General features: G+C 48.8%; 2 protein-coding genes across 2 annotated transcripts; both read right to left on the bottom strand.

The window, feature by feature from the left end:
• Positions 1 to 314: 314 nt before the first annotated feature.
• NHERF2 (NHERF family PDZ scaffold protein 2) lies at positions 315 to 76,350 on the bottom strand. The gene is made up of 7 exons (XM_063314959.1): positions 75,935 to 76,350; positions 64,895 to 65,152; positions 13,847 to 14,029; positions 9,748 to 9,901; positions 6,920 to 6,963; positions 6,083 to 6,142; positions 315 to 2,551 (listed from the first exon to the last, which is right to left on the bottom strand). Exons 1-7 carry the CDS (start codon positions 76,154 to 76,156, stop codon positions 2,393 to 2,395), a joined length of 1,080 nt encoding a protein of 359 aa, XP_063171029.1. The 5' UTR covers positions 76,157 to 76,350; the 3' UTR covers positions 315 to 2,392.
• Positions 76,351 to 96,804: 20,454 nt separating this feature from the next.
• Positions 96,805 to 99,481, bottom strand: NPW (neuropeptide W). The gene is made up of 2 exons (XM_063315033.1): positions 98,966 to 99,481; positions 96,805 to 96,940 (listed from the first exon to the last, which is right to left on the bottom strand). Exons 1-2 carry the CDS (start codon positions 99,436 to 99,438, stop codon positions 96,919 to 96,921), a joined length of 495 nt encoding a protein of 164 aa, XP_063171103.1. The 5' UTR covers positions 99,439 to 99,481; the 3' UTR covers positions 96,805 to 96,918.
• Positions 99,482 to 101,271: the final 1,790 nt, after the last annotated feature.

Genomic DNA, 101,271 nt, shown 5'->3' with positions numbered 1-101,271 from the left:
ATAAAAAAGGAAGGGGCTTTGATTGCACAGTTGCAGCCACCATCTTGACTTTTTGGACCCTCCCCTGTGGACACCCCATAGATGAATATTTAATCTCTGCCACAATTAAAAGGGTGGCAATTCCTTGTTTATATACCCTTTAAAAAATTTTTTAAAAAACCTACATCCCATTTAGCTATCTTCTTAAAGCTTTCTTAAAAACTGATTATAAAAAAAGGAAAAAAAGATGTTCCTTTTACTAGGAAAGGCACGGAGACCAGTTCCTGCCCCCTTCCTTCCCAAACAGTGTTTTGACCTCATTAGCAAAGCTGCTGAGTTCTTCCCTTCCTACTTAGCAGGTTCATGTTAAAGGTTTGGAACCTGATTTTGTGGTGGTCATTTTTTTCCGTGTCAAAGACCACCTTCAGCTTTTAAGAGGCTGCCCTCCAAAATAAAGGAGTCTAGGGTTCATTAATTAACTCAGTGTGACTTACATTTAGATTTAATGAAGATTCGATATGGTTAAGATTATTTCTGACTGGTCACCTATTCATTAATGTTCCCCTTCTGCCATATTAATAATTACAATTTGGTAGCTCTTCTGGAGATCTCTGAGCCATCATTGAAATGTTGGGAGCTGTACATTCTGTCATGAATGACCTCCACTTCAGGTCCAGGAGCAAATGGTATTCAGTGGCATTTTTATGGGCAAGAGATTTCTGCAGAGATTACTTGGAAATATTTGCCTTGTTTTTATGCTGTCCAGAAACACTGTAAGTGAGAAACCACATTCCCCACCAAAGAGGATTAATTTCAGTCATTACAGTGGAAGGGAATCCCAGATTTGTATGCTCTCTCCTGACCTGGGTCCAAGGCACATTGGCACATGCAGCAGAAAATTCCCATGACCCCTGTCCTGTCAGAAATAAAGATGGGGTAAAAATGCCCATTGCCTAAAGGGCTTGCACATAAAGAGTTTCCCAGCAGACTTTGGCCTGTGGGTCCAACCTCCTTTACCCTCTTAGAATGGTCAGTGGCCACTGATGGCAACCAGATTTACCCACGAAGTCACAGGAACCCTTGGTCTCTGGCTTTTGAGCCTTGACCTAGTTAGGCACACACTGACAGCTCTGGAGCAGATGTACAAATATCTTCTTCGGAGAGCAGCAGACACCCTCTTTTCTAGCGTTCACACTTTCCCCAATAGCAACTAGGTAAGAATTAGAGAGCATTACACCAAATTCACAATCATGTTTACTACCTGTGCGAAGATTAGTCCCACATGAGATCAATCCCTGTCAACATCTTTCTTCCATGGGGCAGAAAAATGCAGCTATTATGTTGCAAGTTGAAAGAGAGGCTGGTTACCTCACAGCCACTGAAAGATCAGCAAAATTAAAGTTTTTAAAGTTTTTTTTAATGCCCTAGACTTAATTTAAAAAATGGAGATGAAATCCACTTCCTCAAAACTGGTGTGAACATCTCACCTTGAGTTGTTTCTTGCTTACCAGCATGAACTTTGTTCCTGAAGGAGCTGTTCTAGACCGTTGCCTGGACACAACCTTTTTCTCCTACTACTCTCAACTCAAGTCTCACTAAAAAGTGTATTCCCAGCTTTTTGTTATAACAAAAATGAATTCAGATTGCAATGCCTTATAAATGTCAGGATTCACACAGGGGTCCTTAAGATGCTGGCTTGACTGCTTATGATGTCTATCCTTGTAACCATGTGTGGTATTTTGTAACATAAAAAGCTTGTCCTTGCTACGTTCTGAGCCTTGAAAAAGACTGGAAAGAAAAGGATCTGCTATGCTAAAAACAAGGGTATTTCAAGTCCTAACTACAGTACTGAAAAAATAAAACCCAAACTTAGAGCTGAAGGAGTCACAATTAAGAACTGGTTGGCTAACCCATTTATGAAGATGTTAACACTGTACCCCACAGCGGTATAAACTATAGCTTTCATCTAAGTGGAAAGGAGATGTGCTGTTTTGGAATGTAAAAATATTTTAAAATATCTAAACACAAATGGGGAAGAGAAGAAACTCAAACAATTCCTTATATAAAAATGGTCCTATAAATACTATATTCTAAATATTGCCAGTTAAGTGATCCATAATTAATACAAACCGTAAGAGGTTTTCCCCCCCTTACTTGTTAGTCTCCGAGCTTCAGCCCTGCAATTCCATCAGTCTCTCTCCCTCCCACCTTCTTTGCCTTCACTTCTCTCTCTCGTTTGGTCTCTGACCACTTTGCACAATCAGAGAGGTTTGGAAAATCTGCCTTGCCTGTGGAAAAACATGGAGCATGGGGTGAGTTGCGGCTCTGCCCATCGGGGTGTGGCACGATTCGTGCACCTGGCAAATGTCTCCTGGCAGGAGGAGCCGGAAAGGAAGTGGGGCTCTTGATGGGCTCAGAAGTTGCTGAAAATCTCCCGTTTCTTGTTCCAGTCCATCTGAGGTGCCCTCTTGTTCACCCGCTTGGCACGCACTTTCTCTTTGGCTTCCGCTGCGGTGGGACTCAGGTTCAACCCACTTTCTTCAAACGGATCTTTCTTTTTCGACTCTTTTACCTAAGAGGAAACCAAGAAGCTTCAACAGGGAATGCCTTGGGGGCATTTCTTTGCTTCCACAAACTATTTTTACAGGTTCTGAAATCCCAGCACCAACCTTGCAAACTTGCAAACCCAAGACTGCAAAAATGAGCTAACTGGGGGTGGGGGTGGGGAATTAGTCACCCTGAACTTCTTGCTTTTGGAGTGGGACAAAGTACAGCTTCTAGTCTTAGAAGGAAAAAAAATGGAAGTCCTCAGGTTACATCCATTTGTTCAGCAACCATTCAAATTTGTGATGGTGCTGAATGAAGGGGACTTACAACCAGTCCTCAGAGTTCTGGCCATCACAGAACTAATTGCAGCAATATAAATATTTCTGTGGTGTTCCCCTAACTCATTAAAAAACCCTCTGGAAGAGTTCTGAAGTTTCCCAATGTTCTTCAAGGGCAGCCCCATGTACAGCATGTTGCAGTGATCTACTTGGGAGGTGACTAAGGCCTGAGTGACTTCAGACTTGCAAGATTTTGTCAATCTAGCATTGCAATAAAGTAGAATCAGCTCTTCTGGTTGTGATTCCCATCTGGTTTACCCCAGGAGGCAGACATCAATCTTGCAAGTCTCAAAGTACAAGTCTCCTTTACAGCCCAAGAAATTAGGGAGGGTCCCTTCTGAGCCTCTTGCCCTACCCACTATCCAGCAGCATGCTATGCCTTCTCTTATTTGCCCATTCCCTTGGCAGCGTCTCTTTGCCCAGTGTCCCAAGGTCTTTCCCACATTCCATTACAGAAATAGTGCAACTGGCACACAAGAGGAAGTTGTGCAAAAGGCCTCCTGGCCATAGCTGTTCCATTGAACAGGAGCTGCAAGTCCAGGAGGACCCCTGGGTTGCACATTGGTTCTGTTTGTGGCAGTGCAACCGCATCCAGAACAAGAGATGGCAAATCCTTGGATCCAGAGGCCCGAGAACCCAAAGCTACTCAGTCTTGCTACGGTTGAGCTGAAGCTTGTTCTTTCTCCTCCAGCCCCGCCCCCCAGCCTCCAGGTGCTGAGACAGGAGCTCCACTGAACCACTTGTTGGCCAGAAGCAAAGATGTAAAGCTCGGTATCATCAGCGTATTGATGATGACTGTCCTAACAGCCAGGAACCACGCTGAGGAATAGGTCTCTAGTGTTTTATTACTGCTACATAACAGAGAATCCTAACAAACTGAAGAAGCATGGGAAAAACCCAGACATATAAACCCCAAAGACTAAGGCGGGCCCGATCTGTGTCTCTTTGAATGGCTGCCCAATTCCTCAGTGCTACGCATGCGCTTTACAGCCTGGATGGGAGCCCCCTGCTCGCCACCCTCACTCACGGCAATGACCTCCTCCAAAAGCCTCATGTAGACATTAGAGTGGGGAGAGTGTTCAGCCCTGAGGCATCCCACAAAGCAGGACTGTGGGCTAAATCTCTCCCCTGCATCACCACCAACTGGAATGGGCCCAGAGGAAGGAGGAGAACCAGTGTAACGCTGCGCCTCCCCCTCCCAACTCTCCAGTATGGTCCTGAGAAGGGAAGGCTGTTCCATAATATCAGGGGCATTGTGGCACCTTCCTAGGGGGGCTCAGCCCCCCTGATTTCACACAGCAGTGAGGAACCACTATAGTTTTCCCTGAGATGTTACTGGAGGGGACAATTCCAGGTGAAGGAGGTGATCTTGAAGGGACTTTGGCGCAAGCCAGATTGGGCTGTGTAAGTTAAAACCAGCAAACTCCTCCTGGTAGCAAAGGCAGGGACCACAGCCGGTGTCGTGTGCACATAGTGCCGAGGGCCGCATCCCCCATGGGTTAGGCTCACGCTGCAGCTCTCTCGCCACCTCCCCTGACTCCCCTGAGAACCTCCTTCTCCGGGCACTCTCGTGCCAGCCTTCTGGAAAGAGGAAGGGCCCCCCTCCCTGCCCCATTCAGCTGTCTCTCATCCCTGTCAAAAGATGCACAGAAGGTATACAGGAGCCAGTAAGGGAAAATGCAAGGCAACTCAGGCCTGGGAAAGGGGAAGGGGGGAGAAACAAACCCCGGACAGCCCCACCTTGGTTCCCTTTGGTGTAGGAGGGGGCGGGGGGGAACTCTGGCAGGCGTTCATGCTTCTGTCATTATACCCTACAACAATAAAGTCGCCTTCCTGTAATCCTTGTGTTGTTTCCTCATCTGCCCTACCTCGAAGGACTGACGCACCCCACTCAAGAAGCAGCCCCCCTCCGGGGAGACAGGGCAATGACACTGCACCCCCAAATGTCCCCAGAGGCGGGGCACCCCCAGCACAGGCTTCCTGGCCCCTCCCTCCAATGCCCGGCCCTCTGGCCAGAGAGCACCCCTCGCGCACAATCCGAGAAGACGGCATTCCCTGCTGCAACCTTTCTACACATGAAGCAGAAGGAAGTCTTTGGGGAGCCAACGGCAAGCACGGCAGAGCGCATCAGAGGTGGCGCTGGGGAATAACGACCCTTCTCTATCAGTTCTGCGATGGAGAGTAACGGGAACAGTCGACCGCAGCAGCCGACGGGAGATGTGGGTGGAGAGCGCTGAACAGCATCTGGGAGCAAACGCTGCAGACAGAGCGGCTCACCCAGAAAACCAGTGGCCAACAAGGGAACGGGGACAATGGAGGCTCCCTTCATGCCGGTTAAAACTCGCATCCCTCTGGCAAGATCAGGATCCCACACAACAGACCAAACCAACTCTGTCAGTAAATCAGCTCATCGCCCTGGGCTGGCAAAAGCGAGTGAAGCCAGCAGAGCCTCCTCCCTCCCTCCCCCCGGCCCCCCAAGCGTGGAAAGAATGCAGAGTTGGACTCCTGCAAGCCAAGATCCAGCTGCTCCCTTGCAAGAGCACGAGCCGATCTGCCCTAATCAAAGCCACTCTGCGGTCTCTCTAAAGCGCCTTCTCATCGAGGCCCACACATGTTTCCTCTTAAAAAAAGAACAAGGGAGCAAATAGCAAGTCATGTTGCGTGGAAGTATTTTCTTTCACATTTGAATGCAATTAAAGGAGTTAATTAAAGGGCTTGGTGAGGGCGGCCTGTCTATTGCTCAACTATGTTCCGGCGTGGAAAAAGTCCGTATTTCTTTTGCATTTACCTACTCCTCCCCATTTGCCCCACCCCATCGATCGGAGCCTTCCCAGGGGAAACTGGAGGGAAGGCAGGTTGGCTGTGGCCACCCCAGGGGTGAACCCGGCAGGTGTAACAGCAGGGTACAGACTTGGAACAGGGAGAAGAGGGTGCGAAATGCTGGGTGCAGAAGGCGTAAGAGAAGAAGAAAAAGGTCACGAGCTGCTGGGAATAAAGAAGAGGAAGGGGGAGAGAAAAGCTAAAAGCTGGAGGGGAAAACTTGACACGCCAAGGACTGGAGGCTTCAAAAGCGATGCTGGCAGTAACAGCTTCTCAGGGCAGAAAACGTGTGGGGATTCCTAATAAAGAAGGAGACAGAATGACACAGGAAGAGGCGGCGGTGAGAGGAGCACAAAGAGGCTTCTGGGCCCAGACGAGGAAAAGGGCTGCTTCTTTACCTCGGCCTCCTCGGGACTTTGGCAGTCACTGTGGGATGAAGACAGGGATCCTCCATTCAGCTGTGAGGGATGGAAAGAAGGGCATGTTTATCGCAAGACGTGGTGCTGCAGCTCCCGGGAGGGGAAAGACACCCCCTTGGCTGGTTGGAAAAAGCCCCCGGAGGGTTTTGCAAGAGCAGAAGTGTGGCTCGGTTAAAAAAAGAAACAGGGAAAGGAGATGCACTTTGGACAGATGAAGAGAAAGGAAAAACAGGCCACTTGGCCTTCTTTTAGAGACCTGCTTTGGGCCTCATGCCGAGCCATGGCTTCCTGAACAAACCAGAACAGGCTGGGCCGACACATCGCACTACAGCATAAAGCAGCATTTAAAGGCTTATTTATCGTGCGAAGCCAAAGCCAGACAAGCAACATTATGACTCAGTGTCATGGGGTTGAGCTAGATGACCCCTGTGGTCCCTTACAAATCCCAAACACTACGATTCTGTGAACTTAGCCGAATGCCAAATATCAGCAATGGCCAGAGATTTCCTAATCAAATTTTCTCATTTCATCAGAAATGGAAAGCCGTGGAATGCTTTAAGGAAAGCAGTACTAGATCAGTTCTGCCTGATCACTTATGGCTCTCTGACCTCAGGATCCAGGCTGCACAGATCTCTCTGGAAAGCTTGGGCCAAAATCCCCAGGCCCTGGGGAGGAAGAAGAGGATGCCAGATGACCTTGCTGGCTGGGGAGGATGGCTAGATGAGGATGGTCTCCTAAATGCTCCCCCAAGAGGAATGCCCAGCGCTCAGTCAGGTGTCTGTTGAAACAGGCAAGAGGGGCTCAATGGCCACTTACCTGTGTTTGCGCTGACCCGTTCGTCATAGGTTGAGGAACTCCCCCTGCAGAAAACGCAGAGACAACTCCAATCAGGAACCTTTCTCATGGAAATCCTACCCCTGAGGGTTAGGAGGACTAGTCTCCTCTGTGTTAGATTACCATTACAGGTAGTCCTCACTTAACAACCATTCATTTAGTGATGGTTTGGACTTACGACGGTGCTGAAAAAAACGTAATTCTGCAGCTTCGAATGTGGGAAGGGGGAGAGATAGGACCCCGTCTGCCAGCGGCAGGTTCTGCAGAAGCAGAGGGGTTCTACACATAGCTTAGTAAGAGAGACTGAAAAACCAACCGTCTCAGAAAAAGGCAAGGGAAGACCATACAGTCATCTGGTGTTGAACTCAACTTGGGGGAGACTTTACTTTCACTACCATGCAATGGAGAAAAGTTCTCTCTCTCCCACCCCCAACTGCACAAACATAGCCCGAAATAGCTGCAGGCAAGAATTTGGGGAACAAATTCAAGTAGGTTTCTGCCATTTGCCCTGATGCCCAAGAAGGTTTCCCTCCAGGGAAACTGTGGTCAGGACTATAGTACATTGGAGGAGGAAAGCGCTTGCATTTGTGCATTGTCGAGCAGATGCACTTTGGTTTTTTACCAGCAGAGAGCAGTTTGGGGGCACAAACATTTAGGCTTCAAACTTCTGGGTCACCTGGCAAGGCCAGGCACAGCACTGCAGTTGCTGTTCAGGCCAAGGCTGGATAAGGACTGCCACTGACTGCGACTACGGATACACACCGTGGCCCCTAGTGTGGCTGCGTTCGATAGCTCTGCCGCTGTGTTGGCTTCCACTCCCGGTGACTCTGTGGACCTGTCTCTGCTGAGAACCTGTAGGTCTGCCAAGGGCGTCATCTTCCTAATCCAGCCCCCTGTCTTACCAGGGAAAGGTTCTATCTGTAATTTGTCCTTCCAGATATGTACAGCTGGACATCAGCACCCATCAACCCAGTCAGGGTGGGCAAGGGTCAGGGTCCTGGAGCCCAACAACTCACCCAAACTACAGGGAGCTCAGACCCATCATGTGGTGTCCTCCAAAACTCCCGTCTTCTCGCTTCTCAGTTCCCACGGGAGGGCCGGTGATCTGAACCAAGCCCAAACCCTGCCCTACCTGCTGCACCGTGCTGGTGGAAAAAGCGTATGCTGCCAGCAGTGAATGTACGCTGAGCGTCAGGGCAGCATCGGGCCATTTCAACCAGCAGCAACCTGCAGAGACTGCTGCAGAATCACAATTTAAAACCTTCTCAGTCTTGCACGATGCTTCCCCCTCTCTCTCCCCTTTGCTGACAACTCCACCGAAGGCCTGGCAAGCTGCTTCGCAATCACTTGCACTGAAGGAAGCAGGGACATATTTGAGCCCTGCCTGCAGCATTTGGAAAACACGTCCGTGCATTAATGCTCATTTCTGGAGCTCTGCCAGCTGCTCCTTGCAAAGAGAACAGGGAGTTCATTCTCCGTGGGGCCAAGAAGAAAGCATCTCTGGCTCCGTCTCTTGGTTGTTCCTGCACTCAGCATCTGACACCCGCCGTCCCCTCCTGCCCCCCACAAAAATCTCTGAATTGTTCCAAGTTGTTCTTTTGGAGTCTTTCTTTCCACCGGAGCCAGAAAAGAGGGAAGGCAGCTTCAATGGGAAACAGCTGTGCTAAAAACACAGGGCTCTCCATTCAGCCCGGCTAAGGGGCAGTGGGGGGGTGGGGGGGCTGGTGGCAAAATCATGCATGTTTGGTGGAAGGCATGATCTTCCCTGGGCCGGGCAACGGAGCAGGCAGCCTCCACAGCAGCAGCGATCCAGCCCTCGGTCCGCTTGAGCCCAGGGCCTTGCAAGTCCAGCCTTCCGAAGGACTGCAGGACACCCATTACAGCCCCAGGAGAGGTCATGTTCAACTGGGGGCAGCGAATCTGGGACAGTTTTAAGTGTGGGAACAGGAGGGGGGCCTCCAGGAGGCATACTGCTGCCATTCCCATCCTTTACATCCTTCCCCCAAAGTGAAAGATGGCCATTTTGTCACTACATTTCAGCAGCGAGGGCATCTGCCCAAAAGGGAGGTCAAAAAAATCCAGATGGCAGCTGCAACCATACAATCATCAAAGCTCCATTCCCCTTTTTTATGCCTGTTTGACACCTTGCCCCCCTCCCCATGCAGATGCAGCCATGCTTGGTGGGTTGTCTACCCTAGTCTAAGATAATTAACCACAGATGCTTCCAAAGCCTTTTTCCTTCACTTGTGACTGTCAAAGAAGCTTTGCTGAAAACTTGGTTTCAGTTCCACCCACTGAAGGTATCTGGCACTCTGCTTCTGCCCTTCCGCCAGCATCCAAAAGACCCATGACGTTCTGTGTTTTCTCCAGCCAGTCCACATCAACTTTTCTGCTCAAAAGTGGGAAGGGTGAGCATTTAATGGATCTTATTTACCTCCAAACAGTTTATAGCTCCCCCTTTGGTCACATTTATCAATTGCAGTTCTGGAAATGACTTGGTCCTTTAGGTTATACCAGTGTTTGGCAGCTTTAAGATGTGTGGACTTCAACTCCCATGCATGGCTGGCTGGACAATTCTGGGAGTTCAAGTCCACACATCTTAAAGCTGCCAAGGTTGAAAAACACTAGGTTACACCCTGCAATTTCATTTCTCACTTCTCCAGGGCTGAGTCCATGCCTTAAAAATAGATTAGGGGGTTGAGGTTAACTAGTCTTAATCTACAAGAGAGCAGAGATACCAAGACCACAGCATTTCTCGCCAGCAGGATCTCCTGCTTTCCTGAGGCTGGTTCTTGGGGGAAATACCTCACCTCGAATGTGTTCTTCAGCAGGGGTGATGCCAAGTTTCTTGAAATATTCATCTGTTCCAGGGTCCACTACCAACAACCTAGCTTCATTTTCCTTAGACTTGATATGCGCCACAACTTCTGAATGCTTCATGCCTTCTACATTGATCCCATTGACCTGCAGGGTAGCCAAACCAAGGAGGAAGAAGCTGGTGAGGAATGCTCATTAGGGCAATGGAGTGCTTTGCACTGGTGCACCCAATCAGTGCAAAACCAAAGCAGAGCAGCCAAACCAGAGAAGATAAAGCTTAGAGGAGAGAGAGCTTCCATCAGTCAAACTGGTGGGACTTCCTTCTCCCCAAAGCTACAATTCAATAGGTTCTCAAGGAGCTTCACATTAATAATATAGATATAAAACCATCAAAAATCTGTACTCATGATAAACCCTGGGGGTTTTCTGTACTGTCCCGCTCCACTCCATGCTTCAGAGATTTGAAGCCAAGGATTTTAATTCATTCTTGCCTAAACACAAAATTAGCTGGAGGGTTCTGACTTCTCCACCTTCCAAATTAAAATGAAGGTAGCTCATGATGGTGACCTCTAAATGTGCTGGACCAGGATGACCAACAGCCAACTGTCTGGCATCATGAAGGTGTAGTCCAACACATCTGAAGGGTTGCCAGTGACAGAATTCCTAACCCTGAGTTCTCTTAGGGGATTCTGGGAATTGGAGTTCTCAGAGGGTGCAGTTATAGGACACTAATGGACTATTCTCTGCATCCCATCAAACTACAATTCCAAAGATCCTGGGGGGAGAGTCCTAATACGCACGTGCACAGAGAATTCTAAAAAGGGCAAAAAGAGGCAGAAACATTTGACCTACCAGCTCGGGGGCCTGGGGGCCATTGAAGAAATATTGGTGAGCCACCTGTAAAGCACCCATTGCCCATCCCAGTGCTAAGTTTTGGGTTAGAAGCCACAATTGCCTTGTTCACACAACACACTAATCTAAAACCAGCCAGACCATACAATCTTGTCATGCAACATGAACGCTGTAGTGTGGAACTTTATTTACAGTTCTAATGGTGTGCTTGCCATACCTGCCCACACAGCTCTCAGCCATAGCGAGAGGCTGAATTTCAGAACCCAAAAAACAACCCGCTCCCAGCTTTAGCTTTCATAGCCAAAGAAAAAAAGTTTCTCTGTGTGTGTGCATCACACACACACACACACACACACACACATGTGCTCATTCTCTTATGCAAGACAAAAGATCAGAACCAGCTCTGCTATGCTCAGAGGACTATAAATGAGGATAAAGGCAAAATTTGCTCCAGGGGGCTGTCCGTTTGTCAGACAGGATAATGAAGTCCCTTTGTCCTTGGGCAGGGCCAGATAACACCTCAAAGTGGAAACCAATTAATCAGTTAATTAAGGGCGTGCTGCTCTTTCCTTTTCTTTATGTGGGGAGGTATTTGGAGAGAAAATATAAGTTTCCAGGAGGGCTAAACTACATGGGAAATTAGGGCACATGGATTCTGGAGTTCTGGAGGCTGTGAAGCTAGAAATCTGAAAGGTTCTCCTGCTCTGGATCTGAATCAGGGCCCAACATAACTGTCTGCCAGAAGTGCTGCTTATCTGGCTATTCTTTTCTCCCACCCTGAAGGTGTTGTTGGCTGCAAATAATGAGCCAATTTATTTATCATTTGTTGCAAATAATCCAGTTTTGGATTGTTCAGAGAGAGAAACCAGATGCATATCTATGCTGCAGAGAGCCAGGGAGGTGGCCTTGAAGCCAATAGGCAGGACAAGGAGGACGGAAGCCCTGCTGAAGCCCTGGGAAGGCAGACCGCAGTAGGGAGGGACTCAGGCTGACCCCCCCGGGGTGTCAGAGGGAGGGGAGGAAAGCACAATCAGACTTGCATGATCCTGACATGAGAGCCAATCTCAATAAAGCAGAGGTCTGGTCATCCTGTGGCGTGTGTTTCCTGACTTGGTCTGCCTCGAAGGGCTGATATCAGTATTAGCCCATGATGCACATTTTCAAAAACAGCATCATACAATTGCATAACCATGTATAATAAGTAAAAAATATGCTGTGAGGAGAGAGGAAGAGAGGAGGGAAGATCTGTCAATGAAGTACTACAGCTGCTGCTGTCTCAATGCCAGGGCAAGGCCACACCTGTTGAATGCCCACCACCTCCTTTTTTTGGAGGAGATGGGAACATGGGCACTGGAATTGCAAATACCCACAAGGTTCATTACTTGGTGTGGGCGGGGGGGGGGGCTCAAGCAAGACTTCATCCTTCTAGCCAACCCCCAAATCAAATTGGCCTCTATTTCCAGCCCACTGGGCATGGCTGCTCTGGTTCCCTCCCTCCTCTTTAAGTAGCTGTGGGGAGGGGAGGCTGGAGCCCCAGCAGGTGCCCACCAGAGCTCTCAAGACCCCACTAAGTGTTTCGGTGCCCGTAGCCCTGGAGACGCTGACGGCCTTTTTCGTCTCTGGCATCCCCGCCCACAGTGTTTAAACAGGTGGCCCGGCAGTGCTGTGCGAGGCCGAGTGGGAGCACAAAGAGGCAGAAAAGACAAGTATAATAAAGCCGCCCCCTCCCTCCCCAGCCAGGCACAGGCTGAGGAGCAGGGCCACCCGGCACACCAGCAAAACGCTCCCAGCCGGAGTAGCAGCCCATCAAACATTTATGGGAGCCCCAAAGAGCGAGGCGCCCGGATCAGGTGGCTGACTCCACAGGTCACCGAGTCTCCTTTCATGCACCTGGGAAATGTGCCAGGGGTGCTCAATTAATTATCAGAGGCCTATCGGTGATGCACTGAGAAGCAAGAAAGAAGGTCTCCCTTCCCCTTCCCTTTCTCTCTCAGAAGCACACGCATAAACTCAGCAAGCATGAAACATTCAGACAAAGCCATTTCTGGGGTGCCCCACAGTGTTGCCACAGAGCAGAGTGGGAACAGCCCACAGCCTCTTCTTATGCTTCGGCTCCTGTTCAGTCCTCTCTCTCTGGGATGGGGATGAAGGGCTGCAGTTCTCGATCTAGTTCTTCAATCCCCATATAAATGAGAGGCAGTGGGGCAGCTCATGAGGGGTTCAAGGGTGGCCCCCAGCAGGCAGCTCAAGGGCCAAGGGGGGCTCTTTGCCTGGAAAAAAGGGGCTCAGTCCTGCCTGCAGCTCAGCTGTAAGTCTGTACAGTCTGCTTTATTGGCTGAGTCTCCCCAACCAATTGTAGTTTATTTAATAAACTGTGACTAAATAAACCATGGATTACTGAAAAGAAGAAACGGTCTAATTTAGGAAGCAAGAAATTCTGGTTAGAAGCAAAAGGTCCAAATTGCACCTCTAAGCCAACCATGATGGAGAGAAAAGCAATTACTCAAGTCAATAGACTTTGGGTGCTCATCCAAGACAGCACTTCATTCCCTTCTGTTGTCGTCAGTGGGCCTCATCTGGGTTCCACACATGAGCAGCTGGGCTGGGTGCAGCTAAATTCTCTGTGTACACATACAGATGTCATGCATAGAAGATCCTAGATATGTTAGGAAGCACTTGCTGCAGCTTCCCTGCTAAGATTTGCCTGACCAGGTTCTTCAAATCGTTTGGATTAAAGCCTTGCAACCCCTCGCCCCTGCCCTTGCTGGCCGGAGGGATCTCTGCTGCTCGCTCCCCAAGTAGAATTACCTGTAATGATCAAAGAGGCAAGGAGGAAGCGTCCCAAGGACTCCAGGGCAGTTGAGCCTCTTCCTCTCAAGGTGGCCTCTGGAGGTGACACTGGGATCGCCCTACTGTATTTGGGCCAACGCAACCACAAGCAATGAAATGATTTCTAATGAGGATGGTGCATGACAAGTGGGGCAAAAGTCAATGTGGGCATAAAATGGGCTAAACCTGTAAAGCCAAAACTTTCACTTGATACCAACTGTGGTTTTCAAAAGCTTCAGCTTTCTTTGCCTGTCCACCTGGTGAGGATGATGTGCATAAACACTTCTAGAGTTAGCAAAAACCTCAGAAACATGTCTTGAAAACCTTGGAGTGAAATTGGTTGGTAATGATCTCAGGTGGATTCCCCATAAAAGCGGCAGGATAATTCTCCTGCTTCCCGGCCCTCATTACCTCAATAAGTTTGTCTTGGGGTCGGAGACCTGCCCTGGATGCTGGTGAGTCCGGATCCACTGACCGGATGAACTGTCCAGGCCTGGACTTCTCGCTGTGCAGGTTGAACCCATAGCCATTGGGGCCTTTCTTGAGGTGGCAAAGTCGGGGCCCCAAAGGCTCCTTGGCTTGTCCATTCACATCCTGGATTAAAAATAAAATAAAATAAAAGGCATTGTTTTTTTCCTTCTTTGGTAACAATTAGAAGAAGGACATCAAGGAAGCTGCTTGCTCCAAGTAAGACCTGCCAGCCCATCCCAAGGACCAGCGAGGACAGAGTATAAATAGACTCAATTGGAGGAAACATATTTGATAAAGTCAATTGTCCAATCTCATTCCAACAGAATACATTTAAGGTGCTTACTAAATGACAAAAGAATAGAATTAGATATGCCTGATCAGCTCTCCCTCTCTCATCCATTTTAAGGAAGCCAACAACAAACCATCCTGCCCCTTAAGTAGGACTCTCTGTGGAAGAAATACTCCAAGGAACAAAGGCAGAGGGCCTACAATAAGCCAAGTGGGGAAACAGAGAACCAAAAGCATTTCTGATCCATCAGAGCGATGGGAAAGGTCTCCATTGGCTAGGCTGATTGATTTACAGTCTCAGACCAAAATTTCATAGAACAGTGAAATGGGTAAAAAACCTTGAAACGTATAAAAAAAGGATTAAAAGGTAAGCGGTATATTTGCCTTATAACATGAAGTGACGTACCAAATTTTGCTTACACCCTAAGGCTCCTTACAGCCACCACGACTGGACAATGTTCTGCAACTTGTGTGATTCTGCAGATTTACCTGCTCACCAGACGGAGGTCTTCTCTTCCATTGAGCAGCCAGAGCGATTAGCAAGGAAAGGTGACATTGATTCAGAGCGTCAGGTATGGGACAACAGACAATTCATCAAAACATGCGATATGGATATTCAAGTACACGCTTCACCCAGGGGCAGACCTGATGCTAGAGCTCCCTTCCAGAACCACCACAGATACAGTAGAGCATTGAACCCAGCAAGTGTAAATGTCCTGTGAGGAGCAGAGAGGACGCTATACAAATAGTCAGGAACAGGAAAGGATCTTTGGAATAGAGATCTTAGCCCTCTCTGGGCCCCACCATTTTGGCCGCCCCTCCAGTTCTGTTCCTCCTGCACTGTGGTGGGCAAACAGTGATCTGAAAGTTTTATGTGTTGCCCTGAAGCCACCTTTGGTGAACTCCTGTTCAACACTCTGACAATGACTCAGTGTAGCTTTCTCCCATTTTCATCCAGGAAACACAAAGGAACTGTAGTTTAGGTCCTACAATGGGGTTAAAATGTAATCTTAAAAAATAAAATAAAATAGCTAAAGCTCCCCCTATAAGAAAAACAGGAAAAACAGAAAATCCACATCCAAAGGCTGATGTACCTCTTGGCCTGCCAGAATATAGGAGTCTAGTCCTCAGCCATCAGTCTTAATTATCTGAGTCTGAAAAATAACTAATGTAAAACTAAGATTTGTCCATCTGAGGGGCAGCACCTAACCCAACTTGGTAGATCTCAAAAAGCAAAGCTGGCTCAGCCTGGCTAGGATTTGGAGAGGAGACCAGCAGCAGATTCCAGGACTGGCAAACTGAAACAGCATCCCAGAAGAAGGCTGCCAAGAAAGCTACATGGATGTGTCCAGGAAGATGCCAGGAGTTGACGCAGGCTTTACCTTCCTAAATCTTCTGCCAGCCCTCCACTGTAAACCAGTCTTCCTTGGCTGGGAATCCTGGGAGTGGTTCCCATTCATCTGGAGGACAACAGGCTAAAAGAGATACAGCTGGGAAAGACAACCTTTTTGGGCCAGATGGAATGTGGAGAGAAGGCCATTCATAAAATTGTTGCATGGGGCAGGGGGAGGGTGATCATAAGACACCCGTGATCAGAAGCAAACTGGTCAGGGTGCTCCCTGCCATCCCCTCCAGCCTCCCAGGAAGCCCCCTTCCCTCCAGCTTATCTGGCACCTTTCAGGCCACGCTTTCAAGCCAAGTGCTGGGCTGGAGCCATCCCCTTTGAAAGCACCTTTACAAATCAAGGGGATGCTGCAAGCACTTGGCTTTGCAGAATGCAGGTTTACTGTCTGTGTCTCTGCGTGATTATGTCCTTGTCTAATCAAGCTTTGTAAGTGTGAAAAGAGGTGTGCATGGCACATTACAGTCCATATTCCCCCACTCAGACCAGGTCACATTTAGGATACGAATTTGTTCTCATTCCATATAATTCACAGGGTTTTTTCTGAATAGATTTATTTTAAAAATTCAAATTGGGACTGGACAAAGACAGGATAGTATGGAAGAATGGAGAGTTGGTAGCAAGAAGAGGCAGGAGCACATGAGATAATTTTGCTAACGTCTGATAATGGAAAAGGTCAGGGACTTCCAAAACCAAGTGTGTTCTTGCTTTATTGATTATACAAAGGCTCTTTGCATGGCCATGGGTGCCCAGGACTACCTCATCTGCCTACTGAAGAGTCTGTGTGATGATAGGAAGCAACTTGTAAAGTGGAATACGGAGCATCTAATGGTCCAAAGATGGGAAAGGCAAAGGCTAAGATTGTTTAGTAAAGGTAAAGGTTTCCCTTGACATTAAGTCCAGTCGTGTCCGACTCTAGGGGGCGGTGCTCATCTCCGTTTCAAGCCGAAGAGCCGGCGTTTGTCCGTAGACCCTTCCGTGGTCATGTGGCCGGCATGACTACACAGAACGCTGTTACCTGCCCGCCGAAGCGGTACCTATTAATCTACTCACATTTGCATGTTTTCGAACTACTAGGTTGGCAGGAGCTGGGACTAGCAATGGGAGCTCACCCTGTCACACGGATTTGAACCGCTGACCTTCCGATCGGCAAGCTCAGCAGCTCAGCGGTTTAACCCACAGCGCCACTGCGTCCCATTCAGTAAAAGATTGTTTACTGCCACTTTATTTACTTACATCATATGCAGAACATATGAGCAATTCTGGATCAGAATAATCAGAAATCGGAATTAAAATTGCTGGGAAAACATCAACAAGCTCAGAGATGCTGATGATACCACTTAAATGGCTGGAAGGAAGGAAGACTTGTCTTCTTAAAGATGAAGAAGAGTGCTAAAGCTAGTTTGTTGCTCAGCATTTAAAAAACCCTAAGATGTCAACAACCAATGCCAATTCAATGCAAATAGATAGAGAAGAAGTTGAACAAGTAACAGCCTTTATCTTCCCTGGGTCAAAGCTTCACAGGGATGGCGACTGAAATAAGAGAGGTCTGTTACTTGGGAGAAGGACTATGGCAACTCTGGGTGAAATATTCAAGTGCAGAAGCATCACAGTGGCAACAAAGGTAGGTGTTGTCAAAGCTAAGGTTTTCCCAGCTGTAACACATGGCTGTGAAAGCTGGAGCATCAGGAAAGCCGGACAAGGGAAAAAGGATGCTTTTGAGCTGTGGCACTGGAGAAAATGGCTGAGGACACCTTGCATGACCAGAAGGCCGAATCACCTGATGCTGGATGAAGTAAAAACAGACTCTTGCTGGAAGTGCGAAGAATGAAGCTGAAGCTGAAATGCTTTGGATGCGCAATGCAAAGACAGGAATCACTGGAGAAGACCTTGATGCTTGCAAAAATTGAAGGCAATTGAAAAAAGGGCTGACAGAAGACAAGGTGGCTAGATACGGTTACTGATGACACAAGCAGAAGCTAACAAGCACTCAAAGAAGCAGTTGTCAAAATGATTTCCACCAGGACATGTAGAGTCAAAAGCAACTGAGCAATAACAACCAACCCATTTGCTATTTGAGCTCAGTGGCCTTCGGGCTGTTCCCCCTTAGCTAATGCAAAGATCACAAAAAAAACCTCCAGGCTGTAAGCCACCCAGGTGACGTCTTTCTGGAGAAGTGGCTGGAAGCTGAATGTGCGTTGGTTGGTGGGTGGGTGGGTGGGTGGGGGTGGCTGGTGGGGGATGTACTTTGTCCACACAAAGTCCCTCCTAACCAAACATCTTCAGATTAACTCTAGGAAGCAGCTACATTTGGGGGGTGTCTCCCTTCAGAATTTACCTCTTTTAAAGTGCATTATTTCAGGACATTATTCTAAAATACTGCCCAAGGGAAAGCTCAGGCAAGTGACCTCTAAGCCAGTTGGCCAGGAATTCTGGGAGTTGAAGTCCAGATATCATAAAGTTGCCAAGGCTGAGAAACACGGCTCTAAGCCAGTGCCCAAAGGGGTCACCAGAGTGTCTTCATGGAGCAAAGGCTGCTTCTTAATTGAAGACAAACTTCCTCTACCAAGCAAGTGCTTGCACCCTACAAAACCCTCTGAACTGGGCCGTCCTTTGAAACCAAAACCTCTAACCAAGGTGCTCCTACAGAGCAAACAGGTTCTAGTAAACAGTCTGCAGCCTGGCTTAAATGAGCCCCCAGCTGACTTTGGAAACGAAAAAAGAACGTGGAAGCAGGAAGTGAGGACAGTAATCGCAGGGGTGCAAACTGAGAGAAGACTGCTCTAATGGAGATGAAAAAGCATCCAAGTTATTTTTCATTTTTGTTTGTCTTGCACTAAAATGTTGTTTAATTTAAGCCCTATTTCCCTGTCTTTCTTTCTTTTTTAAGGTAAGACTCTTCTCAACAAAAGAGAAGAAAACAAATGGGCAGCTCATGAAAGCTTCCGCTTTTAATAAAAATGTGTTCATCAGAAAAGGTGCTCCAGACTCCTCCCCATTTTTAACCTGCCAGAAAGGAAAGCAAGAACCAAACAGCTTCTTCCTGTTGCCCATTGTGGGATTGCAAACATCAACAACGCTTTTCTTGGAAAGACAGAAGAGAACACCCGTGTATATATTTGCAGAGGCTGCAGCAATCCTCAGATCTTTTTCACAAATACTTTGGCTAAACCATTTATCCTGTACTCCATACTTCCACATTTGATTTCTTCTTTTAAGTGAAGTCTGATGCATTTGTGTCTGCTGCATTTTTCTCTGTTATTTTCAATGTATTTTTCTACCATGTCAAGATAGATTTTTAAAATTTTTATTTGTTTTGTATTATCCCAACTTTGTGACATCTGCACATTTGATCTCTCCACCTCCAGGTCATTACAAAAAATGTGGAAGAGTGCACCTGACCCATATCCTCTCAGGCCTAACAAGGATCCAGGCTGAGCAAACTCCAGGTACAATTTCCAACCCACTTAATTGTTATGCCATCCAGCTCATACTCAACTAGCTTGTCAATCAGAATGTATGAGAGACTGAAATCAAGATATTTTATGCTTATATCATTCCCACAATCTACTTTGGAAGTTTACCTAATCAAAATATGAAAAAGGAAGATATGATCTTAGCAAATCCATGCTGACTTCTGGTAATTACAGTACCACATATTTATCCAGGTCCTTACAAGTCAATTTCTCTATGATCAGCTCTAGAATCTTTCCAGGTATTGGTCAGACTAATTGAAACCTCCTATGAAGATAAGAGGCAATATTTGTCCACCTCTAGTCATTTAACCCATTCTTCAAGATTTCTCAAAGGGTTAACCAGACATCAGCAAGTTCCTTCTGCATCCTAGGATACAAATAATCTTTTCCTGGAGATTTAACTCATTCAAAGGAATTACTCCCTGGCCATGTTTCCATCAGTTTCAAACTTCAGACTTGCCACTTCATTCCATACTTCATAACTGCCTGCTGCAACACATCTCTTTGAAATCTGGCATCTACTTTCTCTTGCTCCTTCTCCTACCCAACCCCCAAAAAAGGCAGGTGGTCCCTGCATGAGTCCCTGAAATGCAGGTGGTCCTTTGAAAGATTGCTGGTGGAAAAGCCATCATTCTGAGTGTCCAACTGTGTTCCACCTGGAAGCATCTTCAGTCTGGAAGCACCACGCTCTTTGGGGGACCAACCTGTTATTTCTTACATGGCCTCAAAGACTGAAGAAGAGTCCTTGTCCAACAAACAAGCCAAATTCTCCAAGTCAGAGCAAGGCTTTGGACAAGTCTGTGTAATTTTCTCTTCATTGAACAGAATTTGTCCTACCAATTTAATTCAGTCTGGCATGTACCTTTCTGACTGTCTAAAAGGCTGAGAATGTTACTGGCACCAAATAAATATTTTAAGGACATATGATCTTTGTCCCACCTTGGCAGAGTGTTTTGGGAGGCAAAATGCTGTAATTGGAAGGGCTGGCTTTGCACTGTTGGTGTTGGACATAGTTCAAAACAGCCAGAAGTGAAGATTTAGGGAGGAGGGGAAAAAAAAAGAAGAAGTAAAGGACTTGTGGAGTCTAGAAAACTGGAGCCAGTTCCTTTTGTTTACTGCCTGCACTGGGATAAACTTATTTTGCCCCAAGAAGTTTAAGGGACATCTTGATAGGATCTCCTTTACTTTTTTAGACAGTGGGATCCTACACCTGGGCTCAAAGGCATTTTGTTTCTAGCTCTGTTTTTTAGTGCCAGGCAGAGAAATTTTCCTGCTTTTTTTCCTACTATTTTTCATTGATTTTGAATGTGAGAGAGGGAAGAGAAGAGGATTTTGGTAACATCTGGGATTCCTGCACTGACTTAGCAATGAAGTAGACCAGGGGGTGGGTTTGCATGTCTGAAGGTTTTCCTATCATCCTCCCTCCAGCTGTTCACAGCTTCCAAAAATCCCAAGGGAAAATCTCATGGGGAAACACCCACAGGGGGCTTTTTCTACAAAATGCTACTGTTACCACTAAAAGAGAGGAGAGGATGGTGAATTTCTCCTGGACACTGGATAAATTAATTCCTTGGATAAATTCAAAGGCAGAGAAATTCAGAGGCATTGTTCCCCAAATTTCTTTCCCCACAATTTTGGTGGAGAGTTTTGATTAAATTAAACGATCAATTCAGTTTTTAAAATCTTTAAATTAGAGAAATGCCCTCCAAAAGAAAACTAAAATCCAGATCCAAGTAACTCATTTTCTTTCCCTATTTCTCCCCTTGTCAACATTTAGATTGGAAGCTTGCTCACTTGTCTATGCAGCCATTTGATAGTTGACGCCAGCCGACCAGAGGTTCTGGGCTCCAGATTCCCAAATCTGTGCTAGTTGTGTATGTTATGTGAGCTGCCACTCAACATGTCCCATGGACACCAGCTAGGAATGCTTTCTAGATCGAGTTATCAATTGCAATGTCTGCTCTCCTCAACGAGCCTGAAATGCTGTACGGACAAAGCAGCTGGGTTGGAACCACTTGCTTTCCTCAAGCTAGCTCAGAAGCTGGGCAAGCAGAACCGCAGGAAGCTTGATCCATCTCCTCTCCTCTGAGGGAAAGAGCTTCAGCCCCAGGTTTTGTAGGATGGGCCCATCAGGAAGCATTTTAGCTAGGTCCTACAGGAGCTTGCTTCTTTTGAAGCCACTTCCCCAGGATGCCTGCCTGCGGCCATCAAAATCTGCAGCACATGCAAAATTACAACATGAGATCACAGAGGATGGTTTCAGACAACTCGCTTGTCCCCTGAAGGAAAAGCTGCTGTCACATAATGAAGCATCATGAGCACGGGGACTTTTCTCCCTTGCTTTTGCCCTGTCAGGCTTGCAGACGCGCTAACAGCCTGACAAATATTAGCAAATACTAGCCCACCAGCCTGACATATCTTAATCACATTTGAGATTGTGTGTAAATCTCCAGATGTACACTGGCAGAATGTCTGGGTCTGAAATCCAGCCAACCTTCTTGGCAGTTCCTGTTCCTACCACCATCAGCTCCTGACTGAAAGCTGAGTGATGACGGCCAGGAGATAATTCCGGGGCGAAATAACAGTCAGCACACACCCCACCCTGGGCTTGCACCAGATGGGTCACCCATTGACAGCAAGGACTTCATGAGAGGAAGGGCAAAAGGGGCAAGTCGTGGCTCCGGGAATCCGAAAAACCTTTGTGCCCACCCCCACGAGACCTGCTGCAGCACGGAGCTAATCTTTAAAGGCCTCTCTCAGCAGTAGCTCCTGCTCTGAGTTTGTCGGATTTCAGGGAGAAGCAGGAAAAGCACCTTCTTGGCTTCTCTGCAAGCCCACCCCCTCCGCGGTTATGGAGGGCCTACCTGTCCAGGTGTGCGGCCCAAGGCCGGACGCCTGCTCGAGCCCAGGAAAGATCCCTTCCATTTGCCCAGGCTTGGGATTAAGTCCTGCAGCTTTAAAATATGGTTTTGTATTTGTTCATCTCATGAGACACCCAGAAAACCCTGGAATTATAAAGTGGGGGGCATTTCTGTATAATAAAATGGTAAATTAAACCCTTGGATAGTGCTGAAATGGACAGGTTATGCTCTTCTATAAGAATCAACGCCTACAATCAGCAGAATCAAGGGACAGAACGGTCTGTAATCCACCTATATGGCCTAACAAAAATGCTGTGAAATACAGGATTGTCATGGCATCTAGACAGCGTACACAGACACTGAGTAGCATGAAAGCCACCCAGGATCCAGCCTCTGGGTCTTTTCAGAAAGGATGGAAGACTAGGCAGCCACCATCAGCCGGACCGCCAGTTTCAGGGCCAGGTTCCTATTTCTAAATGCTCCCCTACCACGTGTAGCCCCCGAGTTTCTCCTCTCAGCATAACCACTGAAAACCTGCAATACTGTTTCCTCTTATGTTGTGGTAGGAAGATACAGAAAGACTGTAATATAAGCCCCCAAAAAAGAATATTCCCCCCCCCCATCCACTTCTATGACAGAGCCTGCTCCACTCCCCCTGAAAATATAAGGGCAGTCCTTTACCCCAAATGATTCCCAGTCCTGCCCCACATGCAGAAACCACGGGCAGTGGGGGGGGAGGGGTGCTGGGGGGCGCTTTCACCCGGCCTTCCCCTGCCAGCTCCCTTTCCGCCTGCAGGGCGGGCCAGGGCCCCTCCCCGGGAGAGCATCCGAAGAGCGAGGCCCTCCGCGAGGGGCCCGGGCCAGAGAAAGCCTCACCATCGGATCCTGCGGAGCACGTAAAGGCAAGGCGGGCTGGTCCCGGAGCTGCGAGCGGGACCGCGGAGCCGGCTCTGGCCACGCGTCCTCCCCGGCACCTTTGGCAGCGAAAATAAAATAATTGCCACCTGGTGACATCGCTCCCCCCTCCCGGAAGAGAAGGCAGCAGGTAAACAACCCAATTATGCGGCTTGTTTCTGAATGACTCCCTGCCCAGGAGGCGGGGAGGGCCCCGGGCAGCGGACGGGACGCCGCGACTTCTGTCACCCTCCCTTGCCGCGGAAGCCCGGCTCCGCGGGAGGCGGATTCGCCGAATCGTCCCGAGGCGCAGCTCAGCCGCCGGGGGCTCCGGCGGCTTCCCGGGTCCTTCCACAGCCCCCTTCCTCTTCAAATTGCTGCGCGGAAGGCAGAATTTTGACCAGGGCCGCTTCTTCCCACTTTGGTTCTGCAGGGAGGGGGGGAGAGCCCCCCCGCCGCCCCAGTGAGAAGAGTCTTGCTTGAGGTCCTTCTCCAGCCGTAAAGCGAGGAGCTCAGCGGAGCCTCTGGGCTGGAGGTGCCTCCAGGGGATAAAACGAGAACCTGGCGGAGACCGGCGTAAGCCTTAATAACGCTATCGGGTGACCAACCGACCCAGCTCAGTCGCATTGACCCTGGGACAAAAGGTACCTGGTTCAGGTGGAAAGGGCATATGCCTCACCTTGCAGTGTCAGGATCTCCTTGTAAGGTAGCCTGATGTCAGTGGAGGGCCCAGGGACCACCCGTGGCCCCCAGATCTCTAGGGGGAGAAGCCCCACATCTGCAGATCCTTTTTTTCATCTCTGGTGGGTTGAGGGGTGCAAAAGATAAAATTGGCCCCTGAAGTCGGACAAAGGCTTAAAGCTCCCTTGATATCTCCCCCTCCCACAACAGCATGAGTGTTTGCAAAGGTGCATACATGCACTCCTGGGCCAAATATTTTGCCCTCACGCTGGTAATGTACTTATTTTTAAACTATCCTCCTTTCTATTTATTTCAGCATTTGCAGCTGCAGTAGCAGCTCACAACAGTAAAACAATATGCAAAATATAAAACGCATCAGTAAAATCAGTACAATTAAAAATGAAAGTAAAATCATTATCTTTAAACTCAGTGGACCACACTGCTCCCTGGCAGGGCACAAACAGAAAGGGTGGTCCTGGGCTAAAAACAGTTGCCCATCCTGGACTTACAGTGAACCTCTTCACATGCAGAAAAGGCATCTCTGGTTTCTCTTCTGGCATTTGGTCCTTGGCCATGTGGCAACCTGGGCCCAGGTGGGCATCCTTTTCCTCTCAGAGATAACCAGCTGGAGAGAACTGCATGCTGGGCAGAAGGGGGAGACAGATGGTGGGAGGGGCCAGAAGCCAAGCGGGGGAGACCTTTTCTCTTCCAGACATGCGCTTCTCTTTGTCCAAAGCAACCAGATCCAAACCAAACTCAACAAGTGAAGGGGGTGTGTGTCAAACACGCAGAGGATGCAAAGGGCCCCCTCCTGCCTTAGTGCATTCCAATGCTCCCCTTCTCCAGAAGAGGTTGCCAGCACAGTGCTTCTCTGTTGCATTATTTTGCATGCCAGAAGGAACAAGGTGTTCAGAAGATCAAGGAGCAGGAAGATGCGGATGGTGTTAAAAGTAGCAGAAGCTGCTCACTTGCAAACAGCCTTCCTATCACACGGTGTTGTGTCTAGAGGCAACCCAGGTTTTACTGTGTAGCTATCAATATTTATATGTCTTCTTTTGTCCAGTGTTATTGGGGGAAAGCAGAATAAAATGAATAAACCAATGTAATCTAATCTACAGTGGATTCCAGCATTGTAACCTATGCGGTGTTTCTCTTGCACAATAAACCTGGATGTCCTAGGAGACTGGTTCTCATTCCAATTTTGCTCACTGACATTTGCTCGCCATGAAAGAAAAATATGCAAGGCATGAAGTTAGACGAGTCCAAATTAAAAGGGAAGGGCCAAGAATCTTTTGATGAAGGAAAATATTAGAAGTTTTTGCAAATGGCAAAATAGTGTGGAAAGGTCCTGACATTCAGAAAATCATTTAATATGTAGGAAGCTGCCTTATCCATCAGTCAGTCTTGCAATGGTTTGTGGAAATCTTGAACAGAGGGGAAAAAGGTGGGGGGGTGTTACTTAAATAAGGATCTTCAGGAGGGAGAGAGGAAGTGTTCTGATGCCATTGGCCTGCACTGATTTTCACCCCAAAATCACACCATCTCCAATTCGCTGCTTGCAGCAAACGGGGCTTTCAGGACTAAGTGGCAGCAAGTGGGGAGGGGTGTGTGTGACGGGGGCATGGCAAGGCTCCGGGCGTGAGCCGTAGCCTAGTTCCCCAGCATCCTCTCGAATGTGCGCTAATGCCACCTCGTGCGGCTGATTAGTCTGGCTTTCAAAATCTCACAGTGCCTCTGCTCAGCAGAAGATTTGGGGCTTAGTGAGGAAACAGAAATATATATTTTTAACTTAGTTAACTTAGGAAATTATTTTACAGAGGATCTCAGGAAGGTTGTTAGCCTAGATGCCCTTAAAAAGAGAAATGAGAAGTTTCAGACTGTAACTCATGTTTCTGCCTCTGAGGCTAAATTTAAAAAAGCAGGGAGAGAATACGGGGACATTTGCAGGTAGGCAGGCAGGTCTAAAAGCTCAAGATGGTGCTTTTGGTCGTGCAGCTGCACCTGCCATCTTGACTTTTTTGACCCCTGGGTGGATGCTCCGAGAGGATGGGCTTGTCTTTGACTTGGACACTGCTGATACTTGAAAGAAGATGATAGGTGAAAAGTAGCGTAACTTTTTTATATTTTATGGTGATTTTTATACAAAAAGTTTGCATAAAGCAGCCTTTTCTAACCTGCTGCCTGCCAGATATGCTGGACAACAACTTCCATCAACCCAAGATTGGGGTTCATGGAAGTTGTATTCCAACACATCTGGCAAGCAACAGCTGGGAAAGGCTGCTTGATAAGAAACAGTAAATACGGTACAGTTTAAATCTTCAGGGTGGAATAAGCAAAACATCTAGTTTAATATGCTTCTACAGGGGAGCGTCTGCAGGGTATGGTCAAAAGAGGTAAGACGGCAGCCATGATGGTACATCGCATGTAGAAAACAGGCGAAGCTTCCGTCACACCGTCACGGCTGCCCTCTTGCCTTTTTTGACTGTCCCTGCGGACACCCCTGGGTAACCCAGGAGACCCTCCAGCTGCAGCAGCAGCGCAAGGATCCTGGGCCCTGGTCAGCGAAAACAAGAGCAGCAATGGCGAGCTTTCTGCTTCTCCAGCAAAGTTCAAAGGCCTGGAGGCCTCCTTCCTTCCACCCGCACATCCACTGCCACCAAAAGCTTCACCTGCTTCATTCTCCGTTTCAAGTGCGACAAGAAAAGGGGAGAACAATCCAAAAATAGACCTATATTTATACAACATCTGGAGCCATGCAATTCTAAGCCATGGGTTGTGGAAGAACCCATGACTTGTCTGGTCCATGTAATGAGATAAGCCAAAACCAAACAAATCCTATTACAGATAGGCACGAGACACAGATCCAGATGGACAGTCTTTCCCCACAGTTTTTCCAGAAACGCTGCTTCTGCATATGGCCAGGTATTATAGCACATTTAATTGGGTCAATGAGAGAGTTCTTTGGTTGTGGGAACTCCTGAAAGGGATCAGCTGACCAACATCCCCCTCCCAGACAGACACTTTCTGCATTGATTTAAGCTCATTTCACCTCATTGTGCTGTAATATCAGATTTCCATGAGATGGCAGGAGATGGAGTTTTCTATCTCTCTTTGCTGCCATCAGGTGCTCCTCTGAATCAATGCAGCCCAAATATGGCATGCCTACCATTGCAGAGTCGACTGACCCATTCTGAGAGTGCATCAACCTTACCAGGTACGTAGACAGCTGGGAAACACAGCCAAATGAGCTAATTCTACTTTATTGTAAAGCTACATTAACAGAATCTTGCAAGTCTGAAAGTACATTTCTCCCTCCGTCTCCTTTACGGCCCAAGAAACTAGGGAGGGTCCTTTCTAAGCCTCTTGCGCCACCCATATCCAGCTGCAGGCTATGCCACCTCTAGCGTCTCTTCACCCCATCTCCCAAGGTCTTTCCCACATACCATTACAGAGTGGGAGAAAAAGAGTGATGAAGAGGTGAGCCTGTCCATCACAAAACTCCCTGGAGGGGCCAGGTAGCACAGAGCACCGATGGGCTGCAGAGGAGAGGCTACGCCTGCTGCTGGCTGAAGAGCGAGCAGTACCATGGAGGCTTGCACACTCTCTCCTAGGATGAAGGCCAGAGGAATGTAAGGCACTCCCTGGAGAAAGTGGGCAGAGACAACGTTCACATCTCCTGCAAGGAGACTTGACTGATAGCTGAGGAGCAGAGGCTATGGCTATTTTTAAGATCCCAGATCAAGCCGTTCTCACTGGCAACTTCCTTGGATAACCTACTGTTTCTTTTCCCCTGCAGAAAAAAAGTGATGCTTTGAGCAAGAGAAGGCAGCTTTGTAATCTCTAGATTAGATAATCTGTGCAAGGCTGTTCTCTCTCCCTCTAGAGCAGCCAAGTCAGCAGGCTGGAGATGTGACTTAATTGTCTTCTGTAACTCCTATCGCACAATGTGACATTGCACACCATCACAAGCACACACAGCTGGCTCCTCTTCCCCTGGCAAGTGTAACAACCCAGGATATTTCCCAGGGCCTTCAAGCCAGCAAGTTCGTGAGTCTCACAAATATTTCCAGCCTGCCTTAGAGAATTCTTCAAAACCTGCAGAAAACAGGAAATTATTCAACTGGCAGAAGAATAATAGAGCTCTGAGCTTTCCCAACTCTAAGTAGACATTTCTGCAGCGTGCTTAGAACTAGGCGCAGGCAGAAAAGCCTATTAAAACTTGCACTCGTAAAATTAATGACTGAATGGATACCTTTCAGATTGTCATTAAGGCTCTTGCTTGGATTTTATTACAAGTTTATTACAAATTTAATTAGAATTTGTTTTTCAAAGTACAAAGTTCACACTCCTCTGCAAACTAAGGAGCAGCAGTATATTAACCAAAACAACAATTGGCTTTGTTAACTCAGTTTTGCAGCATGTTGTCTGAATTCAGCCCTTTTAGTCAGGATTCTTTGGGAGTTAGTGCAAAATAGAAAAGATACTGTAAGCTATAATTTTGTTATTGTTTTTTCCAAAATACACACTGCCAAAAATCTGTATTACACCAAATTCTAGCAGTCAATCTATAGAGCCTTCAGGAGCAGGCTATGGACCACATACAGCCTGAAGGCTTTGGGGCACCCAGACCTATTTTGTGGACTTCCTCCCAGAATTCTTAGCAATAGCCACACCAGCTGAGGAATTCTGGGAGCTGAAGGTCACACATCTGGATGTTGCCAAGATGTGGGAAACCCTGCAGTAGAACACACTGCTGCCATCCAGATGCGTCAACTTCAATTCCATAATTTCAGCAATTGTTGGTGGGGGAATTGGCAACACAGAATCATAACCACTAAGGCAGCATAAAAGCATACATAATAAATACATACATACATTCTGGGCTTTAAACTACACTAAGTTATAATCCCAAAGCATCCTAGAAAAATACATCAGCAAAGCAGGCCCATCTTGTTGCCAAGACGTCATCACGAGCTAAGCTTGACTCAAAGGAGATTTTAATGCTTAACATTATTTTAAAATCAGTGCGTATGTTTCAATGGTGTGCATTACTCATTCTGTACTTACAGATTTTTATGTTGTGAACTTGCTGATCATCCTCTGGATGGAGAATTGGCTTTTCTCTCTATTTGTGTGCGGATAAGTTAAAAGGATAAGAGAGACAAGGGGGTGCAAATGAAGGTGGCAGGGATGGGCATGCAATAATAGTAATATGGGCAATTGTACGCCTTCATTTTGTTCAATTTTTCCTTTCTTCATGCTGAGCGTTGCACATTTGTTAAATCCAAATTCCGTTTTGAAGTCATCACTATATATCCTTACAATATTAAGGATTCAATTTCAGCTTTCAATCAACCATGTGTAAAAGGTACAGTATTGTTCCACTTTCTTTTGACAGTTCATATCCAAGTTTTGTTTTATTCAGGATATGAGTGAAGGGTATTACTGAGATAGTAAAAAGAGAAAGAATGAATCCCCTTGAAAAATTCCTCTCCTGATGTTTACATTTCCCATTTACCATCAAACTTGTTTTCTATTTTTTCATAGCTTCTTTTACAAAATTCTGCATGTACGCACTAATGCCAAATACAGTATTTGCAAGCATTCCTGTATGCAAATATGCGGAAGGGAATCAAATACCCTTTTATAATCAATCCAAACCATTTGTTAGTTTTTCTTCACTTAGAGTTTTTAAATATTATTTTATCAATCAGCAATTGCTCTTTGTGAAATTTCGGCAGTTACCCTTTTGTTCAAATGAATACAATAAAATTTTGTATATCTAACTCAAAACTGCACGTAAATACTCTGCAGTTGCTTGCAACTACACTTTTGTCTCTGTTTTTTATTATTAAAAGTGTTCTACCAGTTGCCATTCATTCTTCAAAGTTTCCAGTTTGTAACATTACATTAAATTGAATAGTCAGTCTTTCATAAAGTGTTGTCAGATGTTTAACCCAAAATCCATGTCCTCTCTCTTTTCCTGGTGCACTGCAGTTCTTAACCTGCTTTGCTTGGTTCTTGATGTTATAGCCGTCTGGACTGAGCAGAAGTTTTTTTTTTTAATCTCTTTCCCCTATTTTGCATCTTTATGTTCTTTTGGGTTGTCTTGGATGTCACTCCCAAATGTTAATGTTTCATTGTTATCAGGGCAAGCATCTATGTTTGTAGAACTTCCTAGCAATGCTGGGAAACCCAGCAAATGCTGGCTTGTTCAAAACGGCTGATTATGTCAACAGTGATTTATTCTACCTTCATACCATTCAGTCTTCTTTGAAATATGTGTGACTCATTGCTTTAATTCTTCTGAGACTTCTTTAATCAACCTAGCACAAAGATTGTATCTTTTCTCTAAACTTTCCTTGATCTTATTATTTCTCAATTTTCCTTCCTTCAAATTCTTCCAAACGCTGATACCAGCTCATAATTTACTGATTTTTCTTTCCAATCAAAATTTCCATTTTGGTGACTGATGTTATTGCTTTTGTTTTATATTTCATCTCCAGTGTTAACGCTGCTGTGATGATGACGACGACGATGATGGTGATGATGGACTAAATAATTGTACTGGTATCCTGCCTTTTCCCTGACAAATCAATGTGGTTCACATGGGGATGCTCCCCAAATTTTATTTACTATATGTCTTGCCTTTAAATCAGGAGCTAGCTGAGCCCCTGGAACAACTGCCCTGTGAGGCTGAGAAAAGATGAGAGGTCCAAAGACACAGAGTAGCGGGTTGGTTCGATCTAGTTTGAGAACCAGCTGGGGCTGAGGCCAGGCCATCCCATTCAGTGGTGAATGAAATTGGGTGGGGGGTGGGGGGGTGAATGGAAACCACAGATTTTTCAGCAAAACAAGGGCTCTGAAAACCTTCCTAGAAGCTGAGGGAACTCCACTGGGCCCACTTTGTATTTGTAGGAACCTCCCCACCCTGCCCCAAATGAGGCAGGATGAAACAGTCTGGCCTGTTTTCAGGAGAGAGGCCTCCCCAGGCATTTGTCTGATTTCATCCAGAAGAGGGAAGACCAGGGGTGGCCACAGGACGTGGTCAAAAATGTCAAGATGGAGGCTGCAATGGTACAATTGAAGCTCCACCCTTTTTACCTGCAATGCCTCAACCATTGTGGGTGCCATCTTAACCTTTTTGACCACACCCTGCAGACATCCCTGGGGAAGACCAGCAGAAGGTCCAACAAGCCAGATTTGGGGTCCAAGGGAGGGGTCCTTTGGTGACCTCTGACTTCTGGTATGAGAGAGAGAGAGAAATGTTTCCAGCGCTCCACCTGGACACCAGCCAAAGAGCAACTCAGCTGGGCTGACCGTTTGGCCTTCTCTCCTGTCCCAGATGCGAGCAGCCCCGAATCTCCCCATTCGGCTTTCCTTGAATGGCTTAACCAGGCAACACCCGCTTGGCCGCTCCCGGCCTTATCAGAAGAAAACTGCTGGCAATGAGGAAGAGATGACAGGAGGAGGGGCCGGGAGTCCATGGTGCAGATGGGCGCGTGGGGAGGGTTGGCAAGCAAAACTCTTTCTGGGCTACTCCTTTCGCAGCCCTGTTCCACACAGTCCTCCAAGCCAGCGGCTTTGGTCCCACGTATTCCATAGCCCATGTGCCGTGCTTGCAGCTCAGCCCTTCCCCAGCCTAGTGCCCTCCAGATATGTCAGAATGCTGGCTGTGACTTTGAGGAGAGGTAGTCTCAACATCTGGGGAGCACCAGGTTGGGGAGGCTGCTGTGACAACCAAGAAAAATAAGTTACCATCTTTTTCTTGAGAACATTTCTGCAAAACCCTCAGACAATGGACAGCCCCAGATGCGATGGCGGGGACCCCTAATTCTCACCCGCAACAAGTGTTAATCTCTACTTATTCAGAGATACTCTCCATCACCACAATACCTTCTGCTCCCTATCAGGCTGCTCCCCTGATCCTGACGGGGCTCCTGTGAGGCTGCACCTAAACCATGGACCTCCTTCTCGTTGATTGCCTTTGGCTGAATGGCAAAGAGCCTCTTCGTTAGGTGGGCCTCTATTTAACTTATGCCCTTGCTTAACAGCTGCATTTGCCCATTTCAGCTTGCCTTTTCCACTCTTTGCAAAGCATTGTGTGTTAATATGGCTCTACTGTTGTTTCCACTGCTGTTAGCTGTCCTAAGCGGGGCCTGACGGTCCAGAACAACGGGCTATAAAAATTGTGCCCAAATAAATAAGCAGTAAGGACTGAAACCTTGCTTTTTTGAAAATAAATATTTGCCCTTGGAAACAAATCCTGCTCTCTCTCTGTCTCTGCACTGGACAGTTTAGGGAGGCCATCAAGTGTTTCTTACTTCCGCATCAGGAGCACCGCAGACCCTGCGCCTTTCTTAAACAGCAGCCTCCCACAACCTGGACCCTTTGGATTTTAACTTCTGTAACCCCTTCGGACTCCGGCCAGGCAAGCCGGGCCACAGGAGCTGAAAGCCAGCGAAGTCAGAGGGGGCCGAATTGCAGAAGGCCGGATCCCTGTGGCAGAATCCAGTTTGCATAGCAGAGAACGCCTTTCCTCATAAGCACCCAGTGGGCTGTTTTAATAACGCGATCCCCAAGGTGTAGAAATTACAGACAGATCATAACACAGCACAAGCCACAGGTTCTTGTTACTCGTAACCCAAGGCCTCGGTGTAATTTGAGAAAAAACAACAGGCGGTGCCCCTCTGGGTGCAGTCAGAGAAGGAATCTGCTTTCTGCCAGCTCGCCCATATAAAATTCAGAGGCACTGAGACAGGCTTGGGAGAGCAAGCCTTCTAACCCCCAGGGAAACCCGGTGGAGACACTGTCCTCGCCTCTCCCCCCACCCCACGCAGGATCAAGCTTGCAGGCTACGCAATGCACTGCAGCCCTGATGAGGCTTGAGAATGGGGTGCTCACTGACGCAGACTGTGGAAGATGGGCATCTCGCATGGAAACTGTCATGCAAAACTTTATACACATATCTACACACGCAAGCAGCCATTGTACATATAGTATTTCTTGTTGTTGTTCTGCTTTTTTTCCCCTTTCCTTTTTCTATTTTTTTTTCTTCTTCTGTTAGGAAAAAAAAACTTAGACCAGACCTTTAAAAAGCACAGTGGTTTTTTAAAAGCCTCGCTGCTGTGCTGGAGGAGAAGGCATCTCTGAAAACCCAGAAGATCTCGATATGCCTCTGCCCAGGAACACAACTGGCTGGGGGGTGCTTGGAAGAGATATGCCAGTTGTGCTGCAGGTCCAACATGCAGGCCCAGGTCTGATCAAGGGCAGGAACACACACACACACACACACACCCATTTCAAATAGCAAGAGAAAGATGGCTGCCTCCCATCACATTGTGTGGAAGCAGATCCACCTGCACAGAAGAAGGTCACAGGTACTGCAAGGTAATGGCGCGGGGCAGGCAAGACTGCCCTGGCAAAAACACACCGTTTCTCAACCTTGTCAACTTTTAAGGTGTGTGGACTTCAGCTCCCAGAATTCCGCGGCCAGCCATGCTAGCTGGGGAATTCTGGGAGCTGAAGTCCACACATCAGGTTGAGAAACACTGCTGTAATGGGTTATGTTCCTGGTGGTGGCCATTTTGCAAAAGCATCCACAACAAGTGGATTTTTCGTTTTCTCCTAGAGGGCCACAGTTGCGTAGCAGTGAAGGTGCTTCACTCAGAACAGGGGGACCCAAGTTTTCATCCCCAGAAGCTCACTGGGGACTCTAGGCCAGTTCCTCTCTTTCAGCCCCAAATGCCTCACAGGGCTGTTGTGGTGCAGAAGAATAGGAGTGGGGGTGCTGGCCTTGAGCCCCTGAATGGAAGGTCCAATGCCAGTCTAATAAATAAATAAACAGCCTTGAAACAGGAAAGTCGGTGGCCCGAAACAGCTGGGGAGCCCTGTTGCCTGGCCATTAACTTCTGAGTAAATCTGCAGAGGTGTGTGCTGAACACTAGGGAGACACATTCCAAAGCAGCTTCCCTTTATGAACTTTTACTCCAGATAATTTCGCCTTCCATTTTAAAAAGGACAAGGTAACCTGCCCTCCCTTCTCCCCCGCCGACTGCCTGGCATGAAAGCTATTGTTGCAGAACGCACTCATGGCGCCAGGTCGGGCTTCTGCCATCGAAGAGAGCAGGCATAATTGCCTCCTTTCACCCGGCCCACCGGGGGTCCGGCGTCGGTTAAGAGTGGAGCCCGATCGCTGCCGGGTGCCAGGAGGACTCACTGGAGCTCCTGCGAAAAGCAGGAAAAGCTACGAAGCCAGGGAGGGGTCCCACAAATGAGGGGAGACCCCAACGGCAGGGGTCAGGCCAGGCTTGGTTTGGGCCATCCACAGATGCCTCCAAAGAGGCTGGACTACCTCACCAACGCTCGGCTGGCTGAACGTCACAACGGCGCTTCTTCCACATCGCGTGCAAACAGCCTATAACAGCCTGCCCTTTTTGAAGACACCTTTTCCTTTTCATTTTGGGCCTCATATTTCTGAAAGACAGACACCCTGAATTTGAGATTATCTCCTCCCTCTGGGAGGGTTGGGCAATCACCACCATCTTGGCTGTTTCCATTCTGACTGAACGGCGCCCTTTTTTAAAAAGGTAGATTATTTGGGAGAAAGACTGGGCTTCCTTGTGGGTAGACGACAAGCTTGCAGGAGAGACGGCCTTGTTTGCTGTGGTTTTATGTAATCTGGGCTCAGAGCCTTTTCCACTGAAGAACGAGCAGAAAAATGCCTTAAATAAACAAACAAGCAAACACACTGTGCTGGCAATAGCACGAGCAGGTCAGACTGGTTCTGCATTTATAGTCATTACACATATTCTCCAGATGGTATTTTTCCTGTTGCCCTTTAAACGAATATATAAATATAAATATAAATATAAATATAAAAATGAAAAAGTGGATCATCCGCAAACCACCAGAAGCTTTGGGCGGCCTCTGCCCAGCTAGCTTTGCCAAGGTGGCCAAAGACAAGGCCAACTGCCTGTAAAGCAGCCTTCCCAAAGCTGGATGGACTCCAACTCCCAGAATTCCCTACCCAGTAGGGCCACTGGGAAGACTCCTGGGAGACAGTCCCAACATCTGGAGGGTACCTGGCTGGGGAAGGCTGTTCTGTTTCACAGCTGAGGGTGGCTCTCCTCTCCCAGGGGAGACTGCGCTGAATCAACAACGGAGCCCTGGTCTGGAAGCTCCCGGCAATGCCCAGCCCATCTCCCTCCATCGGGGAACTCAGGGCATTTGCTTCCAGCTCAAAGGATCCCTTTCCAAACACTGTCTGGACTGCCAAAGTCCCATTTTAAGAGGTTCAAGAGAAGGAACACAAGCTCTGTACTTCCACGGCAGGTTCAGAATAAAACACAACGAGAAGAGCCATCAACAGCATCCTTTTTTCTTTTCTTTTTAATGAGCAGACATGTTCGTCTGCTTTCCCCAGCCCTTTCTGGGTGTGTGCAATTTCTGCAACTCCAAATTCCCAGCCCAGCCCAGCTGAGGAACAAATGCTGGAGGACTTTGGGGCTGCTTTTAGCAACTGATGCTGTGCTGGATTAAGGCAAAATGACCTGTGCAAAGCTGTGCAACCTCAGGCAACTACAGGCTTTACTTAGTGCTTGAGGGGAGAAGGCTGCAGTGGGCAGGAATGATGGTGCAAAGTAGGTGGGGGCGGTAACGCATGCCGTTTTTATGGGTTTTTCCCCCCTTGGATTTTTTTGGGTGGGGAGCTCAGCTTTTCTTTCAAACTGCGCTAAGCTTATCTAAAGTTTATGATTCAGGTTCCATGTATTTCCCAAACTTGGGCAGTGCAATTGGAGAGGACCCAGGAGACACACAGAAAAAGAGGTTCAGGAGCTGAGTTTGCAGTGGGACCAGGGGTTGCCTTCCTCTTCAGAGCTGGATTTAAAATCTGTTATACTTTGACTGTTCCCCGCCTGCCAGTAAAAGCCAAACCTACTTCCAGTTTGCATGGAGCTTTGCTCTTTGTTTTTAATGGAAAGTGGGAGATTGCCACCTTGGGAAGGAAAGCAGCAAGAGAAGGTCAAAATGTCCTCCTCAGACAACATTTCTACCCGCAAGCAAAAGATGGGGGCCCTCGTATTTTTGGTGCAGGGTCCTGCTTCTGTGTCTGTCTTTCAAGAATTTATTTGTGGCATTTTTCAAGGATAAATGAACATCAAGTGCTTTTATCTATTGCATTCATACTCTGCCTTTCTTCTGGGAGCTGGGGGAGGGGAATCTTCCCTCCTTTTCTCCCTACAACAGCTCTCCTGTGAGGTAGGCTGGTCAGACAGGATGATGACTGGCCCGCTGTGGCCCACCGAGCTCTGTTGCTAAGCAGAGACTTAACCTGGGTCTCCCTGCTCCCAGTCCAAACCGTCCCTCTCCCCAAGTCTGCTTCTAGCCCAGCCCAGCCCTCCTTTGGCCAACGGAGCCCCCTTTGCAGGCTTAGGGGCCGCCTTCTCCCACTTCCTTGCATGGCCAGAGACGTGGACGTGGGCAACACCTCACTTCCTGCCCAAGATCCCTCCCGCTCAGATTCAGGACCAGCTGGCTGTGAGTTCAACACGTGGTACCAAGTTACCCCTTCACACTCCTTGGGCAAAGTGCGGTGAGCCACAGAAGCAGACGTGCCCCACAAATTCCAGACGACAATGGCAAACTGAGTTCAACTCCTGGTGAATTCATGCACAAACCCATGTGCATTTCCTGTAACAGTGGCTTGTCTTTCTCAGTCAACTGCTGTCTCAGTCAAGCCCATGGTGCTGGGATTCCCTGACCACGCCTGACCCTGTTTAGCTTCCAAGCTCAAAGTCAGAAGCCAAAGCAGTGGATTGAATCAGGGCCGGCCCTAATATTGGGCAGAGCAAAGCAGCAACCCCTCCTCCCCTCCTTACTGGCTTGGGGTATGGCAGGAAATGCCGGTGCTTGGCCAGGGTTGAGGAAAGACCCGACAGCAGGCCCAGTGGGGTTGGGTTCATGGAACCAAAGGGTGTAACTCCTCCTTAGCTTCAAACAGCCAAGTGTCTTTGGTTCTGCTTATACAGGGAGTCCTCGGGTTACGACAGCAGTTGGGACCGGGACTGCTGTCGCTAATGTGGTCGTAAAGCATGACGTGACGTGACTGCATCGCTTAGTGATGACAATCCCGGAGTCCTAATTGCCGTCATAACCCCAGGACTGCAGGGGTCATTAATGGGAAGAGGTGGGAGTCCCAGGCAAGCAGGCTGGGAGGCGAGAGCGGTGGGTGACAGCTACAGCCAGATGGGTGCTGTGGGCAGGCAAAAAAGCAGCAGGAGCAGGAGCGGCTCCCAGCTTCTTGCCAGCGACCCCCAACTGCCTACCATTGACTTTGCTTGGGGGAAGCTGGCAGGGAACGCTGGAAATCGCGATCGCATGACCTCGGGGATGCTGCGACAGCTGGAACTCCGGGGACCGGTCATAAGCCCGTCTTGTTCAGTGCTGTTGTAACTTTGAATGGCTGCTGAACAAGTGGTCATAATTCAAGGAGTGCCTGTAATGCAAATGATGTTGTCCTAGCGACACTGGACCAAAAGGTGGAGTAAACATGCTTAATAAGCAGATACAGGGACCTGTGTTTCCATTCATACCGGTGCACGTCTTTGACTTAATAAGGGAAGCGAAAGCTCTATGCAGCTCCAAAGAGAGAAAGCTGCAGCCTCGCTGGCAATGAAATATTTATGTCCACAGCCAAATGTGCAAGATAAAAAGGCAACGTGTTCACACAAAGGACAGAAATCAATCTCTCTTCAGCACTGGAATTTTCTATCTCATTTCACCCGCCAAAAAAAAAAAAAAAGGATCCTCCAAGACTAGGCCAATATTTCCAGCTTTAGACAAGATAAGAGCCAAAAGACTGTCTTAAATGTCTATAAGACTTATAGAATCTATTTTCCCCTTTAAAACGCATCAAAACCCCTAAATTCCTGCCCCAGTGGGCCAAAACGTGGACCTCCCTACTCCAGTGACATCATGCCACGTCTCTCACAGTCCTGAGGGGTTAGCAAAATAGTTGACGCTGTCCACCCTTTGCTGAACCAATGTGCGGAACAACGTTATGCAAAACCAGTCACTGTAACTTGTAAAACATTATGTTTGGCTTAGCACTTTTTAAAGATTGCAATTAGTTAGTAAACCATGGCTAAATAAATAATGGTTTAGTATCAGAGAGACAGTCTGACCTAGTGGTGAAGGCACCAGGCTATAAACCACCAGACCCTGAGTTCTAGTCCTGCCTTGGGCACAAAGCCAGCTGGGTGACCTTGGGCCAGCCACTCTCTCTCAGTCCTGGGAAGGAGGCAATGGCAAACCACTTCCAAAAAACCTTGCCAAGAAACTGCAGGGACTTGTCCAGGCAGTCTCTGAGAATCAGACACGACTGAATGGATTAAAAGAAAAAATCAGATCTTACACACATATTCACACACATATCTAGATGGCTAGACTGGAAGTGGAAAATAAATTGGCAAACCAGTTTTATACCATTGCCAGGACAACCCCAGCGGGCATATCATGGTCATTAGGACTTAGGCTCAGCTTGAGGGACTTACTTTTTATGCTTTTGACTAGACTCTTTAAAGAGACTTTTACACATTCATAGAGAAAAAAGCTAGCAGGGAATGCCTCATTGTAAATACACGTTAGGCTTCTCCAACCTGGTCTCTTCCAGACACATTAGACCAGTATTTCTCAACCTTGACAACTTTAAGATGTGTGGACCTCAGCTCCCAGAGTTCCCCACCCAGCATGCACAACTCCACACAAGTTGTCAAGGTTGAGAAACACTGTGTTAGACTAATTCTAGATGTGTTAGCCTTCCACTCACTAGAGACTCTTGAAGCTGAAGATTAAGAGGACAGCAGGTGGGAGAAGAGGGCTATATATTAACTCCAATATCCAGTATATGAGGCCAACCCTCCTAAGAAAGCAAAGGAAAGCTCTTTGCATTCAAGTCCTTTTCAGCTTCTTGAAGGGTCTAGGTTGGTCACTGGCAGAATAGTCAACTGGATTAAGTGGGCCTTGGCATAATCCAGTCTCACTGCTTTTCTTACAATGTAACTGAAGAGTCCTTACCTTCAAATAGCATGAATTCTATGTTGGAGGGGATCTGTTTGTGCAGCAAAATCCCCTTGCAGCCTGCGGACTCGAGCAACCTACAGCAAAGAGAAGCAGCCTATGGTCCACAGACGCCACGCCGCCCACTCCCTGGGTTTGCAGCCCCCAGGCTCTTCCAGGTCAAAGCATCATTTTTTCTCTTTTTAAAAAAAGAAGAACCCTCACATTAAGTACACTAAGCTTTCCATCTGTTAAATGCACTTATGTTGCATTTTTCAAAACAACAAAGTCCATCTCTGCACAAAAATGAGGCCCCTCCGTGATGTCACCATCATCCCTTATACTCCCTTGGCCCTGAAGGAAAACGAGGAGAGGAAAAGAAATAAGATCTGTTGCAATCCCCAGCCAAATTGCGCTTTCCAGTGCAGCCATTCTCAGTTGCTGCAAACTGCAACCCCCTAAAGCAGTAAAAGGATGTGTGCAAATCCCCAGGGATAAAACTAACAATTTCCCTGGGGTTCAACGACCAGGCAACATTCTAAAAAAAAAAAAAGGACCCCCTTCTAGTTTGCCAGCAACCCTCTGAGGGGTCCTGACCCCCAGTTTAAGAATGACCCCTCCCCTCTCTCTTTTAAAGGGGACTCGTGAGAGCCATGGAAGGCTTCCAGATTCGATGACTGAACCCGGGGCAGCCATTCTGGATCACGTTCAGCCCCAGGACGTGCCGGCAGTCGCTCCAGGCTCGGTCAGGTGGGAAAGAAGCCCAGTCCCCGAGCCTTTATCAGCCAGGAGCAGAATTCCTCCGGCGGTTTATCTCCCAGGGCGGCCGTGCAGCAGCTACCACAACAGCTGGCCCAACCACGAGCCAACATTCCTGCTGGTTCCAGCGGCTGCTTATCGCCTGGCACAACCACCGGACAAAGAGCATACAAAGTATTTCTCCCGAGGCAGCCGGCAAGGGGGGGCCGTGAGCCCAAGAAGGAGCTGCCGAGGGGACCCTCCTGAACCACCTCGTTGCGGAGCAGGGGGAGGCCGGAAACCGCAGGCAGGAAGTCCCTCCAAGGTCTGGGAAGGATGCTCTGTAGCGTGCTGCGTTAATGACCTGGGGAGAGGAAGAGGAGGGAGGGGACAATAAATGGGGGCAGAAGAGATGGGATGAAAATATGGAGGAACAAAGCAGAAAAGCAACAGGGCAAGCCACGGCAGCTGAGTCTCCTGGCCTGGAAACATCTGCAATTAAAGGGCCAGATGCTGCAGCTGGAGGTCTTCCAGATCAGCCCCTGGGATCAAAGGAGAGACGACGGACAGATGGGCCCAGAGGCAACTGGAACGGCTGCTCTGCTGGACCTCTGGTTCGATTCAGCAGAGTGCAGAGGGGCTGAGTTCCTCCCACTTAAAGAAGAGGTAAAAGAGGCAAACTACGGCCCTCCCTTTCTGTGCCCTGGACCTCAAAGCCATTCGCTTCCAGTCCGGCCCCTTCTCAGCATCACAGCTGGACCGGGAGGACCCCGCAGCCACAGAGGATCGTTTTGAAAGTTACAAAGGGAGAGGAAATGATTTGTCTACAATAGTGCTTCTCAACCTTGGCAATTAAGACATGTGGACTTCAACTCCCAGAATTCCCCAACCAGACTAAGACTAATCACTAACCTGAGGGAAAATACCTCAGAAGGGCTCTAGGGTGGAGCCACCTTGAACCTCTTGACCTTCCCAGCAACAGAGCCTGGGCTGCGAAGCCTCTTATCTGTCTGGAATGCGTTCCCTCCCTGGGAACCAGCAGCAGCGCCGGAATCCACCACATCACCCCCTCCTTCAGGAACACATTCCATCACGGTGGCCCACCAAAACACGTCAAATGTCACTGGCATCCACAGGTGCGGCTGGGCAGTCAAAAAAGTCAAGACGGAGGCTGCAGCCATGTGATCAAAGCTGTTCGGTTGTGACTGCCATGTTGACTTTTTTGACCACTGTGGACACCCCTCCCAAGTGTGGCCCTCATCCCAATAGTTGTACAGCCATCATTTAAAGCAACAGACCACAGTGAGGGAGGAAGGAATTACATCCTTTGCCAATAGAATTTTTTATGTACGGATGAGGCCTCCTTCTCTTTGGACTAAAGCTCACCTCCTGGTGACACAGTTGTTAACGACAACGGAGAAGTGGTCAACGGCCCTGCCTTCTTCTGGAATGTTTTTTCGACTTTCCAGTCCAGGAACTAACCACATCCAACCCTTCTTGGCTTTCTGAGATCTGCCAAAGTTGGCTAGGTATTGCCACCTTGCTGGGCTGAGATGACCTTGAGTCAAGGTGAGGATCACAAGGACACATCCATGTTGTTTTCTTGGCAACACTATTTACATGGCTTGCCACTGGCCACTCCAAGGACATTGGGATGTTTTGCACAGACCTCTCCGCGGCCTCGAAAAGGAAGCCTTGCCCGTGTCCCAGTGGCCTCTCCTTCCCCCCAGACCATGCCGGGGCTTCTTTGCCAACCAGAAAGAGGGGATCCCTGACGGTGGAAACTGGAAAACTGCTGCCTTAACATATTCGTTTCCTTGGCTTATCTTGCGAAACTAAAAGCCCTTTGCTCGTTTCTGTACATTCCGTCTCAACTGCCCACGTCCAAAGGCGAGGAGGAAATGCTTCACCCAGAACAGCAGCAGCAGCTCTTTGCTATCTCTCTGTTGCCGAACATTTGAGAAAGAGAAGCTGTGCCCACTATCTTGCCAGGAACGTTCGGGTAACGCACTTGTCTTGTTTCTGGGATAGGCGTGGATGCCCCTCCCTCCCTGCGTGCAACCCAAACCCCTCTCCCATGGCTCTGTGTAAGTCGCTTCTGCTTGGTGAGGTTTTCGCAAATTCTGCCCATGCTAAATTAACGTCAGCAGACTAACAGAAACTGTTGCTAATTTTTAGCGTGTTCCTATGGACAATGCTTGCAGAATCCACAGCTTGTTCATGGTTTGTCCTCTAATTAGGAGAGGTGGGACGACACTGCCAAGTGACCCAAGAACCACACAATAAGGCAGATATGGTGGGACATTGGCCACTAACCATAAGCCATGGTTAGCAAACCACTGAAACATACTCTTGAATATATTGACAGAAGTTTCCGGGGAGTTACTTTCTTCCTGGAAATGGTTCCAGGAAGTGGTTCCTCAGCTAACAAAAGAAGCTTGTGTATTAATAGCCAGGAAGGGTGCTTAAAGGAAAGCCCAAAGCAGCTACTTGATTGATTGATTGATTGATTGATTGATTGATTGATTGATTGCTCAAATTTAGCCACCACCCATCTCCCCCAAAAGAGGGACTCTGGGCGGTTTCTGTGGGTTATTAAAATGCAGCCACTTGTCTAAGGAGCCACAGAGCAAGTCCCTGACAAAAACAGGAATGATGCTACTTGCATATGTTTGTGACAGCATAATGACTGGATGCCATTCACTTTTTGGGCGCACTCTGCAACTCAGAAGCGCAAACACAAGCAGGTTTATCTTACGAAAGACTGAATCCTGTCATGGCATTTTGCCTTATCAGTTTATGATTCAGCGTGAAGCTCATCAGAGGCTAGCCTGGCTTACACAGAACCCACGGCTGGTGTAACTATGGCTGACTGACTAAATTAGCTGGTCGGGTTCATACGATGCACTCAGTTACAACCAGCCATTTGCCCACTGCACAAAACCATTGTTTGGTTTTGACCCAGCATGAGTCCAGCTGTATCAATCATTCTTTACGGCTTAGTAGTACGTGTTATCCAGGCCACTGCTGCTTGCTCAACAAACCATTTTTAAAATAACCATGGTTTCGCACAAGGCGTGAACTCTGCGAGTGCTCCAAAACTGATGGGCCGGGAGGGCTCCTTTGCTATCCCTGCCAGCTACTGGAGCTGCCAGCTTATTCTGCGTGGGCTGCTGGGCTACTGCTGCATTTCAGAGTGATGCCACCATACTATTGAGTTAAACTGGGGTTCTGGGCCATCGGAGTTACATAATTCCTGGAACTTGTACCAGTTTTATGAGTTACTCACAAAAAGCCCATTTGTCCAGAGGGTGCGTTATACATCTAGACCTTTTATCAAATGAGTAAACAGAATCAGATCGTATCAGTCTTGATTACAGTCACAGTCCGTCATAAGAGTAAATAGATTTTTAAAGTCAGATGTGTTTCAAACTTGAAATGACCCATTTGCTGAGGAATTGGAAGCACAGAAGGAGAGCTCATGAAAAAGTCTCTCTCGGCATTTTTATATCAATCATTTATGCATTTCTGACTCTGAACCCAACAAAATCTGCTAAGCCAGCAGCAAGTTGATCTAATCTCGGGGGGGTGGGGGTGGACAGAAAGGCCCTTCGTTCAAGGAATAATCTACTCTCACCATTTGCTGGAAGAAGCTTGTGATGGAATTGAAACAATGAAGAAAGGAGGAGAAAAGAGCTTCTTTCTCTCCAAACCTTCTAATAAAAAGCCATTAAACTCTAGAGTTTCTCCTCCTGGCAAAGGTTTCATTGCCAAAGATGTGTTTGTGTGTGAGAGAGCGAGAGGGAGAGATGTTTAGAAGTTAAAATGTTTTTCAGCTTCTCCAGTTTTATTTCTAAAAGTGGGATACTGGAAGTCAGGCATGCAAGAAAACAGAGAACCCGTTAACAAATCATTTTAAGCCACAGTTTCTGACTGAGCTAGGTTTGCAGACAGAGGAAGCCAAAATCAAACAAACAGTATAGTTTGTTTAATGCAGTATATTTAACCTGGTTGTTTTTTAAAAAGTGCTTAACCTGGTTAAGGAATTAACTCATGGATTCAGACAATAAGTTGAAATTATATATTGAGTATATTAAACTAATGAAAGAGCCTGGGTTCCCACAAAGACTGACCAAGGTTAAAACTACTAAGTAATGAGAAAGTGCATGAACAAATGCAACAAAGAGACAAAGGCCCAGAGAATCAAAACTGGCCATTCAAAGTTTCTAGACAAGTAGAGTTCGGGCCACCGAGTTGGGCCAGACTTCTGGTGACTTGTAAGGACCACCATCTTGAACGAACACCAGACAAGCTCACAACTTTTGTAGGGACATTCTCCTTGAGGCTCTCAACCCAATTTATCCGTACAACTTCTGCTTCCTACAACTCTGCCAAGCGTAACCGTTTTTCCAGCCTATCATCTGTTTCCATCACACACCCAAAGCATGTGAGTTTCTGCTTGTGGATCAACACGAGGAGCTATCAGTCGGCTCCCCATTCAGACCATGCCATTCCAGGGCAGAATGATGGTTTCTAGAAATAAATCTTCTGAACTAGAAGCTTTACATTCTCCAGTTTAGTCAGTTTTCTGCACCCCTAGCCTCTTGCTCCTCCTTTAGGCATTGCACCAGCGTTTTCCAATCCCTAGCCCTCTCCTCCCCACCCAACAGTCTTGATCCATGTTCACTGACACAGAATTGTTACCACTAACTGCCTGTTCTTCTGTTTAGAAAATATTTTTGGTGCCTTCTTCCTAGATAAGCTGGTTCCTGAGCTTCCTGTCTCCCAACAAATGTTTTTCTCATGCTATAGCTCTATTTGTAAATGGTTCCATCTTCCTTTAACCTCAGTTCTTTCTACTGAATCTTTTCCACAATCACTCTTCCTACCACAGTTGTAATTTTCTTGGGATTTCTCTTCTCTTCTTAAAGATTTATCCCGTTTCCCTTCTCCTGTTTTGGCATTCCTGACTGAGGCACCTTTTTTGCTCCTTTCTAACTTGAGAATTCTTCATTCTCTTGCTGTAGGTCCTTGCGGCCCAAGGCCTTCGTCTTCTGACTTTCCTTGGCTGCCATGACAGCTTGTTTAAAAGCCACTGGGATCTTTTACCCTCTGAAATCTTGGGGTATATTTTTCTGAGTTGGTTTTTACAATGCTGCTTATCTCTTTTCACAGTCCTCTTATCCAGCATAAATTAAGCATCATGAATCTGTTTTCCAGGTTAATCTTATATCTATAAGATTAACTATACTATATATCATCCAGGTCAAATCTTGCTGGCACACTTATTCTTCTTAAGTAAAGGTGACCTGTACATTTGACAGCAATTACTCATACTTTACAATCTGCACCTGAGGGTGGTCTGCCTGCCTAGGTTGCACTTTCCATATTCTGTTTCTTATTATGCAGTCAATTTGTTTCCAATGTCGTCCATCTGCTGATTTGTTTATGTGCATAAGACAGATGCTTAATGAACGCAACAACGAACAAAACTTTCACCTGCATTTACCCAATCCAAATCTTTCTGTAATTCCAAGTTCCTCCATTTTGCCAATTATCTATTAGTAGGACTTCACACTTTCCAAATGGGGTATTTAGCACTACTTGCAATTTGCCATAATTCCTCCATGTTTTTGTCCAATGCATCTGTAGCAGGCACATCATGGTACACCAATAATAATAAGTTTGTGCCTTCAAGTCAGTTTTGACTCCTGATGACTGCCTGAACTACCCTACAGATTTCTTGGCAAGGTTTTTCAGAAGCGGTTTGCCATGGCCTCCTTCCTAGGGCTGAGAGAGAGGGACTGGCCCACGGTCACCCAGCTGGCTTCGTGCCTAAGGCGGGACTAGAACTCACAATCTCCTGGTTTCTAGCCTGATGCCTTTAAGCTGGAGATCCACTAATTTCAACAGATACAATCCTGTCATTTACTAGGTTATAGCCAAGTTTCTACTCAGCCATGTCCTTTCTCACAACTGTTTCCATTCCATTCCTTCCTACAGTCTACGTCCTGAATAGCACATTGAATAATCATATTATTTGAAGTAGACCGTTCTGGTCCCCCAAAGATCACTTGTTCCTTCACACATCAAGTTTCCTACATGGCATTTCTGCTTTCCTGTTGCAAGTCAAAGTGGCAATAGCTGAGGAGAGGCAGGGAGGAAAGGATTTGGGAAGGTAGGATGGGTGGGTGGGCTTACACCCGAGCTATGCCAAGGAGGGCAGAAGAGAGGGTGTGACAGGCACCAGCCTTACACTACACCTTCCATAAATTCACTCTGGCATGGATCCCTCTAGGTTTTATTTCAGCCCAGACTCAGGACAACTGCAAGTAAAAGGGCTTCCTTGAAAAGGCAGGAAACAGCTTCACTGGTTTTCAGCAATTGTAGTCAGGAAAAATTCCTGGGCCTTGAAGAAATGGGTGTGTGATCTGGCAGTTGACCATCCCCGTTTTAAATAAACCAGGCTTTCTCAACCTGGAATAGGGACCTGCACCGGGATTATTTCCTGGACCAAAACATTCTGTGATCTTAGAGAAAAAACTCCTCGATTCTTATATCTCAGTGAGACAGACCCTCTAACCCAATTGGTTCCCAGTTGCTCCAAGACACAATGCTGGGCATGCAGGCCTCCACTTGACTATGGCAAGCATTGATCCTCTGCCCTTAATTCAGAGCGTCAGGGCTGAGAAAGTATGAAAGAGCCTCACCCAATGGAACCAATCATGGAAGATCACCAAATTTGCACACACCTTGGGGGTCCCACGCTAAATCTAATTTTCAGAAGCACTCTTGTGATTACATTTCTACTACCATCAGCTCCACACAGCCTCTTCTAGAAAGCCTCGAAAGTCCCACAAAAAGGTGGTTGTTTTAGGAAAGCAGGGATGGCTGGATTTGCAGGCAAGCCAATCAAAAGCAGGGAAGTGGTTCAGTGGGATATATCTGGAGAAATACTGCCTGAGGCAGGCACACCAAACAGCTGAATCAAGAATATTGTCATCAGATGGTTCGAATGGACTTGATTGGTCTGAAGTAAGACACAAGACAGTTTTGTCAGACTTAGCGTCTGTGGATTTTTTGCTTTCTTTGAAATATTCTGCAGTTGTATCACCAATGGAGGCTTATTTATTTATTTATTTAGCTAATACTTTTTTTATAACTACCTACAAAGCTATAATGGTGCCCCAGTCTTACACAGTATATTGCTAATATAAAAGAATTATGTGAGACTCAAAACTGTATTGTTAATTAAAGTGAAACTGTTGATTTTAATACTGAAGAAGCTGTGTAAGGCCTTCTAGACCAGCATCCTTCCCTCCCAAGAGAGATATGGCACCTGATCAGATGTTCACAAGAATCTCCAGCAAGACTGTGCCAAGTACACAGAATTCAGAAATATACTGTCTCAGAGCACAGAGAGTCTATTCTTAGCTATTGTTGACAGAGACCGTTTATAGATGGACATGCCATGAATTTAAGCTAAGCTATATTTTCACAAAATCACATGGAAAAGCTTTTCTTGGGCCGCAGGTAGGAAACTCCAGAATGATCCCTTGCAGGGAGGAAAAATCTAAAGGGGAGGGTGTTCCCACATATGAAAAAGCCCTAGAATTTCAGGAACAAAGATTCTAATCTAGCTTTCTCCTTGATGTGCTAATTTATCATGGATTAGTAACTCAAAACATGACCCCCTACCTAAAACTTGAAGCGATACAGTTTATAACCACCATCAAATGGTTTTGCAGAACATACAGAATAATTCTCAGCTGAATGTTCTACAAGATATTTGTGGCTACAAATCCCATAAGTCTCATTGCACTGTAAGAGTCCACTTGGCTTTCTTTAAATATACTACCAGTCAACCTACATAACCTTCCCATTTCTAGAATGCTGTTGGATTCTCGAAAAAACTCATACTGCACATTCATCTTTAAATGTCCACATATCCACCACCATAGCTCAAGCTATCCACATTTCCCCCAGCAATCATTAGCTATATTCCCACAAAGCCCTTAAAGGTGGGGATACCAAAAAGGATTACTTGACCTGGAGGGTCAAACTTAACCAACAGTTGACCAGTCATGCAGAGGGTTAAATTAATTCCACCCAAGCCATCATGACATGAGTATACCTCAACCAAACAATGTTCTTGCTTTGCCTACCTAGTCCTCCAAGAACAAGAGCTGTAGAGAAAGACTGGCCCCCCCAAACGAGTCTCACCATTACACAGCCCACTGCGAGTGGGCTCTCAGATGATGATTGGCTGCAGCATCCATCCACTGCTTCCTGGCTGGCCAATGGGGAAGGGCAAATAATGCCCCAAATCTTGCCAGCACTCTTGGGACACTGGATGCTCCTAAAAAAACAGACTGGATATCCTATTGTCCGAAATGGTGATTTCTGATCCAGTTAATGGTTTTCTGTGCAACCAGAACCATACGCAAGAAAATAAGACTGGGTTAGGGGCTGATTGTGTCTTGGAAACTTTATTATTTGTCATTTTGCCCTTTTTTTTCCTCCCACTCCCATTTTTCACCCCTATTTTCCCTGGCTGCTTTTTCCCCCATTCTTTGGCACAGACTCCTCCTTCCCACAAAACAATTATTTTAGAAAGAGGGAGGTTTTTTTGAAAAAGGCCCAGGAAGCATGCAAAGAAACTGACTTGGGCATGAAAAAGCTGCAGGCTGAAGCCAGGGCAGGAAGTCCTTTTCAATATCTAAAATGCATGCTATTGTTCTTGCTGTTGTTATTGTTATTCTGCTAGGGAGGGTGAGACATGTTTCTAGTGTTTTCTGCTTCTGATGCTAAAATTACTTGGCTCCTATGCATCTTGATCCTGAGCGTAAGCAGAAAAACAGGAGCCTCTTTCAGAGGAGAAGGAAACATCTGATAAACTGCATGGTGGGCGACCTTGGGCCAGTCACTCTCTCTCAACCCTAGGAAGCAGGCAATGGCAAACCACTTCTGAAAAACCTTGTCAAGAAAACTGCAGGGACTCACCCAGGCAGTCTCCAAGAATCGACAATTGAAGGAATTAAAAAAAAAAGATTTGGGTAGTGTTAGAGCTGAACTGGATGATCCAAATTCCTATCCATTGATTTCCGAGCCCCTAAATCTCTACTGCTGCTGTGTTCCCCACTCCATGATCAAAAAGACCTACCCAGTCCTCAAGACTTTAGGGGAAGTGTTTCCTCATCGTTGTTTGGCTATTTTGTTCGAAAGACCGTGATAGATGCATTCCTGCTCATTACTTATGTCCAAAGGAAGCGAGGTCCTCATCAGGACCCTCTAAATAAAAGGCCTGAAGATGCTTTTAATCACACGCGATCAAGCTGGTGTTTAGTGCCTTCCAGCAAGCATCCTCATGGACAGTATTGTCCTGAATAACAAGTGCAGCGAACAGGGCCTCTTCCCGCATTTAGGCTTCAGCTCGCAATATTTTTGCCAATCCAGAAGAATCAGACAAGTTAAATTTGGGGCATTCCTTAAGCGGATGCAAGAATTTGCCATATCACACCAGCAACAGCAATTGGAGGGGGGTTGCGGGGTAGGGAGAATCCCGGCTTAGCAGTATTCAGCTCATCCTTTGCCAAACTTCAAGAATTCTTGATGCAGATGGGGGTTGGGGAAGCACACTCAAGCCATTTTTTCACCACCCACTTTAATGCACATTCTCTTCCTCTCATGCAAGGGTAGGCAACCTTTTAGGACAAGAGGGCACATTTGAAATTTGGAAACATGTAAACATGAGCCTGTTTGGTGCAGTGATTCAGGTGCTGGATTAGAAAGAAAGTGGGAGACCACGAGTTCTAGTCCTCCCTTAGGCACAGACAGCAGCTGGCTAACATTGGGCCAGTCCCCCTCCCTCAGCCCAACCCACCTTACAGGGTTGTTGTTGACAGGAAAACAGCAGGCGGAAACATATGTATGCCATCTTGAGTTATGCAAAGATAAAAGCAGGATAATAATAATAACCACACTCACACAATGGCTGACACGGGAGGCTTGTGTGTTTACGAAATAGCTAACACGGCCAGTCACGGAAAGTGACCAATTGACTCTACCAGGCCAAATGCCTAATTGCAAGTAATTATGGTACTTGGAAGGTAGTTTTTTTTTTTTTTAGCAGCATCTTTCAAAAAATAGGTCCAGATGGGGTATGGAAGCTGGTGAGTGCCAAACAAAGTATCTCCCCTATACTAAAGCAGCTGTGAAACCAAGCAACATCGTTGTTGCCTGTACAGTAGTGAGTTAACATTTTTTCCAAGTGACTGGCCCAGAAAGCTTTTCACTGAAAAATAACCGTTTCTTTTGCCCACAATCATTTTCGGGCCATAGATACGTACATACGAACAATTTAAGTCTCTGCTGCTAGACAGGGGAATGATGTCTATGATGTTATTGACAGTAGGACAATATGAACCAAAGTATCCATACTGGGATTGTTCAGTCCAGCATTCTTTACATTGCTCCACCCTTCCCCACCTGGACCTTTGGTTCTGGCAGCTTGAACTTCTGGGACCTGCAGCTTTACTCTCTGCAACTGGAGAACCACCCATCACCTGGAGGCATCTGAGGCAAGGACTCCATGGAAGCTGTATACAACTGGTCGGGAGTCAGGCTTGGAAGGAAGCCCACCTGGGAACACAGGTGTATGTGCAATCCGGGCACGCAACAAGTCTTGTTCACCTGGAGTCGTCATGAACCCCACTCCATCCTGACAACCTCTGCAATGGCCAGAACCAGCTTGTAAAAAAGCCTAACAAAGCAGGGGGTTGTTTTAAATTTGTTTCTCTTGTTAACAGTTACAAAAGTCACAGGCAGGTAAGACAAGAAGCCAACAGGGAATCCTGGAGAGGCAGAAGGGACAATGGAAGATGGCCACGAAAGCCAAGGAGGAACAGCATGCAGCATATGGTGCTACTTAAAGTTTGTGAACCCTTCTGAATTTTCAATATTTCTGCCTGAATATGACCTAAAATATTATCTGTTCTCCACACAAGTCCTAAAACTAGATAAAGAGAACCCAATTAATCAAATGATTCAAAAACCTTATACTTGTTCATTGATTTATTGAGGGAAATGATCCAAGGCTACTTATTTGTGTGTGGCAAAAGTATGTGAACCTCTAGGATGATCAGTTCGTTGGAACGGGAAATTAGAGTCAGCTGTTTCAGTCAGTGGGATGATAATCAGGTGTGAGTGTGGGAGGTCCTGTTGTAGGTATTCACTATCCATGTCTGATCTTCACAACACAGTTATGTGGAAGTGTGTCATGGCTGAAACAAAGGAGATTTCTAAGGACCTCCGAAAGACAGTTGTTGATGCTCACCAGGCTGGAGAAGGTTACAAAATTATTTCCAAAGAGTTTGGACTCCATCAGTTCACTGTCAGGCAGATTGTGTACAAAGGGAGGCAATTCAACACCCTTGTTACCCTCCCCAAGAGCAAGGCGTGTAATACTCCAGGAGGTCTCAAACCCAGGGCAACATCTACGGAACTAAAGGCCGCTCTTGCACTGGCAAATGTGAGTGTTCATGACGCCACCATCAGGAGAACACTGAACAACAACGGTCTGCATGTTGAGGTTGCAAGGAGAAAGCCACTACTCTCCAAAAGAACGTTGCTGCTCATCTATAGTTCAAGAAAGACCATGTGGATAAGCCAAAAAGCTATTAGAAGAATATTCTGTGGACAGATGAGACCCAAATAGAACTTTGGGGCTTGAATGAAAAGCATTGTCAGCACCTGATCATTCGAGCATTCACACAATCACAGTCAGGAGGCTAGGATTCCTTTAACTGTTTTAATGAAGCATAATGAATGGTACAGAAGGCAAGCTGCGAATAAAGAGTTCCCGCTCAAATCTAACTTTAAAAACTACATTCCTTTAGTTAGTCCCTTTTCCCATGAAACCATGTCACCCACCCTCCCATCCAGATGGTATTCCTGGCATATCTCAACCCCGTGCCCTTGATGTCCGCCATAGCCATAATAAACCACTTCACACTCCAACTTCACACCCCCTCCCATCTGGCAACATGGAGTCTATTCCCTGGAGAAGGAAATGATGGTAGATGCTCCAATAAGGGGTTTTGTAAAACCTTTGATCGGGGGGATCTGACATACCGCCCCCCCCCAAGAAAGATTAAGAAAATAAGAAAAACAATAACATATCAAATGGAATTGAAAATTGAGGTTAGTAAGGAGAGGGCTTAGAAGGATACTTTGCATGAAACTTTTTGGTTAAAATAGCGTTAACAAGACATGCATTAACCCACTCAGGATCTGGAAAATGCTTCCATTGAATCAAATACTGTAAAGATTTGCAAAAAAAACAAGAGTCCAGAATGTCTCTAAGTTCAAAATGTTGATGGTCATCGATCATGATAGGTGGAGGGGTTGCTGCAGGCTGATGCCACTTAGAACATTCCGGTGCAGGTTTAAGCAAGCTGCAACGAAAAACAGGGTGAAGCCCTTTGAGGGTGGGGGGTAATTGTAATTGAACAGTTAAAGGATTAATAATTTTTGCGATGGGGAAAGGCCCAACAAACTTAGGGGCAAGCTTCTTTGAGGGTTGTTGTGAGCATAAAAATTCGGTGGAGAGATAAACAAGATTGCCAACTTTAAATTTCCATTCTGGGCGTCTGTGTCGGTCAGCAATTTTTTTCTGAGTTTCATGGGTGTGATCTAATGCCTGGCGGATGACTGGCCAATTAGTGGCAATCTGGGCAGCCCAGTCGGCTACTGAGGAGTCCAGGCAAGGGTTGCAATTGAAGTTCATGTATTGGAACGAAGTCCTGGCCATAAACAATATGAAAAGGAGGAAACCCAGTGCTTTGGTGAACTGCATTATTATAAGCAACCTCAGCGAAAGGGAGGAGGTCCACCCAATCGTCCTGTTGAAAGCTAATGTAGCAGCGTAAGAATTGCTCTAGAGTAGACTGAGCCCGTTCAGTCGCTCCGTCCATCTGTGGATGGCTCAACGAGCTGAGGGATTGCTGGATGCCAATTAATTTTAAAAATGCCTGCCAAAATTTGGAAGTAAATTGGACGCCTCTGTCTGAAATTACACACGTGGGACACCCATGGATTTTATAGATATGAGTGAGAAATAGCTTGGCTAATTGTTGAGCAGTTGGGATTTTAGCGCAAGGTATAAAATGAGCTTGCTTGGAAAACAAATCGATTACAGTCCAAATAACAGTCTTGTTTTTACTCTCAGGTAAATCTACAATAAAATCCATGGCGATTTCTTTCCATGGAGCCTTGGGGGAGGCTACGGGTTGTAAAAGTCCTTGTGGTTCCCCCCCCTTCTTCTTCACCTGGGCACAGACGTGGCATGAGGTGACGTAGGACTGTACATCAGCACGAAGGGAGGGCCACCAAAATTGGCACCTCACCAAGTGGAGAGCTTTTGTAAAGGCAAAATGACCTGCAGATTTGATATCATGGGAGCGATGTAAAATTGTCTGGAGAAGAGATTCAGGCACCTAGATTTTGCCATTAAAATACCAGACGTTGTCAATTTCAGTTAATTGGGCTTTGTTACATTGTAGCCAGGGATCATTAGGGAGCACCTGAAGCAGTTCCTCTTTTAGGTCAGTGTGCACTTTCACTTTCCCGGCTACTGCTTGTTTGTGCCTTACGCAAGCCATTCCAAGCTGCTTCTGAGAGAAAACTGTGTCTACAATTTGCGTTTGGGCAGTGTGATATTGTGGGAGGCAAGAAAGTGCATCAGCAAGAAAATTCCTCTTGCCAGGAAGGAAATTTAGGGTAAAGTTAAAGTGGCTAAAAAATTGAGCCCAACGAATTTGTTTGCCATTCAATTTCCTGGGGGTTTGTAAAGCTTGGAGGTTTTTGTGATCAGTCCAAACCTCAAAGGGATAACGAGCCCCCTCCAGCAAATGCCTCCAATGTGTGAGAGCAGTTTTTACAGCAAAAGCCTCTTTTTCCCAAATGGGCCAGTTGTGCTCAGAGTCTGAAAATTTCCGTGAGAGGTACGCGCAGGGGCAGGGGAAACCTGTTTCATTCTTTTGAACCAAAACTGCCCCTGAGTCAGAAGCATCTGCCTGCACAATAAAGGGGCGAGTTGGGTCTGGGTGAGCTAGAATGGGTTCTCTAGTAAAAAGAAGCTTTAAACGGTCAAAAGCGGTTTGACAATCAGAAGTCCAGGCAAGTCTAGCCCCTGGGGAAGTAACTTTCCGGGTTTCCCCCCTCCCTCTAGTTTTCAACAAGTCAGTTAGGGGCAAAGCAATTTGAGCAAATTGGGGGATAAAATTTCTATAGAAATTTCTGAAGCCTAGGAAACTTTGAAGTTGCCTCCTGGTGTGAGGGGGTTCCCACCCCATTATGTCTTGTACTTTGGCAGGATCCATTTCGACACCCTTGGAAGAAATACGATAGCCCAAATAGTCCAGCTGGGACTTGTGGAACTCGCATTTAGAGAGCTTGGCATACAGCTTAGCATCTCTCAGTTTTCACAAGACTTTTCTGACAAGCTGAACGTGGTCTTTGAAGTTGTCAGAATAGATTAAAATGTCATCCAAGTAAACCAGGACCCCTTTGTACAAATGTTTGTGAAGGACCTCATTGATATATTGCATAAATACTCCAGGGGCCCCGACCAACCCAAATGGGAGGACTTTGTATTGATAGGAACCCAGAGGGCAGTTAAATGCTGTTTTCCATTCATCCCCCTCCCAAATTCGAATTCTAAAGTAGGCTTCCCTGAGGTCAAGTTTGGTGAATACTTTCCCTTTTGATAGGTGTGATAGCATGTCTTTCATTAAAGGAAGAGGGTGTTGATTGTTTATTGAGATGGCATTTATTCCACAGTAATCCATGCAGAGTCTCAGAGAGCCATCCTTTTTCGCCTGGAAAATACCAGGGCTGCTAAAGGTGAATTGGCAGGCTCAATGAACCCTCTCTCTAAGTTTTTGTCAATGAATTCTGAGAACCTGTTTCTCAGTTTCTGTCATAGCATACATTTTTGGCTTGGGTAGTTTAGCCTCTGGGTGAATTTCAATGGCACAGTCAGTTTTCCTGTGAGGAGGCAATTGGTCACACTCTTTTTCATCAAACACATTCAGAAAGTCAGTATACTTGGGTGGAATGCCGGGCTGTGCCACAGGTTCTGCCAGAGGGGTGTGGTTGAGGAGAATGCCGGCTACATTCCGCCCGGTTTGTGGTACAGTAAAGAGGTTGCCAGCCCCATTGTTAAACAATAAAGCACCTGAGTCCCAGTCGATTTGTGGTTTTCTACTCTTTAGCCATAGGAGTCCCAGGATGATATAATAGTATGTGATAGGGGCTACAATAAATTGCAGGTTTCTTTATCCCCCCCAACCTCATGGCCAAAGTCTCAGTTCAGAATTGAATGGGACCCCTGTGGGCAATAGAACCGTCCATCTGGGTGAAAATAATTGGATTTTTAAGTCTTTTGGTTTTAAGGCTCAGTGTGTCAATTAGGGCGGGGTGTATCAAGCATTTTGTGCACCCTGAGTCCAACATCGCTGTCAGATTGGCTTTGTGTCAGGTTCCTAAGCTTTTTAGTTCTACTTTCGCAAGCAAGGTGGGGACAAAGGGTCTTGTTTGTCGTCTACCTCCGAAGTAGGCATGTTGCGCCCTAGAGTTTCCACTTGCTCGCGGGCGCGATTTAGAACAGGTGAAATTTGTTTCCCGCCGGCTCCAGTTCCTCTGTTTGGATACTTCGCCAGAGTCCATCAGGGACTTCACCTCTGGATCCTTTCGGGCTAGCGCTGTTGCAGTGGCCACCTTGCGTCTGGTCGGCGGGGTCTTAGCCGGTTTGGATCCTCCTTTTGGTGCATCAGACTCCCCGCGTGGGCATTCTGCTGCTCTGTGGGTGTCCTTCCCACATTTGAAACAGCTGCCTCTTTTCCCTGTGCGGTCTTTCGGTTCCTCCTTGTCACGGAACAGTTTTCGCTGAGCGAAAGGAAATTGACCTGGGGCTACGGTATTCTTTCCCATCGTTTGCACTCAGAGTTGCCAATGGAATTGGTATTGGGTATTCTCCACTTCCCCTGCTAGGCAGATCCATTCTTTTAAAGTGGGGGGGGGGTCTCCACAGCAGAGCGCCCATCTTAGGATTTCTGGCTGCAAGCCCCCTTTGAAGTAGTCAATCTTAGTGGTTTCCGACCAGTCCATAACTTTTCCAGCAAGAGCTTTGAACTCCATGGCATACTCCGCCATGGTTCTTCCCCCTTGCCTAAGTTGCTGGATACCCGTCTTCGCCCTCATCTTGTCGAGTGGGTCCTCAAACCGGTCTCTCAGTGCCCTCATGAAGTCTCACAGGCTGTTCAGCTCTGGGGCCATGGCATCATGCAGTTGCACAAACCATTCCACCACAGGTCCCCGAAGCCTGGCACCTACCTGGCTCACTTTCTTGTACTCGGTGGGAAAGTAAGGTCCATATTCCTTCATGTATATGGACACGTTGGTCAAGAAGAACGCCAACTGTCGTGGATCTCCATCGAACTTAACCTGTATGTCCTTCGGGGTTGCAGCCGGGATCGCCCCGCTGGGCAGAGCTCTCCCCCAGTCGCCTTGGCTCTCTTGGTGGCCTCCACTCCGCTGGCACCTCACTGGGGATTCGAAATCCTGGGTTGGGGTTAGGGTACAGCATCTTCCTTGTTAGTCCGGTGATGCCACTCTGGATAGCTGAGTCGAGATCTCTGCCAAGGGGTACGCCATGGTCTCCAGGGTTCTCGATTCCTGCTGCAACACCACTTCCATAGCAGACATCCTCGCCTCCAGCCTCTGCATTTCTTGCGGAGTTCCATTGTGGTCTGGTATAGTCCCATGCGACCCCAGACTCTGCAGCCTTACTTGTGCCTCTACGGGTGGAGGGGATCTTCTCTCTTCCTCTCTGGCACCGGGCTGGGAAGGACCCATCTGTGGTTCTTCTATGATTACGCTTGGCGTCTGATGCTCTCTCACGAAATTGAGGGAGTGGAGGGCACTTTCCAACTCCGTAGTGTTGAGCTGGGGTTCCATCTTGCACTCGCTGTCCCCACTCCCCGAGCTCTCCTCTGTCTCAACTTTTTCTTCTTCCACTTTGGCATACAGCACTGTCCTGTCTGATGACGGTAAAGGTGATGGCTGCTTAGCCCGGGATTTTCCATGTTTAGGCATGATTCGTTAACTCTCATCTGATTTACTTGCTCAGGAAGAGTTTTCAAAAAGATGGTTTCACAGCTTAATGTCAGCACCTGATCATTCGAGCATTCACACAATCACAGTCAGGAGGCTAGGATTCCTTTAACTGTTTTAATGAAGTGTAATGAACGGTACAGAAGGCAAGCTGTGAATAAAGAGATCCCGCTCAAACCTAACTTTAAAAACTACATTCCCTTAGTTAGTCCCCTTTCCCATGAAACCATGTCACCCTCCCTCCCATCCAGGTGGTGTTCCTGGTATATCTCAACCCCGTGTCCTTGATGTCCGCCATAGCCATAATAAACCACTTCACACTCCAATTTCACACCCCCTCCCATCTGGCAACATGGAGTCTATTCCTTGGAGAAGGAAATGATGGTAGATGCTCCAATAAGGGGTTTTGTAAAACCTTTGATCGGGGGGATCTGACAAGCATTATGTTTGATGAAAGGCAAACCTCTGTGTTCTGGCATATGAACCTTATCCCAATTGTGGAACATGATGGTGGCAGCATCATGGTTTGGGCCCATTTTGCTGCCTTTGAACCAGGATGGATTGCCATTATTGATGGAACTATGAATTCTGAAGTGTATCAGTAAATTCTACAGGAAAATGTCAGGGAATCTGTCTGTAAACTGAAGCTCAAGAGCAGGAACGGAAAGTGGGGAAGGCTGAACAGTGAAGAGCCATCTTCAAACGGTCTTTGAATTCACTATTAACCTGGGAGCTTCTAAAACTCATCAAGCACATCAGAAAACTGGTCTGATCTTTTTAAGAACTTTCCATTTCTGGGAGCTCCTTGGACAGAAAGTGATTTGTTTATTTGTTTATTTATGCCCCTATATAGGGTTTATGGGCTGCTCCACTCGAAGACAATGCTAAGTGGAACCCAGTTCCAATTCTACAGGATCCCTACTGAAAGAGTGATTAATCTCTGCATTCACCAACCAGCTAATGGAGTTAAAACACCCTTGGAAGAATCTGAAATCCAGAGCTGAGAGTAGCTGAGACTCTCAACAGCCAAATGTAAATGACTCTGGAGGGAATCTGTTGGACTGAAGCCATGGGGGGGGGGAGTCAATACCCTTGAAGGGAAGAGCCCATTTGCTCTGAAGGTATTTACCATTCTTAGGAGTCACCGAAAGAGAGAGACGCTCTCTCTCATCAAATACTGTAGTACCCAGAACAAAGGAAGCCAGATCTGAAAAACCAAACTCATCCTTTCCAGACATTTTAGAAACACAGATATACACGGAGGGAGGGGGGAAGGCGCACAAGCCGTTGAAGGAGGAGTTTCCTGGGAACACCCCACCGCCGCTCGTTCAAGGTGCCCCCGTGTGGGGAGCTGGTCCTTTGGATCTCCTACCGCCCCCTGCCTTTGGGGCACTGCAGTTCTTTCAGTCCTTTTCAGTTACGGTCAAGGTGAGAGTATTCTATGAGAAATGAACCAGGGTTTCAATTAACCCTTCAGTTAACCCAGGGTGATCTGGAGGATGCTGTCACTGTCTTAGCAATTCTGGGGACAGATAAGTTACAAAGAGGCTGAAATGTCTTTTCAGACACACAATGGCAAGCTTTACACTAAGCTATGATGTAACGGTTATGTAGAAATTGTCAGGGGCCTTTGTAAACTACACATTATGGCATATTGTGTTCTGTAAACCCAGTTATGATTTCTTTAATAAACCATGGTTAAACAAAGCGTGGGTGAGTCCATGTCCCACACTTCATCTCATCTGTCCTACTGTTGCCTCTGTTTCAGTGTTTTCCAGTCCAGGCAACCCCCAAATGGGTGGACTTCTCTTGCCCCATGAATGTTGCTAAGAATTCTGGGAGTTGAAGTCCACACATATGAAAGCTGCCAAAGCTTCATGCTCTAAACAGTTTTCCAGCTAAGCCCCAACCCCACAAAACCCTCTTTAATAGAGCTTCTGGATTTGGGCTAGAAAAAATATTCTTTCATACCGCCAATAACCTTCTGCCACTCCTTAGTATCATCTCGAAATCTCAAAGAAAACACGAGGCCTAGCAACATGATGGAAAAGTGTTGGGATTTTGCCTTCAAGGCCCCAACTAACCCTCCTCCAAGTCTTGAATGAAATGTCTTATGGCTGGACAAAGCGCCCCCCACCCTCGCCGCCGCCTCTGCTGGGAATGCCATTTCTTTGGTCCAGAAAGCCTCGGCACTCGTATCCCTAGGAACAAAGGCAGGCCCAGCCCAGCCCGGCCCAGCCCAGCCCATCCTGATTTAATCTTGCTCTGACCTCCTGTTCCTTTCCACTTGCTTTGTGTTTCACTAAAAATACCGCTGCAGAGGAAATTTCTGCTTCGGGGTGGATCCCTTCCTTCTCAGGAGGGGTTTCCTGCCAACACCCCAATTCAAAGACAAGCAGGCGACCCAAGTTCCCAGGCCTGACCTGGGAAAACACGGGAAGGGGAAGAAAGGGTGCTCTGAAGTAGCGCAGGAAGGATGGTGGGTGTGCACACCCCATGGCTTGACCTTTGCAAATCATGGTTTGTTGAACCAGCCAGACCACTCTGGCTCAAACAATAACCTGGACCAGAAACCATAGTTGCAGGATTCGCATTACACACTAAACCCAAACCAAAAGGCCACATTACGCTTCGCCATGGAGGATTAACCTAGTCAATGCAGTTTTATGACAAGCGTGCTATGTGAAGCAGGACACTGTAGCTTGTTCCACAGACCATGGTCAAAACAACTAATGGCTTAACCTGATGCACGAACTCACCCCCAGTAGCTGGCAAATGCTAAATGGCTTAGCACTACATATAATCTGGACTATTATGGCTTCTTCCACAAGCCATGGTTAAAACAAACCACAGCCTAGAAGGATATATGAAGCATCAGATAACTGGGCCATCTAACTCAGTTTATTTATTTTAGAACTTTAATAAAAAGTTCCAATCAACCCACTCTGCATGTCAAACCATAAATCATCAATTAAAACATGGTCACTCCCATCCTCTTTAAAACACCAGCCAGAATAATATAATTCAAAGTTCACCTGTTATTCTCCAAGGGACCACTAAAAAGGTACAATTTTCAGTGTCTCCTGGGACACCAGAAGAGAAGGGGTCAAACACATTCCATACTGCTGGGGCCAACAAACAGAAGGCTTGCCTCCTGGTCCACACTCCTCTTACCTCTTGTGCGGGGGAGGGAGACCTTAAACTGACCCACCCTAGACATCTAAACAGGACAGGCCCAAATGTTGGGCAAGGCACCATGCCATGTAGGGCTTTATAGGGGATAACCAGCACTCCGGATTGGGCCAGGAAGTCCACTGGCACCCAGTAGATGTAATTCTGCAACAGCAGCGTTCCCCAGAGAGCAGATGGGTTGCTGCATCCTGTCCTAAGTGAAGCTTCCAAGTCCTCTTCAAAGGCAGCCCTAGGTAGAATGCGTGGCAGTAGTCCAGCTGCGCAGGGATCGGGGGATGCGTCACCATGGCCGAGGCCTCCTGATCTAGGTAAGGCTGTAACTGATGCACTGGCTGAAGCTGGGCCGCCCCCACCACCAACAATTGGCTTTCTCCTGCCGTTCAGACAGGAGCTCTTCTGTCTCCAGCAACCAAAGGAGCAATTTCCTGAAAGCTACGATGGTCATGGATGAACAGCTTCTCCATCTTGCTAGGGTTTAGCTGAGTTGTTTCTCACCATCCAGTCCCTTACAGCCCCCAGACATTAATTGTGGACTTCCACACCATCTCCAGCCTGGCCTTGGGGGGCATTGCATAACTAAGTATTATCAGCATACTGATGATGCTCTTTCCAAACCAAAGAAGATCTCTCCTAGAGGCTTTATGCAGATATTCAGTGACATGGGGGAGAGGACTAAGCCCACTGTGCTCCACACTGGAGCAACCACAGGCTCCACTGCTCTTCCCCCACAAATGCTAAGTGGAACCACTCAATCACTGTAGACAGGGCCTCCTACTCCAACTTCTGCAGGCAGTCCTGAAGAATACCACAGTCAATGGTTTAAAATGTTCCTAAGAGATCTAAAAGAACCAGGAGGATGTGCTTCCTCCAACAAAGATCACCCATCAGAGCAGCCAATGCCATTTCCATCCCAAGACCATGTCTGAATCAGACCTGGATCTGCTTCTTCCAAGATCCTCTGCAGCCGTAACCTTCGCTAAAAACAGAAGGTTGGAGACAGGCAGAAGTTCTCTAACATGGCTGGATTGAGAGATCGGTTCTTGATAAAGCAGATGGCACCTCCCCCTCCCTCAGAGAGGCATGAGCCACTTCCCAAATCCAGCAGCACATATCCTGCTTGGCCTTGTGAAGGAGCCAGGAGGGGCAAGGATCTAACCCACAGGTAGCAGAGCTCATACTTGAAAAACCACGTGGAGCCAAGCCTGAATGGTCCATGGAGGGAAGACCACCCGAAAATACCAGGGCTGGGGGCTACACTGGGAATTCAGAAGAACATCCCTGCAGGCAACAAGGGGATGTCACTTCTCTCTTCCTCCTTCCACTGGTTCTAATCCCAAGGGACAAAGAAAGAGGGGCAAATGCTCATAAACATTTTCTAGAATGTGAAAGCAGAATTGCACCCCCCCAAAAAAGATAAATTCAAACATATCCAAACTTCATAAACCATAAGTTGCATAAACCTATTTCCCCACAGAGCAAATCTATAAGTAAACTGAAACAAAAATCATTTGCAGTTTAACCCCCAAAGTTTATTGGATGCAGCGAGCAAACAGAACTTCTCCAGAACCGGATAAATGTTTGTAATTCTTAAAGAAGCCCTGGTTAAGTATTAGGAGAGCACATCAGGAGACTTCAGCCACAAAGCCTTGCCCTACGTGTGTTAAATCTACCAGGCTGGACCCAGGAACCCTGAAGAATGCCTTTGGGCAAGGTAAACCTCATCCTTCAAAGACAGTTTTCATTGACAGTTTTCATTTTTAAAAAGAACAAGTCTTTAGCAGTCTTCCCCCAATCAGTCGAGGTCGACACCCAAGTGCCCCTTCTGTATATAAGCCATTGTATTCCTCAGCTGACACACGGCAAACAATGCAGTGCTGTTTCTACTGGATTTAGAACAGGATCACAAGGTGCCAGGCAGTAAGAGATTCTAGCAATGCTTAGTTTTTTTGCTCAATGTCCTGTCCCCATTCATGCATCAGTTCTAACCATTGTTCCTTCATTCCTGGGCATTTGATAAAGCTGGATTTTGAATCCTCTAGTGCCACCAGTCTCTTGGGGGACACCAATTATCAGGACAACTCTTCCCTTTTATCATTCACTCTTGCATTCTAGCAGACAACCTTAGGCAGGCAGCAAAATCCAGACAACCACTAGCTGGTAGCAAAGAGTTTATACCTTCTGTATCTCTTGGCAGCCATCTACTGCTTGTCCATATTTTTGCAGCCCAGACCTGATAACTAAAAGACAGCTTTTGATTCAGTTAATTTCAGAATCCCTTCTAGTCCGTTTTATGCAGAATATTGCTTAACTTGATTATATCTGCTTCTCTAAGCAGCACAGATACCTAACAAGCAAAAGTGCTTGGACAGCAACATTTAGCTCTGCAGCTCATCAAAACCTCAGTTGCTTGAAAGATGCACCAAAAACACATTTAGGAAAAAGTATTTTTAAGGGAAGGGAGACGGAATGGAGCAGCATGTGCAATGTAAGGGCCATCAGCTGATGCAACATTGGCTTCACTGAGGTTCTAGCATCTCCCATAAGTGTTGGACCACCATTTATAGAATGCTTTGCCAGCTGCAGCTCAACCCCCCTCAAGAGCCAGCAGTGTGGACAGCTGCTCCAAGCCTTCTAGTTTCCAAGATAAACTGGAAATCCCATGGGCAGTTCCTACCAAGCTCTGAAATGGCAGCATGCATTGCTACAGTCACTTTAATTGCCCTCTCCTTCCCATAACTAGTAAACATAGAAGGATGTGATGAACCAACATGCCAATGTGCTTTGCATCATTTATATAGGCGGCAGAAGTGAGCTCCTTGGCACATAACTGCAGAGCTGTTTAATGGGGTTGACTGTAAGGTACACACAGCTTATCAAGAGCATCATTTTGCAGCAGCTGAGCTCAGAGATGCATACCCATATTTCCTCCTCCACTCTTACAGCTCTTCCAGTACATTCTTTTCTCTGGTTTGTTTGTAGTTCATGAGATCAAGATTTGGGCCACCCCATCCTCCCGAAAAAAGTACCACCTCATTAATTTGTACTGGGAACTCAAAATCCTACTCCCTGCCACTGTGTTGTGTTCCCAGCAGCTGTAATTTAAGCTTCCTAAACCTGACCTGACAGTGACCATTCTCTGCTATTCTGTTTTGTTTTTGTACGGGAAAAGACACATAGCCAATCAGGGCCTCAACTAGAGGGGGGCAAGCAGGGCATGTGCCCCAGGCGCCGCACTGGGGGGGAGCCAAAATGGGCGCGGAATCCATGTTTGCCCCTTGTGACACAGACCCTGGTTGCGGGCCTGTAGCCAACCAAGAGCGAAAACGAATTTGCAAAGGAGTCAATGGGACATGCTGATGTTCTCAGGACCATTTATAATCAAGGTTTCTGGTTCAGGAATCACTGCACTACAGCAGGGTACATAAAATGTGTTTACAAATCCACGCTGTTTTCACAGGCAGCCAGACAACTGTCTTAAAAACGTTTGCATGAAATAAGGAGCTAGAGCTGAGCCTCTGTTAATTTGTGATTTTGCAGCATTAAAAAAAAACAACCCTTCAAGGAACCACCAGCCAGGTTCATCCAAATGCAGATGGAACTAACCAGTCATTTCAGCCACCAAGATCAAATGAGGTGCAAAACTAGCATTCCAATAATTTGTACGCCAATGCTGTTAAATGAATAAATATTATCACTGATTAATGCCAATAGCCGACTTTAGACAGTCTCAAAAGCTAAGCAGCATCGGACCTGGTTAATGTCTGGATGGGAGATCAATACAAACTCCAAGGGCTGCAGACTAGACCTGGGGATTGAAAAAAGGATCCCAGAAAAAGGCAGTGGAAAAGCGCTTCCATCCTGATAACAAGGGCAGCAGACAGATGCGTCCATGAAGTCAGCAGGAGCCCAAGTTAGAGTCAGGGGAGTCAACAGTCTCCTCTTGAGGAATGGCGGAAGGAGAAGGATCAGCTGCCCAGTCCACCAACAGAGCCTGCCATGCCAGTCATGGGCCAGGGCTGGTCAAGTGACAGAATCAGCCACTTTTGGTCTAGTGCTGCTGTCGTAACGTGGACTCCCGCTGACTTCCTCTGCGCCACGGGGGCCTGCCTGGTCTCCCCTGCAGCCGTTGGCTTTCTCTCGCCCTCTCCCTCCCTGAAACCACACGCAGAACAGCCTCCCTGCTGGGTTAAACGCTTTCATTCCACGTGCTCCCGTGGCCATTCCCAGCACTGAACTCAGATGCCGCTTTGGCATCACCGCAGCCAATCCTACGAGCTCTTTTTCACTGCACAAGATGGAGAAACAGAGGCGAGAAAGGGGAAATTATTTGCGTTCACCAGAAGGCAAAAGAAACTGACTGTGTATCAGTTGAGTTCCTATTCAAAATGCGTGCTTTTCTAAATGTTGCGACGCATACTGTAAAAAATGCAGAACAGAGAAAACACACTGTTCTAACTATGAAACTAATGAAACCAATGTCCAGAAACATTTGGAAAAAAAAATTAGGCAAAACTGCAGGGAACATTCCTTACATTTGGAGAAATGGGCTCACATATCATTTTTAATGGAAACTTTAAAAAAAAAAGATTTCTCAAATTCAACATTGATAAATTCACAAAAATGACAAACTCAGAAAAACGGAACCTGATAGATTTGCACAAATGAGAAACTGGCAGAAACCGAAACTGATAGGTCGACCTATCACCAGTGCCAGCCTCCTCCAATGTTGGATGGCCCTGTATGGAAAGACCAACCCAGTAATGTGCAGGTTCAATGCTCAGAAAGGCGGCCCAGCCCAAATATTGATCCAGAGCAGCAGGCCCACAACCAGGGTCTGTGTCACCTGGGGCAAACATGGATTCCGCGCCCATTTTGGCACCCCACCAGCGCGGCACCCAGGGCACATGCCCCGGTCGCTCCCCCCAGTTGCGGCCCCACAGAGGAGCCACAAGGCGCCTCGCAAGGAACTCTGGGGGAACCCTGAGGTAGGCCAGGCCCAGGAGCGCTTCAGCAAGCCTGTGGGTCCCTCCGTGCCCAGCCAGATGCATCCAGGGAGCATCCAGGGTGGTGAGGGCAGGCCTCTCCTGTGGGGCTTCCAGGCTGGCACTGAAGGGCAGCCCTGCCCCACTTCCACCCCACCCAAGCTCTCGAGATGGTGGAAGAGGAGGAGATCCTCGCAGCCTGCTCTCCCCTGTCCCGGGAACAGCCAGCCAGGCCCTACCTTCTTCCCACTCTCCGAACCGAAGCCGTGCTTGTGCCTTTTCAGGTTCCTGCTGCTCAGCTCTGCCCCGGCTTTCCAGGAGTCTCCGTTGCTGGTACTGGGCACTTTGCCTGGTGCCGCTTCAGGGTTTGCCGCTGCGACGGGGTGCCCCGTCTCCTCAGAGCAGGTCAGGCGGAGACTCCGGAAATGCTCATCCGTCTCTTTGTCCACCACCAGCAAACGGGTCTCGGTTTCCACTGCTTTGATGCGCTGCACAACCTGGCGAAGGATAAGTGGGAAAGGGGAAAAGAAGAAGGCCTGAGCAGGGCCCTTGGAAAGAAGGGAACAAGGCCAAAAAAAAAAAATCTACTGAACGTCATTTATAGCAGAGCAGAAATACAATCACTTTCAGCTGACATTAAAAAGGCAGGGGAAAAAACTGCAGTGGTTTGTTCAACTGGGCTGGGAAAGTGATTAAAGCGAGCTTCTCAGGGGAGGCCAGTCTGGTCCCAGCCCTGACGAGTGAGAACACTTTGAGGTTTGTCAAATCAACTGCAGTTCTTGGATTCACACATTGCTCTAAGTCTGGAGTGCCTAATTACCCCTTGACTAGGGCTAGGAAGACCTTCAAACTGCAAAAAGGTGCTCCAGGGTACAAATACAGGACTCCATAAAGCCACTGTGTCTTTTCCTGGGGTCCAGTGCTCGACACACCATCCCACAAAAAGATTCACACCCAGAAAAAAAACCCTAGTCCTATAGGCCAGACACAGCCCCTTCCATTTTGCATCATGGCCCCACTCTCCGCAGTGAAAAAGTTCAGAGGCGGCTCACCCTGTCTGAGGCCTGGTTTGCACATCACAAAGCTGCTCCACCCAACTCGGCATCCAGGGCAGATGCGGACCCATTGCCAGGGCACCACGTGAACCAACACTGCTGAGCATTTCCATGTCCACCCTGAAGACAGTCATGGACCCAGCCTCCATGGATGAGAAACTAAGAGACTCCCAACCAGGCTGCTCAGCCTGAACCAGCCCCTGGCCCAGAGGCTGGCAGAAAAAGGCCCTTCCATGCACACCAGCAACCTCCGAGTGCTGCCATCCACAACATGATGGAAGAGCAGCAGCTCAGGCACCCAAGAACCATCTGCTGCCTCCCAGGTCCATTTGCAGATTCCTTTCAACACACCCAGGACTGGTTCAAGCCTTTGCCACACATTCCCCCAACAGGCTGCAAAGAGAGTCTGACGACTGCCCTCCACATGGTAGGCAAGCTCTACCTGACAGTAGAGGAGAGGCCTGCCCAGTCACCTCTTCCCTCTTCCCTCCACATCCTGTTTTCCTTTGGTGGGGTATCTTTTAGAGAGAGGCAAAGTTGTTTTTAAGCAGGTTTTATGTAAGCTGTTCTGGAGCATTTCAAACAGCCAGTTCAGCAGGAAACATTTCAATAAACTTGTATAGTACCAAGTCATAGTCAGAATGCGTCTCTGAATCTGGAGTGTGCTTCTGGACTCATCATGGCCAAAACCGAAAGAGATTTTTTAAAAAGGCTTCTGTGGTACCCATAGATAGTAATGACTTACAGCAGCTTTGGATCATCATTAATATTACATAGTGCCAGATGGAGAAAATCATTTGGTTTGATGAAAGGGAATGAGCAGGTGTCAGCTGTGGGCCAGGAAGGCCTTTGCACAGCTCCATCTGGTGTGCCAGTTGCACCCTTTCCTAGATCAGAGGGGTGTCCTCCAGACAATCACTCATGCCCTGGTCGCCTCACGGCTTGACTACTGCCATGTGCTGTACATGGGGCTGCCTCTGAAGACCCCAGAAGCCTCAACTGGTCCAGAATGCAGTGAGGGACACGCTTTGGTATGCCCGTGTAACACCTCTGTTCTGTGAGCTGCACTGGTTGCCAGTTTGCTTCTAGATGCGATTCGAAGTCTTGGTCACCACCTATAAAGGCCTACACGGCACAAGGCCTGGCTGCTTGAGGGACCGCCTGTCTCCCATAGTATCTGCCTGGCTGATTCAATCCTGCAGGGTTGGCGCACCCCAGGTTCCTTCAATTAAGCAATGCCGACTATTGAGACCTCTTCTCTATTGCAGCACCTGCCCTCTGGAACAAGGCTCCCCTCAAGATCCAAACATCACCCACACTGCCGAAGTTTCGAAGGGGCCTGAAGATGTGGCTCTCTACCCAGGCCTTTGTCTCCACCCAGTTTGTTATCCTGCCATCTCCTTTTCGTTTGTCGTTTTTCTTGTCTTGTTTCTCATCTTTTAAATCATTTGTAAACCTCCCAGAGACTCTGGGAGCCCGGCATATAAATGTAATAAATAAGAATAACTTGCTGAGAAATCCTTCCAAGGGCGAAGAGCATCTCGCTGAAATGCCATGCGTGGAGCAAGAGGTTTCTGCCCTCCTTTAACGACAAGGCTGTTGTGTGAACATCCTGCTTTTTGCGGCATGATCCCCTCTCTGAGGCTCTGCAGCTTCCTTCGATCCCACGGGAAGACCTCGCTGGGCACAGAACTCCCCCCACGGATCTTTTTTAATGGTAGCACTAAATTTCTCCTCCCGTTGACCTTTGGAAAAATAATTCCACTCAATTTCTCACCTTCGTTGGAGAAATCCAAAAGTGCATTCATGCCCAACTCGGGTATTAAACACAGCGCTTTCGTCTGCACTGAACTGAACTTCCTAAGCAAACATCCCAGGTCTAGAATCCCCTTGTGTGTATGTTAGGAAGTTTGCATGAAGACACTGGAAGCAGTGTGGCGGGAGTAATGAAGGATGAAAGTTAAACTTCCGGGGCCAAAGGAAATACAAGCCAAGACTTTTACTGAACAAGAAACTTTGGAGAAGGTGTGATGTTTGTTAAACGTCCCGTCTTTGGGCTGCAAACATCTGTACCCCCACTAGATGAAAGCAGAATAGTTTTCTGTACAGTGTCTTTTACTGCCATCTCGTGATCACCCAGACTTTTGCGGCCCAGACAGGCTATGAATAAACGAGATACAAAGAGCATATTACAGGTCACGTGGGAAGAAACAGGACAGAAGGGCAAGGAAAGGAGTTCGGCATTGCATCCCTGAGAGCAGTAGTGATTAGCATTATTTGCCTAAAACCTGGTGCCCCTGGATTTACCGGCTGGCCACAAAATGTGATTGTCTCTCCTGCTCTTTCTCTCTGTGTCACTTCCAAATAAACGAATATCCACGTCCTCAGCCCTTGGCTGTCCTCCTTCCGCACCAAGAGAGGCACATTTGCCACAAGACAAACCTTAATTCACCTGAACAATAAGAAACGCCACATCATTACCCGTAGGTGTTGCACTGAATCATATCTACAAGGAATCGTGGATTAGAAGCCTGACTACACATTTTGGAATGAGGATCTGAAGAAATGATAAACTGGGGCAGATCCTCAAACCACAGTTGGTGGAACTTCACTTCTTAATAAGTGTGCCTGGGATTGCACTGAAGACGAAGAAGGAGCCCCATGTGCCTTCTGGCTAGCAATGCAGCATACCAGCTGTAAATGCAGACCCAAACACACACGGACAAACAGAAGCACCCAGAACACCTAACCTGAAAGCTGAATGAATGCTGCTGTGAGACAATATTCTTTTAGCAGAATCAAAAGGAGGGGAGCACTCATGGAGTGATGCTACGCCATGAAGTCACTTCTTCTGCTGTTTCCAGCCTGAGGAAAAGGGAGCCAGAACCGAGGTTGGTGGGAACCCTGGGACTTGTAGTCCTAACACATCTGCAGGCCACCGTGACACAGGTTGGGCACAAGGACATCCAGCCACCATAAAATCAGCCTCTGGCTCAGTTTGCATGTTGTGCACGCCAAGGTTTACTCAACCACAACTGGCTGGGTTCACATGGCACACTAAGCAATAAATTGGGGTTTGCAAATTTCAGTTTCCAGGCTTTACTTTGTTATAAAATAATTATATAAAACAGAGATGCTTCTTGCCTTTCTAATACAGATATATCACTAGAACAACTCAGAGATTAACACAACTCATTAAGGAAAAACCAAACAAACTATATGATGACTTAGAGAGTTGTGTGAACCAGACTGGGATTCAGGAGAACACTGCCAGGGTCATCTAATGGCCACAAATAAATTGGGGGAATTTTCCAGTTTAAATCCACAGTCATCCACGAAATTCCCTGGGTGAGCTCTGGACTTCCTGTCAGCTACATCAGGGTTTCTCAACCTCGACCACTTTAAGATGCATGGACTTCAACTCTCAGAATTCCACAGCCAACAGGCTGTTGAAGTTGAAGTCCACACATCTTAAAGTGGCTGAGGTTGAGAAACCCTGGGCTATACCATCACAGTGAGAATATAAAGGGGAACTGGGGAGGCTACCTTGGAAGACCCCTCAAGCTATGGATGCAAATCAACAAATGGGTCCCTTTCAGGGTTGGCTGAGAATCTGTTCTGGACCTTGGAAAAGCAGCATTAGCAGCAAACAACGATGATGTCAAATGGAGGATACATACCCAGCAAAGTCATCATGCAAATGCTGCCATTTAGTCCTTGAATCCCTACATCTGATGCAAGAATGTAAGTCACAGCATTTGCATAATGACATCATCGCATACATTTTATCATGCCCCCCACCCCCAAAAAGACACCTATGTCTTGGAATGCACCTTTCAATTCTCCCCAGGCAAGAGAATTCTGCTGCAGGACCCACTGGCGGTGTTCCCATAACTCTCAACTCAATTGACCCACCTGCAGGGTGTGCAGAGGAGTTTTCTGAGCATCTGCAGGATAAAATAGTTCGGATTCATTCCAAGTTAGACTCCAAGCGTGAAGCATGGTCCATGGAGATACCAAGGGAGCATTCTTGCCTAGTTATCTGGGAACAGTTTGATCCTCTTGGACCTGAGAAAGTGGACAGGATCTTCCAGACTGTGAATGCCACCACTTGTCATCTAGACTCATGTCCTTCCTGGCTGATGAAAGCAGCTCGGGAGGTGACATGTGGTTGGGTCCAGGCAATGGTTAACACATCCTTGAGGGAGGGAGTGTTCCTGGTGGCCTTCAAGGAGGCACTGGTGCACCCCCTCCTCAAGAAGCCATCACTGGACCCTACTGTACTAGACAATTTGCATCCAGTCTCCTACCTCCCCTTTTTGGGGAAAGTGGTTGAGAAAGCGGTGGCATTGCAGCTCCAGAGGGTTCTGGATGAAACGGATTATCTACATCCCTTTCAGTCGGGTTTCAGGCCTGGATATGGAACAGAAACAGCATTGGTCACACTTATGGATGACCTCTGGCAGGAGCGGGATGGGGGCAGTGCATCCATCCTTGCTCTTCTTGACCTCTCAGCCGCTTTCGATACCATCGACCATGGTATCCTTTTGGGACGGCTCAGGGAGTTGGGGGTGGGCGGCGTAGTTCTGCGCTGGTTCACCTCCTTCCTCCAGGGCCACTCCCAATCGGCGGTGATAGGAGAGCAGAGATCTGACCCTCGACCCCTCTACTGTGGGGTGCCGCAGGGTTCGGTTCTCTCTCCACTCCTTTTTAACATCTACATGAAACTGCTGGGTGAGATCAACCACCACCATGGGATGAGGTATCATCAATATGCTGGTGATGTTGTTGTTTATTCGTCCAGTCGCTTCCGACTCTTCGTGACTTCATGGACCAGCCCACACCAGAGCTTCCTGTTGGTCGTGGCCACCCCTCGCTCCCCCAAGGTCGAGTTCATCACCTCTAGAATGTCATCCATCCATCTTGCCCTTGGTCGGCCCCTCTTCCTTTTGCCCTCCACTCTCCCTAGCATCAGCATCCTCTCCAGGGTGTCCTGTTTTCTCATTATGCGGCCAGAGTACTTCAGCTTTGCCTTTAATATCATTTCCTCAAGTGAGCAGTCTGGCTTTATTTCCTGGAGTATGGACTGGTTTGATCTACTTGCAGAAGATATGTATCATATGACTGATGATACTCAATTGTATATCAACATCCCGGGGGAAATAAGTGATGCTGTGACTGCCCTTTCTCGGTGCCTGGGGGCTGTAGGGGTCTGGATGGGGAACAACAGGCTTCAGCTGAACCCTGGTAAGACGGAGTGGCTGTGGGCTAGGGGCTCTTCCGTATCTGGGACTTTGTCACCTTTGGTTCTAGATGGGGTTGCACTGCCCCAGACAGACCCTGTGTAAAATCTGGGTGTCCTCCTAGAGTCACAGCTCCTGCTCGAAGAGCAGGTGGCAGCCGTGGCCAGGAGGGCCTTTGCGCAAGTTCGTGTTGTGCGCCAGTTACGCCCCTTCCTGGATTGGGAAGCCTTTGAACGGTCACTCATGCCCTTGTTATCTCCTATACAGACTACTACAATGCGTTCTATATGGGGCTACCCTTGAAGAGTATTCGGAAGCTACAGCTGGTCCAGAATGCAGCCATGAGGGCAATCTTTGGTGCCCCTAGAAGGACCTAGAAGGGCACATGTAACACCTTTGCTGTGTGAGCTGCATTGGGTACCAGTCTGCTTCCCGGTCCAATTCAAGGTGTTTGTTATCACCTTTAAAGCCCTACATGGCACGGGGCCAGGCTACCTGAGGGACCACCTCTTCCCCATTACGTCAACCCATCCCACCCGATCCTGCAGAGAGGGCATGCTGCGGACCTCGTCGGTAAGAAAATTCAATTTGGTGGGGTCCAGGAGGTGGGCCTTCTCTGCAGTAGCTCCCACCCCCTGGAACATCTTGCCCTCAGAGGTGAGGTTAGCCCCTTTGCTCCTGGCCTTCCGGAGGAATCTGAAGACCTGGCTCTGCCACCAGGCTTGGGGCAGGGAAGAGAATCGCCATACTTGGGGTTGGCTAGTGCCCTAGCACATACAAGGACTGAGTTGTCTTCTGCCATTTGGACTCTATTTTTATCTATAATTATTATTTACCTGTAACTGTATTTTTAGATATTGTATTTTATATATTCTAATTTTATTGTATATTTATTGTTTTATTTACTATTGTTGTAAACTGCCCAGAGTCCCTCTGGTGGGAGGAGATGGGCAGTGACAAATTTGATAAATAAATAAATAAACTCAGATTAACAAAACCAAATAAAATCTATTATGATTCTCACAATACACTGAATGACAAGCTCCCCAAACCCATTTCAGCTTCATCCAGTGGGTCTTCAAAGAAGCACCTCCCCAGTCAGAACAGAATGAGCCCCAAGCACTGGGCATTCCATCCTGCACATCAGTCCTCAGAAGTAGCCCATATAAGCATGCTTTAGCCACCTGCTCATGCATTTACTGCTTCATGTCACAGAAGCTTCCTTGTCTGGTCACCTGGATGTGCCTATTGTTCCCCCCAGGTCAATATTTATTTACGAGTCAGCATTCATCTACCTACAGGTAGTCCTCAACTTATGACCATTCATTTAGTGACCGTTCAAAGTTACAACAGCGCTGAAAAAAGTGACTTGTGGCTGGTCCTCACATTTACAACTGTCACAGTATCCCTGTAGTCACACGATCACCTTTTGAAACCTTCCCAGCCGGCTTCCAACTAGCAAAGTCAATGGGGGAAGCCGGATTCGCTTAATAACCATGGTGATTCGCTGAACAACCGGTGATTTGCTTAATAACCGTGGCAAAAAAAGGTTGTAAAATCAGGTGTGACTCACTTAACAACTGCCTCACTTAGGAATGGAGGTTCCAGTCCCAATTGTGGTCATAAGTCAAGGCCTACCTGTATGTGAATGATTCCAGAAGACAGCACTTTCTGCTCCAAGCAGCTTGGTACTTTCCGCTATCTGTGGTTATTAGTTACAACAGTTATGGGTCATCTCTCAAGTACCAGAGGCAGGGTACCTGGATGCCCCCATTTCTGAGGGACAGTTAGGAAAATTTTATGCCACTTCTGTTTGGCCTGTGAACATGGCAGCAAGTCCAGCATTGCTCTTAGGTAAACCCATTCAATCAGCAGGGAAAAACAGATGGGAAGGTGGAGCAATCCGCCCCACTTGATTTGTCCTTGCCCAAATAAAAGGCCTAGAAAATTTCCAGTTTCCAGCAGATTTCAACTTGCTCATTTCTTCCCATTAGGCTGGCCTCCAAAATCAACCACTGAGCAAACAAGGTTCAGTTAAGCAGCAACTGCAGAAAAGAGTTTGCAGGGATGCAAGACGTGCTGCCAAAATGCAGAAGGGAAAAAAGGAAGTCCTGGAGCCAAGGAAAGCAGAGTGGTGAGAGTGAGATGGCGGCAAGCAAGCCACAGGCCTCCGGGCATTCAACATCTAGAGAGACCTCAGCTTCCCTGAGGAGGGAGAACCCGGTCTACGTCTCCAGCCTCAGGGTGCAACGATGGCCTTTCAATCAGTGTTTCTCAGCCTTGGAGGCATTAAGATGTGTGGATTTCAACTCCCAACCTGGCTGGGGAATTCTGAAGTCCACACATCTTAAAGCTGCCAAGGCTGAGAAACACTGCTCTAAGTCCTCTCTGAAACTTGGCTAATCTTCCCTTTCTGAAAAGAGCCGGGTCGTGGGCTTAGGCCATCCTTATGAAACAAAGCAGGGCGAGCTGGCTCTCTTCAGCCTCTGGGCAAAACAGCAGGATACAAACCAAAGACATAAATCCACCTCTCCCAATCATCAGGTCCATCAGATCTGGCAGAGAGGGCATGCTGAGGATACCATCCGCCAGCGACCTACATTTGGTGGGTCCCAGGTGGTGGGCTTTCTCTGCTGTGGCACCCACCATATGGAACATTCCCCCCCACCCCCATCACCAAATAGTTCCATGTAAGTTTCCACCTTCCACCCGCGTGAGGCCAGCACACACCAATCTCACTCATCTGCTGCAACTCCGGTCTTTTTTCTCCCACCTTCTGCCTGTGCAGGACTCACTCTCTTGTCCAGCTTCAAGCTCAGCCTTCTGGCTATTAGCACTTCATGGACCTCACCCTCTTCGTTGGTGACAGACCTCATCGGCCGACTGCTCCCTGCCTCACAGTCCTCTCTCTCTAAGGGATGGCCTGGTTCCCCATGACCTTCTGCCCCAAAGGAGGGGAAAGAACACGGGGGGGAGGCCAAGGTCCCTCGGCCAGGTGCTCCCTCTCAGCCCGGCCAGCCTCTCAGGGCTGGTGCTGTGCAGGGAAAAAGGGTTGGGGTGCTGCTATGTATGCCAGCTTGGGCTGCAGGAGGAAAGACAGGCTATGGCTAAATAATAGTGAAGGTTTAAGTTGCTTCCAGATGCAGCCACGCGCCTCATTCAGGAAACTTTATGGGTGGCGGCCTGCTTGTCACCCCCAGTCCCAGAATTTCTTTCCCGACTAAGACGACTCAGCTACCTCCAAAGAGCTATGGGATACCTTCCGACGGCAGAGACAGGAGCCCTCAGCCCCAAAGCGCCCCTTGCTTTCTCTAGATACACAGAGAAGGGCCCGTCCGGTGCCCCAGCCTGCAGAGCTGCACAGGAGATGCCATCCCTTTAAACCAGCTTCAGGCTGAGCCAGGAGCCCACTCCTCCGGCAGAGGCAGGGGACGAGGCTCCGCACACTCCTGAAGCCGTCCCAGGGAAAGACATGGAGGCCCCCCGGCCCGGCAGATCCCACCCACCCGCCCACCAAAGGAACAAGACATTTTGCCCCATCTCAGCACCAGAACAGGCAACGTCTTTGCTCAAGGAGTCTGGCACAAACTGGGAAGCGGGGAGGGGTAGCGAGGAAGCCTACACACCGGTCTCTCCTCAGCCCCACGAGGTTGGTGAGGCTGCGGAGAGTAACTGGCCAAACTATTCAGTGAGATCTGGGCTCGGAATGGTCTCCCCAGCCCAGGCCAACCCCAGAATTCCCCAGCCAGCATGGCCATCGCTGGGAATCCTGTCTGTTTTTTCAGGCCAGCGGGCTCTGGATGGCCCCCCTAAGCAAGTCTGGCAAGCACAAGGCCTGTTTGGTTTACACAGCAGGGGGGAGTGGGGATTCTGTGCACAAAGTAAACTTCCCCCTTTCCTTCTGCAAGCCCCCCGAGGCAGCTTAAGGGAAGGGGACCCGGGACCCCCTCGCTTCTCCTGACTTGAAATCCTGAAAAGAAGCAGTGAAAATTGCTGCCCCCACAAGAGCCGCTGCGGGTTCTGGAGCACCAGAAATCTTCTCTGCCCCCACCCTGCACCAAAGGGAAAGAAAGAACAGGGGGAAACAATCCAGCAGGCTGACATTTTGTTTGTTCTGTCGCCTATGCATTTGTAGTGTTACCGTAAATTCCCCTTAAATCACAGCTGTACATGCACACACCAGATTGCTTGCTCTACATCACTACAACAGCCACTCGCACCCTGGCACCTCAGTGTATGTTGGGACCAACTTCCCAGAATTCCCAGCCAGTCTGGCTCCCGCTGAGAATCCTGGGAAGCTGCCAGTTAGGTGAGAGCCACTGGGAAATCATCTGCCTCCCCAGGCTTCACCAGGCAGGCACCTCCAGGCCGCCATGCAGATCCGCTGCCCTGGAGGAACCAGCCCAGAGGGGCAAAAGGGGAGACTCGGCCGGCTGCCTTTGGGGTCAGAGGGGGCCCCTCTACGGAGCTCCTGCTCTGAGGTTCGAGCACTCACGCTCCTGAGCCCGGCGCGCCCCCCCCCCCCCCCACAACAGCCCTGCAGGCGGGTCCCTCGGCCTGGCCGCCTGATACCCGGAGGAGCAGTGGAGGGCAAGCCCCTTATCGGGCGGGCCAGCCGGGCCGGGCAGGGCACACTCTTCCCTTCTTCTCCGTGGCGTCCTCCCCCGCCAGCCACCTCCCAGGATTTGCCCGCCCAACTGAGCTGGCCCTGAAAAGCCCCCCAAGAGCTCCATCCTATTGGGGGCCCAGCCCCCCCCCGCCCGCGCGGCTGGGCGAGGGGTCATGCCCGGATCTGGGCCGCTCTCGGACAGCCGGAGGGAGCCCCGGGCGCTTCAGGTCAGGGCTGCGCCCGCCGCGTCCCCGAGAAACTGAGCCGGACGGGCAGGCTCCGCTCGGGGCAGTCCCGGCCAGGCGATGCCCCGCCGCCTCCGGCCCTTCCGGATCGACCGCCCCGCCGGAGGGGCTCGGGCACCGGACCCACCTGGTGGTGCGTCTCCTTCTCCACGTTGACGCCGTTGACTTCGAGGAGGCGGTCGCCGGCGCGCAGCCCCGCCGCCTCGGCCGGCGAGCCGGGCTCGACTTTGCGGATGAACTGGCCGCTCTTGCCCTTCTCGCCGTGCAGGTGGAAGCCGTAGCCCTGCTCGCCGCGCAGCATCTGGCAGAGGCGCGGCTGGCGGCGGGGCGCGCCCTGCTCCTTGGCCATGGCCGGGCTCGCTGGCTGGCTGGCTGGCTGGCCGGCTGGCCCGCGGGCTCCGCTTCCGACGGCCGGCCAGGAGGGGCGGCGCTCAGCGCGCGGCGGGGGCGTCTCCGCGGCCGGGCCGCCCCGCGGCCACCCCCGCGCCCCCGCTCTCCGGCAACGGCGCCCCCGAGCGCCCGCAGGCCGAAGGCGGCGGCGGCGGAGGGACGGCCCCGGAACTCTCCGGCCTCGGGGTGGGGGCCGCGGGACCCTCTCTCCGCCCCCTGCGCGAGCCCCTCCCCGGCGCCCGGGGCAGTCCTGCGGCGGCTGGGCGGGCGGAGAGCGGGGGCGAGCGCCAGAGCCGGGCCGGGGAAGCGTGCCTCTGGCAGCGTGCAGAGCGCGGGGAGGCGAGGCGAGCGTAGAGCGGGACTCCAGCCCGACGCTTCTCTTTCCGGAAGTCGCCGCGAGGGGACGGGGAGGGACGGCGAAGAGGAAAATGGGAACGTTCAGGTCTCTCCGTTCCCGGCGACCTGCAGTATTCGGACTCCAACGCTCATCATCCCCTGCTGGCATGGCCGTGCGTTGGGGCCACCCCGCTCCCTGGGGGGCTTCGGGGCGCCTCCACTCACAAGCAAGCCCTGCGCGCTCTGGGAGGCCTGAACTGCAAGAGGAGGGATCGGGGCCCCGGTCCGGTCGGGGTCTGGAAGGCCCCGCTGGCGCGCTTTGGCCGGCCGCGTGCATCCCCCAGGACAACGTTAGGCATCCTTGGCTCATGCAACACCCAAATCTGCAGATGTCCTAATTTGTAAACCACGGTGGCTCGTTTAGTGCATGGACCCGGCAATGTTGGTTTGCTCAATAACCTGTGGTTAAGCACAGCAGGACTTAGCAGGTTCCCTGCCAAAGAAGAGCAGCAACAAAAAATAGTTTTGGGGAAGAGGGACTTTAACCTGATCTATCCCCCACAGGACTTTCCATGTTCAAGATTGGCTTGGGGTCATCCTGATGGGCATCCCAGCCTTTCTTTCCGAAGCAGCTTCCTACATTCAAGCAGCTGCAGTGGCTTCAAACCCCACCCCCACCCCCACCCCCACCCCCGTACTCCTCCTCTACCGGGCTCCAGTCAGGTTACCTGCAGGAAACAGGTATTCATTAAGAGAACAACAGCAACAAAATTAGTGCTTGGGCAAGATGCCCTGCTGTTTAAAGTGGAGGTGTTTGATGCCAGAAAAATACATTTAGACATTTTTCAAGGCATCCAGGGTTGCTTTCCTGATTTTTTCCCCCTGCCTTTGGCAGGTTTTGAGCTGGTATTCTTTCCCACACACCGCAGAGAAGCAAAAAAGGTGGTTTCAAACTCATTTTGGAGCAGCCTGTTAAAAGCTAATTGGGCGTGGGACCCTCATTCCTCGTTACTTTCAGGCCTCATCCTGGCCTCCAATTAATGCAGCAAACCAAATGTTTCAGGAGGCTCAGAATGACTGGGAACAGTGAGCAGGGCTGCAACCAGGGTCTGTGTCACCTGGGGCAAACATGGATTCCACACCCATTTTGGCGCCCCCCCCCCCCAGCGTGGTGCCCAGGGCACATGCCCCGGTTAACCCCCCCTAGTTGCAGCCCTGACAGTGAGGACCCAGCTGAGGACAGACACGGAGCCTACTCCATTTCAAACAGCAACTTAGGAGTGAAGGATGAGAGATCAAACGCTGGCAGTCTTGCTGCTACAGCAGACTGTCATTTTCATGTCCTGAAAGCAAGCAGCTATTTAAAATAATGCTGTGCCCAAAATCTGCATTGCAGTTTCATATTTTTTGCCCCTACAGATGTGCTTTTGTTTTTATATCTTTTGGGGGCAGATGCTCCAGAATTTATTTTCAAATTCTCTTAGTGGTGTTTTTGAGCCAACTTAATTTGTTGAGAATGGTGGAGGGTGAAACAGCGGGAGAAAGGATTCTGCAGTGAAAGACAGAACATTGACATGCACATGCCTGGGCTACCAAATCACTTAATACCTGCTAGAACATCACCCCCCAACCCTCAGACATTCAGTTGCATTTTCTTCTTGCTCAAAAGAAATTTCAAAAGCAGATTCTCTTTCATCAAGTGGATTAAAAGTTGGCAGAAAAATATCTAGGAGCATTTTACTGCATGATACTAATGGAATGCAGATTTATGACTACCCATTAGTATCCTGCCCAAAGGAATTCTCCTGCCATGGCTGGCTGGCTTGCTCCATATTTATGTAGTTATTTAATTACACTTGCATCCTACCTATTTTCTGAGAATTCAAAGGGGCATTCCCAGGAGCTTCCCCTAATTTTATCCCCACAACCACAGCCCTGTAGTGTTGGTTGTGCTGTGAGAGAACGACCGGTCAGATAGGGTTGCCAAGTGAGGTCGTGGGGGCACCTGAACTCTCTGCGCTCCCAGCCGGACACATTAATCAGTGCACTGCTTTATCTGTTCATCAGTTCAAGGTGGGGCGAACCAGTGAATGCGAGAGTGCCTCTGTACACATGCAGAGAGTACCTTTACTTAGGTAGAGACTTCCAGGAAATTCTAGCGCGACTGACTTCAGAATCCTCTGTGATCTGCCCTGTGTTTCTCTGGTCTCTGTCTGCCTTCCTTGGGATGTAGCTACTTTGGTGCCCCTGGGCACTGCACAAGGGGTTGCGAAAACCTTTCTGCCAATGCACCTGGCAGGGAGAGAGCACAGGAAGGTGCTAGCTGGATCTTGTGCCTTGGCCGCAATTCTGGGCTCACCCAGCGTTGGCACTGGTCAGCTGCAGCTTTTCTCGCAAAACCAGGCAGACGTTCCTTTCCTTGGGAAACAGGAGGCCCACTGGGGGAAGCACAAGGTTTGCAGCCATGCCGTGCAAAGATAGCCATGCTGCCAGGACCATAAATCCAGGCGGTTTTCCCACCCAGGGCAGGCAGCTGGTGGCGAGATGGAAATTTCCCACCCGGCTCCTTAGAGGGAAGCTGGGTTAATCTTTTCCCAGAACTGCTGGGGAAATTCCATTGCAACCAGTTTCAGCCGGACTCCGACACCTGGCCTGTGTTCCTGCTGGCAGCGGAACGTGAATGGATGCTTACCTTGCCCCTCCTCCTCCTCCTCCTCCTCCCCATGGTGACTTCATTATCCAAAAATACATCCCTGGAACTGGAGCAATTGCACAGGGTGGGGAGCACCATTAGTTCACCCAGGACATGGTCCCTCGTGGGCAGAGATAGACCAGACGGGCATCCACCCCCGTGATATCTTGGGCTTCCAAGACTCCTCTGGGCGGCTGGCGAAGAGCATGGGCAGCCCCTCCAAGAGGCCGCGGGGCAGTTGTGCTGGGCAACTCCTCTCTTGGCTGCATCAGCCGGAGGAGGCGGGAGCTGCACCGTCAAGTCTAGTCCAACTGTGGCTCCGAGTCCTCCTTCCAAATTCCACTCAGGATAGATAGATGGATAGATAAGGAGGGAGAGAGAGAGGGAGATGGATGATAGGAAGTTTGAAATTGATGGGAAAGAGACCACTGAAACATACCGAGCACGGGCTAGAATGCAGGGATCTGCGGTCAGCTCAGCTGGGATACACATTGAGTAAATGAGGGGCTGCATTATTTTTTTTACTGCAATTATATCTCAACTTTTCCCTGGGATCTTAAGGCAATATATGTGAGGATGTTCCCTAATTACATCCCCAAAGCAGCTGGGTAGCATGCATCAAGAGAGTGTGACTGGCCCAAAGTTGTCCAGAGAGCCATAAGCGATGTGAGGATTCAAACCCCTGATGACTGTCCAAAATCAGCACTTTAACCACTCTACTCTCCTGCCTGGCAGAATGATTTTGAGGTTGGAACGAGGAAGGGTGAGACTCCCTACCCCTTTTCAACTCCTTAGAGGAAAGACCTTTTTTATAAAAAAAACAACAACAGAAGCATAACATTAGCAGAGCTCTTTAAAAACACGCATGCAATGGATTTCGACAAAGGTGAGAACTTTCACTATTTTCCTCTGGATCCTGCGTTTCCTTGCTGGATCTTAACTGTGTGGCAAAACTGGCTCCCTGCTGCCATCTCTTGAGCAACAGCGTTCAGTTTATTTCTAAACTCCCTCAGGTCCAATCTATTGTTCACGGAAGAGGGGGCCACTTTCCCTGGAAACCAAAGCCTGCAGAGGGGGCAGGTGTCAAGATTCTGCCTTCTTTTTTTCTGGGTGGATTTGGGAGAGATTAATTCTCTATAGCACACAAGATGCTTCAACTAGTCAGTTCTGCCTCTTGCACACCAGCAGAAGCTGGGTTAGTGCTCCCCATGATTCATTTCTGGGGGATTCATTGTGTCTGTTTAACCCCAGACCACTTGGTTCACGTTTGAGGGATTGTGTAAATGCAGAAATTGGGTTAGTGCAATAAATAGGGTAAAATATATGAGCACAGTTGTGTCTTAGGCCTTTCCAAATCTTAATACATGAGATTTCCTGCACTTCACACTGAAGATCAGTGGAAAATTGTACCACCAGTGTTCAGAAAGGAGGAAAGGGAAGGGAAGAATCTCATCAGGAATGGATGAAATAAACTCCTGACCTCCCTTGCTGCTGCCCACCTAGAGCACAGCTGCTGGGAGTTGTAGTTCATCCACATCTGGAAAACTGCAAGCTTCTAATTCCAAAGGTAGACTATTCCTCTGGCTACATGTCCAGATGTGGCCAGGTGGTGGCACTACTACCCTTCCGATGGGTGGATTTCTGACAAATTTGGCTCATCATCCCAGCCCCCCCCCATTCCACCCCCTGCTTCTTTTTCCCAATTGTTAGGCTGTTTCCCAGCCTGGAAGTGTGTGGGGGGGAGCATATGAATGGGGGAAAGAACATAAAAAAGCACATGGGAGATTAATCTTTTGGATTACTGCAATAGCTGGGGAAAAGGACTGTGTTAGGAACACACAAAGATGTGAGCATTTGAAACCACAGACGTGAGGACATCAAGTCCAGCTTCCTGCTCAGCCCAGGAATCCTAATTAAGTGCAAGCATCCCAATAAATGGACTTTGGTGAGGAGAAGCTGACCCCCTCTTTCAGTCTTTGCTCCCACGGTCAAACTTTTCGGACGTTTAGGAAGCTTTTCCTAACATTTAATCTTCCTGCCTGTAAATTAAACATTTTCTTACGGAAGAAAAGAGAAGAGGCCTTCTTCTGTGTGACATCCTTCCAGTATCTGGGGGGTATCTTCACATCCTCCTGTGCTCCTCTCCCTCAGAGGCCCAGCTCCTTCGCTCTCGCCTCTTAAGGCTTGGCGGCTTTACGGCTCTTCTTTGCACCTCTTCCGCTTTGTGCAAACCCTTCTCCAAGGGTGGGGTCCAGGCCTGGAGAGAATGTTGCAAGTGAATATACAGGGGAATATTCAGAACCTCTTACTTCCCTTGATGTAGGGACTCTACTTGTAGTAATGCAGCTCAAAGTGGTAGTTGCATTTTTTGCAGTGCTTGACACTGCAGTCGTCATCGGTATTCAGTTGACGCTGCTGGGATGGAGGGGAGGGTTAATACACAACTTTAGATTGGTTCCACTCAGGAAAAAGCCTTGTGTGGTTTAAACATGGGGAGTGATGGTGTCAATGTGGAAATCTCCGAGCGAGAGAAATAAACAGCCAGGGTAGGCATTTATTCCCACCACCTGAGCATTGGCTCCCCACATGCCACCCTACCAGACACATCTGGCTACAGAGCCATTTCCTTCAATTCCTGAACTGTAACTTCCATGGAAGATCTGGGAGCCCTTCTTCTCCAAGTAGAAGCCCCGGGGGTGGAGTGACTTAAGCATGTCACACATGGTAAGGAACCTGCTCTGGGGACTCTCTGCAAAAGCCGAGCATCACAACTCCTGCCATATTTGGCAGTAATGAGAATCATATTTGGCTATTCAGAGCTTCGGAAGGGCAGATGGGCAGGGTGGCATCCTGGGTCTTTGCAGGCAGCCCATAAAAAGCAGGAAGGCAGAAACAAAGATTGCTAGCACAGGGGCAAAAGGAAGGTTTGCACATCAGCCATTCACGTTGTGCATGTGTGTGCTTTGTAAAATTGCTTTGCACAGGAGAACTGCATTTGAACAGAAAGAACAGAGTAAACACGCAGTGAGTGGGCATTATGGGAACTGAGGCCCTTATATGTCTGGAAGTCATCTTGTTGAAAAAGCTGCTTTAATCGTCACTCTTTGGGCTCATACTGGGTTTGCAATCAATTGCTACTGTATTCCAAGAACTGTTCACGAATACTATGACCAAACCAGTTTGATTTGGTGGTTAAAGTTGCTGGATAGAAGCTGGGGGACCAGGAGCTCTGGTTCTTCCTCAGGAACAAAAGCCAGTGAGTTAATTGACTCTCTCTCATCCCAAGGAAGAAGGCACCGACAAGCACTTGTTTCCGAAGAAGGCACTGAAGTCAAGATATAACATACCTACGACATTCCTGACATCTGTCAGAATGGTCTAGACCAGGTTCCCCAAAGTAGTCACTATCGACCCTTAAAGGTTGATGGGACTATCCATTGTTGTTTGTAATGCTGTTAGTTAAAGTAGTATTTATTACATTATTTTCATATAATAGATGTTTGAGGATCAGTTGACAATCTGAAACTTCTTGGAGGGGTCGATGAGCTGGCAAGTTTGGGGACCCCTGGTCTATACCATCCACCTTCCCCTAAGCTGGCAGAGAGAGGGAGAGATGTTACACTGATGTTAGCCAGCACTGAAGAGGTTGCCCGGTCAGGCAACGAAAGGTCTGCAAGCAAACAACCAAGCTCAGAGAGCACCATAGATGTTACACTGTCATGTCCCCATATACGAGGTTTGCATGACTTCCACCAGCCCTTTGGATGGGGGGTGGTTTCTCTATATAGCGTACAGTATATCCTGTGTATTCTGTATTTCCAGGTAGATTGACCCCCAAGAGGCAGCGTGTGAGTCCCAGTATGGGATGAAACTGGTCACGTACTGCCTCCTGGTGGTTTATATCAGAAAAAAACATCTGTTAAGGGTCAGTCCCCAAAACTGTAACGCTGCCGTTACAATTACTGCCGTCTGGCTGGATCTGTTCTTGACAAAGTCACCTTGACTCTTCTGATAATTGCTGAATTGTTTCAAGGTGCTTGGGAAGAGGGAATGGCCTTGCAGGACAGGAGGAACAGCCATTTCCAAGGCAATGGACAGATATGAGAGGCTTGACACCAGGCCAAGATACTACTTTGACAAACTGTCTCAGGCGAGCCCCTACCTAGTTCACAGGAAGGTGAGATGAGGGAGAAGGGAAGCATATTCAGACTTGGAAGATTCTGTTGTTACAGTTTTGCAATAAAAGTAGTCCTGATCCACATGGAATTGGTTTCCTTGTCTGCTCTGCCTTGTAGGGCTGACACTTACAGACTGATCTGTTTATGATCTCCTGAGACTCAGTGTCCGGCTGACGGATCTGTAGATTGCTGGAGCTGAGGGCACCGTTGGCACTTCTCCAGTCAATTGGTTCTTCACTCCAGGTCTCCTCCCTGAGTCAAGGCCTCCTTGTGCTGGTGTCATCGGCATAGTCATAGTTTTCTGTTCAGTGTAGCCGAATTGGTTCGCCTTTACCTTCTGGCCAGGTTGATTTCAATCTCCCAGTCTTGCCTACAGCCTGGGGTTCCTGGTAGCCTTCCGTTCTTCCAAGCTTCCATGCTTAGCCTCCAAGCCCAACCAAGGTCAGCCAGATGCTACTGCATACTTTGGGGAAGTCTGAATCCCATCTTTAAAGGTGGGAGGAGCACTAGGAGGGCGCATTATTATCTTACCTGTCCTGAGAGAGCCTCTGTGCCAATCCGTTAGAAGCAAGAGTAAAATGGGAAAGCCGCATCTGCTTGTCACCGCTGGTGCTCCAGCAGGCGAAGTCTTGGTGCCCCCTCGCCTTCCCTCTCTGTCAAGATCTGCCACCCTTCCCCCATTGCCTGGGTGGCTGCTGGTGCCAGAGAAGCCGTGAGCAGCTGCGGCGCCAAGTAAGACCGGTCTTTGGAGAGCCCTTAGCTAAGCGAGAGGCCCTTCAGTCTGAATGGCCCTGGAGTTTCTCACCCGGTAATTGACACATCCAAGGGCTCCGTGCAGCTCCCCCGCGACCGGCCACAACCGGGGCTGAAGCACCTTAATGCAACCAATTATGCTGCTCAAATGGGTTTCATCTCCCTCTTCTGCTCGGCCATCTCCCCACTTCCGATGTTTTTATCTCAGCCTGGCTTATGATAAGGTGGAAGCGCTTTCCTGGCAGCCTTTGAGAGGCAGGTTAGCGGCACAAACGGGGGCAAATGCCTGACGCCAGGGGCTTGATGGGCTTATTTCCAGCCAGTGCCATCTGGGATGGCTGTCAAGGGCCATTCACAGCTGGTGCTGGAGGCTTTGCAGGGGCCGAGAGCAAGCAGGGAAGGGGACAGATCTGCACAGAGCTGGCTGATCTCCAGAGAGGGCTGGGGGGGCAGACTTCGATGTTACCCCTAGCCGGGGGTGGAGAATGAAATCAGAAGGAATTTCTTGCTTTCAGGAGCAAAAGCATCTGCTTTGAACCTACTTAGGAAGTCCCTGATTCCATCACCAGGTAGAGACCAAGGATAAATGGGAAAGCAAGCCAGTTCACGCACTGCAGTAACTAAGCCAAGGTGTGTTTTAAAAAAATAAACCACAATTGGCTAGATTGGCCTCTCATATTCAGCCATAACCCATAGTTTACAAACCTCAGTGACTGGATTCATGCAACAGATGAAGCCGTCACAGTGGGGGGTTTAGGATATCACGCAACCAGTTTATTAGGGGTTGGCATGGTGTGCCAAGCGAGCCGTTATGTCTCGCTCGGCAGAGCTCCAGGTTTGGTGCTGTGTGACGGCAAAGCCAAAACGTTGTGGAGGGGGCTGGCTCTCTGCCAGTGGGAGCCTTGCGTATCCTGCTGAGGCATCTGCTCCTGGTTTCTGGAAAAGCAACAGGACCTTCTGTGGGGCATCTTGCACCATGCACGGAAAAGGGGACAGGGCTCCGTTCATGCGGTTGCAGCTGCCATCTTTACCTCTGTGAGATTCCCCTGTGCAAATGCCCCTCATGCCAGGTTGGAGATGCTGCAGGGTGGGTGAACAAGCCAGACCTCTTCCCTCTTTTGGTGATACAGAAGGCGAGCTCATTTGTCCTCTGGGGGAGGGGGGTCAAAAAAGATAAGATAGCAGCCCAGAGTCCCTCCTTGGGGCTGGGAGATGGGCAGTGATAAAATGCGATAAATAAAGAAATAAAGAAATAAATAATAAGATGGAGGCCACAGCTATGTCGTCAAGTCCCGCCCCTTTTCCCACGGTGGTGGCCGCCATCCTGACTTTTTTTATCCCCCCCTCCCTGCAGAAGCCCCCTGTTGCTTCTGAATATGAAAGTTGCTTGAATTCATGGCTCCTGGTGAATTTGGACAGTGGTGGGAGGAATTTTCGTTCACTAGGAGTCAGAATTAAATCCTCTTCTCCACACCAGAGAAATCACAGAGGCTGGATTCAAACTAAACCAGACTAAGCATTCATGCGATTTGCTTCATTCTAGGCTTGCATGTTTCTGTGACCCCAGTCTGTGATGCTTTACCAGTCAGCACTTAGGGCTTAGCACAAGATGTGTTCCCAACAAACTGTGGTTTATTTGACAAACCACAGTTAAGCAAGCCATAGTTTAGCATGTGATGTGAACAAAACCTATGTGTGTGGGAGCAAGCATAAATAGATCCTGTGCACAGAAAAGCCCACTGGTCGCCTCTGGTTCCTAAGGTCTGGGGCTAGCAGAATGGGAAGCCGTCTGTCTGTGCTGTTAACGCGTGGCCCTGCAGAGCAGCAAGAGGCGGGCGTTGCTGCGGGAAAGGCCCTGGCCACGCGGAGGGACGGCCTGAATAACGAGGCAGTTCCCCGCTGCAAGAAGCGCTTCTTCCCCCAGGAGTGAATTTCAGCCGTTTCCTTATCTGTGAAGCTGCAGTGGAGACGAAGACTTGGGAAGGGGAAGTTATACAGACAGCCGTGCCGAGCCCAGGTGGGAAGCAGGCTTTCTGCTTCCAACAACTGCTGTTTGTTTTACTCCAGACCACAGACACGGATGCGCTGGATCTGCCTCCCCACTTTCTTCCCGGGGACTCGCACACTCAGTTCTGCCTCTGCCAGAAGATCCTGTGCCAGCTCTCTTGGCATTTGGGGTCTTCTGAGACGCCATGTCTGTAACTTCTTGGCACCTGCAAGCGCTGATCTTCTTCCCCAAAGCAGGGCGGGAGGCGGGGGGCGCTTTCCTAGAATCCAGGCCCCGCAGCGCAGCTGAGGCTCACCCAGAGGAGCTTTTCCAAGTCAGAACGCAAAGCCCATTTGTGGGGGGAGAGTAAGAGCACTGCGGAGGCTGGTGCACGCCCAGGGTGCAGAAGGGAGGCTTTGTGCACACTGCAGATGCGTCTCTCGCAGCTGAGACCCCACCCGGGGAGAGACAGAGTGTCTTTTGCCCAGAAGTGCCGCTCAATGGCAAATTTCTCTTACTTCTGAAGGTGGTTTTCCTGCTTTGCTAACTTCTTGCTTAAAAGTTTTCTTGACCTGCCGACATGTGCTGTCGTCAGTTTATTTTACTAAGTCTTTTATGGCCCACCAGTGTCTTCTGGAGCGGGTGGCCATAATATATTTAAATAAATAAATAAATAGCCATACAACACAGTAACCCAGGTTTCACTTAACCATGTGATTACATACTGAATTAAGCCCACTGCCTGCGTTGACATAATCTCATCAGACTGGCTGAGTTTGCATGAGCTGCTGACTGGCCAGCAGCTGCGTCGCCTTGCCTGCTCTGCTTGCATCCACCCCTCAAGCTGATATGAGCTTATTTCTCATATAAGCCACAACTGGGGTGGGTTTGCACAGACACAAAACCATAACTTATGGCTTGTAAATCACAATGGCTGATTTTATAAAACTTGGTAAACCAAAATAATTTTCAATGCTTTTTAAGTAGAAAAATGATGCAATTTTTAAAAAAGTAACAAATGAATTAAAAACAAAAAAAATGTTATGACTAAATATATTGTGTAAGCTCAGTCATTAACTGGATATGAACACCACACTAAACTATGATTTGCCTTACTGTGTTTTGCTGAAAAAGCAGCCAGCTGAGTTCATACCTCACTAAGCCTGCTGGATAGTAGGCATCATACAACTCCCCCACCCACAATACTTTTTTGGTTCCAATGCACAGTATTTCCTTGGACTGCAGCTGCTTATTCTGGGTACACCACTCAGTTTCTCTTTGAATTTCCTTTTGTGTTACACACATTTGCTTCCTTTATACTGGCAGTCGTACCTCAGGATTAAAAGATGGACCATCATTGTTCTGATAAAAATTATGTTAAGTTTCTTAACATGACATTGTTTTTTGTTTCTGTAATTACTTAGCTGCCGAGTACATCAGTGATAGTACTGCACAGATCATAATATCTAGCCTTCACAACAGCCCTTAAAACTGAACCCAGAAATCATTAGAACAGGCTGTGAGTCATAATCATCTCCCCCCAGGTACAGGCGAGGCTGAACTATCCTGGCTTGCTGCAAACCACCTATGCCTGATGTGGGTGAGGAGCATCTCAGCTCAGAGAGCAAGCCTCTGCAAACTGACTCGGTCGTAAGCCCCATTGAGTTTAATAGGGCTCCTTTCCTAGAAAGTGTACAGCTCCGAATCTCTTAGCTGCTACTCTCTATCCATCAAGTAGAATGTGAATGTGCGTCAAGAGTTTTAGTTGCAAATTAAGCCCCAAAACAACAAATCTGCACTTTATTTAATTAGTTATTCATGACTCTAGGTGGCTTATTAAATTAAAATGTAAACAATACCAAATAAATGAAGCAACCATACAAACAATACAAAATGTTAAAACAATTAAAAACAATTAAAAACCATGCAATGCATGCAAATTTTAATAAAAGAGTTATTTAATAAAAACTTTCTTAAATAAAGTGAATATATCTAACACTTCAGCTGGGATCCACGGACTATTTCCATAGTCTTGGGAAAGGTTAGGGCAGAAGCCCAGAGAGTAGATTTCCTTAGTAAATGTTAGCTGTTGTAACAAATATTTTTATCATTAAAAAGACTGTTTTCAACGTTGGGGTAATCAGCTGATTAAGAGAATAAAAGAAAAAGAGAATAAAATACGGCTTTCTGGATTGGAGGAAGACCCAGCCAGGCGGGTCGGAACCTGAGATCCCAGGACTTTGTGGTCTCCCAAACCCCCTCAAAGTTTGCAATGCTTAATCTGACAAGGGGACACGGTTAGTTACATGATGATGAGTCATCTGAATCAGTTCCACCAATCAAATCTAGTGCTAGTTCTGGCTTTGCTCATCCTTCCTTCTGCTTTCTGACTGAAACGTGGGGAAAAAAACCCTTGTGTGCTCTTAGTCAAGTCTAGCATCTTGTTTTCACTTGCTTTGTGCTATCCTTTCTCCTCTGCTGTTACAGAACAACCTACCTGAGAAGAGTGAGGGTGTGCTTCTCTCCAACAATAATAGTCTTCTCCAGGGTAATCCAAGTCATTCCTACAACCCATCTGTTGGGAGGGAACTCTGGACATACAGAAACCAAAGGCTAGCTGAACCAGAGAGAATCCATGTTGGACCGGACCGGAACCTCCTTGCCACTGGCCCAGCACACAATCTTTTCTAGTGATCGTGAGGGATCATGAGCTTAAGAACTGAAGCCATGGATTCTTTTGCTAGTGGCTGCAGTTCTGCGCAACACACGTGACCTAGCCAAATACACCAGATACACCAAAATAGAAATACCCTGGCACTCAGACAAAGCAGCCATCAACAGACACATAGAGGTAAACAACATTTACATACCATTCAAAAGAGAGAATAGAAAAGCCAAAAGACCAGGACACTCCCTGGCCAGCAATCAACACCCAGATATGCAAAAATCAGCACTGGGATTAACACCAGATGAACCATCAAACAGCACAATACACCCCAATCAACTCAGGCAATCAACCAAGTGGCAAACAACAGCCCAATCAAAGAACTCCCAAGGAGAGAACAACACCCCCACCAACACAAGTAGGGCAAGCCACGGTATATAAACAGAGAGCAAGTCCCTCTCCCTGTTTGCACTGAAAATGTTGCCGAGTCTGGCAATGAAACATCTGCAAGAAAACAACAAGGCTCAGAGAGCACCAAGGACTCCACAGATTCTCCATTTTATAGCTTGCTGCTTTTTTTATTTATTTTAGCTATCAAACTTTATCACTGCCCATCTCCCTCCCAAGGAGGGACTCTGGGCGGTTTACAATAAAAACAAAATTAAAATTCAGAACAATTATAAATACAATAAAAATCAAAATGTGACGGAATCTAAATGGCTGAGAGTTCTTTATCAGTCTGTGAGTGTAATAGGCCCAACAAAAATCACTCTAGGGAGCTAGCCATCCCCAGGAGTGGCTAGTCCCCTTTCTGTTCCAAGCCTGCTGACAAAACCAGGTCTTTAACCTTTTGCGAAAGTCCAGGACCAAGGGGCCTTGTCTCACCTATGGGGGAAGGATGTCCCAAAGGGCGGGAGCTACTGCAGAGAAGGTCCACTTCCGAGACCCTGCCAGGTAGTCTTTTACAGATGGAGTCTGTAACATGCCCTCTCTGCATGACTGGATGGGGTGGGTCGATGTAATAGGGATGAGATGGTCCCTCAGATATCCTGGTCCCATGCCATGTAGGGCCTTAAAGGTGATAACCAATACCTTGAATTGGACCCAGAAGCAAACTGGAACCCAGTGCAGCTCACGCAACAAAGGTGTTACATGTGCAAACCTTGGAACACCCAAGATCGCCCGCACAGCTGCATTCTGAACCAGTTGTAGCTTCCGGATATTCTTCAAGGGTAGCCTCATGTAGAGTGTGTTACAGCAGTCTATATGGGAGATGACCAGGGTGTGAGTGACTGATCGAAGGGCCTCTCAGTCCAGGAAAGGGCGTAACTGGTGCACAACATGAAGTTGTGCAAAGGCCCTCCTTGGCCACAGCTGCCACTTGCTCTTTGAGCAGGAGTCTTGAGTCCAGGAGGACCCCCAAGTTATGCACCAGGTCTGTCTGAGGCAGCGCAACCCCATCCATAATTAAAGATGGCAATTTCCCAGAGACTGAGGAACCATTAATCCACAGCTACTCCGTCTTACTAGGGTTCAGTTGAAGTCTGTTGTTCCCCATCCAGGCCCCTACAGCCTCCAGACACCCGGAAAGGGTGGTCACAGCATCACTTACTTCACCCGGGATGGAGATGTACTGTATAATTAAGTATCATCCGCATATTGATGATACCTCATCCCGTGGTGACGGATGATCTCACCCAGTGGTTTCATGTAGATGTTAAAAAGGAGCGGGGAGAGTACCGAGCCCTGCAGCACCCCACAAAGGAGGGGCCACGGGCTGGATCTCTTGCTCCCTATCAACACTGACTGGGACCGGTCCTGGAGGAAGGAGGTGAACCAGCGCAGAACTACGCTGCCCACCCCCAAATCCCTGAGCTGACCCAAAAGGATACCATGGTCGAGAGTATCGAAAGCCGCTGAGAGGTCAAGAAGAGCCAGGATGGATGCACTGCCCCCATCCCACTCCTGCCAGAGATCATCCATAAGTGCGACCAATGCCGTTTCCATCCCATAACCAGGCTTGAAATCTGACTGAAAGGAGTTTAGATAATCCATTTCATCCAGGATCCTCTGGAGCTGCAATGCCACCACTTTCTCAACCACCTTCCCCAAAAAGGGGAGGTGGGAGGCTGGGTGAAAATTATCCGGTACAGTAGGGTCCAGTGATGGTTTCTTGAGGAGGGGGTGCACCAGCGCCTCCTTAAAAGCTTCAAGGATGCATTTACCATCGCCTGGACCCAACCACGTGTCCCCTCCGCCCCCGAGCTGCCTTCACCAGCCAGGAGGGGCGTGGATCTAATTGGCAAGTGGTGGCATTTACAGTCCAGAGGACCCTGTCCACTTCCTCATGCTCAGCAGGATCAAACCATTCCAAGATAACTGGGTAAGAACGTCCCCTGGGCATCTCCACAGACCCTGCCTCATGCTCAGAGTCCAACTTGAAACAGACCTGAGCGATTTTATCCTGCAGATGCCTAGAAAACTCCTCAGCACAGCCCTGTAGATGGATCTCCAAATCCCCTTTCCCCAAAAGGGATCAGGTAATCTTAAACAGGGCTGCCGGCTGGCATTCCACAGATGCGATAAGAGCAGAGAAATACTGACATTTCACCACTCTTACCGCCACAAGGTAGGCCTTAGTCACGGCTCTAGCTTGTGTTCGGTCGGATTCGGTCTTTGTCTTCCTCCAGCGGCGCTCTAGGCGTCTCTTAAGCCTCTTCAGAACCCGCAACTCCTCCGTGAATCACAGGGAGTGTTGGGTTCAGTGGGACAAGAGGGGCCACACAGATGTGATCCTGTCCAAGGCCCCGGCTGCCTCCCTGTTCCAGGCAGCCGCCAGGGCCTCCACTGGATTGTGCAGCAGATCCTCGGGTATAACCCCCAGCTCCCTCTGAAGCCTCACTGGGTCCATCAGTCGCCGGGGGCGGACCAATCGAATGGGTCCTGCCTCCCTGCGGAGGGGGGGCAGCATAGAAAAATCTCAGGCTCACCAGGGCGTGATCTGACCATGACAAAGGGGAAAGATGTCCTTCTCCCCTCAGATCACGTTGCCACTGCTCTGACAAGAAAACTAAATCCAGGGTGAGGCCACTGTCCCGAGCTGGGTCCCGAATAATCTGAGACAGGCCCATGGCCGCCATGGTGGTCATGAACTCCCGAGCTGCCTCCGAGGCCCGTCCCAGGGACGGCAGGTTGAAGTCCCCCAGGACCATAAGCCTAGGGAACTCCACCGCCAGCCCCAAGACAGCCTCCAGCAGCTCAGGCAGGGAGGTTGCTATGCAGCAGGGAGGCTGGTACAGCAGCAACACCCCCAACTGTTCCTGGGAGCCCGACTTGAAAAACGGTCTCACACCCGGCCACTTGTGGAGCAGGGCTCCTGAAGGCCAGTAGAGATTCCCGGATGACAATCGCCACCCCACCTCCCCTGCCCTGAGGTCTCAGCTGGTACCACACTCAAAACCCAGCCGGGCACATCTCCGAATGGGGGATACCTTCTTCTGGGCCCAGTTAGGTTTCAGCAATGCGCGCCAGGTCAGCCCACTCCCCTGTGATCAAATCACAAACGAGGGGGGCCTTGTTGTTAACTGACCCGGCATTACAGAGCAGCAGCCGGAGGCAGCTTCTTGCTCTTTTCCACGCTGGGAAATCTGGGAAAGGAGCTGTAAGACACTTCTGGTAATGATCTGATTCCTAATTTAGATAACCCTCTGCTTACATTAGTTGGGAAACTCATGTTGATCAGTGATGTGTAGCTCTAATTAGTTGTGCTGGAACTGAGATGAGTATTCAAAGGATAAGTGCATTCGAGCCCCAATTCCACAAATCCGCACAATTGCAAACCGTGTACTATTGGCAGCAAGGTGGGGCTCCCAGACAGACTCTTGACCTGCGAGCGACGGTGCGGGCGGCCAAGCAGAGTGTGGCTTCGACGGTGCGGGAGAGACGGATACCCAGGAACTGGCACTGAACGGCTGTGGGAGTGGCAGCAGGCTGGGGGTTGTAAAGAGGACCGGCCTGTCTTGGACCAGCCACATGGAGCAGTGACCATCTGGTCAGTTTCTCCCGCTCGTTAGTGATGGAGTTTTTAAAGGTTAATAACGGAACTCCAAGCAGCTAACAACAATCTTGCAAAGTAGAAGCGTGAACCAAAAAAGAAACTTGCACATTAACCTTAATTACGTTCAGAAAAGAATTCAGTCTTCACACAGTAGTTAGATGAAGAGGAAAAAAAAGGTAGCTTACAATTATTCAGTAGATCTGGATACAAGAAGCTTCACAGTAGAAAGCACTTATTCATCACTGGTTCTTTGTAAACATTTTCTTTGGAAATAGAAAGTCTGCATGCAAGCGAGATGAGAGGACGAGAGCTGCGTTCTGCAGCACCTCCCGCTTGCAGGTGTGCCCAAGAGGTAATGGAGATAGTTAATCCCCAAGCCCAAGGAGGAGGAGGAAGTGGAAATCAGGTGACCCATGTGACATCCCACAAGCACAACAGAGATGTGTTTACTAGAGAACCACCCCCCCTTTCTGCTTATGAGACAGTGCTGAGTTTATCCCCTGATAATTTCAACAGTTAGGAGTATCACTGACCAGCTCCCAATGAAAGGGCAACCGTGTTGATTGTTGTACCTTCTTCAGGTTCAAGATTTTTTTTATCCTTGCCACCCAAATAGTGATCATAAGGTATTTTTTGGTTCTTGGGTTAGAAGGTTTCTGGTGAGGTGGAGGTACCCCAATCCTAAAGAAGTGTCCAATTTTGAGCCCCCTCCACTGCCCGGGTGAGAGAAGGGTGTTGTGGGGGGTGGCATGGTATCTTGTTGGGAGGGCCAGCTGGTGACCTGGACTGAGGGGATACTGAGGGCAAGGCTGGCTGGGGTGCAGCTGGTGGCTTTGGTGGAATGGTGAGGCCCTTAGGCTTGAGGGTGGAACAGATGGGATTGTGGGAGGCTGGTGTGTCCATGGGGACACATGGGTGAGAGCATTATGGTAGTGAGGGAGATACATTAGCAGGTGGGGGCAGGCTGCTTGTGTGGAAGGCAACCCAGGTGTTTAGCACTGATACACTTGCCAGCCCCCTGTGCCCTGCCCGGTGCCTGGTCATCGATGCTCTGTGCCCCTAATTTCTGTCTGTTGCCACTAATAAGCAGTCTGTAGCAAAACTTTCTTCATTGTGGATGAGAGGGGCAATCCTGCATGCATTGCCAAATGAGACCAGAAGAGATGCCTAGAGCGCTGCTGCAGGAAAGCAAATATTGACCCCAGGTGAGCATGGTTAAGAGCCCTTCTTAACTATTACCTTGTGGTGATAAGGGCATCAGGGTATCTCAGGGCTCTACTTTCTCCCCATGAAGCTGCTGAGTGAGGTTATCCATTATACGCTGACGTTACCAACTATGTGTTTCTGTCTTGGACTGACCAAGGATCTTTCCCAGTGCCTGGAGACTGTGCGGGGATTGGAGGGAAAGAACAGCTTCAGCTCAATCCTGGCAGGATTGAATGGCTGTGGGTTGTGGGGAGACTCTCAGGAGAAGAGTCCCTCTTCAACTTTGAATGGGGTTGCTATCCCCAGAGTTATTGTGCCATTTGGGGGTCCTCTTGGATTCACAGCTCCTTCTCAAAGAGCAGGTGGCAGCCATGGCTAGGAAGACCTTTTTGCTGGTTTATCTTGTGTGCCAGTTGCTCCCATTTCTGAATTGGGAGGTGCTACTCACAGTAACTCACACCTCGGTCACCTCCCATTTGGACTACCGTAATACACTCTATATGGAGCTGCCCTTGAAGAGCATTTGGAAACTGCGACTTGTCCAGAATGCAGCATTGCGTGCAGTTTGGGGACTTCATGATACTGTATGCTCATGTATGGCCATTGTTCTGTGAGATGCCCTGGCTTACGGTGAGCTTCCAGGTGCAATTCAAGGTGCTGGTGAAAGGCTCCCTGGCACAGGGCCAGGTTATTTGTGGGACCATGCCCCCAACTGTCTTTGTTCATTCCACAGGGTGGGCATGTTCTGGGTCTCTTCCATTAAGCAGTGTCATCTTGCGGGACCCAGGAGCCATGCCTTCTCTGTTGCAGTGCCCAACCCTACGGCATCACCTCCCATGGAAGATCTGGATGGACCCAGCCCTGTTGGCCTTTTGCAACATTAAAGACTTGGCTTTTTCCTTGGGCATTTGCCTGGGACACACATACAGCCATCAGTATGATCCTGGAGGATCAGGCCATTGGGAGCCTGACCCTCCAGGAACCCACCCAGACCCCCTTTCAAACCATCCAAATTGGCTGCCACAATCACAATTCCTGATTTAACTCTGGGCTGCCTAGAAATGTCATTCCTTCCATCCATGCTGAAGCAGAACGTGACCCCAAATCTAGCAGCATCCTCAGAAACGACAACAAAGCTAAAATGACAATACAAGTCTATCGTTGTAGAAGCAGACGGGGGTCTGGACATTGCAGCATTTGCAGTACATCCCAACGAACGTTCCACCCTTTTCTGTTGCCCAGGCATCTCCTGGGCATGTCTTCCTCAGTTCGGAGCCAAAGAGTCCCAACTGTTGGGGTCTTCCCTCGAAGGGCAGCTGCTCTGGTCACCAATCATTGTGAATGCTTTTCCAGCTTCAGAATATTCTTTTTAACATGAAGTGACCAGAACTGGAGCCAATTCTCTTAACTCTGGTGTCCCCATAGATTTATATAAGGGCATGGTAATGTTATCAAGTCTGTTTTCAGTTCCCTTCCTAATAATTCCAAGTGTAGAACTACAGCAGCTGCACAGGACAGCGAGGGGAGGACACAGGGACATTTTAATTAAGATTACCAGCATGACTTTGAGATCTCTTTCCTGATCAGACACTGCCAGTTTGGATCCCATTGAGGTATGAGAAGTTTGATTTTGCACATAACACACATCCCTTTATGCTTGTTTAAACTGAGCTGCAGTTGAAATAGTTTTGATTTTTATTGCAAACCACTCTGAGTTTTTAATGAAAAGCAGTATACAAATACCAATAAACTGCACTTGCCATTTCTGAAGCCTGCTCACCCAGTTGAGAGAGCCTTTTGAAGCTCTTGAATCTCACCACCCTGAATAATCTGGCACACTCTGCAGAAGTGGACCCCTTGGTGCAGAGTTCCAACATCCAAAACCCACCAGGCATGCCTGGCTTTCCTTGGGTTTGAGGGGAAAAAGGATCTCTGATAAGGCTATAATCCTTCAAAAATAATTCAGAGTAGGGCCTGCATGAGCCCAGCATGTTGTAACAAATTAAGCTGGGCTGATGTTTGAAAGACTTCTGCAGAAGCCTGCAAAAACTGCAGCTGGTTTAACAGTTGTGTTAACTTTGAGTGGATTCCTTGGGCAATTTTTTTTCAGGCACTGTGGAAGTTTAGAAAACAATCAATCATGATAATGAGTAGCAGAAAGGGCCCAGACTCACATCAGACCCAAAGCCTATATTCTGAATTATTTCTCAAAGCAAAGCCCTAATTTATATTTTTCTTCCATTCCTCAGCACTCCTACTTTGGCCCTTTCTTGTTGGTGCTCACCAGCTGCACCCGCCAGTGGAGGGAAGCCGAGCCCATCCTCCTCCAGCATTTATCTAATCTTTTGCTACTACTTCGAAGCGTCAAATCTGGTTGATTACATTTCAATTTTAATTAGTACAGCATCCCAGAGGGGAAAAAAGAGAGTACACATCATATAGCAAATAAGCCATTGGAGAGATTTGAAAAAGAATAATGAACTTAATATATCTCTTTCTTTCTTCTCCACCCTAAGAGGTCAGCATGAAGTTGGTTAGAAAACAGCAGGAATTTCTTGCCCGGGTCCCAAGAGTTGAAAAAAAAAGGAGAAGAAAACAGGAGCCATAATTCCAAGGGCCCGAAGACTCTACTAGTGGCCTCCAGCAGGTCCGTGCAGTTCTAAGGCAAGCGAGGGCACAGATGGTTTCCTGGGGGGGAGGGGAGAAGACACAGCACACCCCAGAGGCCAGGCGCCGGGAAAGCCGCTCCGCCGTTTGCTCACACTCCACTTCCAGAATCAACTTCCGTGGCCCTCTGGTGGCATTTGCTGGGCCATTCCTCCCACAGGACACTGGCTTCACCTGAAATCACATCTCCGGTCCGAAAATACTGAAAGGGATGAAAAGAGCAGCTGGTGATGTTTGTGCCTTGGCAGCCGTTGGCAGCCCACTGAAGGGATTATCTTGTTTGGGCCTGTTTCTGGGGGAGGGGCCAAAAGCCAAGACAGTGGCGAAGAGCATATGCTCAAAGCCCTGCCCCTTTTTTACAAGCATCATGCCACACACCTAAAAAAACAGCCATGCTGTGGCAGCCACCATCTTGACTTTTTAAAAACATTGCTAAAAACTATTTTAATATTTTCCACCTTCCGTGGTAGAACTCAACATTATAAGAAATTATTGTAAAAATGGCAGCAGCCTCATTATGCATCCACCGCCAATCAGTTAGGTGTTATTGGAAACTGCCCCTTTTGAACAGTTTTATAGGGGCAGCCATCTCTCACAAGGGCAGCTCCATGACAGGGGAGATTCACTGAGTTTGCGCAACACATTAGGCTAAAATGAGGTGCCCCTTTTGTGAATCGGTCAGGGTCGCAACCAGGGGGGGCTAGCGGGGCATGTGCCACGGGCGCCGCACTGGGGGGCACCAAAATGGGTGTGGAATCCATGTTTGCCCAGGGTGACACAGACCCCGGTTATGGGCCTGGAATCGGTGGTTCATTTCACACAGCATCCTAAACCAGGCTTAACCAACCATAACAGCGGTGCTTATAGAACATGTTCTGTCCAAACAAACTGCACAGTGGCTTGATAAGATGGCCTGCTCCCCACAACAGGCTGTAGGAAACCTGTCTACTCGTTAATGTGGTAAGTCAAGGTCCAGCCAAAGCTAAAAGGTCTGAACCTGAAATAGCAAATGAGGTGGGTTGAGAAAAGGGGAACACTTTCTGCAACTATTGTAGAATATTCAGCTAGGCTGCCTTCCCAGTCAGATGGTGGGACTTCAGCCCCACCTCACTTCCTCTGGAGGTACCAGCCTGGAAAGGGCCAGGCTCCGTGAGTGATGCAAACGGACTTGGCAGCCTTTTAAGCATCCATTGGGCCTCCTGGAGCCCCACCTTCTCTTGCGTCCAAGCCCCCCGCCCCCCCGCTGCTAGAGTAACTGCATCCAAGTAACTGGGTACTGCTGGGGGGGGGGAGGTAAGTGTGCTCCTTGCAGCTTCCCAATCTCCCCCACCCCGGCCAAAAAAACCCTTGCCTTTCCCTTGATGGGGCTGAAGAGGAGAAGAAACCCAACAGGAGACGCCCATTTCTAGCAACCGCCCCAGACCTTTCTCGGAGGCAAAGCCGGGGGTTGCCCGCCACATCTGCGGGCGCGCCAAGGTCGGGCGAGGCGTGGCCCCCGCCCCGGCAGGCAGATAAGCAGAAGGCGCGCCTGGAAAGGGGGGCGATGGGGAAAGGCCCCTCGCTGCTCTCCTCTCCCCGGTGCCGTCGAGGCGGGCCAAGACAAACTCCGCTGCCCTTCGGGGTCTCACCCTGCCCCTCCTCGCCGTCCAGACGCGCCGCCGCTCTTGTTCGTCTTTTGCCCGCCACGAGTCAAAATCTCACGTCCGAAAAGGTGTCGTGAGTGCGCCGTGGATAGATACATTCGCAGAGGCCCCGACCCCGTCGGGCGGGGGAAAAGCCTTCCCGTTCGTTTCAGCCGAAGTAAGTGGACGCGGTCGGGGGCTCGCGGAACTTGCTGGCGGGCAACAAGACGGGCGAGAGCCGCGCCGCCTCCGGAGCAGCACCGCCGACGCAGCCTCGCCCGCGGCGCAGAGCCGGCTTGGCTCACCCGGTTCCCCGCGGACGCCCCGACGGCTTTGCGCCGCAGGATCGTCCCGCGGGGCGAACCGGCAAAGCAGGCGCGCGGCGGGCGCGCAACCTCGGAGCCGCCCCTGCCCGAGTCGGGCCGGGTCCGTCGGGCCCCGCTGCGGAACCAGGCGGTTCGGGGCTGCTCCCCACGGAAGACGCTCTCCCGCCCCCCTGCTTCCGCGGCGGCCGAGAGGTCGGGCTCTCCCGCGGCGGCGCTTCCCGGGACAGAGACCGGTCTGAGTCCCCGCCGCAGCCCGCGCCCTCCAAGCCTGCGCTTTACCTGCCCGGCAGCGCCTGCTGCTCCCCGTCGGTCGGCGTCTGCTTCCGCAGGGACCGCTCGAGGGCGCGACCGGGCCAGGCCTCCTCGGCTGCCGGGCAACCCGGCCGGAAGGCGGCCAGGCCCGCCGCCCGGCCGGGGCGCACGGGAAGCCTCTCCAGGACGTCGCGCCCCCAGCGCCCCTCCGGCCGGGGCGGCTCCGGCGCGGCCCAGGGCTGCAGCTGCAGGCGCAGCCACGGCGGGGGCACGTCCACCGGTGGGCTGGCGCGGAGCTCGCCGCCGGCCTCCTCCCGGCGCCAGAGGTAGGGGGAGCGCCGGACGCCCATCAGCAGCCCCGACGCCCGGCCCACCGTGTGGTAGCGCGGGCTGGCCACGTGCTTGTACCAGGCTCCGGCCGGGCCCGGCAGCAGCAGCAGGAGCAGCAGCAGGAGGCCCGGCCCGGCCCGCGCCGTGCGCGTTCCTTGCCTCGACGCCATGGGGCAGCAGAGGCGGGCAGCCCCGCGCCAGACCCGCCGCTCGCACCCGTCAGCCGCCCAGCGGAGCCTCCTCCCGCCTCGCTCGACGGGGATATAAGCCCGGCGCGGGGAGCGAGAGGGGGCGGCGCGGCCCCCCCTCGCGCGGCTCCACCCTTTTCCCGACGTGGGGAGCAGCGCCTGAGAGCGACTGCAGCTGCCCGCCCCCCCAGCGTCCGCGCGCCCGGCCTGGCCAGCTTTCTTTTCTCCCCCGGGCGGCAGGCACCGACGCCGCCTCGCCGGGCTGTCTGCAACCGCTTGTCCGGGCGGTGGCTCCCGCTCGGCCCACGCCCTCGAGCTGCCGGGCGCCTTCTAGAGGAAGGGCCGTCGGGGTAGCACGCTGCCGGGGGCGAAGGGCCACCCTCGGAGATGCGGCCGGGGCGCCGGGAGGTAAAGGGGAGGGCAGGCAGGGTGCGCGAGCTCGGGACGACCCGGCGGCGCCGCCTAGCGGGAAAGAAGATCGGCCCGGATCCCTCGGGTGCTCGTCGGCAGGAAAGGGGGAGGCTCGGTGGCTGCCTTCCTCCGACTGGCTCCCCTCTCTTCCCTTCCTTCCCAAAGGGCCCGAATGTAGAGTCCTGCCTGCGGTCTTTTTCTGGAAACAGGTCTGGGTTCACACAGCATGCGAAACTATGCCCGAGTTAACAAAAGAAACACCCTCATGCAGTGCCCACCCCATATAGCCACAAGCGGTGGTCTGGTTTGCGCGGCATCCCAAAATAGAAGCTTCCCAAATCCATTCTAGCCTCGCTGGCAAGTCGTGGGGGTTTGCGGCTCAGGCTGGGCTATCCGCCTGTTGTGGTCGACAGCCAGGGGTGTGCATGTTCCTCAGAAGACCCCTGCCGAGATGTTGGCATTCATGGGGCTGGGATCCTTTCACAGTTTAGACCAGGTGCATGCCCTTAGCTAGGTGCATAGTGGAGACAGCCCAGAGGTTGCCCTACCCTGTCCTTGCAACCACACATAGCCCTCTAAGTGTATGGGGTGACAAGCTCCATAACTCCCAGCTCATGTGAATGTTACCTAGCTGGGTGATCCGGTCTGGGTTGCAGCATCTGTTTGCATTCAGATTTCTTTAACTGAAGAGGCCACCGAAAAAAGCACAAGGCTAACCACCTTGCTGGATCAGGACCCAACCCTGGTTTCCAAGAGCAGCTAACCTAGGCGGTACCTTTGAATGTTTTGCAAAGAAGAGATGAAGTGATGCCTTTTCTTTCTTGGCAGCTGTGGTGGGTGGACGACTTCGAAACAGGGAGGTGCATTTAGCTCTTGGGCAAGTAGCCATTGCTATTCCCCCCCACCCCCCTTGTGTCTTATCCTGTTTTAAGCCATGCAATTCTGCAGGCTCCTGTATGTACTGACTTGTATGTGAAAAATCAAGACATTTCCTCCGAGTTGTGCTTCATTGCCAGTGACTTCAAGGAGACATCTGTGTAATTTTCTTGGCAGCAACACAGGATGTCTGCAAGGGGGGGGGGGTCAAAGTGGTGGTCATAACCAAAAATGTGTATAACACGTGTGTGTGTGTGTTTGTGTGTGTGTGTGTGTGTGTGATATACTGTATATAAAAACAGGTGAGGCTTCAGTCACAAGGTCATGACCATTGTCTTAATTTAATTTACCCCCCTCCCCCCATCCCTGCAGTAATAGGGAAGTGATTTACTGCTGCCTTCTTCCAGAATATTTGTTTTGACTTCCCAGCCCAGCTGTCAGGCTTCACCCAAACCCAAACGGGAACTAGAAGTCTCACAGGCAGAAATTTGAGAACAAAAGTCTTGATCAGGTAGTTGTATTGCAGGA

This window comes from Candoia aspera, chromosome 14 (assembly GCF_035149785.1).
Source record: "Candoia aspera isolate rCanAsp1 chromosome 14, rCanAsp1.hap2, whole genome shotgun sequence".
NCBI classification, from domain to species: Eukaryota; Metazoa; Chordata; class Lepidosauria; order Squamata; family Boidae; genus Candoia; species Candoia aspera.
The sequence above is the reverse complement of the archived record's forward strand: the minus strand, read 5'-3'. Positions and strand labels throughout refer to the sequence as shown.

Excerpts from the sequence above, each read along its gene's own strand:
- NHERF2 (XM_063314959.1), bottom strand. The coding sequence starts at position 76,156 with ATGGCCAAGGAGCAGGGCGCGCCCCGCCGCCAGCCGCGCCTCTGCCAG. Across the intron at positions 6,964-9,747 it reads TGCTGAAGAACACATTCGAG|GGGGAGTTCCTCAACCTATG; the intron begins GTGAGGTATTTC and ends CGTTTTCTGCAG. Across the intron at positions 2,552-6,082 it reads AAAGTCCCGAGGAGGCCGAG|GTAAAAGAGTCGAAAAAGAA; the intron begins GTAAAGAAGCAG and ends GTTTCCTCTTAG.
- NPW (XM_063315033.1), bottom strand. The coding sequence starts at position 99,438 with ATGGCGTCGAGGCAAGGAACGCGCACGGCGCGGGCCGGGCCGGGCCTC. Across the intron at positions 96,941-98,965 it reads CAGCAGGCGCTGCCGGGCAG|TATTTTCGGACCGGAGATGT; the intron begins GTAAAGCGCAGG and ends CATCCCTTTCAG.